The sequence below is a fragment of the Ovis canadensis genome, chromosome 2 (genome assembly GCF_042477335.2).
Source record: "Ovis canadensis isolate MfBH-ARS-UI-01 breed Bighorn chromosome 2, ARS-UI_OviCan_v2, whole genome shotgun sequence".
In the NCBI taxonomy this organism is placed as follows: domain Eukaryota; kingdom Metazoa; phylum Chordata; class Mammalia; order Artiodactyla; family Bovidae; genus Ovis; species Ovis canadensis.
This window is the reverse complement of record NC_091246.1, coordinates 145,723,689-145,854,103: the sequence shown is the minus strand read 5'-3', so window position 1 is coordinate 145,854,103 and position 130,415 is coordinate 145,723,689. Positions and strand designations below refer to the sequence as shown.

General features: G+C 39.6%; 2 protein-coding genes across 7 annotated transcripts; one reads left to right on the top strand and one right to left on the bottom strand.

Moving 5' to 3' along the window:
- The first annotated feature begins 920 nt into the window (after window positions 1-920).
- Window positions 921-7,550, top strand: G6PC2 (glucose-6-phosphatase catalytic subunit 2). The gene is made up of 5 exons (XM_069579457.1): window positions 921-1,138; window positions 1,712-1,821; window positions 3,756-3,867; window positions 5,830-5,945; window positions 7,039-7,550. The coding sequence occupies exons 1-5, from the start codon at window positions 921-923 to the stop codon at window positions 7,548-7,550; spliced, it is 1,068 nt and encodes a 355-aa protein (XP_069435558.1).
- A 16,328-nt stretch (window positions 7,551-23,878) lies between these two features.
- Window positions 23,879-129,880, bottom strand: ABCB11 (ATP binding cassette subfamily B member 11). 6 transcript variants are annotated; one of them, XM_069577309.1, is made up of 28 exons: window positions 129,613-129,877; window positions 113,483-113,598; window positions 112,009-112,030; window positions 108,735-108,786; window positions 107,717-107,955; window positions 100,524-100,611; window positions 99,146-99,279; window positions 96,111-96,282; window positions 92,141-92,265; window positions 89,796-89,970; window positions 77,300-77,413; window positions 73,744-73,854; window positions 71,041-71,166; window positions 69,114-69,317; window positions 67,024-67,194; window positions 66,339-66,540; window positions 64,404-64,479; window positions 61,076-61,178; window positions 52,407-52,571; window positions 45,146-45,250; window positions 44,897-45,058; window positions 41,379-41,582; window positions 38,080-38,321; window positions 34,796-34,952; window positions 33,479-33,676; window positions 29,022-29,228; window positions 27,152-27,298; window positions 23,879-26,333 (listed from the first exon to the last, which is right to left on the bottom strand). In XM_069577309.1, exons 2-28 carry the CDS (start codon window positions 113,556-113,558, stop codon window positions 26,133-26,135), a joined length of 3,978 nt encoding a protein of 1,325 aa, XP_069433410.1. In that variant the 5' UTR covers window positions 113,559-113,598; window positions 129,613-129,877; the 3' UTR covers window positions 23,879-26,132. The 6 variants fall into 6 exon arrangements, with proteins under 6 accessions (XP_069433410.1, XP_069433415.1, XP_069433411.1 ...); XM_069577314.1 differs by having other exon boundaries at window positions 113,483-113,532; window positions 129,613-129,730; XM_069577310.1 differs by lacking the exon at window positions 112,009-112,030 and adding an exon at window positions 109,469-109,643 and having other exon boundaries at window positions 129,613-129,711.
- Window positions 129,881-130,415: the final 535 nt, after the last annotated feature.

Genomic DNA, 130,415 nt, shown 5'->3' with positions numbered 1-130,415 from the left:
AAAAGAGGGGAGTGAAAAAGCTGGATTAAAACTCAACATTCAAAAAACTAAAATCATGGCATGCAGTCCCATCACTTCATGGCAAATAGATGGGAAAACAATGGAAACAGTGATTGACTTTATTTTCTTGGGCTCTCTCACATGAGCAGCTCTGCCATGCTCTCAATTGTTTTTGCTAGCCAATAAAAATATGCCTCATTCCTAACAGTTCTACCATCTAGTAGACCTACTACTCAGTAATCTCCATATCTGCTTTCTGGCCTCACAGTCGAAAAATAACACATTTCCTTCCAGATTTCATATACTCCATGTATTTTCTTCTCTGTTCCACATCTCTCATATTATTCTCTTTGCTGATAAGGAAATACCAAAATATTTCTAACATCTGCAATCAGAAAATACTGTCATATCATATAAATTTTTCATGCCTAGATATTTACTCATCCGTTTTCCTGAAAGACCCAATAAAATAGTCAAAGAGCCACAGTCTATTTTAAATTAAAATGCGTTGCTTTAAGGGCTATTTGACATGCAGTAATTATTTACATAGTCTTCTAGTGAAGCACAGAAATTGCTAATGTCTCTGCCCTTGAAGGAAATGAACCGTACAAAAATTTCGAGCAAACATGATCCAACTGTTCACACAAAAGACAGACTGCATAAGAAATGCATTGTGTCTCTACCCAAATTTCCCCTCGACTTGCCACAGATCAGCATGTACTTCACCTCTTTTAGCATCAATTAAAATCATAAAGCAGATGAACTTTTCAGCAGAGGATAGACATGCCCTCTCCACAGATGGTCAGTATCACATGTCACAGTAATGGCTGGACACGCCGAGAGAGTAACGTATAAAAATGGTAGAATTCAGAGCACTTCAGCTCCACTCACTCTGTGTTTAGAACTGCCTCTCTTTCAAGATGGATTTCCTTCATAGGAATGGAGTGCTCGCTATTCAGCATTTGCAGAAGGACTACCGAGCTTACTACAGTTTTCTAAATTTTATGTCCAGTGTTGGAGATCCCCGGAATATCTTTGCCATTTATTTTCCACTTTGGTTTCAACTTAATCAGACAGTTGGAACTAAGATGATATGGGTAGCAGTCATTGGGGATTGGTTCAATCTTATTTTTAAATGGTAAGCCTTCTGTTTTGTTTCATTCTTCATAAAGCTTCTTCTTAAATTTGTAGCTTTGGCTTAATGATCACATTTCAGATGTGTATAATTTTACTTGGAAAATCTTTCAAACATACCGGTTAACTTGAAACACCTATTCGTAAACAGAACTTACAAAAAAGCATAGGAGTCTATACTTTATCTGACTTAGAAGTAAATTCCAAAAGCCTATAACAAATATGGTATGATAAACCAAGAAGTGAGTTAAACAAATTGCACCATAATGAAAAGATTAATAATTCCAAGGACCACTTTGATATTTTCAGTCTAAGTATCCAAAGCACCGAAAGACTTCCCTTGCAGGGGAAAAAGTCCCTGTTTTTATTGGAAACTAGGATGCCAAAACTCCGTGTGACTCATCCTCTATAATGAGAGACAGAGCAGAACTTAAATTCTTTCAAAGTCTCTCAATAATGAGCTTTCCTCATCAACAGTCTGCTTGAGTCATTTTTATAGGAGAGAATAGCTAGTCTCCAATTAAGTAACAACTGTGTGTTTAAACATACATGCATATTTATATTTCTTTAAATACAGGATATTATTTGGTCATCGGCCTTACTGGTGGGTCCAAGAAACTCAGATTTACCCAAATCATTCAAGTCCATGCCTTGAACAGTTCCCCACTACATGTGAAACAGGTCCAGGTAAGCTATTAAAGCAGCCTCAGGTTTCTAAAGATATTCCAACAGATAGCCATTGTACATGATTATCACCTAATGACTGTACAATATCATAGAGGGTTTTAAAGAAAACAGCATGGGTGAGGATGCTAAAAGTTCATAAACAAAAATTGCTAGTGAAAAGGGTAAAACTTATTTATGAGTAAGAAAATTTCATTTTTTAAAATTTTGTAAAAGGATAAGTTAAGAAAATATTCCCCAAATGATTTTATTCCTGACATTTTTTTTTTTTGGAAGAAGGTCATGGTTTGATATAGAAACAAACAAAAGACAATTAACTAGAACACATTTTTTAAAAACTATATTAAAATACTGGAAATGCTGATTTATCTGCTGCTGTGCACCTTTCAAAGTTATTATAGATCTTCTGAGAATCACATAAATGAGACAATAGACAGGGTTTCTGTAAGAAAGGTAAGGACTTCCTGGTATTACTATTGCCTGCCGAAATTCTCTCTAATCGTAGAGTTATTTCTTCCCACTTTGCTTTTTCTCTTGTGTATACAGTGTATAAGTAGACTTCTTGGTCCACTCTCTCATAAGTAAGATTTTGTATGAGTATAAAATCTTTACTATGATAATTGAGTTTAAGATTATAAAAATTTTAAATATATATATAAAAGGTAAATTGCATATTGTTTTAATTTGTAAGATTGTGTTATATTGTACCTCCACACAGTTTGTTACATAGCATAAAATTCTTGGCACTTGACATCCTGAGACTAACCTTGAATACAGCGAATGTGTAAGTTCCTAATAAGTTTTTGGATTTTTTTTTTTTTTTTGGCTACCAAAAAAGTAGGCATCCATCTGTTAAAATATTATATAACAGTACTATATAGTACTATACTATTAGTTATTTAATATCTGACTCCTCCAATAGACTGTGCATTCCATCATGTCAGGGACAGTATGTATTTTATCTTTGTGAAAACAATGCAAGATGGATGGATGGATGGTAGTATTTGGCACAATTGAAATACTACTTTGATTTATCCCAGAACTTCCCAGCACACGCTCTGTCTTATGAGACATTTTCTGGAAAAGAAGAAAAAAAATACTACATCTTACATTCACTCCTTGAAGTTTCCAACACATGAAACATACAAAAAGCCCTGACAATTTCTGTTTAAGAAATCGATCTGAAAGAAAGAGATCCATAAATCATAGATCTGTCTTTATTTAACTTGGTGTTTTTCAAAGAGACTGATGTTTAAGCTCAGTGAATCTCCACTTGGTAAAAACTCAAGGAGTACATCAAAACAAAGTGATTTTTTTTAAAAAAAGATCTAGCGACATGGGAAAGACATTCTGGGAGTAGAAAGGCTTCCTGTCTGCAGATTTATTCTGGCAGGATTGATGCCACTTTGTAGCTTCCCTTTTCCTTTTAATGACAAAGACTCCTAGCGCAGCAACCAGTCACAAGATGGGCATAGGGGTAGCTAGTACATAGCAGTTAGTTGGGAAATCAGACACAGCAGTGATAGCTTTAAGATGTTTGACTTTTCAGCCCAAGGAAAATAAGCTGATTCAAGATTCAATCCGAGTACTTCAATTTTGTCATCAGTTAAAAACAATTGCATATGAAGAATGACTAAGGATGTGGCAGATTTTTTGATGCAACAGCCTGAGTTCCTAATTAGACTTGAACATTTTGATTTCTGGACTTCAACAAACTTGAATAACCTGGGGACATTTTTTGAAATAGTATGTGACTCAATTTTGATTCAATTTTCTTTGTTTCTACCCATTACTAAACATTACGTATAGAGTATGTCCTATGGCTTTTTTCTGAGCTATTTGTAAAATTCATGGCTAGTATGCTATTCTATTGTCCACTTCTGATGGTTGTATTCTATTAACCACCTTTCCAACGGACTGCCACTTTCTTGTTGCAGGAAGCCCATCTGGCCATGCGATGGGTTCGTCATGTGTCTGGTATGTCATGGTGACAGCAGCCCTGAGCCACACCGTCAGTCAGATGGATAGGTCTTTCATCACTCTGCACAGGTCAGCTTTGCTCCAGTCTCTGTGGCACTGGAACATGACAGTTTTAAACACAGAAAGTCTTTTTAAAAATTCAGTTTAGTGCATTTTTAGTTATTGAAATGTGCTTATTCAATTCTATCATAGCCAATATAGCAAAATGAATAGAAGATTAATATTCTGCTTTAAGATAATACCCTAATTAGCTCACAATGATTACCACATTACAGGGTTGGAAATGTTTAATTGATTAATGACTTTTTAAGTGTGCCTTTGGGGTTCCCATAATACTATACTCACTTTAGTAGTTCATAAATAAGTCATCTAAAATTATATAAGGAAGTATTTTTGCAATTTTTGAGAAGCCTCATCCCCCTCTAATGCATTGGTTACTTTAGTATAATTATGCTTTCTTCTTTGAATAACTAATGATTTTGACATAAATAACTTACAGTCTAGCTTTAAATATTATGCAATCTTTTAATTAAAAACATCCAGAAGCAAACTTAAATTCTAATGTTAGTAGATTTAATGTTAGTAGATTCATAACATTCTGAAAGGCTTAGACCTTTAAATTATTTAAAATTTTTATACTTTTTCCTTCTTTTCTTCCCTGATATACTTTAACTATCATTAAAATAATTTTGAGCATCACTTTAATCATAAATCATTAGGCAGTCTGAGATAAAATTCTCCAGGTAATTGCATAAAAGATACTATAAAATACACCATTACATGGAAGTTCTCTATAATAAAGAATTTCCAAGGTCCATCTCATATTCCACTTTTTAGAGTAATATTGGGTAATATGCAAAACAAATAACCAAAGGAATTTGGGCATCTTTAAAGTTTATCCTAATGAGACTGTGACCTGTATGCCTTAAGGTATTCATTATCCAATCCAAAACAACAATGGTAAAAACATGTAATTTTTAAAAATTAGCATTTTCTATCCATACACAATTTTTCAAAGTAAGAATCTAGATAAGCCCTACCTTTTCTCTGTAGTTCATTTTCTCCTCCAGTTCTCAAGCCTGGAAAATTATTTCTTTCTTCTAAAAAGAAATTCTCGCTTCTTCTTTGATTCTTATAACTGCCTCATTTCGTTGATCCATCAAAATGTACTGAGTTGCCCACACCTTGCCTAAATATTACCACATCCTTGTTGATCCTTCTTCCATGTGCATAATCCCTGCTTACTTTCCCTTTGAAAGTCTTGTTTCTCTCTATTCCTTAACTTTTCAATATCCAAAATTTAGTCCAGTTATCAGGGACAAATCATTCAGAACCATCAAGGATTCCTAGAACTCATTGCTAATATTTTTTATTAAAATGATGAAGATTTCTTGGACTTAAATATTTTTATAAGTTTTCTGCATACTACTGCTTCTAATTCAACATATATAACCCATAGGTCACTTTCTGTTTCTTATTTTCTACGTGTCAAAAACCAAAGAACCAGGACTCTTGAGAGCTTGAGAGTCTTGAAATTAAACCCAATGAAAACTTGCCCTTGATGGAATGCCTGTGTGCTTTTCATCAGATTGGCAGCTGCCTCTTCTGTGAGTTTTCTTCAAGCAAAGAGACATTGAGAGAGGAAAGAGGAAGCACATATGACAGGGAGTAAAAATATATATAATTTATTCTAGATCACTGTAGATATTAATAATTCCCTCAAACTTGAATTTCCCTTCATTAGAATAATTATCAGGATGCCAAGTTGGTTTTTTTTTGCAGCATTTATTAAAGTTTCACAATATAGCCTAGCACTGGTTCAGTTTAATGCATCGATAAATATAGAAACATCTGTTAAAACATTTGAAATCCTATGGAGTGCAAAAAAAATTGAAAGACCCTCTAGAATTATATTACATCACAGCTAGAAGATTCCTCTATGAAGGATCATCTGGTGTCAACCCCTCACCCATTTTTATGAGTGATATGATTCCTTTGCTTTTTATGCTTTTCTCTATTTTTCCATCGTAGACTGACTTGGTCATTTCTTTGGAGTCTTTTTTGGTTGATTCAAATCAGTGTCTGCATCTCCAGAGTATTCATAGCAACACATTTTCCTCATCAAGTTATTCTTGGAGTAATTGGTGGTAAATATGATCACTTACCTTTTATTGTATCATTGAAAGCTTTAGTGTCCTTTGTTTTATGTTGTCAGATTCTCCCTGCTAATTGATTTCCCCAAACTCAGGTAATTCTATCAAGCCACTGACACTTAATGCTGCCCTAGGAGCTTAAGTGTTCTTCCTATCTCTCAAATTCTCCATACAGGCAATGGCACATTCTCACTCAAAAGTATAAGTGCATAACCTCTTGGTGACACGGTTGGGCTTCTCTAAAGTGTGACTAGTGCTGAGTCCAACTCCCGAACCACCACGAAGGACAGTTTGCTTGTGTCTTGGTTTGGGAGACTTAATAATGGCCTTCCAACCTGCACACCATGTTACTCTCTTGGAAACACCTGCAGTGATTATTACCTAACTGTGGACTTCATTCAGCAGCTGCTTTGTATTTCTACCAGCATTCTCAATGATCGAGTTTCTGCCTTTCAACTCCACATATCTTTCAAAGGCTGTCTACATGAACTGGCTGTGGCAACTGAAATATTAATTGCAAGCACCTAGATCAGTTCTCCAGAGAAGGCAATGGCAACCCACTCCAGTACTCTTGCCTGGAAAATCCCATGGGCGGAGGAGCCTGGTGGGCTGCAGTCCATGGGGTCGCTAGGAGTCGGACATGACTGAGCAACTTCACTTTCACTTTTACTTTCATGCACTGGAGAAGGAAATGGCACCCCACTCCAGTGTTCTTGCCTGGAGAATCCCAGGGACGGTGGAACCTGGTGGGCTGCCGTCTCTGGGGTCGCACAGAGTTGGACACAACTGAAGGGACTTAGCAGCAGCGGCGGCAGATCAGTGCTCTGCCTATAAAGTGGGTTGTCACTCAGTGCCCTGGACTCCTGAAAGATCCCCCCTGTGCTAATGTGGATGGGTAAAAGACCATGGGAAAAGTGAGATTTCAGTTACTGCCTTAAAAAACAGGCTTTGGAAAATGGATGGAACCTAGGTTTCTATAGCCCTTTATCATTGAAAACTGTGGCTAAATTCTTTAATGCAGAGAGGAATGATTCCTGAGAGTCTCAAAGGCACACAGTTCTGTTCAGCGTTGCTTTCCAATCCCCAGGCGTCCTGGTAGCGGAGGTCTTTGAATACACTCCAGGTATCCAAACAGCCAGCCTGAGCACATACCTGAAGACCAACCTGTTCCTCTTCCTGTTTGCACTTGGCTTTTACCTACTTCTCAGACTTCTTGACATTGACCTGCTGTGGTCTGTGCCCATAGCCAAGAAGTGGTGCGCCAACCCCGACTGGATCCACATTGACACCACACCTTTTGCCGGACTTGTGAGAAACCTCGGAGTCCTCTTTGGCTTGGGCTTTGCAATTAACTCAGAGATGTTCCTCAGGAGCTGTCGAGGAGAAAACGGCTACAGGCTCAGCTTCCGGCTGCTCTGTACCCTGGCCTCGTTGACCACCCTGCAGCTCTACCATTTCATCAAGATCCCCACTGACACCGAGTATTTGTTTTACGTGCTGTCTTTCTGTAAAAGTGCGTCCATCCCACTGACTGTGGTTGCCCTGATTCCCTACTGTATTCATATGTTAATGAAACCAAGTGCAAAAAAGCTTAATTAGAATTGTATGGAGGGCTAACGCCTGTGGCCCCAGGATGAGGCTACCCCATCTTCACAGAGGACCAACAGGGCAGAGAGAAACTGGAGGCTTCCAGTTAGGGGTCACAAATCGCAGCCACAAGACTCAGTCCATTCACATATATGTTTAGTTTGGCCTTCAGAGTTACCTGTGTCCCCCCGTCTTTTAGAGTGTATGTTAGTCAACCATTCCTGTTTGACTTTTTGTGACCTCCAGGGATGGTAGCCTGCTAGGCTCCTCTGTCCATGGAATTCTTTAGGCAAGAATACTGGAGTAGGTAGCCATTCCCTTCTCCAGGGGATCTTCCCCACCTAGGGTTTGAACCCTGGAACTCCTGCATTGCAGGCAGATTCTTTACCCCTGAGCCCCCAGAGAAGCCCTAATTTTAGATTAGCTGCCAATATTTTAAAACCAGGATATTTGACATAAAAGTTTGAATTTCTGTATTTTCCTGAGTAATCTGACTGTGTGGTCACAGAGGGCCTGCATTCCCACCTGGAGACAATCCACTGTAGCTGACTGTCACCAGAAGGAGACAGGCACTCTGCATGCTGTCGCTGTTTTCAGTACCTCAGAGAACCACCAGCATCAGAAAACTTTATCATCTTAAAGTCAGGTTGCTTCTGGCTCCTGTGGGCATTTTAATGGCAGTCAGATCTGATCCCCTCAGTGATTAGATAAGGAAATGGAGGTTTATTCAGGTGAAAAAACTCACTGTTATCCCACCACCATCAGAACATTAGAACCCAATCTTCTGACACATATTTACATGACACTGTATTTTGTTTCTTCAGGAGGTAAAAATCTATAGGAATGAATGCTTTTACATAGGTTCTATGATGTTTGCCATGTAAGTCGGTAACTTTTCCAGAAATGACCTTAAAATATCATATCCTGTTTGACTATATCAGGTATGCTGAGTACGGATGGGGCCAGCAGTAGCTCTAGTTATGGTTACATATCCACAGGGAAGAAAACAGGCTGGGTTACTTTCTGGACTTGAATCTCTTCTTAACTCTTGGTCTCTGTTTTATGGTAGTGTTTTCCAACATTTTAATAAACTCTTCTGAAGACTCTCTGCTTAGAACATTATTTACTCCACCCCAAAGGTTTATCTCTTCATTATGTCCTCCTTATATGTTATTTTTAGGAGCTAATCTTTCAAAACCAGGGAAATTGAGTGCCCTCCTGTAGGTCATGCTCTAACCCAGGAAAATTGTGAAATGCTTATATTTATTAGTTGAGTTCTGCATATACTGATCTGTGATGAAAATATACAGCTTTGCTTTAGAAAGTTATTATTGGTGGAGTGCTAACATACTAAAAGTTTTTCAGTAAATTTCTTTCCCCTTCATTGGACCTAGTAATTCTAAACTTTAAGTTGATAACTATTTCATTTCAATCAAGTACATTCTGAATCAGATTTTGCTACATATTGTAGTGACCTGTGATCTGCCACAGTGCTTTATGTAACTCTTCTGAAGAATACCAATATATGAATTATTTTAGATATTATATTAAATAATCCATAAATATGTATGAAAACACCAGTTCTAGCAAGTGCTATTTGACAAAATATTAGTTGAGGCTAACAAAACCTCTCAAAATCAAAGTAATTATTTGTCCCTTTCCAAGTGTACTAAGTATAAGCTGTTACTTTTACAAAACACAATTTGTGATAGCTTTTGTTTAAAAAGGTAACTGAACTTGGTTTCGGAGGTTGAGTGATTCCTAAGCAAGAAGGTGAGGATGATGAATGATTATGTTAAGAATGAAATTTTTCTGAAGTCAATGGGGGCTTTGGGTGAAAGAGAGCAATATAATACTGAAGATGTTGCCCCTTGCTCATTAGTTCAATCCCTGCCACCTCACCCCACTCTTGGTCAGTAGAAAGTCACACCAATCCTTTAATCCTTCATGAAGCACAGGTTCAATCCCTGGGTCAGTAAGATTCCCTGGAGAAGGAATTGGCAACCGACTCCAATATTCTTGCCTGGAGAATCTCATGGGCAGAGGAGCCTGGCAGACTGCAGTTCATGGGTAGCACAGAGTCAGACACGACTGAAGTGCCTAAGCATACATGCCTCATTACATACACCTCTGCACATGTCAGAGATCTCACTCCTGTCTGAGAGCCCTTTATCAAAGTTTCACTCGAAATAGTAATGTTTGTTTTGAAGAATCACCCATCCCGACACAGCATCAGCCTGCCGTCACCAAGGCCTGAGGAAAGTGGGATGCTGATACCCAGTGGGATTCTGCTACAATGTTTGACTCCACCATAAATCCCTTCTTGATTCTCACAGAGATGTTCTCTTCAGTTACCACATTGCAAGTCCTGTCTGTGGGGTGATGCATGATCCTCAGAAGGGGAATAGGATGAGGTATGGGCTCATTTTCTATAATTAATCCCCAACAACTCAAACCCCATCTGCCATAAGGTCCTAAAGTCCCCATGTGATAAAATTCCCCTCTTTGCTCTAGTTGAAGTCTCCTGGAGGGATTCATATGGTGGCGAGCTGCTTTTGCAAATTGAAACTGCTTAGACAGCTAGAGGAAGAGCTTTTCACTGCCTTGGAGAAAATGCCTGCCTTTAATCCTGATGGAAAAGACTCTACTGGTTCCAAATTATTTGCCAAAAGTAAGGGAAATTGAGCTCATTTGACTTACTGTAACTTAACCATATATTCAAAATGTCTACATATTCAGAAGAAAAGTGTCCATATGAGTTTTCAAGATGAGAAATCTAGACAGGGGACTTGAGAAACTGTCTAATCAAGCATACATTTGAAAGGAATGCAAATTAATTTATTATTGCTGAAACTAGCTACCAAGAAGAGTGTTGAATCTCTTTCCTTTGAGAACCCATTGAAAGGATATCTGCCTCATAGTGTTAAGTTGGTACATTCTCTATGCCTATTTCAGTATAACAGAAGGATGATTTTTAAAATTCTTATAAGATGCCCTTGAAGCTCAAAGTTGTATCTCTCAATGCTTTATATTTATTCACACCTTGTAAATAAATTTGGTGCATACAAAAAAAAAAAACACCTTGGTATAAGAGAAAGTCAAAAGACTTGTTTTTTAAGAAGTTATTCATTTCTTAAGGATATGAAGTCTGTATATTCCATATTCCAGCACTTCAATTGAACTTTATACAGTAATGGAAATGTTCTGTGCCTGTGCTGTCCAATGTTGTAGCCACTAGCCATGTTTGGCTATTAAAATGCATTTCATTACTTTCTTGAAATGCAGCTAACACAACTGAGGAAGTGCATTTTTAAATTTTATTTATTTTTAGTTAAAGTTAAATAGTTGTGTGCATCTGTAGCTACTGAATTGGATAGCACAGATCAAATCACACAATGCTTTTCCCTGAAAAAAAAATTTGTTTTCTCTTTTTATTTTTTAATTGAAGGATAGTTGCTTTACAGAATTTTGTTGTTCTCTGTCAAACCTCAGCATGAATCAGCCATAGATATAAATATATCCTCTCCCTTTTGAACCTCCCTCCCATCTCCCTCCCCAACCCATTCCTCTAGGTTGATAGAAGGCCCCTGTTTGAGTTTCCTGAGCCAAACAGCAAATTCCCATTGGCTATTTTATATGTGGTAATGTAAGTTTCCATGTTACTCTTTCCATACATCTCACCCTCTCCTCCCCTCTCCCATGTCCATAAGTCTATTCTCTATGTCTGTTTCTCCATTGCTGCCCTAGAAATAAGTTCTTCAGCACCATTCTTCTAGATTCCGTATATATGTGTTAGAATATGATATTTACCTTTCTCTTTCTCACTCACTTCATTCTGTATAATAGGTTCTAGGTTCATCCACCTCATCAGAACTGACTCAAAGGCATTCCTTTTTTTGGCCTAGTAATATTCCATTGTATATATGTATCACAATTTCTTTATCCATTCATCTGTTGATGGGCATCTAGGTTGCTTCCATGTTCTAGCTATTGTAAATAGTGCTGCAATGAACAATGGGATACATGTGTCCTTTTCAATTTTGGTTTCCTCAGGGTATACTCATAGGAATGGGATTGCTGGGTCATATGGTGGTTTTATTCCTAGTTTTTTAAGGAATCTCCATACCATCTTCCATAGTGGCTGTATCAATTTACATTCCCACCAACAGTGCAAGAGTGTTCCCTTTTCTCCACATCCTCTCCAGCATTTATTGTTTGTAGACATTTTGATGATGGCTATTCTGACTGGTGTGAGGTGATATCTCATTTTGGTTTTGATTTGCCTTTCTCTAATAATGAGTGAGGTTGAGTATCTTTTCATGTGTTTGTTAGCCATCTGTATGTCTTCTTTGGAGAAATGTCTGTTCAGGTCTTTTCCCCACTTTTTGATGGGTTGTTTGTTTTCCTGGCATTGAGTTGTATGAACTGCTTGTGTATTTTGGAAATTAATCCTTTGTCAGTTGTTTCATTTGCTATTATTTTCTCCCAGTCCGAGGGTTGTCTTTTCACCTTGCTTATAGTTTCCTTTGCTGTGAAAACGCTTTTAAGTTTAATCAGGTCCCACTTATTTACTTTTGTTTTTATTTCTGTTGCTCTAAGAGGTAGCTTATAGGGGATCTTGCTTTGATTTATGTTATCGAGAGTTCTGCCTATGTTTTCCTCTAAGAGTTTTGTAGTTTCTGGTCTTACATTTAGGTCTTTAATCCATTCTGAGTTTATCTTTGTGTATGGTGTTGGGAAGTGTTCTAATTTCATTCTTTTACATGTAGCTGTCCAATTTTCCCAGCACCATTTATTGAAGAGGCTGTCTTTGCCCCATTGTATGTTCTTGCCTCCTTTGTCAAAAATAAGGTACCCATAGGTGCATGGGTTTATTTCTGGGCTTTCTATCTTGTTCCATTTGTCTATATTTCTGTTTTTGTGCCAGAACCATACTGTCTTGATGACTGTAGCTTTGTAGTATAATCTGAAATCAGGGAGGTTGATTCCTCTAGCTCCATTCTTCTTTCTCAGGACTACTTTGGCTATTCAGGGTCTTTTGTGTTTCCATATGAATTGTGAAATTTTTTTGTTCTAGTTCTGTGAAAGATGCCATTGGTAATTTGACAGGGATCACAGTGAATCTGTAGATTGCATTTGGTAGTATAGTCATTTTCACAATATTGATTCTTCCTACCCAGGAACATGGAATATCTCTCCATCTGTTTATGTCATCTTTGATTTCTTTCATTAGTGTCTTATAATTTTCTGTGTACAGTTCTTTTGTCTCCTTAGGTAAGTTTATTCCTAGATATTTAATTTTTTTTGTTGCAATGGTGAATGGGATTAATTCCTTAACTTTTCTTTCTGATTTTTCATTGTTAGTGTATAGAAATGCAAGTGATTTCTATGTATTGATTGTGTATCCTGCAACTTTGCTAAATTCACTGATTAGCTCTAATAATTTTCTGATACTATCTTTAGGATTTTCTATGTACAGTGTTATGTCATCTGCAAACAGTGAGAGCTTTACTTCTTCTTTTCCGATTTGGATTCCTTTCATTTCTTTTTCTTCTCTGATTGCTGTATCTAGGACTTCCAAAACTATGTTGAATATTAGTGGTGAAAGTGGACACACTTGTCTTGTTCCTGATGTCAGGGGGAATGCTTTCAGTTTTTTGCCATTGAGAATAATGTTTGCTGTATGCTTATCATATATGGCCTTTACTATGTTGAGGTAAGTTCCTTCTATGCCCATTTTTGAAAGAGTTTTAGTTATAAATGGTGCTGAATTTTGTCAGAGGCTTTTTCTGCATCTATTGGGATTATCATATGATTTTTATCTTTCAGTTTGTTAATATGGTGTATCACATTGATTGATTTGCATTTATTGAAGAATCCTTGCATTCTAGGACTAAACCCAACTTGATCATGGTGTATGAGCTTTTTGATGTGTTGCTGAATTCTGTTTGCTAAAATTTTGTTGAGGATTTTTGCATCTATGTTCATCAGTGATATTGGTGTTCTTTTTTTGTGTTGTGTTTGTCTGGTTTTGGTACCAGGGTGATGGTAGCCTCATAGAATGAGTTTGGAAGTGTTCCTTCCTTTGCAATTTTTTGAGAGTTTTGAAGGATAGGCATTAGCTCTTCTCTAAATATTTGATAGAATTCTCCTGTGAAGTCAAAAATAGTTTTTTGTATTGTCACCTGTACCACATTCCTGTGAGACAGTGTGAATCGATATTAACTGCTTTGTTTCATGTAGAAAAATTTGCTGGTGGAACATGGACAAAGTATGTTTGTTCCAGTCTGGAGATTTGATTAGCTCACGGATGTTACTTTTCAGATGAAAAAAAAAAAATAGCTACTGTCAACAAGGTATAAAACATGCGTGTGTATGCATGCTAAATTGCTTCAGTCATGTCTGACTCTTTGTGACCTCATGGATTGTAGCCCACCAGGCTCCTCTGTCTATGGGGGTTCTTAAGGCAAGATACTGGAGTGGGTTGCCATGCCCTTCTCCAGGGCATCTTCCCAACCCAGGGGTCAAACCCACGTCTCTTAAGTCTCCTGCATTGTCAAGCAGGTTCTTTACCACCAGCGCCACCTGTGAAGCCCACAAAACATGCATGGTGATAAGTAAATCCCATTGTGATGTTTACACATTTGAAAGGAAACTTTAAAAAGCTAATAGTAAATTGCTGTGATTTTGAGGAAAATCCTCTGCAGATCTGAAAGTCTCCCTGTGGAGCTCTCTTGTCTTACTCTGTCCTATGGACTGGAACCACCTTGGTCTCCCAGGACTCCTAGCCCTGTTGCCTCAGACCAGAGAGTCTGGGTTTTTCCTCCCTCTGTGCCCCAGAAACCCTTGAAGGGTCACAAAGCTGAGTGGAGCTTTATCTAATATTCCTATGGATGGATGACTTCCTGTCCAAGTTTTCCTGCTTGGCTGGGTCTGTCATACCTATACTCTGTATACCAGTTCTTCCGAGGATATTCAGAAACTGTTTCAAAAGAATCGCCAATGTCTAGTTGCACCTGACGATTTGGCCCTCATTGACTGACTGTCCAAGCCTCTCTGGAAATTGCAAACAGCCTCCTGGAAAAATGGACCTCAAAGTTTCCAAGAAACTAAGGTAGTGTTCCTAATTTTCCTTCCCCTTACCTTTAATGCTTTCTGAGGCTGATTCCATACTGAAGGTAAAGCAGTGGTACTTCTTTTTTTTTAATCTTCATTTTGTTTTTTCTTTTAAAAAATGCTAATGAGAAGCCAGGTCTATAAAAAGCAATATTTCAGAAACTTCTGCCAAATGACAGCAACTCATTAGAAAACTCTAAGAAATATAAGTGCTTCCTTTTAGCTCTGCAGAGGACAAATGCAATTTATGTCAAATCTGAGGCTGATTTGGTGTGGAGTACTAATTACTATCTTTGCAATTCTTTGATGGTGATCACAGTGATGACCTGGAAGAAATCACATCTTGTTTCTTCTGGCAGCACAGAAGTGACTGCACTCAAAGAGGAAAGAAACTCAAAGATTGAGGTTATAAAGGTTAATGTAAGACCAATTAATTATTTTCTGTTTGAATTTTTAAATTCTTCAAATCTTTTTTTGAATATTTTGCCACAAGATTTCTGAATTTGTCTTCAGCTCAAAACCTGTGATACTTCCCCTGAAGACCACTGTGTTCTAAAGAAGCTACTGGGGACCAGGGAGGGTAAGGAGAGAAGGGTAGCAGCTGTGTTCTGCCTACTGGTGTTTGTGGCACAGACCAAGGGCTGCCCCCATGAGCGATCAGTACCACCCACCTCTGCCCATCTCCAGTGCTGGCGCACGTGGGAACAGCAACCTCTGCCCTGGGACAGTCTGGGCACTCTTTAGGAGGAGCAGGCTCGTGTGTGTCTGGGAAAGAAACCCAAAGCTGGTTAAGATGAAGAGCTTCCTTTCTCCTCCAGCTCCCCCCTGCCTTTCATATCAAGTAGGCCAATTAAACCCCAACTTCTGATCAAGGACTTGAATTCTTGGATTCAGTCTGTATCTTAGGAGCAGTACAGGCCAGACTGTGAAGTCGCCTCACATACCCTGCCATTGATGGAAGAGGTTTTCTAAAGGCGCACATTGCATTCACCCGTCACTGCCTTTCTCAGACACCACCATTGCCCTCAAGCTCAACAACTGTGCATTGAAAGCATCTGATCCTTGAGATCTTTTTCTTCAGAGTCATTCCGAACTCTGCCTTTTTATAATTTTTTTGAGTGAAAGAAATCATAGAGGCCTTGCTGTCTTTATATTTAAAGATTGCATTGACTTAACAAGGGGGAAGTAAATATTCCTGAGTTTATGAAATTTTTGTGAGTCTAACTTTTTTAGCATTGAGGTGTTGATGCCCTGCTCATGCTGGCCAATCAAAAAGTGGTACCACATGTCCCTGTATAGATCCCCAAAGGTGTCAGAACTCAAGGGGGCAGGTGTTAGCAGATTCACAGACAGATAGATGTACGAAAGACTTTGTGAAGCTTGGCAGCAAGTACCCTGGATGAAGTCCTTTGATAGGTTCTAACATGTCTCTGTGTTTAACTCCTGGGATGCTGGGAGTCCTTTTAATGTTGGTGGATTCAGTTGGCCAGTTTCTCAAATGAGGGACTTAAAATGGACTTAGGATGAAAGGTTCCTTCTAGCTCTGAAATGCTGCAACTCTAAGGATCTCATTCCATAAAACTGGAAGAAGAGACAATTACATTAAATGCTGTGTGTGTTATCGCTCAGTCGTATCAGACTTTTTCTGGCCCCATGGTAGTCCACCAGGCTCCTCTGTCCTTGGAATTTTCCAGGCAAGGGTACTGGAGTAGGTTGCCATTTCCTGCTCTAGGACATCTTCCCAATACAAGGATTACCTGCATCTCCTGAGTTACAGGCAGATTCTTTACCACTGAGCCACATGGGAAGCCCTCACATTAAGTTTTACTTACTTGCAATGAACAAGGCTGTAAATTCTAAAGTGTGCTCCATTTTGTAATATACTTTAATAAAGAGGTTTAGATTTATATAATACATTTGGTTCTTTAAAACATCCTATTCCGATTAGAATCTGAATTGGATGAAACTGGAGCCGATTATACAGAGTGAAGTAAGCCAGAAAGAAAAACACCAATACAGTATACTAACACATATATATGGAATTTAGGAAGATGGCAATGACGACCCTGTATGCAAGACAGGGAAAGAGACACAGATGTGTATAACGGACTTTTGGACTCAGAGGGAGAGGGAGAGGGTGGGATGATTTGGGAGAATGACATTCTAACATGTATACTATCATGTGAATTGAATCGCCAGTCTATGTCTGACGCAGGATGCAGCATGCTTGGGGCTGGTGCATGGGTATGACCCAGAAAGATGTTATGGGGAGGGAGGTGGGAGGGGGGTTCATGTTTGGGAATGCATGTAAGAATTAAAGATTTTAAAATGTAAAAAATAAAAAACTAAAAATAAAAAAAAGAAAAGAAATATGATAAAAAAAAAAAGAGATGCATCAGTCCAGTTCAGTCTCTCAGCCATGTCCGACTCTTTACAACCCAAAGGAATTGCAGCACGCCAGGCCTCCCTGTCCATCACCAACTCCCGGAGTTCACTCAGACTCATGTCCATCGAGTCAGTGATGCCATCCAGCCATCTCATCCTCTGTCGTCCCCTTCTCCTCCTGCCCCCAATCCCTCCCAGCATCAGAGTCCATTCCAATGAGTCAACTCTTCGCATGAGGTGGCCAAAGTACTGGAGTTTCAGCTTTAGCATCATTCCTTCCAAAGAAATCCCAGGGCTGACCTCCTTCAGAATGGACTGGCTGGATTTCCTTGCAGTCCAAGGGACTCTCAAGAGTCTTCTCCAACATCACAGTTCAAAAGCATCAATTCTTTGGTGCTCAGCCTTCTTCACAGTCCAACTCTCACATCCATACATGACCACAGGAAAAACCATAGCCTTCACTAAACGGACCTTTGTTGGCAAAGTAATGTCTCTGCTTTTGAATATACTATCTAGGTTGGTCATAACTTTCCTTCCAAGGAGTAAGCGTCTTTTAATTTCATGGCTGCAGTCACCATCTGCAGTGATTTTGGAGCCCCAAAAGATAAAGTCTGACACTGTTTTCACTGTTTCCCCATCTATTTCCCATGAAGTGATGGGACCAGATGCCATGATCTTCATTTTCTGAATGTTGAGCTTTAAGCCAACTTTTTCGCTCTCCCCTTTCACTTTCATCAAGAGGCTTTTTAGTTCCTCTTCACTTTCTGCCATAAGGGTGGTGTCATCTGCATATCTGAGGTTATTGATATTTCTCCCAGCAATCTTGATTCCAGCTTGTGCTTCTTCCAGCCCAGCGTTTCTCATGATGTACTCTGCATATAAGTTAAATAAACAGGGTGACAATATACAGCCTTGACATACTCCTTTTGCTATTTGGAACCAGTCTGTTGTTCCATGTCCAGTTCTAACTGTTGCTTCCTGACCTGCATATAGGTTTCTCAAGATGCAGGTTAGGTGGTCTGGTATTCCCATCTCTTTCAGAATTGTCCACAGTTTATTGTGATCCACGGAGAAGGCGATGGCACCCCACTCCAGTACTCTTGCCTGGAAAATCCCATGGACAGAGGAGCCTGGTGGGCTGCAGTCCATGGGGTTGCGAAGAGCCAGACACGACTGAGCGACTTCACTTTCACTTTTTACTTTCATGCATTGGAGAAGGAAATGGCAACCCACTCCAGTGTTCTTGCCTGGAGAATCCCAGGGACGGGGGAGCCTGGCGGGCTGCCGTTTATGGGGTCGCAGAGTCAGACACGACTGAAGCGACTTAGCAACAGCAGCAGCATTGTGATCCACACAGTCAAAGGCTTTGGCATAGTCAATAAAGCAGAAATAGATGTTTTTCTGCAACTCTCTTGCTTTTTCCATGATCCAGTGGATGTTGGCAATTTGATCTCTGGTTCCTCAGCCTTTTCTAAAACCATCTTGAACATCTGGAATTTCACAGTTCACGTATTGCTGAAGCCTGGCTTGGAGAATATTGAGCATTACTTTACTAGTGTCTGAGATGAGTGCAATTGTGAGGTAGCTTGAGCATTCTTTGGCATTGCCTTTCTTTGGGATTGGAATGAAAGCTGACCTTTTCTAGTCCTGTGGCCACTGCTGAGTTTTCCAGATTTGCTGGCATATTGAGTGCAGCACTTTCACAGCATCATCTTTCAGGATCTGAAATAGCTCCACTTGAATTCCATCATCTCTGCTAGCTTTGTTCGTAGTGATGCTTTCTAAGGCCCACTTGACTTCACATTCCAGGCTGTCTGGCTCTAGGTGAGTAATCACACCATCATGATTATCTTGGTCATGAAGATCTTTTTTGTACAGTTCTTCTGTGTATTCTTGCCACCTCTTCTTAGTATCTTCTGCTTCTGTTAGGTCCATACCATTTCTGTCCTTTATTGAGCCCATCTTTGCATGAAATGTTCCCTTGGTATCTCTAATTTTCTTGAAGAGATCTCTAGTCTTTCCCATTCTGTTGTTTTCCTCTATTTCTTTGCACTGATCGCTGAGGAAGGCTTTCTTATCTCTCCTTGCTATTCTTTGGAACTCTACATTCAGATGCTTATATCTTTCTTTTTCTCCTTTGCTTTTCACTTCTCTTCTTTTCACAGCTATTTGTAAGGCCTCCCCAGACAGCCATTTTGGTTTTTTTGCATTTCTTTTCTATGAAGATGGTCTTGATCCCTGTCTCCTGTACAGTGTCACTAACCTCAGTCCATAGTTCATCAGGCACTCTGTCTATCAGATCTAGGCCCTTAAATCTATTTCTCACTTCCACTGTATAATCATAAGGGATTTGATTTAGGTCATACCTGAATGGTCTAGTGGTTTTCCCTACTTTCTTCAATTTGAGTCTGAATTTGGCAATAAGGAGTTCATGATCTAAGCCACAGTTAGCTCCCAGTCTTGTTTTTGCTGACTGTATAGAGCTTCTCCATCTTTGGCTGCAAAGAATGTTATCAATCTGATTTCGGTGTTGACCATCTGGTGATGTCCATGTGTAGAGTCTTCTTTTGTGTTGTTGGAAGAGGGTGTTTGCTATGACCAGTGCGTTCTCTGGGCAAAATTCTATTAGTCTTTTCCCTGCTTCATTCCATATTCCAAGGCCAAATTTTCCTGTTACTCCAGGTGTTTCTTGACTTCCTACTTTTGCATTCCAGTCCCCTATAATGAAAAGGACATCTTTTTTGGGTGTTAGTTCTAAAAGGTCTTGTAGGTGTTCATAGAATCATTCAACTTCAGCTTCTTCAGTGTTACTGGTTGGGGCATAGACTTGGATTACTGTGATATTGAATGGTTTGCCTTGGAGACGAACAGAGATCATTCTGTCATTTTTGAGATTGCATCCAAGTCCTGCATTTCGGACTCTTTTGTTGACCATGATGGCGACTCCATTTCTTCTAAGGGATTCGTGCCCGCAGTAGTAGATATAATGGTCATCTGAGTTAAATTCACCCATTCCAGTCCATTTTAGTTTGCTGATTCCTAGAATATTGATGTTCACTCTTGCCATCTCCTGTTTGACCACTTCCAATTCGCCTTGATTCATGGAGATATGAAATAATGTAACTGATGTTTGAGGCCAAAAATAGTCACATGAAAATATTCACAGACTTCCTACTTGCTTATCTTACATAAGGAAGAAAGTATTAGTCTCTCAGTCCTGTCTGACTCTCTGTGACCCCATGGACTGTAACCCACCAGGCTCCTCTGTCCATGGAATTCTCCAGGCATGAATACTGGAATGGGTTGCCATTCCCTTCTCCAGGGGATCTTCCCAACTCAGGGATCAAACCTGGGTCTCCTTCATTGTAGGCAGATTTGTTACCATCTGAACCACCAGGAAAGCCCCTGTCTCTCTGTATCAACCTAGCGGGGTAGGATGGGGAGAGAGATGGGAGGGAGGGCAAAAGGGAGGGGATATATGTACACCTATGGCTGATTCATCTTGAGGTTTGACAGAAAACAAAAAAATTCTGCAAAGCAATTATCCTTCAATAAAAAAATAGTTAATTAACAAAAAAGAAAAAAAAAAAAAAAGAAAGCCCCTGTCTTACAAAAGAGATTCTGTAACTAAATCACCAGTCCATTTCCCTTTCCTTAACATCCTAAAGAGGATATTCTTCTTGCTGGAAGAAATACTAATGGGATATGTACGGTAACAGGCTGACTGAGAAGAAGGGGAAGGACAAAAGTTTCCTTTGTGTGAAGAAGGCTTGGAGGTACTTAACCAACCCTGCTATATGAGGGAAGTGATTAGAACTTTGAAATAGCATTTTAGTAAGTTTGTTGTGAACTAATTATGGATCTCTCAAAGACATAAGGGGCTTCCCTGGTAACTCAGCTGGTGAAAAATCCACCTGTAATGCAGGAGACCCTGGTTTGATTCCTGGGTCAGAAAGTTTCCCTGAAGAAGGGATAGGCTACCCACTCCAGTATTCTTGGGATTCCCTGGTGGCTCAGATGGTAAAGAATCCACCTGCAATAGAGGAGGCCTGGGTTCGAACCCTGGGTTGGGAAGATCCCCTGGAGGAGGGCATGGCAACTTACCCCAGTATTCTTTCCCAGAGAGTCCCCACAGACAGAGGATCCTGGTGGGCTCCAGTCCATAGGCTGAGACTGATGACTGAGCAGCTAAGAGTCAGATGACTGAGCGACTAAGCACAGAATAAAGACATAACGATAATGTTTACTTTATAATTCTTATGGCTGTTGAAATGTACTTCTTGACTACAACACAACTCTAACATCAAATTATATGATGCCAAGAGTTTTGAGGATGACCACGCTTAATTAAATTAGAGGTTCAGCTCCCCATAGCTCCAAAAATCTTCTCAGGCTCAAACAGGGCCCCTTCTGTCTTTTTTTCTTTTTTTCCTCTCTAACTTCTCCACCCTCCCCAAACACCTGAGAAACACTTATTAAATTCCTTTTGGTGATAGAGATACAAGGTTGAGTTCAATATATCCCTTTGGTCCAGGCTCTGGATAGCCTGGATTATCTCCAGCCTGTGGGCTTGGAAGAATTGGGTTGAGACTGTCTCCAGCTGCAAATTAGCTGGTGACTTGATTCCCCATCTATTCTAGTCCATTCTGTTTCAAATTCATCCTCTTCTTGAATCACTTTCTTTTCAAGTCTGTCTATAACCCGTGGAAGCCAGGCCATTCCCAGTCTGGCACCAATTTTATATTAATAATGTGAGAGGATGAGAAAGCATAGTCACAAAGCACCTAGTGTTTAAGTAAATGTCTCCTTTGCTTAAAGCATAATGAAGCAGGGTACGTGAAATGTTTCTAGAAAACAACTAGAATGAGCTGCAAAGGACATCCATCCAGTGACATTTCCTTCTCATAGCAGTGACATTTGCAAAAAGACATATTAATTCTTTCTTTCACTTAATGTTTGTGGAATACCTCTGGATTTAAAGGTCATATTTTGAGGTCATCTGTGAATACATCAATATTTCAACATTGCTTTATTATCTTTATGTTTCAACATTTTTTATTAATAAAAATCTTTATCTACTGAGTGTGTTAATCTATAATTAACAACAATTACAACTATAACAAACCACTTCAGTGCTTAAACAAGTGAAAGGTGTTTGGTATGTGTTTAACAGGATGGCTGGGGGTAGGCAGTCCAGGCTGCAATAGCTGTTCAACGGTGTCCAAGAATCAGGCTCAGTCTGTCTTCCTGCTCTGCCATCCGCAGTGGATGGCTTCTGTCCAAGTGGCCACAGCATGGTCACTGTGCATCCAGGAAAGAAGAAAGGGGGAAAGCAAATGTGTTTTCTTCAACCCAGGCTTTATTCCAGAAGGGAAAGCCTCCACAGAGACTTGTGCCTATATTTCATTGACCACAGTAGTCACATGACCTCCTCTAGCTGCAAGAGTCTGGGAAGGTAAGTATTTTACTTTCCGACCTCTGAAACAGAAGCATGCAAGGGGAGAGGGTGTAGGATTGGGTGTCAACTTAACTCCTTATGTATATAACAATGAATGCAACTTAGAGCTGCCTTCCTCCTCTGCAAACTACGAAATGGTTTCACAATAACAAAAATTGTGACGGCAAAGTGGCTTCTAAATTATGAAATGCTTTGTGAATGTTACTACAGGGTATATTTAAATGATCCACTGAATTTTCAACTTCTAAGGAATTTTATGAAAACATTGTTCATCTGTTACTTTGATTCCATACTTGATCTATCAGAAATATATACTCTCATACCTATGCCTGATTCATGTTGATGTCTGGCAGAAATCAACAAAATTACACAAAGCAATTATCCTTCAGTTAAAAAATAAATAAGTTTTATAAGAAGAAAAGAAATATATACTCTTAACCAATAAGATAGCACAATTTTCTTTCTTGTCTATAATCATTCTTAATTATTACAGATACTCATTTTGGGTCACCTTGAGTGAACAGTTCCCTTTCTATTCCCAGCTGCTCTGTTGCCCTCACATTTATCTCTTTGTCTCTGAGAGTAGGAGCTATCCTTGTATTATTATAGGAAGAAAGAAATTGTCAACTCACCGTCTGGCTCTGTATTCTTCCGTTTCCTACCGTGCATTCTGTCTTAGTGATGGTTTATTGAGTTTAGTAGCTGCATTCAGACAGCTACATGCCAGTCACGTGTACCCTGATTACTCATTATGAGCCTTAGGATCCCATACAACTCACTAATGAGCACATTATAATGCTGGCCAGTGCTAATTAGATGATAATCATGTGCATTGCTTTATTTACAGTCTATCCATTTAAATTAATTGGGTATTTAACTGAACACAGTGTGAAAGAAATTGGAATTGGATTTCAGTTAATTTCACCTGCCATCTCTTATAGGCAGGTGAGACTGTTCACTTGACCTGGAAATTTAAGCAATACAAATGGACATAATGCTTCTTTTATAATGGTACACACGCATATGTAAATTTATCTCAAAATATGTTTGGAAAGAGCGGCCAAATTTGCAATTTTTTATCCCCACTAATATCCTTATTGATCTGATTGCAGAGAGATTCTACATGCATAAGACATATTAATAAATTCAACTCATTAGTTGGAAATATAATGTGGGATCCTAAAACAGACTGATGAGAAAATTCTGATATTTTCTTAGGATAGGAAACTTACCTTTAATGCATTAAAAAAATGTGTAGTGAACTATATCTAATTATGATCCTATGTATTTTCCTCTTTAAGGACATAACATCAAAATATTACTGGATTTACAGTTTTAAATGAGTGTACAGTTGCCAAAAATTGTATGCATGACTGCATCATTAAGTTCAAAGTGTCTTTTTATTGAAATAATTTCCCAAGAGCACAGATAGAATAGACCTAGAGTAACTACATGAAAAAGTGTTTCTAGACAAAAAGTTGGAGGTCAATTCTTCTATTTTTTTCCTCAAATAGTAACATTTCTGGTTTATAGGCACCTGCTTCCATACAATTTTGAAACTCTTACACAGCAGAATTTCTTTAGGCATCTCTCATTTTTGAGAATAGTTTGCTGGGAGTAAAATTCCAGAACAGAAATAATTTTTCCCTCAGAATTCTGAGGGCACATCTTTAGGTCTTCTGACTTTCAGTGCCACAGCCAAGAGGTCCTATGTCATTATGCTTCTTTATTATACATTCCCCTCCTCTTGGAAGCTTTTAGTATCTTCTCCTTTGCCTCCGTTTTCCAAAACTGCATAATGGTGTGCCCAGGTAAGATCTTTATTTATTATATTTGACAATCTGTGAACTCTTTCAAGTTGGAAATTCATATCCTTCAACTATAGGACATATTCTTGGACTATTTAATCATGTTTCCCCTCAGTTTTCTCTGAATTTTCTTTCCAGAACTGCTGTTAGCTAATTATTGCATCTCCTGAATTGTTCCTCTAAGTCTTTTTCTACTTTTCAGGTCTTTTTGTCCTACCCTCAGAAAAAATTTCCCAACTTTATCTTCCAATCCTTGTATTTTTTTCTTCCATAAAGTTTTGTTAACTGGGGTTATGGAAAGAGTTTGAACACAACAGAACCCATCCTGAAAACGTTAGAAATTACAGAAAGACTTGAGATAATGTCAGTCACAACAGATTAAGCAAGTCTTTCCATCACCTGAGACACAATAATGCAAAATTGTAGAAACCAAATCTTCACGAGTGGTACAGGATATAAGACAAAAATGAAGACGTTGGCAGTCCCTGACATTATAAAATAAACTTGCAACTTTATTTACTTCTGTATTTTTGAAGTTGTAATTCAAATGTTTTCCCAAATCATATCAAACCCTCTCCAGTCAAGTTCTTCCCTCTCATCAAAAACTTCGAAGTATCTTATTTAAAAATAGTTTAATCATCCAGTCTATTCCAGGAAACTGGCAGCCTCCTAGCACATAGCTTATGTTCTTCTTCTGAAACAAAAACTTAAAACAAATGGATGTTGGTCTTTCTTCTTCAGTATTACAGGATAAGCACGTGCTTCCTACAAAGCTTAATTCCTTCTTGAAGGCAACTTTATTCTGCAACTTAACACTGCCGTTTGTCATAAGTAGAATGCTGCCCTCTACCCTCTCCCTTTCTGACTTCACAACCATCCGTTCTTCTGTTGTAACTAGTTAGCCTGCTAAACCACCTGCGTGGTTATTCACCAGGAAACACTAGACCCGAGACATAAATAATATACCTCGATATAATAGCTCAGGCTTCCTTTGTAGGCAGAATTTCATTTGTTGGCCATGGGAAGAAAACACTTACACAAGGTAAAGTCCACTATTTTCACTTCCTGCTGGGCCTTGGGGAAACAAAGGACAGCAACCAATGTGAACAGGGGTGAAGAGGAGTACAAGACCTAGGAGAGAGCCCCCTGCTCCAGCCACGTGGCAGAATCTAGTCCAGTGAATGAGGACTTCACCAGCCACGAACTACACCTTGAATCTGTAAATCAACATTCCTGACTGGTAAACCCTTTTTAATACCTGTCTTTTTCTGCCCCTTTCAGTCTGAGAGTGTCCGAAGTATAAGTCCTCCTTTCTCTCCTCATCCTTAGAGATGGATGAATCTGCTTTCACATGCAAGAAAACTTCAATCAAAAAACAGCCAGTCTTCAGTCCTTCTGTTCTTCTCCATATGACCTTGGTCCAGCTCAGTAGATATTTGTCAAGCGTCTAGTCTAGACCAGGCTCTGTGTACCTCAAGTGTTCAAAATGCAAGGGATGGTTCTCTGCCCCTGGCGAATTGCAAGTCTTATTTCCTCCACATCACGATGTCTCGCTAATTCCCATGGAATAACTGGGGCTGGAGAAAGCACTGGATGATGGCTGCTTAACACTGGATTCTTACTGCCGATGACCCTGGTTTCTTTCATTTTCTATATACAGACATTTAAAACTAAATTATTATTGAAGGTCAACTAGCTCAGGTCCAATGTATGTCTGTAAAAGTAAAATATCATTATTTCTGCTAAAAGAAAAAACGAAAAACAAAAAACAGTCCGTGGCACTCCTGTAGTTGGTGTACCATCTGTGCATGAATCTCACAAGTCAGGTCAACTGATGGGGGCGCCTGTGGTAACAAGTTTGTAATAGGCCCCTTTCTGAGCCATCAGTTCTTCATGGGTCCCCTTTTCAATCACTGTCCCCTGTGACATGACGGCAATGATATCTGAGTTCCGGATGGTGGACAAACGATGGGCAATGACAATGCAGGTTCGACCTTCTCGGGCTTTGTCCAGGGCCACTTGCACTGTCTACAAAGAGAAGGTGGAAAGTTGGTGCAAAGACATATGTTTGTTCCCTAGTCTGCTATTGCCTGAGTTCTGCTTCATGCCACCTGAGTAACATCACTATATTCAGGGCTTGATATGAGACAGAGGTCTAAAAAAATACTTGCTGAATGCAATGCATCAATGATTTAAATGGCAGTCCACAGGCTGAAAAATTTCACTGAACCTGTAATGAACCAAACTGAGACCATGAAGTAATTTTACATCACTCCATGGTCTAGTTCAATATTAATAAAATAAAACCAGGAAAACAATGTAAGGTAGCCGTTAGGTGGTCATTCCCCACCATTCTTCATTGAGGACAATTTAGCTGTCTCCAAAACAGAATCCTAATTTTTAAGGAGTTAATTATAAATGGTAAATTTCATGATTGTGTTTTGCCCAATTGCATTTACTTTTATGCAAAATGCATGTCAGAAACCACCTCTTTGTTTTGTATGCTTCCCATCTTCTCTGCCACAGAACTTTAGAACTGTAAAATATGAAATGCCTAACAGATGGCCAGGATTATTTTATTTTACTTAAGATAGCTAATCATTTGCCCTTGAAAAAAATGTCACCTAACCTAAACAATTTTAAAAACAATTCTTAAAGTTAAAAACTTTTTTTATTTGAAGCAATCCTATTTTAAATCCCTTCTCTAAACTATTGTCTCTTGGTTCTGCAAAGGAGTAGCCATTTCTACTGTGAATCAGAAAATTAATACTACCATTTTATAAGGACAAATATTACAGCAAGAGACTCATTTACGATTGTCTAAGGCTTAGAAAATCAATACCTACCTTTTCACTTTCTGTGTCTAAGGCAGAAGTAGCTTCATCTAGCAGCAAGATTTTCGGATCCCGTACGATAGCCCGAGCAATAGCAATGCGTTGTTTCTCTCCTCGAGACAGTTGAGACCCCTGGGACCCAACATTAGTTTCATATTTCTGGAAAACATATGGTAAATTTCAGAACCAGAAACATGCTCCTGTGCTTTATGGAGCCCCCATCAATGACTCCTCAGGATTTAAACAATTTGTTGTTTTATGAAATTGTGAATCATTTCTATAAAGGACTTCAAATCCATCTAGGATCTAAAAAAAACATGGCATTTGTGACCTTTCATGCTGGAAAACAAGGGGACTTTGTATCCTTTTCTCTGTATTTATTTTTTAATCTCTTTCTCCTTAGTATGAGATCCTCCCTGATGTAAGATTCCCTGATTTCCAATCTCCTGTCTGGAAGATCTTTCCAAGACAGAGTGGTCCTAGAATGTCAGGACCTTTGGGAGATCTTCTCATCCATTTCCTTGTTGAGGTGGCATTGTTCTGGAATGCAAGCCTTCTGTGATCATGAACAAATTATTTAAATTTCTGTGAGCTGAAAACTCATCTGAAAATTTAGATATTAATAACTAGTTCACATATTTGTCATTTTTATGAAATTATGGAAGAGAATCCCTTGATGAAGGCTTGTGTAAAATAAGTTACATTCACAGAGTGTTTACTGTGCAACAGGTATGGTACTAACTACTCTAGCCAGATTATCATTTAATGTTCACAGAAATAATTTCCTCCTTATTACCTATTTTTCAGTTTCTTTTTTGAAAATTTTTCAGTTTCCATGTTTTCATTTTCTTTGTGATTGAACACCAAGAAAGACCATTGGTGGATGGAAAAATTTAGGGTCAGTGTTACACTGCATTCAGGCTTGGCTCTGGGAAAGTGAGACTTACTCCAAACCAAGTGCAGCTTACGCTACATGTATAATAGTTGCTGCCAAGTAATGGAATGACAATGACAGTAATAACAGAAGCAGCTTTCTTTTTTTGTGGCTATTTTGTATACTCTTTCATTCTAAGTTATCTTTTACCTTTTTGTAGTCTCAAAAGAAAAGTAGTTGTCCCAAAGTTACAGAAGTAACTTTACACTAGAAAGTGACCTCACTTGGATTCAAATCAACGTCTGCTCCAAATCTCAGGATTTTTTTTTTTTTTCCATTATGCTAAGCTGATACTCAGGGCTTCCCTAGTGGTTCAGACTGTAAAGAATCTGTCTGCAATGCAGGAGATCTGGGTTCAATCCCTGGGTCAGAAAGATCCCCTGGAGAAGGGAACAGCCACTCACTCCAGTATTCTTGCCTGAGGAATCCCATGAACAGAGCCTGGAAGTCTACAGTCCATGGAGTCACAAAGAGCTGGACACAACCAAGGGACTAAGCACACACAGGCAAGCTGATGCTCAATGTGGCATTACTTTTTGCACAACAAGTTCTATAACATACCTTGCATTGGATAATATAATACTGTTCAAAACTAACGATTAGGGACTTTCCTGGCAATTCAGTGGTTAAGACTTCATTTTGCAATACAGGGATTGTGGGTTCGGTCAAGGTAAAAAAGCCAGAACACAAACAACAGAAGCAATATTGTAACAAATTCAATAAAGACTTTAAAAATGGTCCACATCCAAAAAAATTTTATAAAGCCCTAAAGATTATGTTGATGAAGGACATTTATTTTGCTTAAAAGGCTGAGACCATCCCTGGGCACTGGGGAATAAGCTGTGTTGCCTTTGACCTTCTCCTTGAGCTACAGTCATAATGACTTTCTGGTTGTTCTACTGCTCTCTCTCCGTCTCCCATCAGGAATGACTCTGACTGTGCACCTACCTCTGGGAGGGACATTACAAAGTCATGCAGCTGAGCCTGCTTCGCAGCTTCTATAACCTTTTCCATAGGGATTTCTTTGGTGTTGTCTCCATACTTGATGTTGTCCATTATGCTACAGGCAAACAACACTGGTTCCTGGGAAACGATTCCAATGTTTGAGCGGAGGAACTGGATGTTTACGTTTTTGCTGTCATGCCCATCTATCATCTGCCAACAGAAACGACAACCAGGGCCCTGAATTTTAGAATTCAAGCAGTGAGGAAAGTTCATGTCCTAGAGTTAGTGTTATGCAAGATGCATGCTTTGCTTAAGAGACAACAAGCTCAGGATTCTTGGAAATAAATTATGTTGCCTTTGACCTCTGGAGGTGGTGTCTGCCAGAAGCGGTGTCAAAGTTGTGATCAGACATGGCTTTGTTTGTTCGTTTCCCAAACTCTAGCTCTAAAGGTGGTATCAAACAAGAAAGGCACATTATCTAGTTCAGAAAACAGAAACTTCCCTTATCTTCTGGTGTAGCACATCTTCTCCAAGTACACATAATGGCTCAATTTTGAGACTCCATGGGTTATGAAATGAGGTTTCCTATGTAAAGCTATTGGACAATATAAGAATCAAACCCATTGATTTCAATGATACTAACCTCTGAATGATTGAAGATAATGAATCCCAGTAAGAAAGAAGTATATGTATTCACTTGGTCAATCAACAGATATATACAGAATAACCTGCCACAAAGGCACCATGCTAGGCAGTCTTTGGTATAATATAGAAAAAAAAATCTCTATTTTCTAGGAACTCATGATCTATTTTTATGATTGAATAGCATCATGGACTCAATGGACATAAACCTGGGCAAACTCCAGGAGATAATGAGGGGCAGGGAGGCCTGGTGAGCTGCAGTTCATGTGGTTGCAAAGAGTAGGACACAACCTAGTGACTGAACAACAACGACAACAACACGATTTATTTAGGCAGTTGAGCACAGGAATTCAAATATCTACCATTTGTGCTCTTTCACTTAAAAGACCTAGGACAGCAAAAGGATAGTATGTCTAACATACTACTATAAAGTATTTAGCCCCATGATTTCAGAAAAAGATTATGTTAAGTAGTATAGATATACTATATTTTAGATAATATGTTGGCAGCATAAAACACAAACACTACTAGAAAAAGTATATGGCATTCCCCAACAATTAGCCCTTGCTCCTCTTCCTTTATGCATTTTCCATAGTACTTACACACTGCAAAGCACTAATACTTAATTAAGTACTGGAACTGTTTGCTGATTGTTGTCTATATGAGAGTATTCTGAGAGTAAGCTCCCAGAAGACAGAAGACATGGTTCATGTTCCTTAGAATTTCCCACAGGAACTAATCTGGGCACGTCATCAGTTCAGTTCAGTTCAGTTGCTCAGTCGTGTCTGATTCATTGCGACCCCATGAATCGCAGCACGCCAGGCCTCCCTGTCCATCACCAACTCCCGGAGTTCAGGCAAACTCACGTCCATCGAGTCGGTGATGCCATCCAGCCATCTCATCCTCTGTCGTCCCCTTCTCCTCCTGCCCCCAATCCTCCTGCCCCCAATCCCTCCTAGCATCAGAGTTCTTTCCAATGAGTCAATTCTTCGCATGAGGTGGCCAAAGTACTGGAGTTTCAGCTTTAGCATCATTCCTTCCAAAGAACACCCAGGGCTGACCTCCCTTAGAATGGACTTGTTGGATCTCCTTGCAGTCCGAGGAACTCTCAAGAATCTTCTCCAACACCACAGTTCAAAAGCATCAATTCTTCAGTGCTCAGCTTTCTTCACAGTCCAACTCTCACATCAATACATGACCACTGGAAAAACCATAGCCTTGACTAGACAGACCTTTGTTGGCAAAGTAATGTCTCTGCTTTTCAATATGCTATCTAGGTTGGTTATAACTTTCCTTCCAAGGAGTAAGCGTCTTTTAATTTCATGGCTGCAGTCACCATCTGCAGTGATTTTAGAGCTCCAAAAAATTAAGTCTGACATGCTGCTAAGTCACTTCAGTAGTGTCCGACTCTGTGCGACCTCATAAATGGCAGCCCACCAGGCTCCCCCGTCCCTGGGATTCTCCAGGCAAGAACACTGGAGTGGGTTGCCATTTCCTTCTCCAACAAATCTGACATAGGCACCCAATTAAATGCTAAAAACGTTGAATGCCTGCATTTGTTAGCTTCCTTAAGAGCAAAGAGAATTTTTAAAAATTGCATTAAAGGTGGTATTTTTCTAAATGAAAAATGTCTGTAAGAAAGTTTTACAATGATGTAATAAAATATATTGTGTCTATGAAATGCAAGGAAACATATTGATATTTTTTCATGGGCATTGCTTTCTATCTGTGACCAGAACATTCGCTGAGTACATTCAGAGAAATATGCTTAATATGCAAGTTAATGTTAAAGAAGTTAAACATGAAGGATTCGAATTCCTGCCTGTCATGTAGTTAGTTCACAGTCTACCCAGGTGACAGTCATGAAAGATCTGACATTTGGCTAAACTGGATCCTCTCCTTTGCAGAGATCAGACCCCCAGTGCCATGGACTTCCTAGAGTTATCAATCACCAAATAATTTCTTTTTTTTTTTTCAAATAATTTCAAACAAATAAAATCCCTATACCTAAAATTAATAAAAGAAGTGACTATAATCTTCAGATAATCAACTCTTACTCGTTATTTTCATAATTTCCTGGATTTTACCACTATCAGTTTGCTTGTTTCCCTGTTTTGCTCTATGCAAAGGAAACTTTAGTTACCTCTTTCAAATTTCCCTCAGCATTTCTCCTCATCATGTTATCTATCCTCATGGTAATGACAATTACATTATTCAGGGGTATCAGAAAGTCCTTTTTCAAAATATGTGGATTCAATCAGACTCACACCTCTGAATCATTTCTTAGAAAACTACTTACAGATGCACTCCAACAAAGTAAGAGGGGAAACCAAAGAAAGAGGAAAATACATGAACTAGGAAATAATGGACCGAATCCAAAAGATACTGTGGGAAACTCATAGACTGACAATTGCTGAACAGATATAGGATGCAATTAGTCCAGGTTGTGGCAGAAATAAAGGAAAGAAGCAGGCTCCTCAGAATAAGTATCGATGTAGAACATGGGAAGAACCTAAAGATTTTATAAAGGCAGAGAATACAAGAAAGAAAGAAAGAAAGTCTTTCAGGAAAGCAAGAAAAGAAAGTGTGATGCTAATGTACCTCACTCCTTAACTGTGAGATGAACAATATTTCCATAGCCATAAGAAAAGTTAATAGATTTTCAACTTTTAGAATCAGCCTAGAGGAAAAGCTGTAAATAGTATAAACAAAATGCAAGCATTTTATATTCTTGATAAAATAAAAGTGTAGCTATTAGGGATTGAGAGGCAAAAAAAAAAAAAAAAAAAAGGAGGGGGAGTAAAAAGTGAAAATAGAGGTAGAATTGCTAATCTCATCTTAGAAAATGAGGATTCAAGAAATGTTACCTGCAGGTGATGGGAAAGAAACAAAACTGTATTAATTAAATTTCCAAAAAGAAGAGCTTTTAAAAGTAGTATAACCATATTGGGAGGAGGTGGGTCAAAGGAGGGGAGAGGAGAAAGGGAAGCTAAATTTCTATCTCTTGCAAATAAATCAACAGAGGGTCTAAATTTGTTGAATCAAGAAACAGCAACAGGAGCATATTATTTAGGGACACTGAGGTAATTGTTGGGAGATCTAAAAACATCAAGTGATTAAAAATAGTTGCCTTTGAGCAGAAAAAGGGGGGTGGGGTGGAAATGGTGGAATAAAAGGTTGGTTTTGTTTTGTTTTGCTTTGTTTTTACAAATATTTCTTATTTTACTTTGTACTCCTCTGCATATATTATTTGGAAAGATAGAAAGGAAACAGAAAAGAAGAGAAAGAAATTCTGTAGAAAATAAGCAACAAAGCAAGCCACCAATTTTTCAAATATCTTTACCAAAGATTTAAGGCACATGACTACCAATTTGAGACCCTTGCATTATTTAGACTAGCTTCTTGAACCAGGATTGTCTCCGATTTTTCATATTAAATTCCCTTTCTTACTCATTTATCATTGTGTTTCTCATCATCCCCCACTTTTTCTGTTCCCAGTCATTAGTTTCTTGATTAGTCTGCACTTTCTGCCCCATTTACAGGTAAGTGAATGCTTCTATTAAATACATTCATCTCCAGCTTTGCAGTTTTCTTTGCCTATCTGGTCAGGAGACCATCTGGAACTGGGAAGAATGAATCTAACATTAGAAATTGTGAGGTAGAATCAGGTCAAGCAGCAAATGACTGGAACTGGAGAATATTGCCCGAGGCAAGCGCTTCAGAATGAGTCTGGTAAGGCACAACCTTGAAGACCCCCTTTAAGAAGTTGGAGATCCTCTGCAGAAAGCTAAATTCTCAAAGGCATTTGCATTGCTTACCACCTTCCCTTGGTCAGGATCATAGAAACGTTCCAACAGCTGAACGCTGGTGCTTTTACCACATCCACTGCTCCCAACAAATGCCAGGGTTTTCCCTGGACCAACAGACACTGAAAGACCATTCAGAACTTGTACATCAGGGCGGGAAGGATATGTAAATTTACAGTCAACAAAGTCAATCTGTCCCCGGAAGTTGTCCTGTGGATGGAAAGATTAGAATTATATATTCTCCTGCTAGTATCTAGACTGTTGAGAATGCACCTGAGTTTTAAATCCTTGCTTAAGATACCTTTAACAACAAGCTGCCAAAATGCAAAGTATAAGGACAGCAACTTAATGAAACAGCATTCTATTCCCTATTTTAACAGATGTAGAAGAGGGTGGGGCATTGAGTTTAAAGATATTTGATCAAGAGATCAAATATTCCCATTATAACCTAAGGGGACTTCCTTGTCAGTCATTTTGCATGGAAGAGAAGAAAAGAGATGATTACATCACAGAAGCCAGTAACTATGCAAACTCCTACAGTTTTGTTTCCCCAAATATTTAGAATAATAACTTTACACTTGAAATGACCTCCACAGAAAGTTACTTGAACTCTGAATTGCAAAGGTGAAAACCTTTAGTTGTACAATCTGACATGCGAACTCTAGAAAGGGATAGACATTTAATAAACCACACAGAGACTTGCCTTTTACTGAACTAAAGGAGAAATGGGGCATTTGACCAATTTTAAGATTTCTGAATTTAGTTAACTTTACTAGAGTTTAGGTTGTTTTGCTCTCTTGAACATACTGGGATATTAAAAATCAAGCAAGGAAGACCTAAAAAGACACCTGTAGGAACTATTAATCAGAAAAAGTGATATTTCATTGAGATCAAATTGATTTTCTGAGCGTCCACATGAAAGTATGTGGAACTGAGATAAACATGAAATAAGTCAGTATTACAGGACAGGAGAAACTGGTTTTTCTACATTCCATAGCAGAACATCAGTAAAATCACAGTGTTTGTGCAAGTCTCGAAGACTTATAGCTTCATTCATTCTGGAACTAAGTGTGTTTTATAGTGACTGTGTATTATAAAACAAGTATTCACTGGATAGAATTGCCTTATTCAAATGCCAGCTTTATGAATAATTTTAATGCTAATGTACTTCATTCCTTTACATTGATAAATCTACTATCTGCTCATTCTGAGTGCATATGAATCCACCCATCTACTACACAATTTCAAAGCTAAGTGGTCTTAAATAAGCAGCCCCAATGCTGTCCAGCAGACACACACTGCACTCCTTACCCCACCTCCAATACTTACCCATCTTTCACCTGCACTGCTATACACATTGATTGCGGGTCGTCGGTCCAGCAGTTGGAAAAAGCGTGCAGCTGAGATTTTAGCTTTGGCATAACTTGGTGTGTAAGAGGAGGCTCTCCCAAGAGCTGTCGCACTCAGTACAACTGAAGAGATCACCCTGCAATCAGACAGACACCCAGCTAGAAAGGGGGCAGTGTGGTTGGTGTGGTGGCCTAAGAGGCCAGAGTTTGGGGGGTCTAGCCTTGGAAAGGACTAAGCAGCCTTGAACAGGTCTCTTTAGACTTATCTGGGAATGGGAAGATGGGGAGATGAATGGTGTTTAAGTTGTGTTCTAACAAGAAAGGGTGAGGGGAGGATTGCACAAGGGAGTTCAAACCTCCAAACCCAGCTTCAAGTAGAGCAGCCTTTAAAAAAACAGTTGTTTGAGAAAAAGACTTCTTGGGGGAAAAAAAGAGTAGTTGAAAGATCACCAGATTGCCTTGGACTTTTTTATTAGGGGCAATGAAAAAGTTCATTGGAACTTTTTCAAAGTTGTTATGGAAAAACCAAAATGAACATTTTGGTCAATCCAATACAATGTTAACATTCTATGAATCTTTGATCAGTGTGTGAAAGAAAATGATTGGTGATATAAGCATCAATTCTGTGCCAAGCAAGCATGTAATTCATTCTTCAGACAGCATGAAAAAGATGTGATTGCCTGAATCCTTCTGCTCATCCCAGCTTATGCACATTGTGTGTGCTTGTGCTTAGTTGCTTAGTCGCTCAGTTGGGTCCAACTCTTTGTATGTTTTACTGCTCAGTTTATAAGCAGAAACGGTTTTAGGGCAGATCTGCAAACCCAAACATCTCTAGGATCTCAGTTCAAAGCTTAAAGCAATGACAAGCACCTGGAATAAAACAGGAAGTGATAGGAGGACATCTTTCAGTTTTTAAAGCGAAGGCAGAAATCGGGAGTTTTCTATAGTCTCTGATTTTTACATGTTGGCAAATAATTCTTCAAAAATCTTATCTAAACTAAATAAGTCAACAGTTTGTGATTTCCAATTTGGGGTTAGTAGCTCTAAATACACAAAAATTTAGAAAAGATACTTTCTGGTGGGTGGGGGGTGTAGTGGGGCAGGAGAAAATTTTTCTTTTATTTCTAGGAGAAGATAGAAGGCAAGAAGACAGAACTGGTTCATGACTCGAGAGCAGACTTTTACTAGGGCTGATTTTCCTAAAGTCCTCCAGGGTTTTCTCAGACCATCTCCCCGTCATTCTTCCGAGGTCCCCCACCCCATCACATCACACTCATATGCATGTACACCCAGTTCCTTGGTACCTTGACACCCTCAGGCTCTGGAAATGTGAGAAAATGGGCTCAAAGCTAATCTTAGAAGAGCAGACCCCAGCTATAAGAAAGGAACATGATTCCCCTGACTGGGTCTTTGCTCTCTCTACCTAGGAAGAGTCAGCTGGAGACTTGCCTTCTTAGCAAGAAGTAGAGTTCAAATAAAGTAGATCTATGAACCATCTTATTTTAGGCTTCTAGGCTTTCTCAGCATTAACCAATATGGTAGGCTGTGAAAATGCTTAATTAATCTTATTACTCTATATACATCCCTTTGCAATATGACTTTTAACTCCTCTGATACTGGGGCTTCTAGTAAGAAATATATATTTGGTCTTCTGTCAGTTTCTGGCTTTGAGCTCCTAAACCTGTGGAATTTCCCCAATTTTGAGAGGATCAATGCGTCTTTTGTTATGTTAAGGAACTGGCTTTTCTAAAAACTCTGGATAACCTAAGGATGGGCTTCCCAGGTGGCACCGGGGAAAAGAATCCACCTGCCAATGCAGGAGATGCAAAAGACGTGGACAAGAGATTCAGGTTCGATCCCTGGGTCGGGAAAATCCCCCGGAGGAAGAAATGGCAGTATATTCCAGTATTCTTTCCAAGAAAATTCCATGGACAGAGGCACGTGACAGGATACAGCCCATGGGGTCCCAAAGAGTCAGACACGACTGAGTGACTAAGCACACACACACAACCTAAGGATGGGGCCTGGTTGCCAGGAGAGTCAACCATGTGATCAGAGAGATGGAACTTCAGTCCCTTCTCAGACCTCAGGGAAGGGAACAGGCTGGATATTGACTTTGACTGATGGTCAATGATTTAACTAATCAGGTCTAACAAGATGGTGCCTCCATAAAAAACTCCAAAGACAGAGTTCATAGAGCCTCTGGTTTGAAGAAGATGTGGAGATCTTGGGAGAGTGGTGTTCCTGGAGAGAGTATGAAAGCTCCAAGCCCTTCCCACACAGCACACCCTCAGGGTCTCTTCCATCTGGCTGTTTCTGAGCTGTGTGCTGTGTGTGTTCAGTCATGTCAGACTCTTTGTGGCCCTGTGAGCCTGCCAGGCTCCTCTGTCCATGGAACTTTCCAGACAAAAATACTGGAGCTGCATGCCATTTCCTACTCCAGGGGGTCTTCCCACCTAGGTATTGAACCCACATCTTTTGCATCTTCCTGCATCGGCAGGCAGATTCTTTATGACTACACCACCTGGGAAGCCCAATGAACTGGTAATCTAGGAAGTAAAGTGTTCCTCTGAGTTCTATGAAACACTCTAGCATATAAATGAAAGCTGAAGAGGATGTCATGGGAACCCTGGGTCTCTAGCTGGTCGGTGAGAAGCACAGGTGGTGACCTAGGCTTGCGTTGGTATGGAGGAATGAGGGAGAGGCAGTCCTGTAGCACCAAGTCCTTAACCTGCGAGAGGATCCCATGCTACCTCCAGGTAAACAGTGTCAGTATAAACTGAACTGTAGGACGTCCACCCAGTGTCAGAGCCGTGTGATAGCAGCATGGGCAGAAAGGAGAAACATTTATCCGACCCTGTCATCAAAAGATAGGTTACATTCCTCTTTCCTTTGAATCTGGGCTTTGTCATATAGAACTTTCTTTGGCTAAAGAGATGTTAGAAAATGTGATGCATGCACAGACTTGGCAAGCACGTGCACACTGGGGCTGGCAATCTTCTGTCTTCCAAGAGCACAAAGCGAAGAAAACAGGCTGCTAACAGGCCACATGGAGACAGAAGGCCGCTCAGGAGCCTAACTGAATCAGCACAGTCCAGAACTATTACCACCCTGAAAACCCACAGAATCTTTAAGAAATAATAAATCTCAGCTGTTTAAGACTCCAAGTTTGGGATGGTTTAAATGGCAGCCACTAACAAATCGGACCAGACTATTCCTCCCTTGAATGTTGATCTTTTATGATTTTAGCCAGACATTCCTCACCTGAACACATAGCTGAAATGGAGCCCTTCATTGGGAATTAAGTAACCTCCATATCTGTAGGAAGCAGAATTAGCAACAAACACGATGCACTGGGAAAAACCAAAGCAGAGTCCGTAAATATTCGCTTTTCGGAGGGCTGTCTTGTATGGCTTCTCCAGTTCTGCCTCAAACGCTTCTATAAACTGCTTCTCCTTTCCAATCCCAGCCACAGTACGGATATTACTGAGGGCTTCATTTGTAATCTGAAGAAGGAAAAAGAGCTTTAGAAATAAAAAAGCAGAGGTAACTACTTTCATGACATTTTCAGTGGTTACATGGATTAGATCCAGTGCAAATGGCAGAAGGTAATACACATCACATCTTCTGGGAACACAAAGAAGTTGCTGGAAATCAACTTGACTAGACCCTGAGACATCCTATCAGTTCAAGTTCTACTCACTACTAACAAAGGTCCTAGTCAAGGCTATGGTTTTTTCAGTAGTCACGTATGAATGTGCCAGTTGGACTGTGAAGAAAGCTGAGTGCTGAAGAACTGATGCTTTTGAACTGTGGTGTTGGAGAAGACTCTTGAGAGTCCCTTGGACTGCAAGGAGATCCAACCAGTCCATCCTAAAGCAGATCAGTCCTGGGTGTTCATTGGAAGGACTGATGCTGAAGCTGAAACTCCAGTACTTTGGCCACTTGATGCGAAGAGCTGACTCATTTGAAAAGACCCTGATGCTGGGACAGATTGAGCGCAGGAGGAGAAGGGGACGACAGAGGATAGAGTGGTTGGATGGCATCACCAACTCAACGGACATGGGTTTGGGTAGACTCCAGCAGTTGGTGATGGACAGGGAGGCCTGGCGGGCTGTGGTTCACGGGGTCACAAAGAGTCAGACATGACTGAGTGACTGAACTGAACTGAAGTGAACGTGGCTTCATTGCCTCTAATTGTTGAGGAAGAGAGGAGAGGGAGAAAAATGGTACTGAAGGCTCTCTTTATGAATTCATTTGAAATGTCCAAAATGGTTTCTTTAGATGTGTCTGAGACAGAAGATTGTTTACATAATATAAATTTAAAATATTAGATTTTATTTCTTAAAATTATCCTGACAAAATATTGTGTAAGAAAAGTTAAGTATAAAGCTTATTTTTTTAGTCTATACTACGAATTTGTATTTGTTTCAGTCCCTCAGTTCAGTTCAGTTGCTCAGTTGTGTCTGACTCTTTGCGACCCCAGGAATCACAGCACACCAGGCCTCCCTGTCCATCACCATCTCCTAGAGTTCACTCAAACTCATGTCCATCGAGTCGGTGATGCCATCCAGCCATCTCATCCTCTGTTGTCCCCTTTTCCTCCTGCCCCCAATCCCTCCCAGCATCAGAGTCTTGTCCAATGAGTCAACTCCTCGCATGAGGTGGCCAAAGTACTGGAGTTTCAGCTTTAGCATCATTCCTTCCAAAGAAATCCCAGGGCTGATCTCCTTCAGAATGGACTGGTTGGATCTCCTTGCAGTCCAAGGGACTCTCAAGAGTCTTCTCCAACACCACAGTTCAAAAGCATCAATTCTTTGATGCTCAGCTTTCTTCACAGTCCAACTCTCACATCCATACATGACCACTGGAAAAACCATAGCCTTGACTACATGGACCTTTGTTGGCAAAGTAATGTCTCTGCTTTTGAATATGCTATCTAGGTTGGTCATAACTTTCTTTCTAAGGAGTAAGCATCTTTTAATTTCATGGCTGCAGTCACCATCTGCAGTGATTTTGGAGCCCCCAAAAATAAAGTCTGACACTGTTTCCACTGTTTCCCCATCTATTTCCCATGAAGTGATGGGACCAGATGCCATGATCTTTGGTTTTCTGAATGTTGAGCTTTAAGCCAACTTTTTCGCTCTCCTCTTTCACTTTCATCAAGAGGCTTTTTAGTTCCTCTTCACTTTCTGCCATAAGGGTGGTGTCATCTGCATATCTGAGGTGATTGAGATTTCTCCCGGCAATCTTGATTCCAGCTTGTGCTTCCTCCAGCCCAGCATTTCTCATGATGTACTCTGCATATAAGTTAAATAAGCAGGGTGACAATATACAGCCTTGACGTACTCCTTTTCCTCTTTGGAACCAGTCTGTTGTTCCATGTCCAGTTCTAACTGTTGCTTCCTGACCTGCATATAGGTTTCTCAAGAGGCAGGTCAGGTGGTTTGGTATTCCCATCTCTTTCAGAATTTTCCACAGTTTAATGTGATCCACACAGTCAAAGGCTTTGGCATAGTCAATGAAGCAGAAATAGCTGTTTTTCTGGAACTCTCTTGCTTTTTCAATGATCCAGTGGATGTTGGCAATTTGATCTGTGTTTCCTCTGCCTTTTCTAAAACCAGCTTGAACATCTGGAAGTTCACGGTTCACGTATTGCTGAAGCCTGGCTTGGAGAATTTTGAGCATTACTTTACTAGCACGTGAGATGAGTGCAATTGTGCGGTAGTTTGAACATTCTTTGGCATTGCCTTTCTTTAGAATTGGAATGAAAACTCTAGGGTAAATAATTACTATTTCTGGATTAGGGTCCTATCCCAAAAAAGGTACAAAAGTGGGCTACCTTCTATCACTGGCATACAAAATTCTTTTGGCTTCTGCCTTCTTGGGCTATGTTAACTTTTCCTCTTCAAAGAGACAAACCTTAGTTGATAGTAAATTTATTAAAAGGGGAGGGTGTATTTATGTGTGTGTGGATGATTTCTTGTCCCTGATAAATGTCTATGCCATCATCTCTTCACTTATCTCTGGTAACCAGATTTAATTAGAACAGTCTTAAAAGTGCATAGCTGCAGCCTAAGTGTATTCAGGATCTAAGCTGTATGTATCTCATGGTTCTCTTTGGGAAAGATATTTGCCACGAGTCTAGCAGACACTGAAGTGAGAAAGTTAAAAGTATGTGCCAAAAAGATGGTAATTCCTTTCTATGTTGGTAGTATTACCTGGAGAAACCATTAAGCGAAAAAAAAAAAAAAAAAAAGAAGAACAGACAATAAAGGTAACCATCCACTCCTGCAAAGGAGGATACTATGCCAAATTGGGATGTGGGAAACGATAACTGTATGGGAGTAAACTGAGCATGTAACCTCTGTGTTTGCCCCACTATTTCTCCACATCTGCTCAATCTCATAGCCTCAGAGGCATATATGATAAAGGCTAATGGGAAGTTTCTAACCATGATTGATTGCAGGCTAACAGCTTCCTTAGGCCTATTTGTACTATTCCTTAGCAGTTTGATAGCCACGCAGCCATAAGCAGCCTGAACAGTAGGTGTAGGAGATTACCTGTCCCGCTACTTCCAGGGACTCCTTGTCATGAGTGGCAAATCCCATCAACATTCTGGTCTGTATGGCTCCCGATAAAGCCAAAAAAGGGAAGAAGCACACTATAACCAGGCTTAGCTTCCAGCTAAAGAAGAAGGCAATGATCATAGCCACAGCGATGTTAGTGAAGGCATTGACCATCATCCCGATCTGAGAGCCGGTAGCCTGCAAACCAAAAGCAATCAAACAACCTCAGATATGCAGTCTCTGATTAAACATTATGAGAAGGTTGTTTTATAGCAAAAAGATAGATTGTTTAAATTATTATGATAAAATTGTAACATATAATATATACAAAACATAATGTTTATCATTTTAGCCATTCCTAAAAGTATAAACCAGTTGTATTAAATACCTTCGCAATGTCATGTAACCATTACCATATTTATTCCCAAAGCGTTTTCATCATCTAACAAAAACTGTATACCCAATCAATATTAACACCCCTTCCTCCCTCTCTCCAGCTCCTGTTAACCTCTATCCTATTTTCTGTCTCTGTGACTTTGTCAATCTAGGTACCACATACAAATGAAACCATACAACATTTATCCCTCTATGTCTAGCTGATTTGACTAAGCATAATATTTTCAAGGTTCATCCATGTTAGAGCAGGTATCAGAATTTTATTTATTTTAAAGTTGAACAATATTCCATAGTGAGCATATTTTGTTTATTCATTGCTGTTGATAAACACTTGAGTTGCTTTCAGCTTTCGACCATAATGAATAATGGTGATCATGGGCGTAAAGTATTTGTCTGTGTCCCTGCTTTCAATTCTTTCAGTATACATACTTAGGAATGAAATCACTGATCATATAGTAGTAGTTCTGTGTTTAAAAAAGGGAGAATCTTCTACATAATGAGACCCCCGTAGAGCATTTGAACACCGGATTAATAAAAGTATTACATCTTATTCACAGCTTCTTGGGAGCTCATCTATTGACTAATCTCATTTCATGGGTATCAGAGCTAGAGCAGTCAGTGAGAGATTAATTCTAGTGATAATGAATAACCTGTAAAACTCCTTGAAGATTGAAGGTTGCAAAAATAGTAGAAATGAGCTTATGGCTTATTTATTTAGTCTAAGGTCAAGAATAAGGTGAACGAGATACCAGAAAACTCAGATGGTAGGAGTAAAATTGGTATAAACTCTTTAAGCAGCTAGATAATGCATATTAAAACCTTTCAAAATGATTATACATTTTGATCCAATGATTATATTTTAAGAACTAAAAAAATAATCAAGAATATGCCAAGCCTGATGTAAAATGATATAAATTACTTACAAGGAGGAGACTTAAATGGGAAATTCTTTAAGAAATTGTGATATATAAAAATAATGAATTATATAGTCATTAAAAATTCATCATAGAAGAATGTTACTGCTGCTAAGTCACTTCAGTCGTGTCCGACTCTGTGCGACCCCATAGAGAGCAGCCCACCAGGCTCCCCCGCCCCTGGGATTCTCCAGGCAAGAACACTGGAGTGGGATGCCATTTACTTCTCCCATAGAAGAATATATAAGGGCAAAAATATGCTCACATTAGGTTGCTTGACAGAAAAAAAGAAAGATAACAAAATAATACACAGACTGTAACCCAAAGACTGTGAGAAACACATTTCCACAGAAAAAAACCTATGTAAACATGTGTTAGTCGCTTAGTCATGTTCAGCTGTTTGCAATCCCATGGCCTGTAGCCTGCCAGTCTCCTCTGTCTATGGAATTTTCCAAGCAAGGATACTGCAGTGGGTAGCCATTCCCTTCTCCAGGGAATCTTCCTGACCCAGGGATCAAACCTGGGTTTCTTGCATTCCAGACAGATTCTTTATTGTCTGAGCCACCAGGGAAGTCCCAGAGAAAAAGCCTAGAAGGATCAACACGAAAAATTTACAGGGACTTTCCTCTCAGTAAAAGGATTCTATATTCCTTTGAAAATCTCCATGTCATTGTCCATATTGTTGGTTGAACTGGTAGGAATTGAGATATACATACAGTAAGGCGCCGGCAATCCAGCAAGTTTTTTCTTCCAGAAAGAGCCTCACAGGCAAACCCTTACTTTTTTCCTCTTTGCCTTTTTATAATGGAAAGCGAGTAGAAGTGTTGGGAGGCAAGGTGAGCTCTCATCACTTTAATCCAAATGCTTGATTTTATAAAGGTGTAGCCTCACCTTGTACATGTGGGTACGTCTCCTGAACAAGGCACCAGGTTCTGGGGTTAAGAAACCACAGCTGAGTCTCCATTATTCAGATACACAGGCTTTGGAATGTGTCAAGATTCTAGATAGCGATCATTTCCATCTTTCCCTTGATTTCCTGAGCTGCTCAGAACAACTTCTCTTTTCCTAAAACTAATTTATAACAAGTACCTGTGGAAGAAGGCTTTTACCTATACGCCCTCTGGGGGGCGCTATTAAGTCCCATGGAATCCGAGCCTCTGGGCCTAAAAATAATCTGAGAAAGGAGACTTGGAAAAGTTCTTAGTTACTAAACTTGCAGGAAATCCTAAACCCTGACAGATTTCGATTCACGCTATAACACTAATTCTCGGCACTGCTGAGGAGACAGTTTGCTTTCGCTGCTGTTTGTCAGCTTTGGAAATGAGAGAAAATGTGGCTTTGGGGTACCCTAGTCCCACGAGTTCCCATTTCATATGAAATACCTACGTAATTCTAAAAGAACCTCTTGAAAGCGAAAGAGAGGGGGAAAGCTGGCTTAAAACTCAACATTCGAAAAACTAAAATCATAGCATTCAGTCCCATCACTTCTTGGCAAATAGATGGGGAGATGATGGAAACAGTGACAGACTTTATTTTCTTGGGCTCCAAAATCACTGTAGATGGTGACTACAGCCATGAAATGCTCGCTCCTTGGAAGAAAAGCTATGACAAATCTTGACAGTGTATTAAAAAAAACAGAGACATTACTTTGCCAGCAAAGGTTCGTATAGTCAAAGCAATGGTTTTTCAAGTAGTCATATATGGATGTGAGAGTTGGACCATATAGAAGGCTAAGCACTGAAGAATTGATGCTTTTGAGCTGTGGTGTTGGAGAAGACTCTTCAGAGTCCCTTGGACTGCAAGGAGATCCAACCAGTCAATCCTAAGGGGAATCAGTCCTGAATATTCATTGGAAGGACTGATACTGAAGCTGAAACTCCAATACTTCAGCCATGTGATGCAAACAGCTGAGTCATTAGAAAAGACCCTGATGCTGGGAAAGATTGAAGGTGGGAGGAGAAGGGGACGACAGAGGATGAGATGGTTGAATGGCATCACCAACGCAATGGACATGAGTTTGAGCAAGGTCTGGGAGATGGTGAAGGACAGGGAAGCCTGGTGTGCTGCTGTCCATGGGGTCGCAAACAGTTCAGACTTGACTGAGTGACTGAACAACAATTACAACGTATGTAATTATCAGAATACGCAAAGGAAAGAAAGTCTCCTCCAGTTGCGACATCCCTGGTTTCCCCCGTGGCTTACCCCTTGAACTTGGGAAGCATCTGTAGCAAGCCTTGTTGTCAGGGCTCCGGGGCTATTTCTGAGGTCATCGAACCAGCCGATATCTTGCCCTAACATTGCTCTGAAACCCAATTTACGTAGCCTTTTTGTCAGAAGTTCCCCAGATTTGGCAAAAGCATATCCCTAAAACATAAAGTAATCTTTAGTGATATTTTAACTTGCAATGGCAGAAAATAGCTAAATTGCTTGCTGAAAAATAAAATTCCTTACCTGCAAAAACTGAGTGCAAAGAGAGAGACAGCCTATTGCCACAAAGAGCAGGCACACACCATGGATCTGCGATCTTTGTTCTTCTTTATCAGGAATCGAGAAAGTCTTTGCAAGACAGTAAGCAAGGAGGTCACTTTATTATTACAAACAACAGCAAAAGAAACAAATTCAAATATGTTTAAAAGAAATTTCTCTTAGGCATTGGGTTAAAAACAAGTTCACTATAAACATACTAGTATTAAACCAAAGTTAACTCTGAATATGTGTACTTTGTGGAGAAGGAAGGCTGGTGAATGGAAACCACTAGTTGTGATTTAAAGAATTTTTACCTTGCTTCTTTGCCTGCTGTAGGCAGTTTTATTGACTTTTCTTTGATACAGATGAAAAATATGATGAATGCTTCAAATTCTTTACATAATAAGGTAAGGGAAAAAGAAAAGAAGAAAGGAAAGAAGTGGGGAAGTTACTTGAGAAACTAAGAATATTCTCTCCTAGTATTACTTTTATAGTATTTATATACATATATATATATATATATATACACACACACAAATAATAGCATCATTAAAAAAGCAGCTGGCATGCACCCACACCAAAGCAACTAGCTATCAAGGCATTGACTGGGATTGGGTAGGACAGAAAAGCTTTCATCCATCAGAGGCTAAAGTTGCTGCCTCTAAATCATCCGAAGTTGAAAACATCCCCCTCAAAAAAATACTGAGGAAATTATGAGTGGGTTTTTTTCCAGTCTATAATAAGAGGCAAACTATATTCATAGGTATATTCTGAACTTAGAGGCATATGTTCAAGTAACTAACAATAGCCCAAGCTGGTGCAACAAGAAAATGTGAAGAACAGCTGCATATTCTTAATAACATCGCCTTACAGTAGGTTTTCGGTACAACAAAACCTTCCTAATTCAGACTACATGAGGGAGCTGTGAGAGTTCAGAAAGACTATTCATTAGAGAACTGCACAATAAATCTTTATTGATTGCTCTGCATTAGTTTGAATAACTAGAACAATGCCAGCAAGCAGTTGCTCAAAGCAAACCATTTATTCAATAAATATTCGAGTGCCTGCTGTATGCCAAATAAATCTCCTGAAAGCAATGTTTACTTCTCCATTAACAAGCCCTTTTTTGTGAAGCAGAAGTAACCCATTGAAATCATCACAAATTTCGAAATGGGAGGAGGTGTTCTAAATTAATGAGATGTATTGTTTCCAGGACAGAGTTTCTGGGGCCTTTATAGCTCTTAGTAATAAAAGATATATTCATTCTTAATGAATGAAGTGGGTTCACAAGATGCCACAGTCATTCATCCCAGCATGAAATAACTCATGTAAGTTTATTTTACAGTTTATAAATAAAAGAACTTATATTTCAGTTTGGTTTTAAAAAACATTATACAAATCCCCCCAAACCCCAAACTGTGATGCCATAATTCTCATTCTTCCCTATGGTTCTTTATTATAATCATGGACTATAGCAGTACAGATTAACCATTTTATTTTACAGATGGGACACTAAAGCCCACAAGCTCAAGTCCTCTGTCCAGGTTTGTTTGCTACTGCTGTTGCTGCTAAGTCGCTTCAGTTGTGTCCGACTCTGTGCGACCCCATAGACGGCAGCCCACCAGGCTCCTCTGTCCCTGGGATTCTCTAGGCAAGAACACTGGAGTGGGTTGCCATTTCCTTCTCCAATGCATGAAAGTGAAAAGTGAAAGTGAAGTCGCTCAGTCGTGTCCGAGTCACAGCAACCCCATGGACTACAGCCTACCAGGCTCCTCCATCCATGGGATTTTCCAGGCAAGAGTACTGGAGTGGGGTGCCTTTGCTTTCTCCGCCAGGTTTGTTTAGCTGGTGATTATCGCTCTGTTCTGTTCTGTTCAGTCGCTCAGTTGTATTCAACTTTTTGCAACCCCATGGACTGCAGCACGCCAGACTTCCCAGTCCATCACCAACTCCCAGAGCTCATTCAAACTCATGTCAATCGAGTCAGTGATGCCATCCAACCATCTCATCCTCTGTCGTCCCCTTCTCCTCCCACCTTCAATCTTTCCCAGCATCAGGGTCTTTCAAATGGGTCAGCCTCGAAGTATTGGAGTTTTCAGCTTCGGCATCAGTCCCTCCAATGAATATTTAGGACTGATCTCCTTTAGGATGGACTGGTTGAATCTCTTTGTTGTCCAAGAGACTCTCAAGAGTCTTCTCCAGCACCATAGTTCAAAAGCATCAATTCTTCAGTGCTCAGGCTTCTTTATAGTCCAACTCTCACATCCATACATGACCACTGGAAAAAGCATAGCCTTGACTACAGGGACCTTTGTTGGCAAAGTAATGTCTCTGCTTTTTAATATGCTGTGTAGGTTGGTCATAACTTTACTTCCAAGGAGCAAGTGTCTTAATTTCATGGCTGCAGTCACCATCTGCAGTGATTTTGGAGCCCCCCAAAAATAGTCTCTCACTGTTTCCATTGTTTCTCCATCTATTTGCCATGAAGTGATGGGACCGGATGCCATGCTTTTAGATTTTTGAATGTTGAGTTTTAAACCAGCTTTTCACTCTCCTCTTTCACTTTCATCAAGAGGCTCTTTAGTTCTTCTTCACTGTCTGCCATAAGGGTGTGTCGTCTGCATATCTGAGGTATTGATACTTCTTGCAATCTTGATTCCAGCTTGTGCTTCTTCCAGCCCAGCGTTTCTCATGATGTACTCTGCATATAAGTTAAATAAGCAGGATGACAATATACAGCCTTGACATACTCCTTTCCCAATTTGGAACCAGTCTGTTGTTCCATATCTGGTTCTAACTGTTGCTTCTTGACCTGCATACAGATTTCTCAGGAGGCAGGTCAGGTGGTCTGGTATTCCCATCTCTTTCAGAATTTTCCACAGTTTGTTGTGATCCACACAAAGGCTTTGGCATAGTCAATAAAGCAGAAATAGATGTTTTTCTGGAACTCTCTTGCTTTCCCGATGATCCAGCAGATGTTGGCAATTTGATCTCTGGTTTTTCTACCTTTTCTAAATCCAGCTTGACCATCTGGAAGTTCATGGTTCACATACTGTTTGTGGCCTGGCTTGGAGAATTTTGAGCATTACTTTGCTAGCATGTGAGATGAGTACCATTATGTGACAGTTTGAACATTCTTTGGCATTGCCTTTCTTTGGGATTGGAATGAAAACTGACCTTTTCCAGTCCTGTGGCCACTGCTGAGTTTCCCAAATTTGTTGGCATATTGAGTGCAGCACTTTCACAGCATCATCTTTTAAGATTTGAAATAGCTCAACTGGAATTTCATCACCTCCACTAGCTTTGTTTGTAGTGATGATTCCTAAGACCCACTTGACTTCGCTTTCTAGTATGTCTGACTCTTGGTGAGTGATCACACCATCATGGTTATCTCGGTCATGACGCTCTTTTTTGTATAGCTCTTCTGTGTATTCTTGCCACTTCTACTTAATATCTTGTGCTTCTGTTAGGTCCATACCATTTCTTTCCTTTATTGTGCCCATCTTTACATGAAATATTCCCTTGGTATCTCTAATTTTCTTGAAGAGATCTCTAGTCTTTCCCATTCTATTGTTTTCCTCTATTTCTTTGCATTGATCACTGAAGAAGACGTTCTTATTTCTCCTTGCTATTCTTTGGAACTGTGCATTCAGATGGGTATATCTTTCTTTTTCTCCTTTGCCTTTCACTTCTCTTCTTTTTTCAGCTATTTGTAAGGTCTGCTCAGATAGCCACTTTGTCTTTTTGCATTTCTTTATATTGGGGATAGTCTTGATCACCACCTCCTGTACAATGTTACGAACGTCCATTCATAATTCTTCAAGGCACTCTGAAGGAAATGCCTGTTTTCCAGATTCTAGTGCAATGTTGTTTTTTTTTTTTTTTTCTGGGCACAACTCTGTTGGTTCTGGGTAATACCTGTCTTCTCAGTATTAAAAAAAAGAATGTTTGGCTAATATTAAACTCAAGATTGCGCATCATCTATCTGTAACCTTTACCCCTAAACTCTACTGCGTGAGTCCTTTGTACATTCTTCCTGAAATGCACCCCCAAGGGATGCCCATCCATAGGTTTCTCTGTTTTTAGACCGGCTATAGTTTGCACACACATCTACACCATCTTGTAAAAGTGAGTTTAGGGAGAAAATGAAATTTCATTAGATTCTTGCTGTTTACTAGATACAAATGTATTACTTAATCTACTTTAATTTAAATGAGGATTTCCTTAAAATTGAGATTCTTAAAACAACCCAGTGAGGTAGCTTTTCTTGTCCCATATTACAGATAAGGAAACGAAGACTCATCAAGAAGAAGCCACTTGCCTAAACACACACAAACAGTACAGGACAGAGAATGCAGCAAATCCAAGGCTGGCTGACTCCAACATTCAAGCTTTTCCCCAGCATGGGTGTGTGCTGCGCGCTAAGTTGCTTCAGTCGTGTCTGACCCTCTGTGACCCTATGCAGCCTGCCAGGCTCCTCTGTATTCTCTAGGCAAGAATACTGGAGTGGGTTGCCATGCCCTCCCAGGGGGTTCTTCCCAACCCAGGGATCAAACTCCCATCTCTTACATCTCCTACATTGGCAGGGAGATTCTTTACCATTAGCACCATCTGGGAATCCCTTTCCCCAGCATGCTACATCCAAACGACTGTTCCAAGCCAAACAGACCCAGTGAAAGTGAACCAGAGAAAGTAAGCCTTACGTGTACATTGAGGCTTCACTAGAACCTTCATTAGCAACCAGGCTCCTAATGCCAAACTTTTTTGCTGTGCCCTTGTTACAAACTATGGTCTCAATACCAAATGCGAATATCGTGCCCTTTAGATATGTCAGAATGGCAATAGCACAATTAAAACCAGACTATTATCTGACTCATGATTATACCCTATGAGATGAAACATCATGAACCCACTGATGAATCTGATAATTATGCTGAGAGACAAAAACAACCTTGTTTATCAAAGAAGAAAAAGAATAAAGCTTTATTCTCCTAGCAAACTTAACCCTGTGAGAACATCAGTGATGAACAGATTTTGGATTTCATCCTGCTACTCCGATCCTTTGGTCCTTAGGTAAAAACCTCAATTGCTTAGGCTAGGATTTTCTGGTTGTGACCTGAAGAGTCACAGAGAATAGTCTCACCAGCAGTAACCAAGTGGGTGCTCTTGGAAGGCAGGTGTTATCATTTGAATCATCAAATTTTTTCTGACTTGGCCACTCAGCCCACAGGAGCTGGAGGGTATCTTACAGAGCCTCCTTGTCAATCCTTCCTTTTATAGTTAAGGAAACTGAGATAGCATGAAAGAAGTAGCCTGGTGTGACTCCAGGGCAGTAAAGGAGCCTCCTGGTGGGTAATCCAGGACTCTTTGCAGAGCCACTCATACACAGGGCTTGAAGTTGAGTGAGCACATTCCTTACTCTGCATTCATGAGAAAAAGAGATGAAAAGCGAAGGAGCTGAATCCTGGCTTTAATTTAAAAGCAAACATCTAGGGCCTTGGGTCTTAACAGATGCAACGCCATCCCCTACACGCTCTGCGTCTACATCACTGCTGAGTGAATGCATTTCCGGAGCCTCTCTCTAGTAGACTGTTGGCTTTCTGAGAGCAGAGAGGCCTCTGGTTTTCTTGTTCCTCACTGTACTCTTAACACCAGCAACATTGTCTGGGAAACAGTGAGTGATCAGTAACTATTTTGTGAATGTGAGTGGATTTTTCAGTTTAACGTCTGTCTTCCTCATAGACTGGAAATTCCATTAGGGAAGGCACCCTCACTAACATGCCAGTCCCTAGGCCAGGGGAGATAATCAACAAGTATCTGTTAAGTGAATAAAAGGACATTGCTATTATATTTAGGGTACTGTACTTCCTACATATTAAGGAATATAAATTAGTTATCAAGATGTTTTCAGCATAACCAGAAATTTTATTTACCAGAGCTGATCTCTGTTTTCCATTTCCTACCTTTATGGTGATTTCCGCACTTACCACAAGGGGGCAGTGTGAAAACTGAAGCAAGGGCTGGGGCGCTCCCTTTAGGATTGATTTGGTTTGATTTGTGGACTCTACCGGTCTTTCTATATAACTCATGCCTGCTGGGACAATTTTCTGGTCAGGATCTCTGCCAGACAGACCATAAAAGTGAAAGAAAAGTAGAGGGGGAAACTGAAACTTGAGACTCTTACACATCCTTTAGGCTAGGCTTCGGAAAAGCTGGTTATAGGGCTGGTCCCACCACCTTCTGTGACCCTGTGTGACCTTGAACAAGTTCATAAGTTCTCTAGGAGTCTAGGTTTTCCTCCTTGTTGATCTCATAGGATTCGTGTGTGTGTGTGTGAATTTCAACTGAGAAAATATGACAACGTTTCGAGAACTAACTTCTCAACGATAAGATTTTATTGGAACTCAGCTCTGCAGTCACATTGCCTGGATTTGAATCCCAGATCCATCACTTACTCCTCTAAGTTCTTTAGTTTGCTCCTTTGTCAAATAGGAACAATAAGAATACCTACCATAGCTGGTTATTAGGAAAGTTTAGTGAACTATTATATATAAATTCCTTAGATAGTGCATAATTCATGTTTGTACTTATTATCATCAACATTATTATTATCATTTTACAGCAATAATATCAGATGGAGAATATCAAAACTCTTAGGAGATGAAAAACTGAAATAAGTTTATTCTTTGCACATGCCTTATTTCACTTCTCTCTTCCTCTTCCTGTTTTCTCCCCCAACTGCCCATTTCAATGGTGCAATGAGCAGAAGAGCAGAGTGCTACGCGACGTGCAGGAACACCTGCTATTACAAATCAAGCTTTGTGCCTCAGCTGATCAGCAAGATCGAAATGGCTCCCAAATCCTTTTATATCATTCAGTGAACTTGCTTTGCATTCTTATTTGGTTTGCATATGGGTAAACTGCCCTCTTTTGACGCTAAGTTTGCTACCATAGTCTTTTTTTCTTTTTTTTTTTTTAACAGACACAGTGACTATCAGAGTGTACTGCCAGTTCAAATGAGAGTCTCCCCTTTGTCTTCTCACCTCCTGTTTGATGGAAACTTGAGACATTTTTAATTCTTTAGAGATGAGAGGAGGGGAGAAAGAACTAAAAGAACAACAACAAAAAAAAAAACTTTAAAAAAGTTAAATACATTACAACAAAGAACCAACCTATCAAAAGTGACAGCATCCACTGATAGACAAAAGGTAGAAGGAGAATAAAGCCGGTCCAGCTGCTTGCTTACCCCAAGAATCTGGCTGAATAAAAAGGCATACATGGGTGTGACTGTCCCATTGACAGCTGCACCCACAGACCCCACCAGCATGTAGGGCCATTCTCGAGCATTGAGTTTCAGAATCCTCCTCACTGGGGCTGGTTCAATTTCTTCTTCCACAGGAATGTTCTTGTCCTTGAGGGGAGAGGAGGTTACATTAATCATTTAAATGTTTGCATATACTCTTTTATTATACAGTGGTCCCTTTGGCATTCATAGAGTTGAGTCATGGTTTGATTGGTTTTGAGTGACCTCGAAGACCTATAGGACACGGTGATATGGTATTTTGTGAGAGATGGCTCTGAACTGCTTGCCACCATGCTATGACTTGGGGTTCCCTGGTAGCTCAGTGGTAAACAATCCGCCTGCCAGTGCAGGAGACACAGGTTCAACCCCTGGGTCGAGAAGAACCCCTGGAGTAGGAAATGGCAACCCGCTACAGTATTCTTGCTAGGCTGGCCCCATGGACAGAGGAGCCTTGTGAGCTGCTATAGTCCATGGGGTCACAGAAGAGTGAGACATGATTTAGGGACTAAACAGCAACAACGTGCTATGCCTTGGAAGGGATTGATTTTAGATGTCTGCTCATCTGAAGGTGAGCTGGTAGTTCTCGTTTCACAATTGCATAGATATTAACACTTGGGGGGTAGTAAATAAGCTGGATCTATAAGAAAAATAACTCCCAATTTAAAACCATTTTTGTGCTTTAGTGAGTACGTGAATGCTATGTCGCTTCAGTTGTGTCTGACTCTTTGCAACCCTTTGTGCTATAGTGAGTGGTATTTACATATTCTAGGATTTGTGAAATTTTCAAGATATGTCCTTCGTAAATGTCAGTTTAGTGACTGCCCTAAGGCAGGCCAGTGTATCTAAACAACGCAAAAATAATTTTTAAAATGTATTAACTGGGGACATTGGTTATCAATTGTGTATTTCTGTGAAGGTTTTCTTTAATTAGTGTCCAGAAGTAAATGGTAATCAATTTGGATTTCTAAATTGTGCATGTTCTTTACAAGGAATACAAATTATTTTAAAATGTCCCCATTTCAGGGCCAAAGAACTAAATAGACATTTCTCCAAAGAAGACATACAGATGGCTAACAAACACATGAAAAGATGCTCAACATCACTCATTATTAGAGAAATGCAAATCAAAACCACAATGAGGTACCACTTCACACCAGTCAGAATGGCTGCGATCCAAAAATCTGCAAGCAATAAATGCTGGAGAGGGTGTGGAGAAAAGGGAACCCTCCTACACTGTTGGTGGGAATGCAAACTAGTACAGCCGCTTTGGAGAACAGTGTGGAGATTCCTTAAAAAATTGCAAATAGAACTACCTTATGACCCAGCAATCCCACTGCTGGGCATACACACCGAGGAAACCAGAATTGAAAGAGACACATGTACCCTAATGTTCATCGCAGCACTGTTTATAATAGCCAGGACATGGAAACAACCTAGATGTCCATCAGCAGATGAATGGATAAGAAAGCTTTGGTACATATACACAGTGGAGTATTACTCAGCCATTAAAAAGGATACGTTTGAATCAGTTCTGATGAGATGGATGAAACTGGAGCCGATTATACAGAGTGAAGTAAGCCAGAAAGAAAAACACCAATACAGTATACTAACACATATATATGGAATTTAGGAAGATGGCAATGACGACCCTGTATGCAAGACAGGAAAAAAGACACAGATGTGTATAGCGGACTTTTGGACTCAGAGGGAGAGGGAGAGGGTGGGATGATTTGGGAGAATGGCATTGTAACATGTATACTATCACGTAAGAATCGAATCGCCAGTCTATGTCTGACGCAGGATACAGCATGCTTGGGGCTGGTGCACGGTGATGACCCAGAGAGATGTTATGGGGAGGGAGGTGGGAGGGGGGTTCATGTTTGGGAACACATGTACACCCGTGGTGGATTCATGTCAATGTATGGCAAAACCAATACAGTATTGTTAAGTAAAATAAAGTAAAAATTAAAATGTCCCCATTTCAATTTCTTTAATTGCCATTAAAGTGTCAGAGCTAGCTAATTTTTAGCCTCTTGAAGGCAAAAATTATATTCAGAACTTCATCATCTTTACCATCAGTTTTCCTTGCTAATGATATTCTTCAGTACTTGGTCGTTAGGCCCATTCTTCAATAATTTGCTACATTTTTGTTTGCTTTGTTTGAGAAAAGATTTTAGGTGGCTTATATAGATTTGTGTTGATTTAAAAAAATTTTTTTCTATTAAAATATACTAAAAATGTCTACAGCAAATTGACTACAGAACTGTTAGTGTTCTATTTCATTAACACACAGTTATTTACCCCTTAAGAAGCTGACCGTCAGGAACAGACAACAGTAAGGAACTTCAGATACTATCCTTTTGCTTCCAAAGTCAAAGATTTCACTACCAGTTCAATTGAAATAAAAGCCTGGTGTCCATATTCTAGTTGCAAGCCAAATAGGATGGAGGGAGAGCTTGCTTGGTGATGGATCTGTCAGTGCCTCCATTTCAGGTTCTCTCTTGGTCTGTCCTCAGTAATTGCTACTCACTCATGCAGCAAATCCTTCAATAATTTCATCTCTGATGTCTTACTCAACTCTAGGAAATCAGTGCAGAGAGGAAGAAAGGTGCCTGCGAAAGCATGGGGGAAACGGGCATGTGGAAAGAATGTGGTTCTTGGATGAGTCCAACGTGGCCACGAGTGGAATATATCACTGAGCACTTTGGCTCTCTGGGGCTCAGTTGCCTTCTCCTCCTCAGAAGGAAAGAAATAGACAAAATTCTCTATGGCTCTCTCGTGTTTCTGCACATCTGGTGAAAAGAGGCACTGACCACCTTTGCTGAGGCTGTTTTCTCAAGAATTTCTCAAGAATGTTGGTATAGCAAATAGCCTTGGAGGAGGGGGATAGTGCTTCCATCCTAAGACAAGGGCTTATCGTCCATTATAAAAACACCAGGTTTCTCAAGCCTAGGATTCCTCTTCCCCCTCCTTTGCTGGTGTCACCTACTTCTCTTTCATCAGCTGAGAAGTCGGGGTAGGCTGGGGAGTCAGCGGAAATGCTGTGCACTGGCTCCCGCTCACGCTCTGAGTAAAGTCTTTTATCTCTGACACAGCTCTTATGTACTCTCCAGCATCCATAAAATTGCGTCAGGCTAACTTGATAGCTTCTTGGAAGAGGGTGTTTGCTATGACCAGTGCATTCTCTTGGCAAAACTCTGTTAGCCTTTGCCCTGTATGGATGTGAGAGTTGGGCCGTAAAGAAGGCTAAACACTGAAAAATCAATGCTTTTGAATTGTGGTGTTGGAGAAGACTCTTGAAAGTCCCTTGGACAGTAAGGAGAATAAACCAGCCAATCCTAAAGGAAATCAACTCTGAATATTCATTGGAAAGACTGATGTTGAAGCTGAAACTCCAATACTTTGGCCACCTGATGTGAAGAGCTGACTCATTTGAAAAGACCCTGATGCTGGGAAAGATTGAAGGCAGGAGGAGAAGGGGGTGACAGAGGATGAGATGGTTGGATAGCATCACTGACTCAATGGACATGAGTCTGAGTAAACTCTGGCAGTTGGTGATGGACAGGGAGGCCTGGTGTGCTGCAGTCCATGGGCTTGCAAAGAGTTGAACACGACTGAGCAACTGAACTAAAAGTAGTATAAGAACAAAAGAAAACGGAAGTCATTATATACAGAAGGGTTTTTTCCTCTGGGATTTTGCAAAGCTAAAGACAAATTAACTCATCTGAAAAAAGCTAAAAGGCTAAAGATACGTATTAAAGTGAAAGTCACTCAGTGGTGTCTGACTCTTTGCAGCCCCATGGACTACACAGTCAATGGAATTCTCCAGGCCAGAATACTAGAGTGGGTAGCTATTCTCTTCTCCAGGGGATCTTCCCAACCCAGGGATCAAACCCAGGTCTCCTGCATTACAGGCAGATTCTTTACCAGCTGAGCCACAAGGGAAACCCAAGAATACTGACGTGGGTAGCCTATCCCTTCTCCAGCAGATCTTCCCAACCCAAGAATCAAACTGGGGTCTCCTGCATTGCAGGCGGATTCTTTACCAGATGAACTATCAGGGAAGCCCCAAAATATATATATGTGTGTATATATATATACACATAGATAAGTATATATACATAGATGTAATAAATTCACAGCAAATCAGTAACTCACAGACAGACAAAATTATAAAAGTTTATATCCGCTTCCTCACTGCAGTTCCTTCCTCTATTGTGTCAATGATAAGTTGCACAGTGCTCACTTATTTATCACACGTAAGAAGTATCCTGCCAGCGGCTCCAGTGAAGGAAGAAGGGCAGTGCTCTTGCTCATCTTTGCATCCCTAAGATAATATCTGGCACTTGTTAGGTGTGCAATCAGTGTTCATTGGATGAAAGAATGAATGAAGCTTTTATGCTCGTGGCGTATAAATGCAAAAAAACCCCACATTTATTTTAAAAAATACTGATCACTTACTTACAAGGTAGATGGTTCAATGCTTAACAAAGGGCTTTTCTCAGCTTCCTCCCATCCATATCCTGTGTAGCTCAGGTAAAAATATAACTTCCTGCTTAAATCTCATGTCCAGATTTCTATATTTTGTTACATCGATTTCTTCATGCCAACCCATAGGCGGTCTCCTGCCTTGATGACAACTTTAAGATATGATGATAGGAAATGGTAACTATGACCAAGAAACAGGGACTTTCCAAATGATCAAATGCTAGCAGTCGTTTTTATAGATCTCCTGTCCTATCTCCTACGTGTGTGCGTCCTCAGTCACTCAGTCGTGTCCGCCTCTTTGCAACCCAATGGGCCTTGCCTCCAGACTCCTCTGCCCATGAGATTTTCCAGATTTTTTGAGTGGGTTGTCATTTACTTCTCCTGGGGATCTTCCCAACCTAGGGACTGAACTCACATCTCTTGCATTGGCAGGTGGATTCTTTACCACTGAGCCACCTGGGTAACCCTGTCCTAGCTCCTAACCAATGCCTAAACCCTACTATAAGTTAGCTGTGATGAAGTGATGGGTTTTTAATATTTGACCTTGACACAATCTCATACATATTCTATCTTTTAGTTCCTCTGAAAGAGGTGCCTAGATATCAGAGACTGGAAGCTTTAGCCTGCAGTTTTCCCCTAATCCTAATCTCAATTTTATTAGCATTATAACTGTGATGTGATTTATGAAAGCCAAGAGTATAGCTTGGAGACCAAGAGAAAACAGGCTATAGTCTTGGCTCTGTCACCAGCTAACTATGAAATGTTTGGTCAGACACCCCACTTATACTTTGGAAGCACAGACTTTTGAAACCATCTCAAGTTTTCAGAGTCAAAACCCAAAGAGACCACAAGGTGGAGATAACGCCTTTATATAAGTAAACCTTTTTGCCTTGCCACACAAAATAGAACAACTCCCAAACAACAGTCAGGTTAGAGCTTCTTCATCAAAATATGAAAAAAAAATTTTTTTACCAGTGTTTGATCTTAAAGAATTTAGTTAACTATCAAAATACTTTAAAATTTACTTGGGATTAAAATAACCTAAATATCTAACATACTTTAAAATTTACTCTGAATAGGAAGTCCTTATATTAAATTCTATCAATGCTGATTCTGCTGTTTCCTTTTTTAAAATATTTAATTTTTAAGTCAGAAAAGTTCTAAGATAATTTTCATACAAATGAGCAGTATTCTGTCACTTTTTCCCTTTTCCTCCCTTAACTAAAGAAAGAAATCAAAGTGTCATCCTTTTAAAATCACACTCTCTCTGCTCAGATGTTCCATCACAACCAACTCTTTGCTGCCCCATGGACTGTAGCCCACCAGGCTCTTCTGTCCATGGATTTTCTAGGCAGAGTATTGGAGTGGGTTGCCATTCCATTCCCCAAGAGATTGTTCCCCCACCCAGGAACTGAACCTGGGTCTCCTTCATTGCAGGCAGATTCTTGGTTTCCATTTAATTGAGTTATTTATTATATTCTAATTGGCAATGCTGATGAGTAGAATACTTAGGGAGTAGTTTCATTTTCTCTGGAACTACTCTCTGTATTTGATTTAGATTTCCTTTTATTTAAATAACTCCCTTCTGAGTTTTCCCTGCATCAGAAGTCTGGGAACCTGATCGTCAGATCTTCAGGAAATCTGATTGTTCTCTGCAACAGTGCTGAGCCATCTGCCAGCTTCAACAATAATAAAATTGGATTTTCTTTTCCTTCCTAATTCTCTTGTATTTGTTGTCAAATATTTTCCCAGAAACTAGGGGAAAAAATAAAAATGCAAAAAAATTGAATACAATTGGTGCTGTTATGTTTGAAATGTCAATGTAGTGTTTGGTTCTTTCTTCCTTGAAGCTTATTAAACTCCTTGTATAATGCCTCTTATACTTATGGGTGGCAGTACCACAGATATAAATGAAAAAACTATTTCTAGAATGAGAAGAGGTGCTGAGTCCTTAATGGCAAGATGCAGTAAGCAACCACGCTTGCTAAACATTTTCTCTCCTTGGATCCACCCTGCTGTACCTGAGACAAAGTGTTCCTCTATGAAGTTTATTTAAACCAGCTGTATCAGATACTGAGAACACTGTCTATTCAGAGTCGAATACCAATTAGTGACTGAATGACTATTCAGAGGCAAACACCACTTAGCGACTGAACAATGACAACAATAACAACATTAGATAATTAAGAATGCTATTTATTATTAATATCTTAAAAGCAAAAGAGAGCCTTAATAATCCTTCCATCATAGCCATAAAATCGTATGTAGTACTTTGTTCCAAATTGGGCATCGTGAATCAGCGTTCATAATTACTCCCCAAAAGGATTCTCATACTGAAATGTTTTAAAGATAATTTGAAATTACATCATGCATAATGGATGTGCTTGTAATTAAAATATTCTCTGACTCATTTTCTTTGATAAATCTTGTGGTTTGGACTTTATTTTACTATAAAAAGTTAATTTTTCATCCTAGTTTTAAAAATCGCTTGATGTCCTACCATGTGCAGCTCTGTAACTAAACAGAAAGATGAAAGAGTCTGTAGATTATGAGAAGGTTGGGACAGCACTCAGTTGGTTCTAGGTTTATATGTGGCAAATAAACAGAAATGTTTACTAGGTCTCATGGTAACCAGAATTTCCCTGGTAGCTCAGACAGTAAAACGTCTGCCTACAATGTGGGACAGCCGGGTTCAACCCCTGGGTCGGGAAGATCCCCTGGAGAAGGAAATGGCAACCCACTCCTTACCCTTGCCTGGAAAATCCCATGGACCGAGGAGCCTGGTAGGCTAATGGTAACCAGATAAAGGAGTTTCCAGGCAAAGCAAGATGTCCAAGTTGATACAAACACAAATAACAGTTACTAACTTTAAGAAGCTTGTAATTTAGTAATGGGATAAGACAACATGATCTGAAATAAGCCTCAATAAGAAAATTGCCATGAAAAGACTGAAATGAAGAGTAATGGGGGATTGAAAATGAGAGGATCAGGGCTGAAGAATAAAGTTCAGTGACTAAGAAAGGCTCTGAGTAGGAGGGATGATCACCTTATATGAAGGTTAGACTGTGTCCACTGCAGCAGCGGACATCCTGATGAACAAAGTTGAATATTGCTGCTGCTGCTGCTGCTGCTAAGTTGCTTCAGTTGTGTCTGACTCTGTGCGACCCCAGAGACGGCAGCCCACCAGGCTCCTTCGCCCATGGGGTTTTCTAGGCAAGAACACTGGAGTGGGGCGCCATTATATGTGTTGATTCTTCTCCTATCTATTTCATTTTTATGTTGCTTTGAACAGTGTTAAAATTAATAGTGTTAATTTAAAATGTATCCTAAAACAATTATTATAAAATTGTATTAAGTAAACAAATGTCTGTAAAACCTAATCAGTCCCCATTAATTTAAAATTTGCAGTAACTTGCATCAAATACTTTATAATTATTATAATTATTTAAGAAAGAGATTTAAAGTTTTACAAAGGAAAGTTTTCAGATAGTCTTAAGAAATTGAAAGGGATTCCTGCATAATCAAATAGTCTGCTAAGTACATGTGATTATGTTTATTAGAATGGCTCACATAAGAATTATCAGTGAACTTTTAATACTTCATCTTAGTTACCATGTATTCTTAAAAATGTTTTATTATTTATGCTTCTCTTAAAATATTATGTAAAACATGATATAAAATTTAGAGCTTCATTCAGGTCTTAATGGGGCCTCCCATTTAGTTTGACTTAGTGAAACATAGGAGAAGGCAATGGCACCCCACTCTAGTCTCTAGTACTCTTGCCTGGGAAATCCCATGGACGGAAGAGCCTGGTGGGCTGCAGTCCATGGGGTCGTGACTGAGCAATTTCACTTTCACTTTCCACTTTCATGCATTGGAGAAGGAAATGGCAACACACTCCAGTGTTCTTGTCTGGAGAACCCCAGGGACGGTGGAACCTGGTGGGCTGCCGTCTATGGGGTCGCACAGAGTCGGACATGACTGAAGCGACTTAGCAGCAGCAGTAGCAGCAGTGAAACATTGCTAAATAGAGGCCTTGAAAACTCAGATTCTAAGCTTAAAGGGCATACGATAGTCCCTAGGAGAGACTTCTTCCATCCCCCCATGAGCCATTGGTGTCTGACCTTTCTGTCTTGTTCATGCGTAGACTTATGATCTACAAGTGCTAATGACGATTCATGTCCCGGGTAAGAAAGCTGAGACTTGGACCGTTGTCGGATGGAAGCTCTGTAAGTAAAAAGAAAATGAATTAGTCTGTGGCTTGTTGGAACAGGACTCAGTTGGTTCCAAGTTTACATCACCTGTGTCAGATGCAGGAGCTTCCTGAGTGGGTTTGACAGAACTATCAGTCGGGTTGCTACGGCACCAAGCTAAACCCTGATTCAGAGTACACACACAGAGGGAGGAAGAGAAGGGACAAAGCTGTTTCACTAGTCCACCAAAAAAAAAAAGGCATCCAAGACTCAAATCTATCCCAAACCCACACGGTTCTGCTATTGCTGCAATGGCAATGGCCCATCACTATTACCTCCCTTAGGACTGTAGGATGAGTTTTGATCTCTCTCTTTCTCTCTCTCCCTGATGTTTGCTTTAGCATATTCTGCTGCTGCCAAGTCACTTCAGTTGTGTCCGACTCTGTGCGACCCCATAGACGCCAGCCCACCAGGCTCCCTCGTCCCTGGGATTCTCCAGGCAAGAACACTGGAGTGGGTTGCCATTTCCTTCTCTAATGCGTGAAAGTGAAAAGTGAAAGTGAAGTCGCTCAGTTGTGTCCGACTAGTAGCGACCCCATGGACTGCAGCCTACCAGGCTCCTCCGTCCATGAGATTTTCTAGGCAAGAGTACTGGAATGGCCTGCCATTGCCTTCTCTGGTATTCAGATTAAGCTAGGCTAAAACACCAAGGTGGCACCTGCCTATTACAGATGCTCACCTATCCCTGAGAAGACAGCCGTGCATCAACTTCATGACCCTCACTTATTCCCACGTTCATTTGATGGCATCTTGATCCTCTTAGTCACCGGGTTCAACAGGTGCATTTCCGTCAAGTCCTCCCTCTTGCTCTTGCTCAAACTCTCATTGTGATCAGGCATGAAACCACACCCCACTTGGACTTCCTGCTACCAAACTGGCTTCTGGGACACCCAAGCCCATCCCATTTGGCCTGAAACTCTGCAGCAATAGAGTCATATCTTTAAGTTAGGTAACTGAGGTCAAGAGCTCAACTCCTAAAGGTGTGAGGGATAGCTGCGTGTCAGCTAGAGAGAGCTGAGTGCAAGAGAGGGCTGAGACTGAAGGTTTCGGGCCTAAAAAAGAAACTCAGAGCATTGGCAGACAAGCAGTATGTGGAGAAGAAGAGGGCATCAAAATATAGTTGACTACCTCCCAGTTCTGAGCAGGGAAGACATCAATCCTTATCCCTTCTACTACTTTAATCTTATGTTTCTTAAATCTCTCTTTCTCTCGTTCCCTGTTGCCCATTCATCCAGCATTCTACCTGTCTAGCATAAGCTGCCCCAAGGAGACCATGAACAGTAAGGGTGCGAGGCAGGGGCCCGACCTGCCCGCTCTGGTCTACCATAAACACCAGCATTAGAATTCTGTCACTCCCCTTTTGCAGAACCTGCAACGGCTGCCCCTCCCTTCCTCAGAAGCTGTGTACCACTTCTCATGGGAAACTAAAACAGCTAATTTGGGAATATATGTTCTCACTCTCTCAACATTATTATTTAGGAAATTATTCTCATCCATGGAAATTGTTCTTGAATCTAAAATATATTACCAAAGAGAGACTTAGGCATCAGACCGAGAAAATAAGATACAAATTAACATTTCAATTAGTTCTCTTAAAAAAAAAAATCTGTCAGCATACACAATAAGATATTTTTAACAGACTTTCTTACTCAGACCTATAAGTCTTTCTCTGGAGGAGGTTAATAGCTACTTTCTGTGTACAGGTTGTATTTCTTGGCTTCTCTCCCTAGTCACCAAAATGTAGAATTTGTAAGAACTAATAGCCAAATAAGAAATGTTTATATTAAAACAGTTATCTGGGCCTAATAGCAAACTGTTAAGTAAACTACTTAGAATGGGAAAAATTCTGTTCATCTGAAAAATTAAGAAATTATTTATTTTCTTTTGACCTCACCATGAGATACATTCCTCTTTGCAACCTTTAACTTAGTGATCAAAAGAGATGCCTAGTCATTTTCTGGGTTTAAGAAGTTAGTTGATATCTTCAAACTGTGATTCTGATGACCTTTATAATTTTTTCCTTCCAATCAGAAAAAAAAATGGTGAAATAATTCATGCTAGATGTCCTTAAAAATTACCCAACAATTTTGGCAATTTTTATAGCTTTTACATTTGAACTATTGTTTATTATCTGAAAAAATTCAATGAAACTAGCATTTCTTGAAATTTTCTGAATAGACCTGTTCTTAAAAGGAAAAATAAAACCCCTAAGCATAAAACCCAGTTAACTAGTCTTTGAATATTAAAAGTAAACAAATCTGTGTTTGAACTACTTGGAGTTGTTTCTAGAATATTATATTTTAAGCCTGTTTAACCATTTTTCAATAAACAATTAGCTATCTTGAATGAGCAAGTCATAAATTGAGCCTTTGTTTAGAGCACAGCCTTGAATCAAATATCCTAGAAATGATAAGGGACAAGGAAGAGAAATGTCAATCTACTGCCTACAAATAGTCTCTGAACTTAAGGAAAAAAGATCTTGAGTAACATTTTCATAAATACATGCAAATACCCCTGGGCAGAATTTTTCTTAATATACAGACCTTTAACATTAATGGAACTATTTTTTTTTTAAACTTTTAAACCAGAATGAAAGATTAAATTTACAGTCTTGCTACAGCATGCTCCAAAAATATTCTTTGGAAGTCAATACCCACAGATTGACCCAGAAAAAAAAGTTCATGTTTAGGAAAATATGCTTTAAGTGTTAGATGACACATCTCATATTTCATCTAGTTAAAGAACGATTTGACCTTGAATGGGGAACTCTGGGAACAGAAATATTTGTAATTCAATTGCAGCTCAGTAGGTTAAAGAATGGAGCTAAAGGCATGAATTTGACTTCCATTTAAGACAGTGCTTCATACCACAGTTAACTCTGGGAGACAAGTCTAAACACAGATTTTTTAAAATCCCCTTTCTAAGCTCAATAAACAACATTTTAACTACAGAGTGTCTTTATCATGACCCCCTACCCTCAATAAAATGAGAAGCCAAAATTTGAAAACCTCTATGGGTTGGAGACAGAAATGTCAGTATGGCGACCTATGATTCATTTGCATGTTCATATTACACAGGATCTGGGGCTGTGTATAAGGGCTTTCCAAGTGTACCTGAGATATTGCCAGAAGATCTTAGCTGCAGAGGGTTCCTGAAAGCATCTGAAAACTTTAAAATCTGCCCCGTTGCCTGAGCTTACCTTAAGCTAGCCTGGTAGCTCCCTCTGCTAAAGGTCTGTTTTCTCTCAAGTAAGGCATCTTCGGTTTCATCTTTTCCTATTCAATACAACACGAGTGATCCCTTAGTGTATACAATAAGCAGAATCAAAGCAAAATAAGATTATTTACTATATTTGCATAGCATATCGTTACTATGTCTGATCTCAAATACCCTGTTAACTTCATTGCAATAACTAAAAGCTAACATTTGTCCAGCACATTCTAACAATAAAAAAAATTAAAAATACTCAGCAAGATTGAATCTTTTGAATTATATGGCAGCCTATGTGTTATCACCACAGAAATAGATACCTATAGCTATAGCTGATATGAATGACAGAAAAATCTTGTGAGAAACCTACTGAAAAGAAAAAGTGAGAGCATTAGTTGCTCAATTGTGTCCAGCTCTTTTTGACACCATGGACTGTAGCCATGGAATTCTCCAGCAAGAATACTGGAGTGGGTTGCCATTCCCTTCTTCAGGAGATCTTCCCAACCTAGGGATCAAACCCAGGCCTCTTGCATTGCAGGCAGGTTCTTTGCTGTCTGAGCCACCAAGGAAGTCTGAGAAATCCACTCAGTTCAGTTCAGTTCAGTCGCTCAGTCATGTCCGACTCTTTGCGACCCCATGAATCGCAGCATGCCAGGCCTCCCTGCTCATCATCATCTCCCGGAGTTCACTCAGACTCATGTCCATTGAGTCCGCGATGCCATCCAGCCATCTCATCCTCGGTCGTCCCTTTCTCCTTCTGCCCCCAATCCCTCCCAACATCAAAGTCTTTTCCAGTGAGTCAACTCTTCGCATGAGGTGGCCAAAGTACTGGAGTTTCAGCTTTAGCATCATTCCCTCCAAAGAAATCCCAGGGTTGATCTCCTTCAGAATGGACTGCTTGGATCTCCTTGCAGTCCAAGGGACTCTCAAGAGTCTCCTCCAACACCACACTTCAAAAGCATCAACTCTTCGACGCTCAGCCTTCTTCACAGTCCAACTATCACATCCATACATGACCACAGGAAAAACCATAGCCTTGACTAGATGGACCTTAGTGGGCAAAGTAATGTCTCTGCTTTTGAATATGCTATCCAGGTTGGTCATAACTTTTCTTCCAAGGAGTAAGCGTCTTTTAATTTCATGGCTGCAGTCACCATCTGTGGTGATTTTGGAGCCCCCCAAAATAAAGTCTGACACTGTTTCCACTGTTTCCCCATCTATTTCCACTAGAGGTGGCAAAAAAAAAAAAAAAGTAGATGAACCAAATTTAAAAAAAAAATCTTTTCAGAATAAATCACGTGTTCAATGTATACAGTCATTTTACACAATAGTGTTAACAAATCCAGATTTGATATGGGAGAGAAAGTTTGTGATAGATGCTTAACATAGGTTTAGGTAAGCCACCAAATCCAGAGGTTAAGACTCCATGCTTCCACTGCAGGGGGCATGGGTTTGATCCTTTGTCAGAGAATTGGATCCTACATGTCACATGATGTGGCCAAAAAAAAAAAAGAAAATTCAGATTGAAAAGGAGCAAGTACATTAGGACCTGAAGCATCTACCTACACTAATGAAAATATGCATAAAACTTTTTAGTCATTGTTTAATTCACTCAACCAATAAGAAGAGAGCTCATGCTGAGTGCAGGACATTCTAGGAAGACTCTCTTACTTGCAAAGTGTGAGGGGGAAAAAGGGGATGGAATTGAAGTTTCTTCTGCAGGAGACCTGGGTTTTAGCACTATGACTTATCAATAACTAAACCTCCTGAGTGTCTGTTCTTTCCTTTATCATCTATGTAATGTCCCCCAGGGCTTTGAGGAGAACAACTAAGACACTATATATTAAAATGCATAGAAATCCAAAAACATCATATATGCTAATTATTTAACATAATGTATAAGCATAACTGAAAGGGCACTTGCCTTTTATGTCTTTTTCATTAAAGGCTTGGTCTCCTTGACTTTGCAGAGTTATTAGAGTGAAGTAAATGCCTTTCCTTTCCAACAGTTCTTCATGAGTGCCTCTTTCCACTGCTGTACCATGTTCAAAACCGATAATGACGTCGGCAGTTCTGATTGTAGATAGGCGATGAGCGACAGAAATGATTGTGTGCCCATGCTGAACCTGTGAGAATATACAGTGCACTGAGTCAGACTGTAAGACAAAGCTGACAGTGCCATTTGGACTGTCTCAGAATCCACAAGTAAGGCAGAGGCTCGATCCCTAAGAAGATTCTTAAATAGGCTAAACAGACGTTAGAAAATATCAGCGTACTTTCTTGTGGCTAATAAGCACATCACGCGTTGCTCCAGGTGCTGCTATTAATTGACATCTTACACCCAAAATGTAAATTTTTTAAATCACATATTGTGAGTTAGACGTAACAAATTTTACATGTGCCCCCTTTAGAAGCAAATCATATGTCTTCTATTCAACTCTGAGGAACATTGTGGTGAGCCAATATTTTCCAAAAAGATACAATGGCCCATGTAGTCCTTCTCTCACTTTCTCTCTCTGTCTCTCTTTCTCCTCTCTTCACAGAGGCCTTTCCTACAACACAAGAATTTCCACACGGACTTATGAAAGGAACTTAGACTCTCAACAAACCTTACTCAGTGCCTCTTGTACCATGGCTTCACTCTCATTGTCCAGAGCTGAGGTGGCCATGTCCAAAAGCAGGATCTTTGGGTTTCGAACAAGGGCTCTAGCGATGGCTATTCTTTGTTTCTGCCCGCCACTCATCTGGCCTCCTCCTTCTCCAACAAGAGTGTCAAATTGCTAGGAAGAAAGCAACATCAACAGCATCAGTGATGAAGAGCAAGAATTTGATGGATCCTGACAGTGACCCATTCATTACAAAGCAACATCAATGATGAAGAGCAAGAATTTGATGGATCCTGACAGTGATCCATTCATTACAAAGGTTCTTTCTAGCTTCCTCCTCAAGCAGGAGTTTTCACACATCCATCTTTCACTTTAAAAAAAAAAAAAAAACCCTTCCCTGAAACAGGTTATTATCTAATCAATATTTGCATGTAAAATAAAGATATTGATTTATTCTTTTATTCTGGATGATAGAAGTGTTTCTTTTTAGCTCAACTTCAAGTAAAATGTTTCTACCACAATAAAAGTTAATCAGCATCCTGAAAATCCATCTTAGAGGATTAAAGCATATGTCAATTCCTTGTCTCTTTCTTCTAGCCAGACAACACAGAAAAACATAACACTAAAGTTGTCTATATATTATGAATGAAAGATCAAAGTAGCTTTATAATCACTACCATGAACAGCGAAGAGTTACTATCTTGCATGCCCAGTATTACACTGGAATCTCACAAGGGGGCGATGTGGTCAGTCTCTTATCTCACTTATATTAGCAACATGAGTTGAGAATTTACCATGTAGAAAGCGTGGATCTGAACTCTTTACACATATCATCTCATTTAGTCCTGACTGATATGCCATGAGGCAGGTACTGCTATGCTCCTTAACGGATGGATAAAGTAATGCTGTAGTCTGAGGGGGTAAAGTAACTTGTCCAAGTTCATAAATCTTAAAAGTGCAGAAGGTGGGATTTGTCCGGAGGCAGTCTGATTCTGAAGCTTTATATTGTTTAACCACTAGACTATGTCATATACACAGCTGCAATCCTATTCATGCAAGCATTTTGGAAGGCTGAGAAGGACATATTCTAGAGCACAGACTGTGGAACCAGGACCACCTTGGATGAGAACCTTGCCTTGAGCAAGTGATTTGACCTCTTGGAACCTCAATTCTCCATCTGTAGGTGGAGATAATAATATAGCTGCCTGACAGGATGATTAGGAGAGTTAAATGAACTAATAGATGTGAAGTGCTTAGAAAAGTGCCTGATATGTAGTAAGCACTGCTGCTGCTGCTAAGCCACTTCAGTCGTGTCCGACTCTGTGCAACCCCGTAGACGGCAGCCCACCAGGCTCCTCCGTCCCTGGGATTCTCCAGGCAAGAACCCTGGAGTGGGTTGCCATTTCCTCCTCCAGTGCATGAAAGCAAAAAGTGAAAGTGAAATCGCTCAGCCGTGTCCGACTCTTTGTGCCCCCATGGACTGTAGCCCACCAGGCTCCTCCTTCCATGGGATTTTCCAGGCAAGAGTACTGGAGTGGGTTGCCATTGCCTTCTCCAGTAGTGAGCACTATATATGTGTTAAATAGTAATAATAATTCTTCTTTGATTTAGCAGACCATTGGCCAAGAAATCCATACAAGTATAATACTGAGTTGGTTTTTTGTCATTGCTATCATATAAAATGAAGATAAATGAGGAAATTTTGAGTATGTGAGACACAGCACTGAAGACACAGTATTAGCAGCCCAAACACCAGAAAATTTGAGAACAGTACCAGTTGCAGACATCAAAAGAGCATTGTGAAAGTTACTACCACACGACAAATTTATCATCTGCTTAGACAAATGTTTAAATAGGTGGAATAAGGAAACTGTTTCTATGTTAAAGCCAGCTTCTAAAAGAAGGTGCTGCCGTTTGGTAGATTTTAATGTATTAACCACAACATATTTTCAGACAAAGAGGGGAATTCAAAGTACATTTCCAGGCACAAAATGAAACCGTGACATTGATAATTTAGAATGCGAATGAAAAGCAATGCGTATTACTATGTAATTTTTTCCCTCTATGAATTCTGGGATGAGAGGCTGGGGTACCTGTGGCAGGTCCATGATGAAGTTGTAGGCATTGGCTTCCTTGGCTGCTCGGACTATATCTTCCATCGTTGCATCTTTTCTGCCATAGCGAATATTCTCTGCAATGGTGGTGGAAAACAGAACAGGCTCTTGCTCCACTATCCCAATCTGAGCTCTGAGCCACTGGATGTTAAGAGAGCGAATGTCGTGGCCATCCAAGGTCACCTAGAGAACAAAAATCACAACATCACTTCTCTTGGAATCCTTCAACATTCTGAATACTACTACTGTGCGGTACTTGATCTATGAGGAGAAAAAACGAGACCCACAAGACTGTGTAAAACAATTCCTCTTATAATATTTTTTTAGTATAAGGATGACAATATAAGCTGAAATCAAGTATAGCTGTAGGACAATTCATTGTAGAAACACAATTGATATAAAGGTTACTCGGTTTAACTCGATTGGCCCAAGAATAGAAAAAAGTTTTAATTTCTCAATGAAGAGTACAGTCAGTTATTCATCATATTTTAAATATTTCTATCTTTTGATTTGAAGCCAAAATGAACTTCAAAAGATACAAAGAAAATGACCAGTGGTCTCTATCTTGCATATATGTGTATGTTTTAGAACAAAATCTTACTTTCTGGCCTGATTCATCAAATGACACTCAGGTGTTCAAATGCAATTGAAACTATAAATGGGATAAGTAAATAAACATTACTATCAGCAAAAATATAAACATTTTATATAAAAAACATGATATCTATATATTCAGAGTATAATTATAGTGGTATGTAGCAAAGAATACCCAATCAGAGAGTAAAGTGTCTGTGAAAGAAGAAAACCTCATCACATTTGACATGTCACTCTGACAGTACCTGCATTATACAGAGCTCATTGCATGGAAGAAGTCATTTAATATACAAATAATTCTATCTCAAGGCATCAAGGAGATATTAACAAGAATGATTACGAGGCAGAGTGAAAAGAGCATAATCTTTGACATCCAACAGATCTGGGTTCAAATCTGGGGCAACTCTCAATTTCTCTGAGAGTTGCTTCCTCATTTGTAAAATGGGAATATTTATCTTTGGAAGTTGCTGTGAAAATAAGTAATGATCTCTATAAAGTATTTGACATATAATATGTGATAAATAGCAATTATTAATATTTTTTAAATTTCAGTCTATATTTACAGTCAGACAAACAGAAGGAGAAAGAGACTAAGTAGTTTGCAAAAATAATGTCATTATTTTTAGACCTAACATCTCAGAGTAACAATCAAGAGCTGTTCTCTGTTAATTCCAGCCATGTAAGCTTTCTTATACTTAGTGTTTGGAGAACTTTTGGGAATAATAACAATTTTGTTATAATACAAAGAAAGAAATGGAAATTTTCCCTCACTGAAAAGGCAGCAATACCATTTTGAGTGTATCTGTACATTCAGTTACATCACTGAGCAGATGAACTGATTATTCATTGAACACAACTACAATGGAGAGAAATCGTCCATTTGGTTTAGTAAAAAAAAAAAAAAAATCATTAAGTCAGACTTTGATCCCTGGGAAGATCCCACATACCGCAGGTTACAGCCAAAAAACCAAACCAAACAAATCATTAACTGAACTATGCAGATGTCAAAGTGCTGTCAGTGTTTGCTAGGTGTTTGTATTTGACCAATATATCACCATTTTCAATCTCCTATCCCCAGGCTCACTGATAGAGAATCTGTCTGCCAATGCAGGAGAGGCAGAAGACACAGGTTCCATCCCTGGGTCAGAAAGATCCTCTGGAGTAGGAAATGGCACCCCACTCCAATATTCTTGCCTCAGAAATTCCATGGGCAGAGGAGCCTGGCTAGTCCATGAGATTGCAAGGAGTTGGACACGACTGAGCATCTGTGCACACATCCCCGTGTATTAAGAAGTTTCTGGAAGATACACACCATGCCTTCAGTGGGATCATAGAATCGCTGAATGAGCTGCAGTGCTGTGCTTTTCCCAGCTCCACTGGATCCTACCACAGCTGTCACTTCCCCTGATTTAATGACTGTGTTAAGTTTATTTAAAATCTGCAGAGAAAAGAAAAGATCATCATCAATTAGGCTACAAGTCAGAACACTTTGTTAGGACCCTGTGTATGTGTTTACTTATGCCCTCATAGCAACAGCCATTGATTTTCACTAATAACCAGAAAAATTAGTAAACAGTGCTAGGATGTGGTTTTAGCATTTAGCACACTACCAATAGCCATAGCCAACAAATAAAATGACGTGTGGTAACACTGTTGAAGTAAATAAGCCAGGCCAACTTCGAAAACTATGTCCCAAAATCCAATTTAAAACATTTCTGACATGCCAGGTTACCTCAAGGAGACTGTCCCAATTAGCTTAGGAGAGAAAGTCACTTAGCAGTAGAAGACTTTGTTAAAGTCTTTGTTAAAGACTACTGGCATTGAGAATAGAAGATAAAACAGAAATCAAATAAATGTATTTCAGTTCAACTGGTATTTGTTGAACAGCTGTCTCTGAACAGATATTATTATAAAGTAAGTTTTTAGCCATTTATTCAAAAATATTTACTGAGTAAGTACTACCTTGTTATTTATATTTCACTAGGCACTTTTACATTTAACGTTTATATATGTATGTGTGTTATAATCAAGAATATACTTCAGAAATATCAGAATATACATGTACCTATCTTATATACATATATAAGTAAGGAGATCCCACCAGTCCACTCTGAAGGAGACCAGCCCTGGGTGTTCTTTAGAAGGAATGATGCTAAAGCTGAAGCTCCAGTACTTTGGCCACCTCATGCGAAGAGTTGACTCATTGGAAAAGACTCTGATGCTGGGAGGGATTGGGGACAGGAGGAGAAGGGGACGACAGAGGATGAGATGGCTGGATGGCATCACGGACTTGATGGATGTGAGTCTGAGTGAACTCCAGGAGTTGGTGATGGACAGGGAGGCCTGGCGTGCTGTGATTCATGGGGTCGCAAAGAGTTGGACACGACTGAGCGACTGAACTGAACTGAACTGAAGTATGTATGTATGATGTATATTTATTTCTATGTGTATATATATAAATTTACTTATGTTACAACTATGTAGTATTAAAATTAATTTGCATTTCCATGACCTCTGTGGGGATAATAGAAATATTAAGGAAGGGTAGCTAACTATGGAAAACAGTCAAAGTTTCCTCAAAATATTAAAAATGGAACTGCCAAATGATCCCGAAATTTCACTTCTGTGTATTTATCAGAAAAAAAACAGAAACATTAATTTGAAAAGATACATGCATACCAGTGTTCCTTGCAGTATTATTTACAATAGCCAAGATATGGAAGCAATCTAAATAGATCAATGGATGAATGAGTAAATAAAATGTGGTGTATATATATATATATACATCTTCTATACTCATTTATCTATTGATGAATATATATACACGTATATATATGCATATGTATACTCACATACACACAAAGGAGTTTACTCATACATAAAAAATTAAATATTGGTTTTTGTGACAACATGGATGAATCTAAAAAGTATTATGCTAAGTGAAATATCAGACAGAGAAGGACAAATACTGTATGACCGCACTTATATGTAGAATCTAAAAAATAAAATAAGCAAACGAGCAAAACAAAATGAAAACAGACTCAGAGATACAGAGAACAAATGAGTGATTGCCAGAGGGGGAAATATGTGAGGGGGTTAAGGAGGTAGAAGCCTGAAGTTATAAAATAAATAAGGCACGTGGACATAATATACAGTATAAGGAATATGGTCAATAATATTGTAATGATTCTGGATAGGGGCAGATGATAGCTAGACTTACCACAGTGATCATTTCATAATGTATGCAAATATCTAATTGCTATGTAGTACAGCTGAAAGCACAATATTTTGCATCAATTATTTTTCAATTAAAAGTAAATAAATGAAAAGAAAGGGTAGCTAAAGATACTCTGTTAAAAATGAGGAATAAGTCTCCTTTCCTTCCAAAGCCAGTTCTTTTAGAGAAGTAGATTCTAAGTTTCCTGTAGGGTAAATTGCCTTTAAAGACACTTGCTCAGTAGGTGTGGGAACAGTGTAAATTTTCGTCACCTTGTGCCCAGAACAATTGCATAGTATAAGACAGTGATTATAAGATTACAAAATTACCTTTCCTCTAAGGACTGATCTAATGATCCTTGTAAACATGGATAGGAAGTAAAAAATTTCAGAGAGCAGCTTTCCTTTGCCACTTCATATCCCACCCATGCAGGGTTCTACCTTCTGCAGCCTCTAAAGAGATACTTGGCACAGCTGTCCTGGATTGTTCTGATTGCCTTGCAGTTTGTTTAGCTTGCTCTCACAGTGACAGGACCTGCCACTCATTTCAACAGAGTGTCACTCAGTTGACTTAACCTGACTGTGCTACCAAACTGTTCCTACCAAAGAGATTTGTATATTATTATCAGCACAAGGAATGTGGTTAGTGGCCTAAGGAACAAGACCTGAGGACACTTCCAGAGAAACATGCCTCTGTGCCTTTTTCCTGGAAAATGAGTCATGCTTCAGAAAAACAAATAATTTGTGGCTCTGGAAATGAATCATCAAAGAAGAAAACTGGAAAAAGATTGGCACGTACCTTCACCTCTGGCCTGGAAGGATAGTGGAAGGTCACATTATGGAATTCAATTTCACCCTTAATTCGATCCAGCTTGTAACCATCTTCTGACATACAGTCAATGAGGGGTTTCTGAAGTGGAATGTAAAAGGGATATAGCAATAGCATGTATAACATGCATTTACTGTCCATCTCAGTTTGAATTTATTCATAACACAGAACAGTAATCAGGCTAAACATTGCCAAAGATAAGCTGCTCCTACATTAAATTGTATTAATAATAGTAATAATATTCACTAACACTTATTGGGAAATTAATGTTGAGATGTTTACTATGTAATTACTATTGTATATAACTGTATTAAAATATATTATATATTATGTATATTATGTAGATTTATATATAACCAAATTTACATAAATAATGTATAATTAATTATAATTAAAACTGCCAATGATCATATAATTGGTATAAAACATTATCACATTAACTTAATTTAATTAGTATTTACTTTATATTACTATGATATATTTTATATAGTGAAAATATCACAATATAATATATGGTATTAATCTGTTATTAATATCTTGGTTTATAATATATTGATATTATTATGGAGTATTATAATATTGAGATACCCCAAAAGACAGTCTACAGGAGTTTTAATGTTTTTTCTTTTATGTGATTGTCACCATTACCTAACTTGACAGATGATACACATTTGTTCACTGAGGAAGTAGAGGAGTCTCAAGTGGTCAAGACCCAGTAGCACCCTACATTTGACTATTGTAGATGATGACTGACACTAACTGACTGTTCTCAAGCAGTGTCCCCAAATGCCACCAACTTTTAACTGACATGCTGACTTTCACCTCCATGCTAGTAGTGAGCCTAATTCAGACCTTAACCATGGTGGATAATCAGGCCAGAGTGAGGGTTATCTCCTGCTACCAGAACACTCAGGGTCAACTTCTTTCTTCTCTTACCCTCGTGAGAGAAACTCATCATCCTATCTCTTTCTGGGGCTACAGTGTCATCTATTTCTCCTTCTTTATTCTCTAGTAAACTAATAATTTTTAAATGCCTTAATTTTTTGTAATAGTTTCAAGGGACTTTTAGACACCTCTTATTTGAGCATACAACAAAGCCAAGAATGAGGTAGCATTTGGATCGCTCTACAAGGTTTTCAACTATCTTTCTATAGCCCAATAAATGAAACCCCAAAATATACGACAGATAAAGTGATGGACAGTTTCCTCCAGCAGATTCTAATCTCACCAACACTGACAATGTAGGGACCCACAATGCACGTCTGGATTTCCAGGGCTTCTGGCTCAGTCCTGAGCGTCTTCTCAGAGAAGATGTTCTTGGATTTTGATCTTTCTATCTTGACGTCCAGTGTGCTCCAATAGATTAATCAGGGAAATCTTAGCTAGGCTACCAGGGTCAAAGCCTGTAGACTTTCTGTCACATTTAGAAGTTAATCCGATGTTATGAACTGGGTCTTAAAGTCCTGTACGATCTGGCTGCTTCCCATCTCTCCATCTTCTTTCTTGCTCACTCTGTTCAGTTACACTGACTTTGTTTTAGTTCCTTGCACTCACCAAGCCCTTTTCCAACCTGGAGGTCTCTCCCATGAATACGCTCCCTGCTCTTACCTCCCAGGCATCACTCCTCTCCCAAGTACTTTTTTGCATGGCTCACTCACCTGCTTTGGTTCTCAGTTCATAACTGGTGTCACTGTCACTCAATATAAAGTCTCCTTCCCCTACCCCAACTGCTATCGCAGTGACCTGTTTTATTTCCCTTACTGTCTTGCTGCTGCTTCTTAGTCGCTCAGTTGCATCCAACTCTTTGCAACCACATGGACTGTTGCCCGCCAGGCTCTTCTATCCATGGAATTCTCCAGGCAAGAATACTGGCGTGGGTTGCCATGCCCTCCTACAGAGGATCTTCCCAACCCAGGATTGAACCAGGTCTCCCAAATTGCAGGCGGATTCTTTACCATCTGAGGCACCATTGTACTTATCACTGTCTAATATTGTCCTATCTTTGGATATGCCAATGCCTATTTCCCATATGATATGAGAGGAGGGGCCTTATTTGCTGTATTTCACTCTTGCACTCCCATCTCATACTGCGGTCTGGCTCATGATAGGACTTATTAAGTATTGCTAAATTAAGGGCGTTGTGATAGTTCCTCATATTTTTTAACACTGAGGATAAATTCCTCATGAGTTCATTTCTCTCCCCACCCTCAACTTGCTAATGGCCTCTGCCGGGAGCCAGCACGAGGAGTCCTGCCTGTGGCAAAGGTCATGAGGTTAAGGGGCCCGACAGGCAAAGGCGAGTTGGGCCTTAAGGGAGCCTCGCTGGATCTGCTCATGCATCTGCCCCTAAACCAGAGTCTGCCCGCTTTACTGTGTTATGCTTTCCACCTACTCTTCTGACATTAACAGGGGGCTGTCCCCCCACCACCTTTTTCTGGAAAAAGTTAATTTAGAGCTTTTAGATAATAAGTCTCCTGGGCATAATAAGAGTGTTTCAATCCAAAAACCCCTCTGATGGCTTTCTAGCCTGCCTGCCAGACTCTTAACAGCTGCGCACGTGATTGTTTGCAGCCTCCTGACCACGAGAGGCACAGAAAGCTTAAAACATCCTAGGAATGTAGGGGCTTCCGAGGAGTCAAAATCATTAGAATAGGGCTGATTAAGGGTTTCATTTGTTGAGCCAATACTTGCTGCCAAATTTTCATTTGTTGATATAGTTGGCATGTAGAAAAAACAGGTAGTAGCCCTGGTATTAGCAACATTAGATCTTTGAGTTAAGTACTTTCTTTGTTATAACCCACTGCACCTTTGTTCTACAGGAATATAACTTTATTTAGGACTTTGGGGGTGATGCAGATTAAAGAAAAAACACTTCAAGGGAAAAAGAGTTTTCTGGTTGATAGACATTTATCTAGGAAAAGAGCCATAAAAATGTTAACAGGCCCCCTGGTCAGAAGATGATGTAAAACCACCTAAGACCTTTTGTATATGTGAAGGTATGCAAAAAGAAAACCTGGTCTCAATAAGGGTCAGGACTGCTGCCCCTGCATAACTCTGCATATTCCATTATTTTTTATGTACAACTGGGGGTATATAAGCTGCTTTTGAAAATAAAGTTGTGGGTCTGGCACCGATGCTTGGCTCCCCCATGTCGTTCTTTTCTCCCTTTTCTGGCTGAATTCCCATCTGGAGCGTGGAGGCTCACTGTGTCTACTTATTTGCCCTGGCTTCTAAGACCCACGCGAGAGGGAGCCCAAGGCAGGGCACCCTCCACTATTCAAGTGGGCGTTGGTAGCCTACGTAGATGTTGCAAACTCCTTGTCTCGGAGTTTTATTGGTTTCCCATGTAAACCAAGTTATTCAGCCTCTTTTCTCCACTAATTTTCCTACTACACTATTCTTTCCTAATCTCTCCTTATATTTCTAAATAAATAAATCTCTCCTCACTGACACCATCTCCCCTTCGAATTCCTTGGATCCACTGGGGCTGCACCCCGGCAGGCCTCTACTTTTGGCTTTTACATACCCGGTCTATTGTCTCAAAGATGCTGGCGGCTGCAGCACGCCCAGCTGCAAAGGCTTCCAAACAGGAAGAGGCATTGCCAAGATTTAAAGCTCCTACTATGACACTGAGGAAAATCTGAAATAAAAAGAAAGAAACATAGTTTTCATCAGTTTGTAAATAGTGTTCATTGTCATTTGGGCTATCCATGTAAAGTCAAAATTTTCTCAGAAATATTCTTTCATGGGAGTTTTTTTTTTTTTTAATTTTTATGGCTGTGAACAGACCACCTTAGGTCTTTGTTGGTCAGAGACATGTAGACCTTAACACTTGGTCCTCTCCATAGGACAGCTCACAACATAGCTTTTTAAAAAATGTATTTATTTTAATTAATTTATTTTTTGTTGCACTTGGTCTTCATTGCTGCATGCAGGCTTTCTCTAGATGTGTCTCTTAATTTGACATGCAGGCTTCTTGTTGCAGCAGCTTCTCTTGTGGCGCAGAGGCTTTAGCTGTGAGGGCTCAGTAGTTGCAGCTCCCGGGCTCTAGAGCGTGGGCTGGTAGTTGTGGTGCATGGGCTTAGCTGCTCCTCAACATGCGGAATCTTTCTGGACCAGGGAGCAAACCAATGTCCCCTACATTGGCAGGTGGATTCCTACTCATTGCACCAGCAGGGAAGTTCCTTCTGTGGGAGTCTGAAGCTAAATAACTCTTTGGAAACACTTGGGATATCTTTTGTACTATAAAGTATCGCCAATTTTTCTACTGTTATGATTTAAAAGAATACATTATTTTTTATTGAACATCACTATTCTACAAAGAATAACATGCTTTTAGGTCAGAAGAGGTGTAAGTAAGGCAGCATATAGACACTGAGTGAGTTAGAGTCATGACGCAAGAATTTGACTCATTATATAAATAGTCTTACAATGGTTTTCTGATGAAAGGGTTGCTGAAACAATAGAGACACTATTATTAGCTTGAATATCCTAGTGTTTGTCACGTGCAATGTGTGCTTCCTGCTACTGCTATATTCCTGCTACTAGTGAACTAATTTTTAGGATAACTACTGCTATACCTGGTTTCCCAGGTGATGCTAGTGGTAAAAAACCCACCCGCCAATGCAGGTAGACGTAAGAGACGAGGGTTTGATCCCTAGGTTGGGAAGATCCCATGGAGGAGGACTCTAGTATTCTTGCCTGGAGAATTCCATGGACACAGGATCCTGGCAGACTGCAGTCCATAGGGTTGCAAAGGGTTGGACATGACCGAAGCTACTTAGCACTCACGCATGCACAGTTATACCGCTACCACCAGTAATAATATCAATAATAATAAGGTATGTTTCTAAGTGCTTTACTTGTAATATTTCATTTAATCCTTAAAATAATAAAGAAGACAGAGGTGTACAGAGGCTGCCTAACTTTCTTAATGTCTCAATGTATATTAAGTGGTAGAGCACTATTTGAATAAAGGGCTTCCCTGATAGTTCAGTTGGTTAGGAATCTGCCTGCAATGCAGGAGACCCCAGTTCAATTCCTGGGTTGGAAAGATTCCCTGGAGAAGGGAAAGGCTACCAACTCTAGTATTCTGGCCTGGAGAATTCCATGGACTATACAGTCCATGGGGTCACAAAGGTCAGACATGACTGAGTGACTTTCACTTTTTCCATTCACGTTTTGTCCAGCTCTCAGGCTCATCTGCTGCTACTGCACACGAGTGGAGTAGCCAGCTTCCTGCGTAGAGCTGGGGAAGACGTCCTTTGACTCATAAACCTGGCCATCTCTCTAAGTTAGGGGAAGGCTACCTGATCACGATCAGTTGTTCCTAGCCAACAGCACTGTTTTCATCAGTGCTGTTTGTAAAGGAAGAGCCAATTCCTCATGCTGGCCTCTAGGATGAGCACAGGATTCTTTCTCTCTACCCTTTCAACCAAAGAATGATGGTTTGTCGCGTGACTCACATGGAGGCTGTTTCCTCGGTCACCATCTATTGAGGATTGGAGTTATTTCCTGAGCTAAAATAAAGGTTGACTCCTGCTTGAATGTAGTCTTTTTCAGGTAATAAAGTGATCCTAATCTGTGGTAGTTCCATAGCTGGATTCTTTCCATGGATTATACCACATCAGAACAAAATGCCCCAAAATTCTTCCCCATTCTCTTTTTCCCTTATGGCCAGGCAATGGGGCTTCTCAGAGCCTGTCAGCCATCTCCTCCCTCTCCAATATCCTCTCTATTCTATACATCATGATGCTGTGGGCCAGCTTCTTGACTTCTTCCTGAATCCCCTAGGCTATGCATGGAGACAAACATTCTCTCTTCATCTGTTCTCCATCTGTCCGTCTGTCCTTTCCCTTAATTATGGCAGGTATTCCTCCCATGGGCAGATTACTTAATCTCTCAAGCCCTGATTTCATTATTGATAACATGGGGGAAGTGACTGCATATACATCAAGGAGTTTTTACAGGGATTAAATGATAATGTGTGTAGAGATGATTAAAGACAGCTATGGAAATAATAGTGATGACGGTGATGAAAGAAGTGAGATTCCACATAGGAAGTGATAAGATGAGCAGACAGAACAGTACTTGTTCTTGGTTTAATTTTCCACATGTCCTAGTTCAAGAGTTGGTAAACATTTTCCATAAAGGACCTGTTAGTAAAGATTTTAGGCTTTTCAGGCCATATGGGCTGAAGCAGTTATTCAACTTAATTCCTCCACTATGTAGGACAAAAGCAATCATAGACAGTAGGAAAAAAGTGACGGTGCCTATGTTCCAATAAAATGTCATTTACGAAAACAGGCCACAGTCTCGATTTGATTTGTGGACCATTGTTTGCTGACCCTTGGTCTAGACCAATTCACTAGTGGCCTAAACTGAAGTTTGAAGTTAAACCCTTGATCAGCCTGGTTTTTGCAAGCATTACCTGAAATGAATATCTCTCTTAGGGTTCTTAGGTGAAGAGTGAGTGAGACAGACAGAAAGAAAAAGTGTTAGTTGCTCAGTTGTGTCTGACTCTTACCCCCCGCCCCCTCCGCCCACCACCAGGCTCCTCTGTCCATGGAATTCTCCAGATGAGAATACTGGAGCGGGTTGCCACTCCCTTCTCCAGGGGATCCTCCCAGCCCAGGGATCTGGTCTGGGTCTCCTGCATTGCAAGCACTAATACCATTGCAGGAGCTAGCACATCTCCTGGGAGAGCATCATCTCTCATTCCAAATATTACACTCTTGAGCCCTGTAAACATCAGTGTGGGAAGAAGGTGGGCGAAAGAAGCCTCTGAGAAACAGTGTACCTGTGGGTGTGCTATGCTGGAGAGGGGATCTGTGCACAGAAAGCAAACTTGTGGTTACCAAAGGAGAGGGGAGTAGGGGAGGGATGAATTGGGAGTTGGGACTAGCAGATGCAAACTATGATATATGGAATGATAAACAACAAGGACCTACACAGGGAACTATCAATGTATTCAATATCTTATAATAACCTATAGCGGAAAAGAATCTGAAAAAGAATATATATATATATATATATATATATGTATAACTGAATCACTTTCCTATACACCTGAAACTAACACAACATGGTAAATCAACTGTACTTCAATTAAATAAATAAAATGAAATCTGTGGCCCTTTGAAAGAGATTCAGGAACAGGAAAACAGTGCTTAATGGGTTGGGTCCCAGAATCACAGAAATCTGGGCTCAAATCCCACCCTCTGCCACTTGGCATATAATTCTCACCTCGTGGCTCCATCTCATTTTTAAGTGGTGGCATAATGGCATCAGTTACAGAATTAAGTTGTGACTATTACACATGGTAATTATATTAAATACTTTACTCAGTGCTTGACACCTTGTATACACTAAAGAATGCTCCTCTCTATTACTGCTGTTACTTTTTCATTACCGAGTCCTGAAACTTAAAAGGGGCATGAAAGAGCAGACTTCAGCACCATTTAGTTCCCTTTTATCTTTTTTGTTAATAGATCACAGAGTGTAGTTTTTGTCCATGTACAAATGATACTAATTACAGCCATTTATGTGAACTACTTACCATTTAGGCCCAATTACCATGCAGCCAATAATGATTTTGTGCATCACAAAATGTGTTAGATTAACCTAATTGTTAATTAGTTTAGTGGATTAAAAACACTCAGCTCATGCAAACTCAGCCTTAATAGTTCACAGCTCAGAGCATGGCCAGTAAAGTGCATGCACACGCAAGAGAAAGAAAGAGGAAGAACCAGAAAGGGAGTGCTTACCAACAGTTATATTGGTAAAGAATGTCTCTCCTCTTCCCAGAGAAAAATTTCTTAAGATATAAATGGTGGCTTATAAGGAGTAAGAGGTGAGGTTAGTAATTGATGATTGAAAGTTAGAGACATATTACATATCATGTCTGCACATAGTAAGTCCTCAAGAAGTATCAGTTGACAGAAGGAATTCTTTATAGAAGGTATACAGTAGCCTATAATCTGGGCAGGAAACTTGAAGGTGAAAACTTGTTAAATGATTTAAACAAGGTTGCCATTAGACTGAGGTAGCCTTAATGCCTTAGCAGATTATGTAAGCCACCAAAACCTAACCTTGAATGCCTCAAGGCTAAGAAATCAAAACCTAACTACAAAGCTAAATCACAAACAGCCAAAGAGGCTTTCCAAAATAAGGCAACTACCTCCCGGAGTTAGGTAAAATTAATGTCCATTGAGCTGGTGATGCTATCTAGCCACCTGGTACGCTGCAGTCCGTGGGGTCACAAAGAGTAGGACATAGCTTAGCAACTAAAACAACAACAAAATAAGGCAATTACATAAGCTACAGCCAGCCAAATAATTTCCTGGCTTTGCTTCCGCCTCTTCTCTTCTCTGTTTAAGTCTTTTCCCTAACTTCTATTAATAGAACCTCTCTAGCTACTCCTAGTTTGATATGCCCAACTGGACTTATTTTTGCTCAAATAAACTCCTAAAAGTTTTAATATGCCTGAATTTATCTTTTAACAAAACCATAAAATTGGGTCATTTCTAGAGAGATTCACCAAGGATTCTTTTTTTTTTAATCCAACGGTTCCAACCAGAATTGTATCTTTTCAATTTACCATTTTCTCATTATTCCCTCTGAAACTGTTATTTGTGAACACTTCTCTCCTCTACTCAAAGTCAAGGAATCATAAGAAGAATGTCTTTTCTCAATGAATGCCTTTCTGCAGAATGAGAAGATACAAGCTGCTGAGACTGAAGTCAACTACAGGTATTTCTGGTTTGGTAAAGTTGGAAGTTCTTAAGAGTCATTAGGTTAATAAAGAAAAAGACTTTACAGTCAGATTTTAGACCTGCAGTAGTTTCACTGGCTTTTCAAATGTGCAAAGCTGTATTAAAGTTATTAAGTAAGTGCTTAAATTATAATAATAGTAACACTTTCCATCTATGCTATCCCTTTCAGGTTTACAAAACATTTTAAACAGGATTCATCATATTTAATTTTTTAAAACAAAGTTCAAGTGACACCAACTGTTTATCTTTAAAAGGAAAACTAAAATTTATGAAGTCATTCTTTTTCTTTTCTTTTTTTTTGATATTTACTTTTATATATATTTTTTTAATCTTTAATTCTTACATGCATTCCCAAACATGAACCCCCCTCCCACCTCCCTCCCCATAACATCTCTCTGGGTCGTCCCCATGCACCAGCCCCAAGCATGCTGCATCCTACGTCAGACATAGACTGGCGATTCAATTCTTACATGATAGTATACATGTTAGAATGTCATTCTCCCGAATCATCCCACCCTCTCCCTCTCCCTCTGAGTCCAAAAGTCCGTTATACACATCTGTGTCTCTTTCCCTGTCTTGCATACAGGGTCGTCATTGCCATCTTCCTAAATTCCATATATATGTGTTAGTATACTGTATTGGTCTTTTTCTTTCTGGCTTACTTCACTCTGTATAATTGGCTCCAGTTTCATCCATCTCATCAGAACTGATTCAAATGAATTCTTTTTTATGGCTGAGTAATACTCCATTGTGTATATGTACCACAGCTTTCTTATCCATTCATCTGCTGATGGACATCTAGGTTGTTTCCATGTCCTGGCTATCATAAACAGTGCTGTGATGAACATTGGGGTACATGTGTCTCTTTCAATTCTGGTTTCCTCGGTGTGTTTGCCCAGCAGTGGGATTGCTGGGTCATAAGGTAGTTCTATTTGCAATTTTTTAAGGAATCTCCACACTGTTCTCCATAGTGGCTGTACTAGTTTGCATTCCCACCAACAGTGTAGGAGGGTTCCCTTTTCTCCACACCCTCTCCAGCATTTATTGCTTGCAGATTTTTGGATCGCAGCCATTCTGACTGGTGTGAAGTGGTACCTCATTGTGGTTTTGATTTGCATTTCTCTAATAATGAGTGATGTTGAGCATCTTTTCATGTGTTTGTTAGCCATCCGTATGTCTTCTTTGGAGAAATGTCTATTTAGTTCTTTGGCCCATTTTTTGATTGGGTCGTTTATTTTTCTGGAATTGAGCTGGATAAGTTGCTTGTATATTTTTGAGATTAGCTGTTTGTCAGTTGCTTCATTTGCTATTATTTTCTCCCATTCAGAAGGCTGTCTTTTCACCTTGCTTATATTTTCTTTTGTTGTGCAGAAGCTTTTAATTTTAATTAGATCCCATTTGTTTATTTTTGCTTTTATTTCCAGAATTCTGGGAGGTGGATCATAGAGGATCCTGCTGTGATGTATGTCTGAGAGTGTTTTGCCTATGTTCTCCTCTAGGAGTTTTATAGTTTCTGATCTTACATTTAGATCTTTAATCCATTTTGAGTTTATTTTTGTGTGCGGTGTTAGGAAGTGATCTAGTTTCATTCTTTTACAAGTGGTTGACCAGTTTTCCCAGCACCACTTGTTAAAGAGATTGTCTTTACTCCATTGTATATTCTTGCCTCCTTTGTCAAAGATAAGGTGTCCATATGTGTGTGGATTTATCTCTGGGCTTTCTATTTTGTTCCATTGATCTATATGTCTGTCTTTGTGCCAGTACCATACTGTCTTGATGACTGTGGCTTTGTAGTAGAGCCTGAAGTCAGGCAAGTTGATTCCTCCAGTTCCATTCTTCTTTCTCAAGATTGCTTTGGCTATTCGAGGTTTTTTGTATTTCCATACAAATCTTGAAATTATTTGTTCTAGTTCTGTGAAAAATGTGCCTGGTAGCTTGATAGGGATTGCATTGAATTTGTAAATTGCTTTGGGTAGTATACTCATTTTCACTATATTGATTCTTCCAATCCATGAACATGGTATATTTCTCCATCTATTAGTGTCCTCTTTGATTTCTTTCATCAGTGTTTTATAGTTTTCTATATATAGGTCTTTAGTTTCTTTAGGTAGATATATTCCTAAGTATTTTATTCTTTTCGTTGCAATGGTGAATGGAATTGTTTCCTTAATTTCTTTTTCTACTTTCTCATTATTCGTGTATAGGAATGCAAGGGATTTCTGTGTGTTGATTTTATATCCTGCAACTTTACTATATTCATTGATGAGCTCTAGTAATTTTCTGGTGGAGTCTTTAGGGTTTTCCATGTAGAGGATCATGTCATCTGCAAACAGTGAGAGTTTTACTTCTTCTTTTCCAATTTGGATTCCTTTTATTTCTTTTTCTGCTCTGATTGCTGTGGCCAAAACTTCCAGAACTATGTTGAATAGTAGCGGTGAAAGTGGACACCCTTGTCTTGTTCCTGACTTTAGGGGAAATGCTTTCAATTTTTCACCATTGAGGATAATGTTTGCTGTGGGTTTGTCATAGATAGCTTTTATTATGTTGAGGTATGTTCCTTCTATTCCTGCTTTCTGGAGAGTTTTTATCATAAATGGATATTGAATTTTGTCAAAGGCCTTCTCTGCATCTATTGAGATAATCATATGGTTTTTATTTTTCAATTTGTTAATGTGGTGAATTACATTGATTGATTTGCAGATATTGAAGAACCCTCGCATCCCTGGGATAAAGCCCACTTGGTCATGGTGTATGATCTTTTTAATGTGTTGTTGGATTCTGATTGCTAGAATTTTGTTGAGGATTTTTGCATCTATGTTCATCAGTGATATTGGCCTGTAGTTTTCTTTTTTGTGACATCTTTGTCAGGTTTTGGTATTAGGGTGATGGTGGCCTCATAGAATGAGTTTGGAAGTTTACCTTCCTCTGCAATTTTCTGGAAGAGTTTGAGAAGGATAGGTGTTAGCTCTTCTCGAAATTTTTGGTAGAATTCAGCTGTGAAGCCGTCTGGACCTGGGCTTTTGTTTGCTGGAAGATTTCTGATTACAGTTTCAATTTCCGTGCTTGTGATGGGTCTGTTAAGATTTTCTAATTCTTCCTGGTTCAGTTTTGGAAAATTATACTTTTCTAAGAATTTGTCCATTTCTTCCACGTTGTCCATTTTATTGGCATACAACTGCTGATAGTAGTCTCTTATGATCCTTTGTATTTCTGTGTTGTCTGTTGTGATCTCTCCATTTTCATTTCTAATTTTATTGATTTGATTTTTCTCTCTTTGCTTCTTGATGAGTCTGGCTAATGGTTTGTCAATTTTATTTATCCTTTCAAAGAACCAGCTTTTGGCTTTGTTGATTTTTGCTATGGTCTCTTTTGTTTCTTTTGCATTTATTTCTGCCCTAATTTTTAAGATTTCTTTCCTTCTACTAACTCTGGGGTTCTCCAACTCTTCCTTTTCTAGTTGCTTTAGTTGTAGAGTTAGATTATTTATTTGACTTTTTTCTTGTTTCTTGAGGTATGCCTGTATTGCTATGAACTTTCCTCTTAGCACTGCTTTTATAGTGTCCCACAGGTTTTGGGTTGTTGTGTTTTCATTTTCATTAGTTTCTATGCATATTTTGATTTCTTTTTTTATTTCTTCTGTGATTTGTTGGTTATTCAGAAGTGTGTTGTTCATCCTCCATATGTTGGAATTTTTAATAGTTTTTCTCCTGTAATTGAGATCTAATCTTAATGCATTATTGTCAGAAAAGATGCTTGGAATGATTTCGATTTTTTTGAATTTTTCAAGTTTAGATTTATGGCCCAGGATGTGATCTATCCTGGAGAAGGTTCCATGAGCACTTGAGAAAAAGGTGAAATTCATTGTTTTGGGGTGAAATGTCCTATAGATATCAATTAGGTCTAACTGATCTAATGTATCATTTAAAGTTTGCGTTTCTTTGTTAATTTTCTGTTTAGTTGATCTGTCCATAGGTGTGAGTGGGGTATTAAAGTCTCCCACTATTATTGTGTTATTGTTGATTTCCCCTTTCATACTTGTTAGCATTTGTCTTACATATTGCGGTGCTCCTATATTTGGTGCATATATATTTATAATTGTTATATCTTCTTCTTGGATTGTTCCTTTGATCATTATGTAGTGGCCTTCTTTGTCTCTTTTCACAGCCTTTGTTTTAAAGTCTATTTTATCGGATATGAGTATTGCCACTCCTGCTTTCTTTTGGTCTTTATTTGAGTGGTATATCTTTTTCCAGCCCTTCACTTTCAGTCTGTATGTGTCCCTTGTTTTGAGGTGGGTCTCTTGTAAGCAGCATATAGAGGGGTCTTGTTTTTGTATCCATTCGGCCCAGTCTTTGTCTTTTGGTTGGGGTGTTCAACCCATTTACGTTTAAGGTAATTATTGATAAGTATGATCCCGTTAGCATTTACTTTATTGTTTTGGGTTTGGGTTTATACACCCTTTTCGTGTTTCCTGTCTAGAGGATATCCTTTAGAATTTGTTGGAGAGCTGGTTTGGTGGTGCTGAATTCTCTCAGCTTTTGCTTGTCTGTAAAGCTTTTTATTTTTCCTTCGTATTTGAATGAGATCCTTGCTGGGTACAGTAATCTGGGCTGTAGGTTATTGTCTTTCATCACTTTAAGTATGTCTTGCCATTCCCTCCTGGCCTGAAGAGTTTCTATTGAAAGATCAGCTGTTATCCTTATGGGAATCCCCTGTGTGTTATTTGTTGTTTTTCCCTTGCTGCTTTTAATATTTGTTCTTTGTGTTTGATCTTTGTTAATTTGATTAATATGTGTCTTGGGGTGTTTCGCCTTGGGTTTATCCTATTTGGAACTCTCTGTGTTTCTTGGACTTGAGTGATTATTTCCTTCCCCATTTTAGGGAAGTTTTCAACTATTATCTCCTCAAGGATTTTCTCATGATCTTTCTTTCTGTCTTCTTCTTCTGGGACTCCTATAATTCGAATGTTGGAGCGTTTCATATTGTCCTGGAGGTCTCTGAGATTGTCCTCGTTTCTTTTAATTCATTTTTCTTGTTTCCTCTCTGATTCATTTATTTCTACCATTCTATCTTCTATTTCACTAATCCTATCTTCTGCCTCCGTTATTCTACTATTTGTTGCCTCCAGAGTGTTTCTGATCTCATTTATTGTGTTATTCATTATATTTTGACTCTTTTTTATTTCTTCTAGGTCCTTGTTAAACCTTTCTTGCATCTTCTCAATCCTTGTCTCTAGGCTATTTATCTGTATTTCCATTTTGATTTCAAGATTTTGGATCATTTTCACTATCAATATTCGGAATTCCTTCTCAGGTAGATTCCCTACTTCTTCCTCTTTTGTTTGGTTTGGTGGGCAACTCTCCTGTTCCTTTACCTGCTGATTATTCCTCTGTCTCTTCATCTTGGTTATATTGCTGCGTTTGGGGTGGCCTTTTTATATTCTGGTAATTTGTGGAGTTCTCTTTATTATGGAGCTTCCTCACTTTCGGTGGGGTTCTATCAGTGGCTTGTCAAGGTTTCCTGGTTAGGGAGGCTTGTGTTGGAGTTTTGGTGGGTGGAGCTGGGTTTCTTCTCTCTGGAGTGCAGTGGAGTGACCAGTAATGGGTTATGAGACATCAAAAGTTTGGGGATAATTTTGAGCTGCCTGTATATTGAAGCTCAGGGGAGTGTTCCTGTGTTGCTGGAGTATTTGTGTGGTATGTCTTGTTTTGGAACTTGTTGGCCCTTGGGTGGAGCTTGGTTTCAGTGTAGGTATGAAGGCATTTGATGAGCTCCTATTGCTTAATGTTCCCTGAATTCAAGAGTTCTCTAATGTTTTCAGGCTTTGGATTTAAGCTTCCTGCTTCTGGTTTTCAGTTTTATTTTTACAGTAGCCTCTAGACTTCTCCATCTATACAGCACCGATGATAAAACATCTAGGTTAAAGATGAAAAGTTTCTCCACATTGAGGGACACTCAGAGAGGTTCACTGAGTTAAAAGGAGAAGAGAAGATGGAGGGGGTAGTTAGAGGTAACTGGAATGAGATGCGGTGAGATCAAGAGAGGAGAGAGCAAGCTAGCCAGTAGTCACTTCCTTATGTGCGCTCTATAGTCTGGACTGCTCAGAGGTATTTACAGAGTTATACGGGGAAGAGGAGAGGGAGGAAGTAGACAGAGGTGACCAGGAGGATAAGAGAGAGGAATGAGTAGGAGAGAGACAAATCCTGCCAGTAACCAGTTCCTTAGGTGTTCTCTACCGTCTGGAACACACAGAGATTCACAGAGTTGGATAGAGAAGAGATGGGGGAAAAAAAGAGACAGAGGCCACCTGGTGGAGAAAAAGGAGAGTCCAGAGGAGGAGAGAGTGGTCAAGCCAGTAATCTCGCTCTCAGGTAAACTTGGGTAGTGAAGTTTGGGTTTTTAAATGTACAAAATTGACAACAAAAACCTAAGAGCAAAGATTTAAAATCTGTTTTTGAAGACAATGTTCTGCTTTTCTGGTTGCCTGATGTCCTCTGCCAGCCTACAGAAGTTGTTTTGTGGAGTTTGCTCGGCGTTGAAATGGTCTTTTGAGGAATTTGTGAGGGAGAAAGTGATCTTCCCGTCCTATTCCTCCGCCATCTTTCCCTCCCCCTCTATGAAGTCATTCTTAATGGCACTTCCACGGTGGTCCACTGGCTAAGCCTCCAAGCTCCCAATGCAGGCGGCCTGGGTTCATCCCCTGGTTAGGGAACTGGATCCCACCTGTTGCAACTAAGAGTCCACGTACCACAACTAAAGATCCCCTGTGCCACAGCCAAGACCCAGTGCAGCTAGACAATACATGAATATATTTTTAAAAAGTCATTCTTAGTGTATTATCAGGTTCTTAATGAAATAAAGCCAGTGGCTTAGAATGATTATAGCCTGGCCTCTAATAATCATTTCTATTTGCAAATAAAATTTCTATTCAACTTTCCCTGCTGCTGCTTTTAAGTCGCTTCAGTCGTGTCTGACTCTATGTGACCCCAGAGACGGCAGCCCACCAGGCTCCCCCATCCCTGGGATTCTCTAGGCAAGAATTGTGAATCTTATCAACTCAAATGCTCAACATCCCTTTACTATAAAAGTCATAAGTATTGCTTGTATCTGCAGATCAGATCTGACTCCATCAGATCACTGAGGCTGTCCTCTCTTAGGCACTAATGGAATAAACAAAATGCCTTCTCTGTGGACTTTTCCTAGATACAGGCAGGAAATGTTCTGTCTAGGTCATCAAGATGGAAGTACCTGGACAAGAACTCCTGGTGTATATTCTTCGTCATCCAGGACAAGTTTGGAGCCATACCAGAAGGCCAGCGCGTAGCACAAGAAGATGAGACACCACATGAATCCAGTAAAGAATCCCATCACTATCCCTTTTCTAATTCCCCAGCGCTGGGCAAACACAAGATTTTTCTCATACCTGTGAAGAGAAAACATTTGAGTCTATTTTAGCAACAGCAGCTTAAGTTAAAATGTTTAAAACAGGCCTAATGCAGTGGTTTTAATCAATGAAAATAAAATCACTCCAAACACAGAGCAGCTGTAGGAAAAGAAGACAACAATCACATCTGTGTAGTTTCTTGAAATTTGTTTCAAGCTGGCATTGACAATGTATCGATAGATGTTGCCTAAGAAAGTCTCATAGTTGATGACTTCTTGGATGAGTAGGATGGGGCGAGTTTTGCCCCCAGGAGAAAAAAACCTTCAACAAAAATATTTGGACATGAGAGGTCCAGTACTGTTGTTGCTGGCCAAAATTGTCACTTCATCTGCTGATTGGAACGGAATAAGAAAATACAGAGACAGAGTTTGGAGGAAATAGAAAGCTGCCTTTAATTCTCAGCCGGCAGAGAGAGAAACACAGTAAGCTCATGCCTCAAGAACTGTGACCCACTCCATGAGGAGTCTAGGGGCTTATATAAGATGAGGGCTTGCAGTCAGGAGCCAGTGATGAGAAACAAAGGTGTTAGGATCTTGTTCAAAAACATATGCTAGCGTCAATAACCCAGTAATTGAGTTTGGCAGTTCCATGGCTCTGTGGCCTTCTTCCTGATATGTAGAAAGAAGGGCTACAAGGGGAAGTGAAAGTGAAAGTGAAAGTGAAGTCTCTCAGTCGTGTCCGACTCTTTGCAACCCATGGACTGTAGCCCACCAAGCTCCTCTGTCCATGGGATTCTCCAGGCAAGAATACTGGAGTGGGTTGCCATTTCCTTCTCCAGGGGATCTTCCCGAGCCAGGGATTGAACCCAGGTCTCCCACATTGCATGCAGACCCTTTAACCTTTGCACCACAAGGGGAAGAGGCTGTTGCAAATGTAAGCAAAGGATAATAGGTGTGATATGTAACTCTTGCAGAGTAAGGGGGCAGAAAAGCAAACTTAGTTATAGATAAGCAGAGTAGGAACAGTTAAAGTAAAAAAAAGTAGGATTGTTCAGGTCTTCTCACTGTTCTGTTTATCTTCTTGTCCTCAGGAAAAAAAAAGAAAAAAAAACTCATTCCTTTTCTTTACTTTTCACTGCAACACTATTTGAGTTTGAATTCTTTTAGTAAGTCACATGGTATGAAAGATAATATCTCTCATAGTGGAGGAAATGGGCTATTGAAATTTTTTATGACAAATAAGGTAAACTTATTTTTCTACAACCAGAAGAAGCAAAAGAGAAAAAAGAAAAGAGGATAATTAGATATTGTAAATCCTATTTTATTTTTCATTTGGTGAATTTGGTAGCAACTGAGAATGTGATCATGACAGATCTACAACATATGAAATGAGTTTAATTAAGTTGGTGGCTATTTTATAGAATCAGTACCTAGAACCTGAAAAACACTCAATAAATACTAAAAAAATGGAAAAATAAACAAAATCAAAGTTTTAACAATTGTGTTGTTTTGGCCATTTAGGTTTTGATATTCATTAACAGTTATTGCCTAGAATGATGGTCTACAATATATCAATGTCAAATTTTGTTTGTTTGAATGGAAATCTTGGACTTCAAATGAGCATACAGTAGCTAAGAAAACACATTGAATAAAATGCTATTCAATAAAAATGTGCAGAATTGCATTTTAAATCTTGTAAGCTTTTCCTTAATGGCAGAAGACAGTGGTTTAAACTGGCATGAAGTATGTGGGGGGTCTGTACACACACATCATCAGAGTTTGATGTAAGTATCCAAACTAGAATGGCTTTTTAAAAACCACCAACTACATTATCTTCAAAAACACGAAGCTAAAGGTTTGGAGTCTTTTGTATGTGTTTTCACCAATCTCATTATTTTGCTTAGCTATTTCTTGAACAGAAGTTCCCTCCGGGTACCAGAGCAAGGTGAATCTGCCACTTTATACCAAATGGGGGAAGATTCAGGGTAGTGTGCAGATCAACAAACTCCAAGGAAGTGTCAGACATTTCAATTAACTAAGTTTTTTTTTCTTTCATTTCTTACTCCCCTTTTATTTTATTTTTTGGCTTTGCTGCAAGTCATGTGGGATCTCAGTTCCCTGACCAGGGATAGATAGAATGCACAGCCCCAGCATTGGAAGCTCAAAGTTTTAACCACTGACTCACCAAGGAAGTCCCTCAATTAACTAACCTTTCAACCTCTTTTCTCTCACCACCAAAAGCAGCCACTGTTCGAATAGATGATATAACTTCATCAGCAACTGAGCCAGCTTTGGCATAGGCCCTTAATTCATAGTCGGTAAATCTGGACACACTCTGAAATCCAAAAGAAGAAAACAAAATGTGAAGACCAGATAATTAGGTAAGTCACCTTGTCACTCAGTGGTTCATTTAGCAGAGTAAACACGTGGTATGGCTTAAGACAAAACTAGATTCCCGCTTGAACAGTGTTTACCAAAGAAAGAATTTGGTCCAAGTTTGAGCCAAGTTTGGTCCAAGTTTGAGCCAAGCATCATCTGGGTTCCCCTGGTGGCTTAGTCGGTAAAGACTCTGCCTGCAATGCCAGAGACCGCCAGCAATGCCAGAGACCACCAGCAGTGCAGACCGCCAGCAGTGCAGACCGCCAGCAATGCCAGAGACCGCGTGCAATGCCAGAGACCACCTCCAATGCCAGAGACCGCCTGCAATGCCAGGGACCGCCAGCAGTGCAGACCGCCAGCAATGCCAGAGACCACCTCCAATGCCAGAGACCGCCAGCAATGCCAGAGACCGCCAGCAATGCCAGAGACCACTTGGAATGTAGGAGACTCGGGTTCAGTCCCTGTATTGGGAAGATCCTCTGGAGAAGGAAATGGCAACCCACCCCCATATTCTTGCCTGGGAAATCCCAGAAACAGAGAAGCCTGGAAGACTACAGTCCACCGCATCACAAAAGAGTCAGATAAGGCTTGGCAACTAAACCACTGCCACCACCAAGCTTCATTCGTGGATGTTTGTTGCCATATCAAAATAATTCCATTAAAAGTCAGCATCAAAAAACCTCTCACAGATTAAGTCCCAGATAGAGCATTTTGTGGGACCACAGCGCTTTGGTCACCATATTAATGATGTTTTCAAGTCAAATTGTCACATTTCATTACTATTGGCCAAAGGCCATGTTATAGTTTACAAATACCATATACAAAGACCAAGGCCCATGCAGGCATCATATTGGTTAGAATGTAGAATAAGAAAGAGGTTCTGAGCAGCCAGACACATGATATGATATGCAGAGGCAATTCCAAAGGAGAAAACTTCAGATGAATATTATACCACTTTGACTCTACTGTAGGGGATCAACTAACTAGGTTTGCTTTTCACAAAAGGAAAGAAAAAGACATTGCACTTGATATTACACAAGTTACTTCTTCTAAAATTGGACTTGAATTGAGTCCTATTTAGAATCAACCACCAAAAGAATTCCCTGACACAGGTTAAGAAACAGAAAGGGGAGAAAGCAAATGTTGTGAAAGATTAACTGACTCAGAAATCTAAAAAATATACATAGTACCCAGACTAAGGGAGTTTATATTCCAAGTTTTTCCAAACTTTTAGTAGCAAAACTCTTATCAAAAAAAATCTTAGAATTTTAGCATACAAGTAGTATTTTATTCCAGTGTATTTATTTCACAAGATTGAAAAGGCAACAATAAAGTGAGAATTGTTTTGTCAACATTAAAATTTGAATTTGGTTAGTATGGATGCCATTGCAGTTTTTACCACAATCCTCTTCTAATGTACTTCTGAAATATATAGAGGTGGCATGTTGTTGTTGTTTAGCCGCTAAGTTGTGTCCATCTCTTTTGAGACCCCATGGACTGTAGCCTGCCATGGGATTTTCCAGGCAAAAAAAGTGGATTGGGTTTCCATTTCCTTCTCCAGGGAATTTTCCCAACACAGGTATTGAACCCGTGTCTCCTGCATTGGTAGGTGGATTCTTTAACACTGAGCCACCAGAGAAGCTGATAGGTAATGAGAAAATTAAGTAGTTGCAAATGTTATCAGTTTTTATTGTAAAATGAAAAGTGAAAATGTTAGTCACTCAGTTGTGTCCAACTCTTTGCGACCCCATGGGCTGTAGCCTGCCAGGTTCCTCTGTCCATGGAATTCTCCAGGCAAAAATACTAGAGTGGGTGGCCATTCCCTTCTACAGGAGGTCTTCCCAACCCAGGGATCAAATCCTTGTCTCCTGCATTGCACGTAGATTCTTTACCATCTGACCCACCAGGGAATCACATTAAAGAATCTCTTAATACCCCAGCTAAACTGATATAAGAGCTTAAAAGATATATATTGGCAATATCATGTTTCCTACAGTAAATATAAAAGTCAGAAAAGGCATACAAGATGCACAATCATTTCTACTATGTCATATATTGCCCCTCCCCCTTTTTCTGTTCTGCTTTTGAATTGAGCTTTGTAAAATTGCTCACATCATTTTGCACAAACATGCACAGACCTGAATCCAAGAAGAAACCAGTGCAGAACTACAACATTCCAAATTGGTGACACATCACAAGAAGTTGAAATATAGACACTGAGATGACAAGAGAAACTGTGCTTTGAGCCTATTTGAGACCAAGTAAGCCAGGCCATGTTATTGGTCTCCAACATGTTAAAATGTGACACATGAGCCATTTAAGGGTGGTTATTAATCTATGGTGGGTTTGAAGTAAGGAATTAAATATATTTAGAGGGGAAAAATGCTGAATCAAATGTTTGCAGAGTCCCCAACAACCTGCTGAAAAAGTTGAGGCTTTCCCGGAGTGCCACTGGAAAGCATTTGATAGGAAAAACTGTTGTAAAGCTTGCATGGTTCAGTAGATTGAGAAAAAAATAAAAGCTAATATCTCTTTAGCAATTAATTCTGTGCTTGCTGCTGTGCTAAGTGCATAACATGGATAATGCCTTGAGTCATCACAATGACTTTGGGGGTTATTAACTTTATTTTAACAAGGAGAAAACTGACATTTGACAGGTTAAACATATTTTTCTCGAGCCAAGTGATAGAGCCAGGTGGTGACCTACTTAAGTAGAGTGAGCACTTTGCTATTGTCACTATGTATTACCTGGGATGTGTTTGAGTAATATAGCCAGTGGAGAGTAGAGAATATTTTGCTAGAAAATATAGTCATGGAGATTGGTACTTGTTGCTCAGTGATGTGAATATGTGAGCAGTTTTTCACTTAAACTCTATTCTCATTTACAGCAAATTATTAGCATACCAGATCCCATGATGTGTTATCTCATATGACTGCTCTGAAAGTAAAATGAAATAATTTATCAATCTTTGGGAGTGTTTTTTGGGGGGATGACCCCAAGTTCCTACTCCTACACTTTTTCCTGACTTGCATACCTGGGGAATGGAAACTGACTGGGATACTTCTCTGAATGGGTCAGATACCTCTCTGAAACTGATCACATGGGATGGAGAACACAGTGTGATTGCAGGAATCTCTTGTATGTGCTTGGTACTGATCCAGGTGTATTTGCTGGGTCTTTCTGAGGGAAGCATCTAAACCTGGGAGACCACGGAAGCCGTATGTACACTAGACAGTGGGTGGGGATTTGGAATCAGGCTTCCTTGAATTCGACTTCTGTTCTGTCTCTTGCTGGCTGTGCAGTTCTGTAAAAGTCCCTTTACCTCTCTGAGCCTCCGTTTCTTATATTTAAAATGGCATTAATACTTTATAAGATTGTTGCAAAATTATAGATCATGTCCATGAAGCTCCTAATAATGCCTGGCAAAATAGTAAATGTCCAGTTAATACAGTTATTGTTGGAGGAGAACGTGGCAACCTACTCCAGTATTCTTGCCTGGAGAATCCACATGGACAGAGGAGCCTGGCAGACTTCAGTCCATGGGGTCACAAAGAGTCAGACATGACTGAGTGACTAAGCACATTTTTAATATTACTAATATAATAATATATGTTATTAAAACAGTCACCTTTAATAATGGAATGCTATTTGATATTGAGTAATAATCAAACAAAATAAATCAATGTAGTGATAATGATGTTAAGTAAACACACTCAAGAGAAGGGAAACAAGTTTCACATTTTTGGCTGTTTCTCAGTGCAAAAGTCTTCCCATGGAGAGAAGTGAGAAGACATTCTTACCAGACCAATGATGGCTGCTCCAATCCCAATGAGAGGGCTGACAGAGATAATAACCAAGGTCAGTTTCCAACCCTGGTAAAATCCCATCAGGAACCCAAAGATGCTCGTGGTCATGCGCTGAATGAAAATACCCATTTGGTCAGCAATGGCATCATTGACCTTGTTAACATCACTAGAAACAAAAGAGGCTGTGATCACTAAAACTGAATTTGGTCAATTCAAATATCTTGCCCAGAAAGTTTAACCTTTTTTTTTCCTAAATGCTCCCATTTCTGTATCCCATTGCCCTTGGGAAACTTCATAGCTTCTCATGTCTTGGAAAATTTGCTGTAGTGTGGGAGGTCATTAAGCCTCTCCCCTCATAGCCAAGGGAGTTTGCCTTTAATCCAATTTTACCAACTGATGTTTATTCAACATAGGCAAAGGCTTTTGGAAACCATCTTATTTGTCTCTTTTTCTTTCTCAACATTCAAAAAACTAAGATCATGGCACCCAGTCCTATCACTTCATGGCAAATAGATGGGGAAACAATGGAAACAGTGTCAGACTTTATTTTTTTGAGCTCCAAAATCACTGCAGATGGGTGACTGCTGCCATGAAATTAAAAGACGCTTGCTCCTTGGAAGAAAAGTTATGACCAAGCTAGAGAGCATATTAAAAAGCAGAGACATTGCTTTGCCAACAAAGCTATAGTTTTTCCAGTAGTCATGTATGGATGTGAGAGTTGGAGTCTTAAAGAAAGCTGAGCGCCAAAGAATTGATGATTTTGAACTGTGGTGTTGGAGAAGACTCTTGAGAGTCCCTTGGAGTGTGAGGAGATCCAACCAATCAATCCTAAAGGAAATCAGTCCTGACTATTCACTGAAAGGACTGATGCTAAAGCTGAAACTCCAATATTTTGGGCACCTGACACAAAGAACTGACTCGTTAGAAAAGACCCTGATACTGGGAGAGATTGAAGGCAGGAGGAGAAGGGGATGACAGAGGATGAGGTGGTTGGATGGCATCACCAACTCAATGGACATGAGTTTGAACAAGCTCTGGGAGTTGGTGATGGACAGGGAAGCCTGGCGTGTTGCAGTCCATGGGGTTGCAAAGAGTTGGACATCACTGAGTGACTGAACTGAACTGAGCTGAAAGCTAACATGCCGGTCTGACATGAAGAACCCTTCTTTTCTTTATATATGCTAAATCTTTTCAGTCTCAAAGTTCTATTCACATACCACCTATTTCATAAAAATTTATATAATCCTCCAGGGAGAAGTATTATCTTCTTCCTGGTGTTTCCATAGCAATGTGATTAATCTCTGTGTGTGTGTGCTTAGTGATTTAGTCATATCTGACTCTTTGCAACCCACTGAACTATTGCCCACCAGGTTCCTCTGTCCATGGGGTTTTTCAGGCAAGAAATACTAGAGTGGGTTGCCAATTACTCCTGCAAGGGATCTTCCTGACCCAGGGATTTAACCTGTGTCTCCTGCATCTCCTGCATTGCAGGCAGATTCTTTACCTGATGAGCCATCAGGGAAGCCTCCAATTAATCCATATACATGTTTTCGTGTATGTGCATGTAATTATTGCTTCCTGCTTATAGGTAGTATAGGAGAGTGGTTAACAGTCCTGACTCTGGAGCCAGACTCTGAATTTAAACACAGCTCTTCTCAGGCAAGTTACTTAATCTTTCTGTGTCTCAGTTTCCTCATCTATAAAATAGGGATAATAACAGAACCTACCTCAATAGGTAGCAATGAGGATTAGTTAATGTCAAGTATGTAGAACAGTGCCTAGCATATTGTAAGCAATCAATATATATTAGCTCTGATAATTTGCTATGTAATTTCCTTGAGATCAGGAGTTCTGTGGTATACCTTAATGCCTTGCACAGGGTAAGTGCTCCAGAGTATTGGTTGACAATAATTACATTAAATTCATATTCCTACAAACCTTCCATAATCTCAGGTCCAGATGGAGCAAACAAGGGTCAGGACTTAATAGCAAAGGATCTAAGATATTACATAGAGATTAGACAATTGTATTCTAACATGGATAAGTATCTATTCAAAGTCAAAATAAGTAAAGGCAGAATCAGTGCTGGAGACTAGGGATCCCAATATTCAGTCCTCTTTTATTGTCACTACACTGCTAAATGTCTTTCATGGGACCTCAAATTTCAATAAGTTTCAACAGTTCTCATTAATCAGGGCTTGGCTCATTCAAAAATTACATGGGGTTGGGGGGGATGCTATTAATGATTCAAACTAATATTTAGGTAGGGCTTTGTGGGTGACTTAGTGGTAAAGAACTCGCCTGCCAAAACAGGAGATACAGGTTCAATCCTTGGATCAGGGAATCCCCTGGAGAAGGGCTTGGTAACCCACTCCAGTACTTTACCTAGGAAATCCCATGGAAAGAGGAGCCTGGCAGGCTGCAGTCCATGGGGGTTACACCGAGTCGGACATGACTTAGTGACTAAACTACAACAAAGTATTTAGAAATAAACTGGATTTAAATCCAGTTTTCAGTTTAAATCTGTCTCAAACTATTTTGAATTTTTGGCTTTTGGTTTTATGTGCAGAAATTACATCAACAGACAAAGCAAGATATTAATAATTCATTCTGATTGTATTGTTTTCCTTATGGGGACATAGATTGTGACTCCCTCAGTTTCTCCTTTCAAGGCCAAATAACCCTACTTCTTTTAAACTGTCTTCTATAATACATAATAATTTGATAAACCATTACTTATGAAAAAGTCATGCTTCCTATAAAAGCCCAACTTAAGAGACAAAATGCAGCAAAAAGAACTGAAAATGTTTCTGCAATTGTCATTAATTTAGAAACAAAAGTTCCATTAGAGAAAAATCACACGTCCATTAAAACATCCTCCAGGGATTTACCTGGCAGTCCAGTGGTTAAGACTCCATGCTTCCACTGCATGGTGCATAGGTTCAACCCCTGGTCAGGGAACTGGAGCTCACATGCCCTGTGGTGCATGCCAAAAAAAGAAAAAGAAAAAAATCCTACCAGCCACTTACTCAGAAAATCTTGTATTCAGCTCTCCCACTGAATTGCAGTCAAACCATCCAATTTCCATCCTCATTATGCTCCTAAAGTAAAATTTTCTCATTTTCTGTATCTGACGAGCTGCAGCAATTACCCAAAAGCATATCTGGAAATGGAGCAAGGAATGTTTAGCATTGTGATAAGAACAGGCATTAATTCCTTCTCTTTTCATTAGAAAATACTTTCACTAGAACAGCTGAAAAAAAGAGGTAAGTAATTCACAACATGCCTCTTGTTCAGAACTAAGGTGTGAGCTCTGACATCTGCAGCTGAGAGTGGAGACAGGTGGAACCCTGTGAACAGGGAAGCCAGAGACTTGGGTTTGAATCCAGCTTGACCACTTCCAGAGTTAACCTTATTAACTGTCATTCTCCTCATGTGTAGAAGGCTCATCACACCGAAAGTAAATTTTTGCTCCTAAATCACTACTTTTGATGCCACTTCCAAGTAAAGTTTTCTCCTGAGAGGCCTGCCAATAAGCATGCATGCAGAGTTTTCAGCCCTGGAGGAGGGCATGGCAATCCACTCTGGTACTCTTGCCTGGAGAATCCCAGGGTCAGAGGAGCCTGATGGGCTATGGCCCAAAGGGTCACAATGAGTCAGACACGCCTGAAATGACTTAACATGAATGCCTGCAGCTTTCAAGCTCTTGGACAATGATTTTCAGAAAAAAGTAAGACAAAAATTATGACATAAGCAGGGAATCTTGCCTACAGTTTCCCTCCCAAGCAAAAGAAGCCTGTCATTAAAGCTTTAGTGCCAGGATGGTGGGGATGGATGAGGATTAAGTCATTTCTCTTTATAGCTAAAACTAACTTCCTAGAATTCATAAGTGAATGGAGAGTAGGGGGAATTTATTATTTTCTCTACATGAGAAGGCAAAAGATAAAATGTTTTTCTTCCTTAGTAAGAGTTAAATAACACCAAGCCCTCCCATAACTGAAATCTAGAATATGGGTTCAGTTTACAGAATTTGGGTTGGAATTCAAGAGAAAAAAGAAAGTCAAGCTTGCTTTCCTCCAATTCCCCACATCCGCTTTCCACAGGGACGCAGTCTCCTTGTATGAAAACATCTACCGCTATTTCTGAGTTTAGAAGAGAGACTGAAGCAGGGAGGGCAGGGGAGGACAACACACTGAAGCAGAATGTCTATTCCCTACCCTGCTATGCAAGTGCCCATATCCTCCTCCCCACCTGAGAGGAAAAATTCTTTCCATCCTCTTCATCCCCCTGAAATAAAACTGTAGTCCTTGGGGCTTCTGAATAACTTTAAAGAACACATTTTGCATTTCATTGTCATGTCTTTGAACCCAGATGTTGATCTACAAATAAAATGCAAGTGTCACTAACTTGAAAATATCCTGTGACAAGCACTCCGACAGCGACGCCAGCATAGTAACTGGCAAAGTTGACCATTTCGGATTCAATGTCCAGAAACCTTCAAAAGAGGGGGAAAACTGGTAAGACTCACAGGTACCAAAGATTACCTTTGTGCAAACAGAGGATTTTAAAATACACATATTATATATTTAAAATATACACATTGTATGTTACATACATATTGTAAATAAAATGGATAAAGCATTTTATCTGTATAGAATTACAATCGATCCAAATCCCCAAACAGACCTCACGGTACCCATCGTAGCAAACATGCCTACCTCCTTCGTGTTTACAGGTAGAGATGTGAGCGTTGTGTAGTAATTAATAGGCAGTTGAGGGAAGACAGCGGACCCTAGATGGCAGCCTAGAGCTCTGTCCACTGAGGCCCATTTCACTCGTGGTCATTACTACTGAAAGCACAGTCACAGCTGGAGAAAGATTTCAAAAAGCCAGACCAGTGTCTGCAAAGGCACTGGTAGAGAGAGGTGTGCTGTGAATCAGGAGGCTTATGTTACCTACTCTAAGTAACAACTTACGTTACTTACTCTAGGTAACAACTTTTCAACTCCTTCCTCTCAGAGTAACAGTGGGAGAGATGTGTGTGTCATCCTTCCCATTGTTTGTTGTTGTTTAGTTGTTGTGTCCTACTCTTTGTGACCCCATGGACTGTAGCCCACCAGGCTCTTTTGACCATGAAATTTTCCAGGCAGGAATACTGGAATGGGTTGCCATTTCCTTCTCCAAGGGATCTTCCTAACCAAGGGATTGAACCCACGTCTCCTGCGTTGGCAGGCAGATTCTTTACTGCTGAGCCACAAGGGAAGCCCCTGTCATCCCATAGAGAGAGAAAAACAATTTCTTCACCAAGTCTTTCTGCTGACCACAGCCCAGAAAACTTTGCTCTCTAGGACAATCTCTAAGGTTGAAGTCAAAGAACTTGTGAGGAAGCAAGGAAACTATACAGCATTTTCCCATCAAAGCTATCACATTGTGAAACAGGGTTTGGAATTGGCAGGGGCAGGAAGGGAAGAAAAAAATGATGCTGAAATTGCTTTTGGGAAGTAAGTTTTATCACTGGAAAATTAACACTTTGGTTGATGTTACATCTGAGCCACAGAGACAAGCTAGATATCCATTTCTTTAGAGAATCAGAAAGTAGCATCTTTAGCCTAGATGTTCTCATTCTACCAGCTTTCTGCTTCTATCAGCCTTCCTTTTGTGACTCAAGTTTGAATTGTTCTTTCCCTCTACTGAGTTCAGACCAAGTATTTAATTATAATTTATTTAATTCAGAACAAAGTATTATTCCATGGCAGTTTTTATTGCCATTTTGCACTGTTATTCAATATTTTTATTGAATATATTTATTTCGAGTATATTCATGTTTCTCTTGCTAGTAAACTATGAGTGACTTGAGAGCAAACACTGCTTGCTTTCACTGCCAAAGCCTGATACAATATGTTACACATAGTAGGTACTAAATGGTTTCTAGATTTTTCTTTCACTTGAAAAATACTAAAGAGGAAGGAAACAACTGCCTTAGGCTACCCTTCTGACAGTTTCCAAACCAGCTAATATGTCTGTGTTTACCACATTCCTAGTTTTTCTTGATGATTTAAGGGGACCCCTAGAGTGAACAAGATCTAGAAAATCATAAACTTATATACAAGTATCCACAATCAGAGGCCTTTTCAAAACCTAAATTCCTACAAAGATAGAGTGTATACGGTAGTATTATGAGTATTATATATATTGTCACCCTGCTTATTTAACTTATATGCAGAGTACATCATGAGAAACACTGGGCTGAAGGAAGCACAAGCTGGAATCAAGATTGCCGGGAGAAATATCAATCACCTCAGATATGCAGATGACGTCACCCTTATGACAGAAAGTGAAGAGGAACTAAAGGGCCTCTTGATGAGAGTGAAAGAGGAGAGTGGAAACATTGGCTTAAAGCTCAACATTCAGAAAACGAAGGTCACGGCATCCGGTCCCATCACTTCATGGGAAATAGACGGGGAAACAGTAGGAACAGTGTCAGACTTTATTTTTTCGGGCTCCAAAATCACTGCAGGTGGTGCTTACAGTCATGAAATTAAAAGACACTTACTCTTGGGAAGGAAAGTTATGACCAACCCAGACAACATATTAAAAAGCAGAGACATCACTTTGTCAACAAAGGTCCGTCTAGTCAAGGCTATGGTTTTTCTAGTGGTCACATATGGATGTGAGAATTGGACTGTGAAGAAAGCTGAGTGCCAAAGAATTGATGCTTTTGAACTGTGGTGTTGGAGAAGACTCCCTTGGACTGCAAGGAGATCCAACCAGTCCATCCTAAAGGAGATCAGTCCTGGGTGTTCACTGGAAGTACTGATGTTGAAGCTGAAACTCCAATATTTTGGTCACCTGATGTGAAAAGCTGACTCATTTGAAAAGACCCTGACACTGGGAAAGATTGAGGGCAGGAGGAGAAGGGGATGACGGAGGATAAGATGGTTGGATGGCATCACTGACTCAATGGACATGGGTTTGGGTGGACTCCAGGTGTTGATTATGGACAGGGAGGCCTGGCGTGCTGCAGTTCATGGGGTCGCAAAGAGTCGGACACAACCAAGCGACTAAACTGAACTGATGAGTAAAGATTTCTAATGTATAAATGAGTGCATGCTCTTGGTTTTCTGTTTGTGAAATAAAATTTGTGTGTCCCCGAAACAGAAAACTATGAGCATTTGTCAAAAAGTTTTACTTAGGTTCCTTGGAATGCATTTATTCTATAGACTATGTAAGCAGAGGTGAGAGAGTGCCTGTCATGAAAAATGCAGCTGCCAGTCATGGACGAAGGACCCATTGACTCAGCTGTGGGATTTACTGGAGCAAAGTTCAGGAAAATTGCATCACTGTTGGGGGCTGTGGATAGGAACATGTGTGGTTTGTGGTTCTTCTCACTCACGAGGCACCCCGGAGATGAATCATTAACTCAGTTTTATTTATTCTGGGAAGAATCATTAGAGTTTTAAAGACTATTTGGGAATATTTCTGGGACAATAGGGCAAGCCTATCAGGAAAACTGTTGGAAGGAAAACAGGAGATTGACTTGGATCCTTTGACTGCACATCAGACTCTTTATCATCTGCATGGTGGAAAACTATTGTGATTATAAAATCCTAGAAAGTATTCTATAAAGTTTATAGGTGATTTGAGTGTCTTTCTTTTTAACAGCAAAACTGACATGCCTACTTGAGTGAATTAAGATTGCTCTGACACATTTGTCAAAGAGAGAAGAGGGGAGAAAAATATCAATTAGAGGGAAAAGGTAAAATAGATGATATGAGGATTCTTGCCTTGCTTTTTATGAAAAATAAGATAAATAAAATTGAATCACTCAATGATATGAGTTTGAGCAAACTCCAGGAAATAGTGAAAGATAGGGAAGCCTGGTGCACTGTAGTCCATGGGGTCACAAAAAATCAGACACGACTGAACAACAGCAATGTATACCAAGGTTTCAGATGTCCTAAAGCCTTAGGTTTCTCATTGATGATACCTAGGAGGTCTTTATGACAAGATATATTGACTCACCAGAAGCTCTCCTCTCACTAGGGTTTTTATGAACTGTAGGGGTTCATAGGGGTTCTTATGCACTGTGGACTCAGTAGCATTGACACCTTAGAGCAGGTCCCCAGCCTCTGGGCCGCAATGGGTACCTCCCATTAGCTCAGTGGCAGCATTAGGTTAGAAACAAAGTGTATAATAAATGCAATGCACTTGAATCATCTTGAAACCTTCCTCCCCACATCTTATCCATGGGAAAAAAATGTCTTCCACAAAATCAGTCCCTGGTGCCAAGAATGTTGCGGACCATTGCATTAGAGTGAATATCAGTGGCAACCCAACTGGTAGAAATGCATCCATATCCTACTTCCAAAATATCAAGGGTCCATATTCCTCAATGCGTGGGACATTGACCTATGGACAAATGATTTATTACTAGGTGAAGATGCTTTATAGAATACCCTCACACTACGCTAGCACATTGCCAGAATGGCTAATGCCATTGTGAGCTATATTGCAGAGAGATTCTGCATGCCCTTTATCTAGGTTTCCCCCAGTGGTAACATCTTGCAAAACTATTGGACATTATCACAACCAGGATGTTGACTTGGATACAATGAAGAGCAGAATATTTTCTTCATTCAAAGATTCCTTATGTCGTTCTTTGATATCTACACATATCTCCATCTTTCTCACATTTCTGGAGACCAGAAGTCTGAGATCAGCTTCACAGGATTGAAGTCAAGGTGCTGGTGGGGGTGCACATTCTGCAAAGGCTCTAGAGGAGAATCTGTTTCTTCCTCTTCCAGCTTCAGGTAGCTACAGGCGTTCCTGAGCTTGGGACCTCACTCCAGTCCCTTATAGGCACCTTTGTCTCTTTTTCTCTCTAAAGTCAGATCTCCTTCTGCCTCTTTTTAGTAACCATCTCTTTAGTAACCATCACGAGTAAAACTACTCGTGATTGCAGTAAGGGCTCACCTGGGTAATCCAGTATAATCTCCCCAAGATATTTTAGTTAGTTATATCTGCATAGACTCTTCTTCCCATACAGGGTAACATTCACAGGAATATCGTAGATATTTTTGGGGACCATTATTCAGCCTGCTGGAGCTACAGTCAGGGCTTCCCACGTGGCTCAGTGGTAAAGAATCCACTTGCCAATGCGAGGAGGTACAGGAGATTCAGATTCAATCCCTAGGTCAGGAAGATCCCCTGGAGGAGGAGATGGCGACCCACTGCAGTATCCTTGCCTGGAAATCTCGGTCCATAGGGTGGCAAAGAGTCAGACACAAGTGAGCACATGTGCATGCATGGAGCTACAATCAAGATATAGATAATAACGAGTGTTGGTGTGAGTGTGAAGAAACTGGACCCCTCACACATGTTAAGTGTTAGTCACTCAGTCATGTCCTGCTGTTTGTGACCCCATGGACTGCAGCCCACCAGGCTCCTCTGTCCGTGGAATCCACTGGGCTCCAGCCACCGCTCCTTGCTCCTCTCGGCCGCCCCTGACCTCGGCTGTGGGGTAGCTCCTCCTCTCCTTCATTCATTCTTCAGTTTATCTAATAAATATTTATGAGCACTTGTTATCGTGAATATGTCTCAAATGCTGGTCCCGCTAACATTTATTTCCAATTTTGAAGGCATTATAGGATATACTTTCAGGATCTTTCTGTTGAGTTTATTTTCACGAGTGTTATTAATTTATTGTTTTCCAGTCACTCAGTCATGTCTGACTCTTTGCGACCCCATGGACTGCAGCATGTCAGGCTTCTCTCTCCTTCACTATCTCCCAGAGCTTGCTCAAACTCATGTCTATTGAGTTGATGATGCCACCCAACTGTCTCATCCTTCATCACCCTCTTCTCTTCCTGCCCTCAATATTTCCCAGTATCAGGGTCTTTTCCAATGAGTCAACTCTTCTCATAGGATGGCCAAAGTTTTGGAGCTTCAGCTTCAACATCAGCCCTTCCAGTGAATATTCAGGGTCGATTTCCTTTAGGATGGACTGATGTTATTAACAACTGGGGTCTTTTTACATATGTAAGTCTGAATGGATTTTTTTTTTCCAAAGGGGGAAGTGATTAGTTAACATTTTGTAGTCATATCACTCTGTAAATATCAGTTCAAGTCTTCTGTTCTCCAACATAAATGAAAGAAAATAAAAGACTGTCATTGTGAATCCCCTGGGTGTCCAGTGGTTAGGACTCTGCAGTTACACTGCAGAGGACTCAGGTTCAATCCCTGGTTGGGGAACTAAGATCTTGCAAGCCACATAGCACACATAAAAATATTTTAAAGACTGTCATTGAAGACAGTCTCTCTTTTATACAAATTGTTATATTACTTCCAAATTTAGAAGAGAAATATATACATTTATATGTTGGAAATTTATTCCTTATGAGTAGGCTTATTTTTTAAGGATAATTCTGTGCATTGTATGTTGTCCTGTACTTTTCTGTCAAGTGCTAACCAGTTTATAACTACATACTTATCTTCATGATCATTGATTTCATGATGGTCTCACCAATGAGACATGAGCTCCATAAAGATAAGGACCATTACTCATAAGATACCACTACTCATAAGATAAATGTGTAGCCTTTATGCTTACACATTTTCCTGGTATATAACTGGTGTTCCAAAAATTTTGGTTGAATGGGTAGATGAATGAAAGATGCTAACAACAAATATTATGGAAGAACATCAGTAATTTAGAAGGATTTGTCATAATCTGGAATCAAGCCTATAGAAAAAATTTTAAATGGTGGAGAATCACTTGAGGGAGCCATTCCAAGTGTCTCTCTAGCCAGGATATGCCCTGCTCTTGATTCTTGAACCTGAGTGAGTTTATATGTGAAAATGATCTTGTTCTGGCCCTGAGGCAGCATGAGGCAGGCTGCAAAGTCCTATGACAGTGAGTCAACCCTGCGTATACTGCAGACTCACTGATTACGTGGTCAGGCTTATCACAGACAGAACAGGAGCACAGTGAGCTCTGGCTAATTCTGCATGGCTATCTTCTGTTCCTAGCACCATGTCACTCTTTCACAGCAACTCAACTGCTAGCTGAGGCCAGTGACCCCTACTCCAAGTCCGAGAGCACAGGAATGATGAAATTCCCATTGTAGAGAGAAGACTGGTGGTCAAGTGGGTCCTCAGCCACAGCCACAGAAGCTGGGGGACAAAAGAGAAGAGAGGATGGAAGGAAAGAGGGAAGGGGGGAAGAAAGAGGAAGGAAGGGAAAAGCGAGTCTCAGATATGAGAAATGATAAGCACTCAAGTAAAATTTATGAGTCACCTTCCAGTGATATTAAGTATTGATAGTGTCATTCTCAAGCCTACAGTCTACAAAGTGTGACATTTGGGTACGTATTTAATGAGTAATTTTCAATTCTGTATTTTGTTGCTGTTGTTGGAATTTTAAAACCCAGTGGAATAAGAACTTCAGGGCAGAGTAATTTATAGAAATATGTGTAAATTTGTTTCTGTTCATTCCATGTTAGATACCACTCCAGATCCTTCCTGTAAGGTTCTCTTTACAAATTTTGAATTACAAGCTAAGATATGAGCAAACAAAAAAGTAAAAACAAATAGCAGCCTACCCGCAGCGTGTCCCATTTGTCGTGTTGTGGTTGAGGGAGTCGTTGGTCCACACTATGGTGTTATTCACACATGCTTTTCCGGGGATACTGAGTTCTTGTAATTCCATGTCATACTCAATAAAAACATCTGTCATTGTGCCAAAAATGAGTAGCACACCTGGATAGGCTGCTCCATGGAGAAGGGCACATAAACTCCCCATACACATCAGGCAAATGTCAGTCTTTGAAGAAAATCGAAACTTGAAAAACAAAGAATTCAGAGATCATCTATGGGTGAAAAGCAGGAGAGGTAGGAGGACTATTTAATTTTAGTTACTAGAGTCTGGTAAATAGTGTTCAACACCAAGTCTTAAGGGAATCGTTTTAATTGAAATGTAGAGTTCTCACTAACACTGAAATAACAGTGCATCAATTATCCAAGTCATTAAACTCTTTCGTTGTTAACTCATGTTCTTTCCTTCCTAGCCTCTAATTTATTCTCTTTACGTCAAGAGCTGACTTTAGTTCTTAGCTTTTCATCCCCAACTTAGAGGGGAACAATCACTGACACTGATGCTATTGCCATGTAGATGCTCCATATGGCTTATTCAGCAATAGTAGAAATCGGCTCCCAGAACCGATATTGACAATGAAGACCATCTGCTTGTGCCCAGAAATGTCTCCATTTTGCAAATTTGAAGAAAATACCTACACTATGGAACTTCTAAAGGCATCACAAGAATAAATATGCTTAGCATGGTTACTGTGACAATTTTTCTTACTAAAATGATCATTAGGGACTTAGAGATTATCTTCTAGCACACTTTTCTGATCTACCAGATAGAATGTGTGTGTTTAATCAGCAATATAGTTCTAATTACTAATCCACATGTTGTCACATAGACAAAGTTTATGACTGAAAAAAGTGATCACTATAGTTAAGCACCTGCCAATATGACTAAAAAATTAACATTTTCTCCATGATCTGAACAACTCACAGTTGCAAAACCTATGCCATTAATCAACATAGTTTTATTACCAATCGAAAGAAGCCAACTTGACTGCTACCACCTTTCTTCTCATCTTGTAACCTGAGGAGAAAAACACGAGGATTTACAGACCATCCTTTCCAAAGCAATGAGAAATTCTCCCTAAATTGTGATTTCATGAGTCATTCTTTAGTAAGAATGAAAGTCCCCACTGGCTGTGAAATTCTTTCCAAAACTGGTATCTTAAAAACTATTACTTTCAGATTTACCTCTTCTAGCAATTTCACTATAGCTGTGTCTCTTGTTCAGTAGAGATTCACTGAGGGTTTTCAGAGAGGTTTTTTCTCTCTTTGAGAGAAAGCAAAAAGTACTCTGCACCCCCAGCTGTAGTAACAAATAACTGTGGAACCTCAGTGTTGACCCTTAGTTTATATCTACCTTCATTTCCTTGTGAGTAAATTTAGGTGGTTGGATTATCTAATTTATTGCTTCTAGCTCTTAAAAAGCTTGCAACTACATCAAATAGTGCTGATATGAAAAATTCAAAAACTCCCATACTTCCCTTAAAACCGTATTTACTTACTATTTCTTATTCAATTTATTGCTCAGAAAATTGTCCTTAACCCATTCTCGAACTTTCTAATGCCAAATAGGTCTAATTCACCCAAGTTATCTATTCACTAATACACCTTAGGTCTTATTTCCACCAGGAACCACTCTACCCCATTGGCTCTTTGGGAATACCCACGCATCTTGTTTTCTCACTTCCTTCCTCCTTCCATACCAGTTTGTCATCTCAGTTGAGACCCACAGTTCTTTGTGTGTTAGTTGCTCAGTCATGTCCAACTCTCCCACCAGGCTCCTCTATCTCTGGAATTTCCCACAGCAAGAATACTGGAGTGGGCTGCCATTTCTTCCTCCAGAGGATCTTTTCAACCCAGGGATCAAACCTGGGTCTCCTGCATTGCAGACAGATTCTTTATCATCTGAGCCACCAGAGAAGCCCAGTTCTTTAAACCCTCCATTTACTTACAATCACTAAATACCATCAAGATTTTCCTTCCTTGGACTTGCCTGGTCATACACTGGATAAGCATCTGCCTGTCAATGCAGGGGCCAGGGGTTCAATCTCTGTCTGGGAAGATTCCGCATGCCTTGGAGCAACTAGGCCCATGCATCACAACCACTGAGCCAGTGCTTGAGAGTCCACAAGCAGCAATTACTGAGGCCATGCACCTGGAGCTTTTGCTCTGCAACAAGGGAAACCACTGCAACGAGACGCCCAGATGGAGAGAAGCCATGCTCTCTGCAACTAGAGAAAGCTAGAGTGAAGCAGCAAAGACCTGCCACAACCAAAGAGAAAGTAAATTAAAAAAAAAAAAGAAGATTCTCCTTCTCCAGGCATTCCAGGTCCCATTGCCAGCCATTTGGACCATGCTCTCACCATCATCCTCAATCCTTTTTTGCAGATTCATCTTTGGAAACTCCATCTCTGCGTTCAGTCCACTATTCCTCCTTCTCCTCCTGAAGCCAGGCTGTTAGGCCCACAGGAGACAACCTCTCCACCACCTAAACAGATACCGACACCTGCTGTGCTTAGCGCTCAGCTGCCCTAAGCTTCCCTTCCAGCTCAGGGTGGAATCACAAACCCTTGCTGATACGTCCAAAGCCCTCTGTGATCTGGCCAGTTGACTCTCTTACCTGTTTCCTCCTGCTTCACTCCACCCAAGCCGCCTGGCCTCTCTGCTGACTTTCATCCGTACCAAATCTGTTCCCACCTCTGGGTGTTTGCACTTGCTATTTCCTCTCACCAAAGTGTTCTTTCTTCGGATAATAAAATGGAGAATTCCCTCACCTCCTTCATACCTTCTCTCAAAAGCTGCCTTTTCAAGGGGGCCTTCCATGGTCAAAGTCTTTAAAATTTCAACTTTCCCCCCATATCATTTCAAATCTCCATTTCCATGTTTATTGTTTTTTCTTAGAAAGGGGATGATAAACTATCATTATCTACCATGCTATATATTTTATTTATTTATGGTGTTTATTATGTCTCCCTCACTAAAGGAGAGAACTCTTCAAAGGCATGTTAAGTTCCTCAAGACAGAGATGTCTGCCTATTTTTTTTTCTTTTCTGTATCCTCAGCATCTAAACCAGTGCCTGATACCCAGCATGTGTGTATGTGTGTTAGTTGCTCAGTCGTGTCCAACTCTTTGCAACCCCATGGACTGTAGTCCACCAGGCTCCTCTGTTCATGGAATTCTCCAGGCAAGAGTACTGTAGTGGGTTGCCATTTCCTTCTCCAGGGAATCTTCCCAACACAGGGATTGAACCCAGGTCTCCTGGATTGCAGGCAGATGCTTTACCAGGCAGATGATTCTCAGCAAGTCCTCAATTAATATTTGCGAAATGAATGAATGAAAATGGTCTCCAACCTCAACTCAACCCAAGGCACTATATTTCATTCCTCTACAGATTGTTCCCATTCCCCTCAGTGGCTTTATCAAACTTTCACTGTGATCTTCTCACTCCCCATTACCACATCTATGCAGACATAGGTTCATTTTCTCTAAAAACCAGAGTACTCACTCAACCTTCCTGCTCATCCTCTCACTGCAGCTCATTTATCTGCATCCTCCATTTCTCTGCACCCATGCCCTTTTCTATCTGTTTCCCACCCAATGAGACAAGAGTGGTTCTTCTGTCCTCAACTGATCCTACCATTCCAAGTGAAAAGCTAGTGTTGCTGCAACCACCAGCTCTCTCTGTCATGCAGTATTAATACTTAAAATGTTTTACACATCTTCAGCCTTTACCTTTCCACCACCTCCATTTCAGAAACGTAGCTGGCACCTCCTTATCTTCTAAATCAGAATCCATTAATCCTGTCCTCATGGCAAATTAGGGTAAACTGATTTTTGGTTTATAAGAGAATTTCAACTCTTAAAGAGAAATATCTAGTCACTACATTTTAGGTTTCTACTATTTGCTTTTGGGAAGAATTGGGATTTTTCTTCTGTAAAAAGAACCTCCTCTGCAACCATGAAACCTTACATGTCCAACTTTTCCTCTGCTTGTTTAAGTCAGAAATTCTGTGGGGTTCCTGGACATATAGGGGATATTTGAACCTAATCCAGAAGGAATATTGCCAAAGATTTTTGAAATCAAGTTATAGGATTGTTTTAAATAGAAAAGGAATGGATTATATATACCATTTTGTAGGCAGTGCAATGTATATGAAAATATTGCTTCTGCTTTGTGCCTTTTATGTGAATATTGGGGGAATTATTTTGAAAATGTGTTGCATTGTTGAAGCAGTCACTTACTTTGATTTTTTATCATTGTTATCTGTCAGGATAAAAACAATACATAAAGCAGTTAATCGTAATGACAAAATGAAACATAATCATTAACAATTTTGCTCTGGAAAAACATTTCTATGATTATTTTATTCATGGAACAACAGAAAATAATTATTTGCTTTTTCACCTTTCTCTTTCTTCCTCCGTATTGTAGAAGAAAACACTGTTTCACATATAGGACTGCTGCCTTGACTACATTTTCTCCAGAAAATGAAATCTTTTTATCTTCTGAATGCTAACTAAAGACCAATATTTGTACATTAGTTACAGAAAAATCTGATTTTTTTTATTTGAACTACCAAATAAAATGAATACTTATTTATTGTTTGGTTTTTTAGAAACATCAGAATTTATCTACTTAAAATACAGACCATAAAATACAGACAATAAGATGTCATTGACACCCCCGTGCCAGTAGAAGCCATTGAATTGAGCCACATATTACTTTCCCCAGCATAGGTCAGAGCAGATGGAAGGGAAGAGATGAAAGCGGGGGTTCAGGGTCATGGGCATAGAGAAGCCATAGTGAAAGGAACCCAGGATTTTAATGTCAGCCATCATCATGGGACAGCACATCCTGGTTCCCCTGGCATTTTCATTTCATTTCATACAGAGTAAAGAGGCATTATAGTGTAGATAAAGATTAACCTCTCATATTTGGGAGTCAGAACTGGGTTAGGCTTACGGCTCCTTTAATCAATAGTCACGCAATCTTTGTCAAGCTTAAGACAATGTATCTAAGTCTCAGTTTCCTTTTCTATAAAATGTAAAATCATAGGAGACTTTGGAAATCATCTGCCCTTACCACACTCTAGGTACTTGTGCTACGGATCCCCATCCACTTTACCCCACTCTGGCCAGCAGTGTCTTTGTACCAGTCCTCTCAGAGAGCAATGCTCACTAAATGCATATTACTATAATCAATTATAGCAATATAGAAATAAAGGTAATAATAATAAAAGCATTGAAAGTGTTAGTCGCTCAGTCATGTCTGACTTTTTGCGACTCCATGGACTGTAGCCCAACAGGCTCCTCTGTCCATGGAATTCTCCAAGCAAGAATACTGAAGTGGGTAGCCATGCCCTTCTCCAGGGGATCTTCTTGACCCAGGGATCAAACCCAGCTCTCCTGCATTTCAGGCAGATTCTTTACCATCTGAGCCAGTGCTAAAACAACCTCAGTCTATCCATGGAAAAAAATATTTATAGTGAGATGTTTCACTCTCCCAAGATTTATGCATTCTTACCTAGCACTCTCAGCAGTTATATTACATGGATTCTTGGGAGAAATACCCAGGTTGTGTAAGAAGAATATGAGGTAATAGTTCTACTTATTGTTGCTGAATTTTCTCTGCTCCTTGACTATCTTCACTAGTTTGTTCCACTTTTGTTTTCACCTTTTTTTGTACAAGAGACAATAAGATAAAAAGGCCACTTACATGAGCTGTCTGACTCAAAACCATGATTGTCCTCTCCAAATTTCTTCACACTGCGAAGAATTACTGAGTCAGACATAACAATTGCAGTTCACAGCAAAAAAAAAAATTAAAAAACCCTAGAAAATAAAACAAAAGAGTGACTGCAGAGGAAGACAAGATGGTGAAGGAGTAGCCAGATGTGCAGTACATCTCTCTCCATGGACACATCAGGAATACACCTTCAGATGCAGAAGATCTCGCAGAACACCGGCTGAGAGCAGACAGGAGTCCCTGACCACTGGCAAGGAATATATAGATCCCAAACTCAGTAGGACAAAGGAAGGAAGGGGAAGAGAGGAGAATGAGCAGGACTGGACCTGCACCTGGGGTGAGGGGAACTGAAGCAGGGGTCAGATCCCCAGACTGAAGCAATCGTTTGAGACACAGGGAAAGTACTTGAGGCTGTTGGAGAGTGAAGCAGCTGATCTGTGACTGTCTGAATGGAGTGAGAACCAGACAATCCTTGCTGCGGCCGTATGTACCCTGGTCAGGGACCCAAGTCTCCTGAAATACCCAGTGGCTGGGAGCTGGAGCATAGGGACTGGAGAGCAATCCCAGGGTGAGGGCTGCTGTTGACTGCTGGGAGACAGCCCAACGGGACATGAGGGAGGAGATCATGGTGGAGAATGCCTTTGGAGCAATGCTGAGTAGCCACTGAAGCAAAGCAATACTGCTGAGTCATATGCAGGGGGAGGAGCCATCTCTGTAGCTTCTCTCCCCACACATGCTAGTGCTGGCAACTGACCAATAGAGAAAGACTCCAGAGAGGGTTACCCTTTGAGTGTCTGATGCACAGAGCAATAGAGAAGGACTCTAGCCAGTGGAGACCTTTGAGTGGCTGCTGCACCAAGCAACAGAGAAGAACCAGCCAGAGAGGCCTTTTGAATGCCAGCTGCCAGAGGCTAGAACAAGACTGTGATAGTGCCATAGCTCCTGGGCCTGAGGCCACCAGTATCTCTGCACACTTGGCACCACCACGGTCCCCGTGATCCAAGCAACTGTGCCACCTCCACTCCCGGTCCTCACTAAGGCAGACCTAAGTCTGCCAGGGCAGCCTCAGGAGCAAACTCCTGTGGATGACCCACATGTAGAGGTGGGGATAAAACCACAACTGAACTCCAAGGGCAGTGTGGCTAAGGAAGAGGGTCAAAAACCTTCCCACCAGCTGTACAAGGTGCAGATTAAATCCATATGATCAATTAGGAAGACTGTGTCTATGGAATATATAAAAGGACAATGAGAGCTATCACAAAAGAAAACACACTAGCTCTGGTAGCTGTGGACACTGCAGGCTAGAACACGCAGGAATAGGGCCAGATTAGTCTGAGCTGTTCCCACAGCAGGTCCAGACATCAGCCCGGTATTGGAGGGCATCCTGGGGAGGCAGAGGTGGATGGTGACTCACAGTGAAGGAAAGGACACTGGCAGCTGAGATCCAAGAAAAACAATTATTATTCATACATTTTAATTTGTTCTACAGTTGATCCTAGTTTATCTTCTTTTTTTCTTTGTTGCTATGGTTGTTGATTTTATTATTACTATTAACTCTAAGTTTTTGAGAAATTTTTTTTAATCACACTTTTGATTTCCTTTATATAATTCTACCTCTTCATTGTTTTTTTGTGATTCTGTGGGGCTTTTGTCTTTTTTAAGTTTTGTTTGTTTGTTTTCTTACTGTTCTTTTCCTGCTGTAGTTATTCTTTAATATATATAAATCTTTTATTTCTTTTCTTCCTTTTCTTTGTTTATTTCATCGTGTTTGTTAGTTTGGTTTGTTTTCTTTGCTTATTCTCCAGTTGACACTCTGCTTTGGTCTTGTTTACCAATTTGTGTTTTAGTTAGTTCTGTTTTTAATAGGTTGGTATCATTTTTGGTTTCCTTTGCCTGCCAAGCCACTCTCTTGTACTTTCTTGTCTTTGGACTATTTAGGGTTTTGTGTGTGTGTGTGTATGTGTGTTCATTTGTTTTTGTTATTATTTGCTTGATTTTGTATTTACCATTTGTCTGGGGCTCCTCTTTTGTTTCTTATTTTGTTTTGTTTTGCTATTTTTGTGTTTTTGTTTTAATCCCCTTTAATGTCATAACAAATGACTTGTGGAGTGTCAGTTCCCCAGGCAAAGATTTGGCCTGAGCCTTTGGAGTGGAAGTTCTGAATCCAGGACAGTGGACTGCCAGACACCTACTGACGCCAGGGAGTATTGATTATTGAGAACTCCCATGAAGATCTCCACCTATATCTAGGACCTGGAATCACCCAACTGCCAGCAGCAACAAGTGCAAAACACCTCACCCCGCCAACAAGTAAGACAAAAATACAAAACCAATCACTAGCGGAGAAGCTTGCCACAGACACCCCAAAACCTACCACCTCACACAATCCTGTCCGTCAGAGGAAAAAAAAACTCACCTCCTCCTACCAGAATGCAGACACAAGTCCCTCCCAACACAAAGCCTACACAAACCACTGGACCAACCTCACCCACTGAGGGGAGTCCAAAAGGAAGAAGGTATATGACCCTAAAGCCTGGGAAAAGAAGACCTCAGACAAAGTAAGTTAGAAAAAAATGAAAAGGCAGAGGAATATTATACAAATGAAGGAACAAGGTGAAAATTCACAAGACCAAATAAACGAAGAGGAAATATGCAAACTACATGAAAAAGAATTCAAAATAATGATAGTAAAGATGACCCAAAACCTCAAAAATAGAATGGAGAAAATGCAAGGATCAATTAACACATTTAACAAAGACCTAGAAGAAATTAAGAATAAACAGAGACAAACAACACAAATACTGAAATTAAAAATATTCTAGAAGAAATCAATAGCAGAATAACTGAGGCAGAAAAACAGATAAATGAGCTAGAAGATAGAATAGTGGAAATAACTGAAGAATAGATAAGAGGAGAATGAGAAGAATTGAGGACAGTCTCAGAGACCTCTGGGATAATATTAAAGGTACTAACGTTTGAATTATAGGAGTCCTAGAAGAAGACAAGAAAAACAAAGGGTCTGAGAAAATTTCTGAAAAGGTTATAGTTGAAAACTTCCCTAACATGGGAAAAGCAATAGTCAATCGATCCAAGAAGCACAGAGTCCCATAGAGGATAAATCCAAGGAGAAACATGCCAAGACACATACTAATCAAGCTAACAAAGATTAAACACAGAGAAAGAATATTAAAGACAGCAAGGGAAAAGCAGCAAGTAACATACCAAAGGAACCCCATAAGATTAACAGTTGATCTTTCAGCAGACACTCTGAAGACCAGAGGAAATGGCAGGATGTATGTAAAGTACTAAAAGGGGAAAATATACAACCAAGATTACTCTACCTGACAAGGCTCTCATTCAAAGTTGATGGAAAAATCAAAAGTTTTACAGACAAACAAAAGATGAGAGAATATAGCCCCTCTAAACCAGTTTACAACAATGTTAAAGAGACCTATAGGCAGGAACCACAAGAGAAGGAAAAGACCTACAAAAACAATTTTGAAGAATGCCAATAAGAAAGTATATATCAATAATTACTTTAAATGCAAAGGGATTACTGCTCCAACCAAAACACACAGACAGGCTAAATGGATACAAAAACAAGACCCACATATATGCTGTCTACAAGAGACCCACTTCAGACCTAGAGGCACACACAGAATGAAAGTGAGAGGATGGAAAAAGATATTCCATGCGAATGGAAATCAAAGAGAAGCCAGAGGAGCAATTTTCATATCAGACAAAATAGACCTCAAAATAAAGAAAATTAAAAGAAATAATGGAGGTCACTACATAATGATCAAGGGATCAATCCAAGAAGAAGACACAACAATTGTAAGTATTTATGCACCCAACATGGGAGCACCACAATACATAAAGCAAACACTAACAGACATAAAAGGGGAAATTGACAGTAACACAATAGTAGTAGGGCACTTGACATTCCACTTGCACCAACGGAGAGATCATCAAAACAGAAAATTAATAAGGAAACACAGTGTTAAGTGACACATTAGACCAGATGGGACCTAATTGATATCTTCAGGACATTTCATCTAAAAGCAGAACAATACACTTTCTTCTCAAGTGTACATGGAATATTCTCAAGCATAGACCACATCTTGAGTCATAAATCAAGCCTTAGTAAATTTAAAAAAAATTGAAATTGTATCAAACATCTTTTATGACCACAATGCTATGAAACTAGATATCAATTACAGGGGAAAAAAAACTGTAAAAAAGCACAAACACATGGAGATTAAACAATACATTTCTACATAATGAACAGGTTACTGAAGAAATTTAAAAGGAAATTAAAAAATTCCTAGAAACAAATGCAGTGTAAACATGATGACTCAAAACCTATGGGACGCAGCAAAAGCTGTTCTAAGAGGCGAGCTTATAACAATACAATCCTACCTAAGAAACAAGAAAAACATCAAGTAGACAACCTAATTTTACACCTAAAACAACTGGAAAAGAACAAAAACCCTCAAGGTTAATAGAAGGAAATAAATCATAAAGATCAGAGTAGAAATAAATGAAACAATAGTAAAGACTAATAAAACTAAAAGTTGGTTCTTTGAGAAGATAAACAAAATTGACAAACTATTAGCCAGACTCAACTAGGAAAAAGGGGAGAAGAATCAAATCAACAAAATTAGAGATGAAAAAGGAGAAGTTACGATTGACAATGCAGACATACAAAGGATCGTAAGAGACTATTATGAGCAACTTTATATGCCAATACAATGGACAACCTGGAAGAAATGGACAGATTCTTAGAAAAGTTCAACCTTCCAAAACTGAGCGAGGAAGAAATAGAAACTATGAATAAGCCAACCACAAACACTGAAATCGAAACTGTGGTCAAAAAATCCCTCAAAAAACAAAAGCACAGGGCCAACTGGCTCCACAGTGAATTCCTTAGACATTTAGAGACGAGCTGATGCCTATCCTTCTCAAACGCTTCTGAAAAATTGCAGAGGAAAGAACACTTCCAAACTCATTCTACAAGGCCACTATTACCCTGATACCAAAACCAGATAAAGACATCACACAAAAAATAAAATTATAGGCCAATATCACTGATGAACATATATGCAAAAATCCTCAAACAAATTCTAGCAAACAGAATTCAACAACATATTAAAAAGGTCATACACCATTATCAAGTTGGGTTTATTCCAGGGATACAAGGCTTCTTCAATATACACAAATCAATCTTTGTGATACACTGTATTAACAAACTGAAAGATAAAAACTATATGATAATCATGATAATCTCAATAGATGCAGAAAAAGCTTTTGAATAAATTCAGCACCCATTTATAATAAAAACTCATCCAAAAATGGGCATAGAAGAAACCTACCTCAACATAACAAAGGCTGTATATGATAACCCAGTGCAAACATTATTCTCAATGGTGAAAAACTGAAAGCATTTCTTCTAAGATCAGGAATAAGACAAGGGTATCCTCTCTCACCACTATTATTCAACATAGTTTTTGAAGACCTAGCCAGGGCAATTAGAGAAAGATTATAAGGAAATAAAAGGAATCCAGATTGGAAAAGAAGAAGTAAAACTCTCACTGTTTGCAGAAGACATGATACTATACATAGAAACCCTTAAAATACTATCAGAAAATTACTAGAGCTAATTAGACAATTTAGTAAAGTTGCAGGATACAAAATCAATATACAGAAATCACTTGCATTCCTATACACTAACAATGAAAAATCAGAAAGAGAAATTAAGAAATCAATCTCATTTACTCTTGAAACAAAAAGAATAAAATACCTAGGAATAAACCTACCTAAGGAGACAAAAAACTGTATACAGAAAACTATAAGACACTGATGAAAGAAGTCAAAGACAACATAAACAGATGGAGAAACAGTCCATGTTCCTGTGTTGGAAGAATCAGTATTGTGAAAATGACTATACTACTGGAAGCAATCTACAGATTCAGTGCAATCCCTGTCAAATTACCAATGGCATTTTTCACAGAACCAGAACAAGAAATTTCACAATTTGTATGGAAATACAAAAGATCCTGAATAGCTGAAGCAATCTTGAGAAAGAAGAATGAAACTGGAGGAATCAACCTGCCTGATTCAGACTATACTACAAAGCTACAGTCATTAAAACAGTATGGTACTTTCACAAAAGCAGAAATATAGAGCAATGGAATAAGATAGCCCAGAGATAAACCCATGCATCTATGGGCACCTTATCTTTGACAAAGTAGGTAAGAATACGCAATGGAGAAAAGATGTTCTCTTCAATAAGTGCTTCTGGGAAAACTGGACAGCTACATGTTAAAGAATGAAATTGACACTTCCTAACACCAGACACAAAACTAAACTCAAAATGGATTAAAGACCTAAATGTAAGGCCAGAAACTCTTAGAGGAAAACAGTCTATGCCATATATCATAGCAAGATCCTCTATGAACCACTTTCCAGAGTAATGGAAATAAAAACAAAAATAAACAAATGGGACCTAATTAAACTTTAAAACTTTGTACAGTAAAAGAAACTATAAACAAGGGGAAAAGACAACCCTCAGAATGGGAGAAAATAATAGCAAATGAAACAACTGATAAAGGATTAATTTCCAAAATATACAAGCAGCTCATGCAACTCAATATCAGAAAAACAAACAACTCAATCAAAAAAGGGGCAGAAGACCTAAACATACATTTCATTGAAGAAGACATACAGATGGCTAATAAACATATGGAAAGATGCTCACCATTACTCATTATTAGAGAAATGCAAATCAAAACTGTAATGAGATATCACCTCATACCAGTCAGAATGGCCATCATCCAAAAATCTATAAACAATAAATGCTGGAGTGTGGAAAAAAGGGAACTCTCTTGCACTGTTGAAGGGAATGTAAACTGATACAGCTACTATGGAGAACAGTATGAAGATTCCTTTAAAAAACTAGGAATAAAACTACCATATGACCCAACAGTCCCACCACTGGAAGACCAGTACCCTGAGAAATATACCCTGAGAAAACCACAACTGAAAAAGACACATGTATCCCAATATTCATTGCAACACTATTTACAATAGCTAGAACAAGGAAGCAAGCTAGATGTCCATCAGCAGATGAATGGGATAAAGAAGCTGTAGTACATATATACAATGAAATATTACTCATCCATAAAAAGGAATGCATTTGAGTCATTTCTAAAAAGATAAACCTAGAGTCTATTATACAGAGTGAAGTGAGTCAGAAAGAGAAAAACAAATATCATGTATTAATGCATGTATACGAAATCTAGAAAGATGGTCCTGATGAACATCTTTGAAGGGCAGCAGTGGAGACACAGACATAGAGAACAGCTGTGGACGTAGCAATGGGGAAGGAGGGGGTGGGACAAATGGAAAGAGTAGCACGGAAGCATATACACTGCCATATGTAAATAAATAGCCAGTGTGAATTTGCTGTATGACTCAGGGAGCTCAAACCAGTGCTGTGTAAAAACCTAGAGGGCTGGGATCAGGTGGAGATGGGAGGGAACTTCAAGAGGGAGGGGACATATGTATACCTATGGCTGATTCATGTTGATATATGGCAGAAACCAACACCATACTGTAAAGCAATTATCCTCCAATTAAAAATAAATATATTTTTTTAAAAAGAATGATTGCAACTATTATTTATTTTCTCATCTTTAATCAGTGTAGCCAAACAGAAGAACAATTCGGTTCAAGAAATTTCCTTGACTAACAATCTCAGACAAAAGCAGGCTTTTTAGTTAGTTGATAATCCCATGAAAGAGTTTAATTATTAGGAAATAATAATCCCAAACCACGAACTATGGGTTTCACTGGTTGATAGGTGGACAGCTGTTTTTTGTTCTTTCTTCTTATCTGCATTTGCTTGTTTATTTGATTGATTTTTTTTCAAGTGAGTAAAACTAAAAACCAGTAGAAAGGCACAACCCACTGGTGACATTCTTGGGTCAGTGAAGCTGACCAATGACAGCCAAATACTGTCAAATACTGTGGGTAGGTTCAGTGCTCCTTTGTAAATGTAGCCACTAGATGCAGAATATGGCAAGTTCAGCATGGACCAGGGAAACTGCTACCTAATTCATTTTGTAACACAAGTGTAACCTTGACGTCAAAACAAGAAAAAATGTTATAAGGAAAAAAACAGAACTATAATTACTTTAAAAATAGATTTAAAAATACTAAATACATTTAGTATAATTTAGTAGTTTATAAAAAAATATAGTGAGAAATGCTGATACCAGGAATGCAATGATTATCTAATGTAAACATTTTTGATCATTTTGATAGATGAAAAAGATATTTAATCAGAATTAATTTCCTGAAATTTAAAAGCTCATAAAATTAGAAAAAAATCATTATATTGTAATCCAATGAATAAATTTGGATACAGATCGATGACAAATACTAAAAACGCTCACTGAAATACTGGCAAAGATTAAATATCCAATAGTACAAAACATTGGGAAGCTATAAACACATTACATTAAATTGTGAAATCTCTGTAAGCTTCTCTTAGCCATGACAATTTCTTACAACTCTCTTGCTTTTGATGATCTTGACAGTTTTGAGATGTACTGAGGAATTGTTTTGTAGAATGTTCCTTAAATTGGGATTTATCTGCTGTTTTTCTCATGATTAGACAAGAGTTGTATGTTTTGGAAAGGAAGACCACGGAGGTAAAGTATCCTTCTCATCACATCATATCAAAAGTACTATGAAGATAAGAGTACCTTTCAACATGATTTATTAAAAAAATTTTTTTAAATAAACTCAATATTAAGAAGTAGAGTGAGAAAACATTAATTATGTAGTTTATCAGGTCAGTAAAACAAATACTAAAAAAAAATACCTAATTCAAAATTCTTTTATCTAACAACAAAATTTCTTTACTATAGCAATAATACATTCAGTCTGCAATGTTTGCTGGTCACACCATTTTTGAAATTTTGACCAAAAACTTTTTCAAGAGGCTAAGAAACTCTTTGATAAGGGGACAATAATAAAACTTTAACAATGGTTATAATATTTCATTTCCTAATTTTAAAATAAGATTTTTATGAAAAAATTCAGTCTCCAATGTTTTTCCTGGCTTCATTTAGAAAGATTTCTTTCCAATGGTGTGCAAATATTTGGCAGTGTTTAGAGGCCATTGGTGTAGTGTCTTGCCTGTGAACTCTGGAGTTTCTCAGATTCTGTTACTGCCTACAGCTTCACTCTGTGTTGTTGGATATGCTTTTAACCTTTCTCTGGGCCCTGACTTCTCCACCTTTTAAGTCAGGCAATGATGGTGATGGTGGTAAAATTCACCTTGCAGGATAGGTATGAAAATGACAGGAAACCAAGTCTGTACATCAGCTGTTCCAAAAGGAGAAGGCAGAGAAAGCTCCCTTTGCCCTTCAGGCTTGGCAACCAAGTTCCCCCACCCCAGCCCCACCTGCCCTCCTCAGATCATCTACTAAGCAGAAGCTAATAAACCAACCTAGTCTCTCCCTCTCCCTCTCTATTTCCCCAGATATTCTATACATTCTGGTTCATATGAGGTCTGCTTGCCTTTTACTTCCTTCTGAATATAGTGATTTTTGTGATCTCCATTTTACAATCTGGAGATTTAATGTACAGCACAGTGGTGGCAGTCAACAGTACTCTGCTGTATACTTCAAAGTTGCTAGGGGCCTAGATTTTAAATGTTCTCACCACAAAACAAATAATAATAATTATGTGATATGATAAAGTTACTGGCTAAAAGTATAGTGGTAATCATATTGTAATAAATATAAATGTGTCAAATTAACATGTCATTATATATATGCCTTAAATTGACATAATGGTATATGCCAACAAATATATGCCAGCCTTAATTCTTTTCAGGCTGAGGAAGGGTGAATTTTCCCATTTGCTTTAGCTGGGACATCCGACTTTTTCTGCGCTCCAATATTCGCTCTCCTGGTTCTTGGGCCTTCAGATTCCAGCTGAGACTTATGCCAACAGCTCCCTTGGCTCTTAGACCTTTAGATCTGAACTGGAACTATACCCTCGACTTCCCTGGGCCTGCATCTTGCAGATGGCAGATCAAGAACTCCTCAGCCTCTGCAGTCATGTGACTCAATCCCGCACAGTAAATCTCTTTCTGTATATAATCCTACTGTTTCTGTTACCTTAGAGAACATTGGGTAATACAGTGAGTATTCTATGAAATTATTTCTTTTTTCGGTCCTGATGCTTTTGTTTTTTAATGTTTTGTGTGTGTGTGGTAAAAAGTCACATAATATAAAACATACTATTTTAACCATAATTAACTGTACAGTTCAGAGGCAGTAAGTACATTTATAGTTTTGTGCAACTCTCACCATCATCCATCTCCAGAAACTCTATCCCCATTAAACACTAACTCCACCTCAACAAAAGAACAGATAAAGATATGGTGCATATATATGATGGAATATTATTCAGCCATAAAAAGGAACAAGGTGTGCCATTTTCAGAGATGTGGGTTGAATTGCCATACAAAGGGAAATAAGTCAGAAAGAGAAAAACAAATATTGTATATTAATATACATATGTGGAATCTAGAGAAATAGTACAGATGAACCTGCTTGCAAAGCAGAGGTGGAGCACATGGGATGGGCATACCAAAGGATGAGTGGGGACATTGAGATTGACGTATATACACTACTTGTGTGGAAGAGATGGCTAATGAGAATACTGTGTAGCACAGAGGAAAAAAGGAAGAAGGTACAACTTGCTTGTATGACATATATAGTTAACCTTTAAAAGCCTTCTGGTATACATTATGTACAGAGATCGTTTATTTCTAATAAGGGAATAATACAGTTTAGCTCTGAGTTCCAGGCCAGCTACCAAATATCTGGAGCTGTTCTGTTTGTTTTCTTTCTCAGAGTTCAGTGCATCACTCTGAACTTTGGTAGTCCACTCTAAGGACCTGTATTTTAAAAGACACACACTCTCCAGTGCTACAAGACAAGCCTCAGTTGCTCAGTCAGAAATGAGAGCTAGTTGCCTTCTCTGCAGCCAGCTCTGAAATAGCCATGATGGCTTTTAGAGGTCACTGTGTTGAAAATATTAATTACTTGCGTGCATCCACAAAGACAGTGGCAGTTTTCTAACACTACTTTTGGGAAAGTGCAAGGAGATATCAAAATGACTAGAAAGAATAAATGAAGGCTTTGCCCCTGGTATTTTCCAGGAAAAAAAGGAACAATGTTTCAAAAATTAGATATTAGATGAATGGCCTCATATCATTGTAAGTGTACTCTGATGTATCATTAGACCATGTTTTTTCCCCACTGATTAATTCCCTTTTTATTAGATTAGATTCTGGGAAACTCGTATAGCTGATGCTGGAGAACATCTCTGCCAGTCTCCTAAACCCTGAAAAGAGCAGGAACCTAGATTTCAGTGACAAACATTTTTTATACAGGGTAATGAGACTATGCCTCCTCCTCACCTGATTTAAGATTTATGATTTAAGAGTGCAAGCTGATATCAAGTAATCTAATTGTACTGTCTCAGCTATTATCTATAGCGTCTAAGCTAACAATTGGTTCTTGAGCTTCCTGAAGTGTGGGGAAGGTACTTGGGTATCATACATTGCAGGAAGCTTTAATGAGAGTTTCTTAGTTTGTAATAACAAAATTGAACTTTAACCCACACCAAAGAATTCAGAGTTAAAAGGTATCAAGCTATTTCCTTTTCACACTACCTTTTTTTTTTTTTAAGATTTTTTTTCTTTTGATGTGGGCCATTTTTAAAGTCTTTATTGAATTTGTTACAATACAGCTTCTTTTACTTAAATTTTGGGTTTTTGGCCACAAGATATGGAGGAATCTTAGCTCCCTGACAGGATCAAACCAGTACCCCTTGCACCAGAAGGCAAAGTTTTAACCACTGGGCCACCAGGGAGGTCCCTTACTCCACCTTCTTATGTAGTAAATTATCCTCATCTCTGAAAAATCTATTTGAAAACAGACTCAGTTTTTAATGTCTTCCAGAAAAAAATATGGTCTTCTGATAAACTTCAGAGAATCTAGATGCTCAAAGTGGGAAAGCAAGATTTCTAAGCACTGGTCAGCAGATTTTGGCCACCTAATCATGGAATCCTCCAACAATTCTGAATTGCTCATGCCAACACAAATTTCCCCCTCTGCCAAATGGCACATGGTCTATGACTCATATACTACAATGTGCTTCTGTTGAACTGTTCAGGGTTGAAGTTTCTTTTTCTTTGATAAACTGTGTAATCTTATCAACACAGAAATCCGCATTAGAGAACAGTCTCCTGATCTTTATTGGTAGACATAGTGTTAGTTGCTCAGTCAAGTCTGACTCTTTGCAATCCCATGGACTATAGCTTGCCTGGCTTCTATGCTCATGGGATTCTCCAGGAAAGGTGCTGGAGTGGGCTTCCATTCCTTTCTCCAAGGAATCTTCCCAACCCAGGGATCAAACCCAGGTCTCCTGCCTTGCAGGAGGATTCTCTACTGCCTGAGCCATAAGGGAAACCCTTTGGTAGACATATCAAGGATTTTTCTACCTTAGAACTTTAGCAACAACATTCTGGAAGACCACTGCCAGGGAGGAGAGAGAGTAAGTAGACAGCAGCACCTGGATGGGTCACCCGAGCGAACCTGGGACATTGACAGACCTCAGAGAGAGGGCTAAGGAAGCAGTGGGCCCAGGGGTTGAGGCTGTCAAAACTGGAGGAGATCCAAGGTTCCACAGGCCGTGCCAGGAGCTAATCAAAGATCCTAAGTGCCCAACGAGGCTGCTGGTGTGACTTCAAGACTCCAGTCTGGAGCAACAGATGAGTGGGCTGACCTTCACCAAAGACTGGGTCAACACTAGCAACTGGCTATTGACAGTGTAGGAAAAATGGGAAAGAAAGAAGGGAAGAGGGAGGAGAGAAGAAGGCAAGAGAGAAGGGGAAAAAGAAAGGGAAGGAGCAAGGAAGGAAGGAGGGAGGGAGGGGAAAGAAATGTCAAGGTAAAAACAGTTCTCCTGGGAGCTGGGATCCTTCCAGGCTGGAGGATATGACAGTAATAGAGGCCTTCAACCCACTGCCTGTTTTTATACATACAGTTTTACTGGAACTCAGTCATGACCATTTGTTTTTCCTTTGTCCTTGGCTGCTTTGGGGCTACAATGGCAGGTCAGAGCTACTGTGACAGAGATGATTCCCACCTTCCCACGGACGCCTAAAATATTCACTGTCTAGCCCTTCACAAATATATTTGCAGACGCCTGCATTATTAGGTCAGTTCACAACAGCCTGAAGCCTGGGGAGAAACCTTTGAGAACCTGATTTAACCAACCTAAAAATCTAACGGAGCACAGGCCCTCCAACCTACCTGTCCTCATGGAGCTCACGTTGTGCAGGGAAGACAGATGACATGTAAGAAACAAACCTGATGACATGGAGTAAAGGAGAAGTACAGGCATCTCCAAGACCCTCAAGCAGGGCCCTGTCCCCACCTGGAGAGTTGGGGAAGGCTCTGCAGCCAGTGCTTTTAAGATGAGGCCTTGAAAATGGGGCAAGTTAGCCAAGGAAACAGGAGATGAGGAGTTCCAGGCTCATGCAAAGGTCCGGACTTGAGCGACAATACACAAGGACCCAAGGGTGTCCAGTGAGTCTGAAGGATGGTGGATGGAACAGCTCTGGAGAATGTGGCTGCCTCATTCCTCAGGACATCAAACTCCTTAATAATGCTGAGGACTTAGGCATTTAATAAGGACTTTTAGGCAAAGAAAGCATATAATCATATTTATACTTTCAAAAAAACCCATAATACTCTGATAAGTCCATACTCTTAGAGTAAACGAGCAGGTTGGGAAGGATAGAAATCCCCCAGAGCCAGCAGTGGTGTCCCCTCATTTACCAGGCCAAGAGCATACACGGGTCACCTCTCTCCAGGGCAACCCGGCCTGAGGTGGCCAAAGGAAATAGGCTGTGTGGTGGGACAGCCGAGCCAACGGGGCCCGGCTCTTGTCAATTTAGGACATGGCCTCTCAACTCTGTCACTATTCTTGGCTTTGAATTTTCTTCAAGGAGATTTGTTCTGCATTCATTTTCTTCAGAATACTATTTTTGAAACATGTTGATCTTGCCTAGACTGAGCTCAGGAGGAAAAAGCAAAGGTTTTTCCACATTTAGGCTTCAATGGTTAGGAAGATCTAAACACGCTTGCAGCCATTGGAGAGCTGAGGCGTGGGGTGGTGGGGAGTAAGGAGATGTGAGACGTGGCCTCCTTCACCCCATATCCCACCATGAACATGGGCCTTGGCTTTTCTCTTATAAAGTCCTCTCTTCTGTAAGACCATTCAAGGCCACTAGAACCATAATCTCCCCTGCCCTGAGCTGCTCAGAGACCAGAGCTGCTCCTGCTCCTGGTGAATTTTCAAGACACTTTTGAAACCACAAATTCTAATTTTTTAAAAGAGCCCTTGGAATGTCTTTCACTGCTGACACGGCGTGATGTAGGAAGGGCACCCTTTGTTATTATCAAACCCAGCCAATGATTTCTTTCCCCAAGGATCATCAGAGGAGGAAAGAAATATTGATTTATACTGAAAAGCAAGAAAAATAGAAAAATACTGTCTTGCGGATAAAAAAGTTGTGGGTTGACCATGTGTGTCAATAAAGACACAGTCCAGGGATAATGAGACTGAGGCCCTTCAGCCCTGGAAGCTACAGCCCATGGAGAAGAGAAAGAAATACACAGTGATTCTTGAGGTGCACATGGGTAGCCCTGCTTCACAGAGTCACAGTTCAGATGGAGAACTAATGAACTGCTCTTGAGGGAAATAGGATTTAACACCAAAGTTCCTCCCAGCACTCTACATGCATAGTTCTTTCACCTTCATAAAGCAACATAACCCTAATGCTTGGTTACCGAAATGGGACTTGGCATTTTCTAGCAATTTCAAGGTCTTCTAAAACCACAAAGTGGGCAATGTTTTCTTCCTAAATTGCTTCCAATCCACTTCCAGCATTCATCGGCAAATATCGGTCACTGTCACTCTTTGCAGTAGGATACACTAATTATTCAAGGGCTTATAACTGAGTGGGGTGGGGTGGGGAGGGGAGTGTAATCCCCTAGGCAGGGAGATGGAAGCTTAAAACAGATAACTACTGGAGTGTTACAGGGCAGAGTATAAGTCTGGAGTTTGGGGGGTAGGGATGAGGGTGGATGCCCACAGCAAGAACTTCTGTTAAGCATAAGCCTGTAAATAAGTCAATACTTCAAAAGTTTAATAATAACCACTATCAGTTTCCAATATTAAGAGTTCTAAGGACAATCGTTATAATTTGTCCCCAAAATGTCTAGAAGGCTCTTCCCCCCTCAAAATGTTTAGAAATGCCTTACTTCATACTCAGTCTTAAAGTAAATGATATTTGATCAATGTGTTCAAATCATCAGCAACCTGTGATTTCTACTGGCTAGGGAAACTGAAAAATGGAAATTAGATTCTAGAATCCAACTTTTCCGCTTCTAGCCATGAATCCAGAGCTCAGTATCTAAATTACTGAAGACTAGGAGAATGGAGTTGGTATAGTTCTATATTAAAGCAGCAGCAGCTTTCTGGGGTCAGATTTTGTGGTGGTCAGTGAAAAACACAACTGCATTTTCATAAAGCCAAGTTTAAAAAGTTTGCTAGCATTTATACTTTGGGCAGATTATTATCTGGCAGATTATTATCTGTTCACCCATCACATACTCCCATACACCACTCCCCAACACACCACACACACACACACACACACACACACACACATTCTCAAGAGAATTGATGCATAAAAAGCATTACTATAAGCAGTACTATAAATGAGATAGAAAACAATAGTCATCTGTATCATATATATCATAGATATTATGAAATTATTAATGTATTCTGCAAGTTCCTATCCAAGCCTTGTAGCATTGTTCTTGTATAACAAGATGCCAGCCTTTATGAGTCAGAAACACAACACCCCACAAAGTGAGACTTAAAGGAAATGGACTTGCAGACATAATCTTCAAATCCTCTAGACAGTATAAGTCACTTACCTGGGAACATGAACTTGAAGAAACCAGAAGAAACAATGGACTCCACTGTAGAGAATCAAAAGGTTTTCCAACCTGTTTTAGCTCCAGTTTTCCTCATTTAAAGCCCTGAACAGAATTCAAGCTTTTTTGAGAACACTATCTATTTGCTTAAGGGTCAATGCCCCGAAGGCCAGACTGAGCAGAGTTCAGTGACACCTGAGGAAAAGTTGAATGCATTCAAAATAATAACCACAAACACAATGTTCTTGGGAAGCTCTCTGACAGTGTCAACGGGCTTTGGACTGTGTTGACTTGGCTTCAAAGGAAGGGAGCTGGAGTGCCCGGGGAGAGCACTGATTCTGGCTGTGTCCAAGTCTTCTCTTCGAGATCATTATTTTTTAAAAGTTACTTAAAAACGTAACAAGGCAGAAAAGAAAAATACCTTGAAACTTTTCCTCTTCAATTTGAAAGATCACCCTTGGAAAATCCTCGTGCAGGGCCCTGATATTACTGTCCCCCAAGCCCAGAGTTTCGTGGAAACAGATAATCTCAAAGAACACCTGAAACAGACTTTTGCTCAAAACTCTGAGTGCTCAGATGACCCTTGCACCCTGGTCTGAACAGTCAATAACCTCAGGCTCTACCTGCCCTGTGTAAGGCCTTCTTTTTTTGAAGTTTTAAACGAATGGAAAACCAAGTCAAATCAATACATGTAGCTTCTCCAACAGCTTTGTGGGGCCACCCATATCTGTTCCTCTCCCTTCTTGTTGGTCCTTCCATCTTCTCAAAGGCTCTCATTTCTTCTCTCCCCCTCTCCTGAGCAA

Bases quoted from the DNA above. Each gene is read 5' to 3' on its own strand.
- G6PC2 (XM_069579457.1), top strand. From the start codon at position 921: ATGGATTTCCTTCATAGGAATGGAGTGCTCGCTATTCAGCATTTGCAG. The intron at 1,822-3,755 runs GTAAGCTATTAA...TTCTTGTTGCAG, and splicing joins TACATGTGAAACAGGTCCAG to GAAGCCCATCTGGCCATGCG. The intron at 5,946-7,038 runs GTAAATATGATC...TCCAATCCCCAG, and splicing joins TATTCTTGGAGTAATTGGTG to GCGTCCTGGTAGCGGAGGTC.
- ABCB11 (XM_069577309.1), bottom strand. From the start codon at position 113,558: ATGTCTGACTCAGTAATTCTTCGCAGTGTGAAGAAATTTGGAGAGGAC. The intron at 64,480-66,338 runs GCAAGTGCCCTT...TGTATTGAATAG, and splicing joins TAATGAAAAAGACATAAAAG to GAAAAGATGAAACCGAAGAT. The intron at 26,334-27,151 runs GTAGGTATTGAT...TTCTCTTTGTAG, and splicing joins TAGACACAGAAAGTGAAAAG to ACAGTGCAAGTGGCCCTGGA.